The sequence below is a fragment of the Semicossyphus pulcher genome, unplaced genomic scaffold (genome assembly GCF_022749685.1).
Source record: "Semicossyphus pulcher isolate SPU_LCO1_2020_fin unplaced genomic scaffold, fSemPul1.0.p SCAF_16, whole genome shotgun sequence".
NCBI lineage: Eukaryota > Metazoa > Chordata > Actinopteri > Labriformes > Labridae > Semicossyphus > Semicossyphus pulcher.
The window spans coordinates 9,325,708-9,469,886 of NW_027211670.1; the positions used below are offsets into that span (position 1 = coordinate 9,325,708).

Genomic DNA, 144,179 nt, shown 5'->3' on the forward strand with positions numbered 1-144,179 from the left:
ACCAAGGGTTGCTTTGGCTTTTGGAAGCTGAGTGGTGTGTGTGTGTGTGTGTGTATGTGTTGCATTAACATAGTTGTCCACAGAGTTAACTCTTTCATCTGGCTCATTCTTACATCTGCATTCTGGATATGCATAATATAACCCATCACCCATCTGTCATCTCATCGGAGCAGCTCTCGGGTTTTGATGTCAAAATATGTAGCATGAAAGGAAGAAGGCCAATAGGTCAATTTAAGACATTTATTTAAAATAAAAGAGTGAATTCTTAGATAAGTATGATGAGCCTTTGTTGCCTCACATTGTTTTGTCTCATCATTTTTTGGCGAGGCCTGAACGAAAGTTGTTCTTAAACAAATCTAAACAAGTCCTACGTTAAACCTACAAGAGAGCTACTCACATGACTTTCATTCAAACCTTTATTGAAACTGCATTGACAGATGATTTTGCATTTGTTTGTAATAATCAGTTTAAGTTGCTCTCACAACGTTTCACTGGAGAATACACAGTACATGGCTGAAATACAACTGAAATATATTGACAAGGACATGAAGATAAATAATGTTCAACAACAGTTCAGTCATAAGGTGGGGTCAGCTTTCTAATATCATTGTAATCGGCCTATAGACCTTTACTTAAGCCCCTACCCTATACATCCATTATCTGGAGGCGCTGGGTCAATCACAGGGCTGACAGATAAAGACAGACAACTTTTCACGCTCACATTCACACCTACGGGCAAGTAAGAGTCACCAATGAACCTAACGAGCATGTCTTTGGACTGTGGGAGGAAGTACCGGAGAGAACCCACACGTGCATGAAGAGAACATCCAACTCCACGTAGAAAGGCCCACTGTACGTCCAAACCAGGATTCGAATTAACCTTTTAGCTGTGAGGTGACAAAGCTAACCACTGAACCACCGTGTAGCCCAGTCCTACCCTGATGACATTTTATTTCCTCAACCTGTAAAAGTAGTTGTGGGATACAACTGAATAATTTTGTTTCATGTGGGACACAGCGGCTTTGTGGATAAAACAGAGACAGCATGACTGATGGTCATACAACCTGCCCAAGTGTGCAGTGCTACGTCAAATCCTGTGTTTTTATCATGCCCACTGATTTTGGCAGAATAATTACTAAAAACTAATTTAAAAATTTGAAAGGATGGTTCCTTGATTTTACATAGAAATAGACACAAGCTGGTTTCTTATTTCTAGATTACAACCGTAATATTTTTCAACTGAAATTATAAATGAAACAAATGTTAAACTGTTTGGCAAACATAATACGACATCAAGGACATCAAGTTTGCAGCCAGGAATAATGGCTCCACACTTAGAGGTTACTCATAAAAGGGGAGTTCTCAATCCCAAGAAATAATCTAGTTTGAATTGCTCCTCCGCTGGGAAGTAACACTAAAGGTGCTTTTTGACCATCAGTTCCAGGAACTTTTAGTTCTTTTTCAAGGAACTAAATCGCTCCTCTGGTCCATCGTTGTCTGCGTTTCCACAGCGGCCTAAAGCCCTGTGAAGATAATGCAAATCAGGCCAATGACATATAAAGAAACTGTAAAAGTAACTGCACTACACTGCCAGCCAAGTAGGTGGCAGTAATGCACCTTTAAGCTGGTTTGCCATAAAAACTCAAAGATGAAGAAGGTATCATCATTTGTGCGACACTACAGTTAGCCTGTTAGCATGGAGGAGATTCAACTTGTGCTGTATTTGATCGTGCTTTATTGCATTGCAAATGGATTCATTGAGCACGAAAGCTCGCGTCTCCTACTTCCTGTTGGCACACAACCTCACGCCGTGTATGTGCTGCGGGAGTAAACACTCCGCTACTGCTGATGCAGGTAGTTAGCTGCGTTAGTTAGCTGGACATGCTAACGTTTGTAGTTAAAGTTTAAAAAGCCAACTTGCTGTTTTATCCATTCGTAACAAGTTTGCTCGTGTTACAGTATCACTTTTAACTGTTATTGTCAAACTTGACAGGCTTGCTGTGCATAGTTTCAGTTGCTAAGCTATGATTCCTCCTTAGCTAACAGTCAGTTGTAAAAGTCACAGGTTACACTGTAGATTGAGCCACTATTGTAGGACAGCAATTGGCAACAGAAAGAAGAAGAAGTGTGGCATTTATCTGTTTGAAAATTCAGCACGATATCACACAGACTTCTAAAAGAGCTGCAGATTCCTGTGCGAGTCCGTTTTTTTGGCATTATGTAGCTCCTTCCCTTTATGTAATCCTCATTAAGGCTGGAAAGATGAGTTTATTCGTCACACAATACCTCATCCTTCTGGTCTTATCATCACTGTAAAGGGATTCAGGGAAATTAAAGTCCCATCAATCCTCTGTCTGTTAGAGAACCATTGCTCCCTCATTGTAAGTCCATAACCAGAATTCTTGGCCTTGATCTGCACAGAATATCGAGCCCTGGCCTAACCTCATGCTGCAGAGATCGAGCCTTTTTCCTTCTGGCTGTTTGATTCTTTGCACAGATGGTTTCCTTCAGGAGAAGGTGCTGAGTGAGAGCTGAAAGACCAGGTTTATGGTACCAAAAGAACCCAAGAAAACTGACCATTCGTGGTTTTTAGCCAAGAACGGCTCGAGCTACAGCGGAATGAGCAAAAGTTTCTGACTGAAGGTTGATAGCAGTTTTTATTGAGACCTTGAGATCCTTTCAAATTTAAGGAATGCTTTTCCGTTCTCTGCCAGTGTTGCGAGTAAACAATAATCTACTATGGCTGAACAAACAAAGAAAAGATCGATGACTACAGATACAACTTCAAAAATAAGTGAAAATCCAAAGAAAAAGAAACAAACTCGACGCTCAGATGAAGGCAAACAGTCTAAAAAGGAAAGCGACCATCAGCGAGGAAAATCAAGAGTTACAACTGGAGCCAACCGTGGACGTCACACATGCAACAATATCTGGATATCCGGGAAGTGTGCTCCCGCAATTACTGTTTATCGCCATAGGTGCCGCCAAAGAGAACGAAACTGCGATCTTCGAGATTAGCTCTTTAAGTGCCATACAAGACTACTGACAGACTAATCATTCACATCCTGCAGGCTATGCTTCAACAAAAAACTATCTGGGTTTCAGCATCTTGCCCAAGGATAAGGAGCTGGGTATCTAACCGTCAACCTTCAGATTGGAGGGCGACCCACTCTACATCTGAGCCACAGCCACTCCAGTAGAGGCAAATGTGTAATTTTGATGTAGCAATTGGTAATGTGACTCTCAAATATAATGTGTCTTTGAACCCAAAACTGTCCGAAAGAGTAAATGAGTAACACAGTCTCATCATCATATTGATAATTAAATCTACAGGTGTACGGATAGCAATTTTTGAATACCACGGTGTGTCCAGCTGAAAATTAACAAAACTTAACCTCTGACACATGAACGTGAAATTCATGATACTCACTGTTCAACAGGAAGTACTGTAGCAGAGAGCTACTGCTATATGTCTGAACTCTGAAAGCTGGCTCACTGCAGGATTGCCCTTTTAAGACACATGCTCTTTGGTCGGTAGCGATGCATCTTGACTCCTTCACTTACATATTGAACTTTAAGATTTGCAACCATTAATGGCAGCTTTAGTGTGCAAATGGCTTGAACCCAAACCGCAGCCTTCATTAATGTATACCGAGGGATGTGCAGAGAAGCCATAAAACATGTAGACCGATGACACTTAAATATTCTTTCACTTCCACAAAAACACATCTGCACAGCACGCCTGGCAGTGATGAGCTGAATGACAGCTCAGCGCTTTAACCTCAGTGAAGGGGAGACGTTCTCTTCATTCTGTTTTTTAGAATAAAACACTGATGACCTCGAGAAATGGAGACGCCATAACACCTGTCTTCCTTCAGGCGTTGAGTTATACAGTGATTAAATCTCTGCAATATCTTCTGTATCAGAGCTTAAGTTTCATTTTCTGCCTAAGAAATGTATCAAGAATTCTAACCAGCCCGTAAATAATGTGCACATATTAAACAGGGTGTGATTTATGACACAGCCCATGTGTGTCAAATGTGTATCCCAAATTCCCCCCTATGTCCTCCTCACTCTGTACTTCAATATACTGTATTAGAAAGTTAATGTTAGTTTTATCACTTGGTTTGGTTTTGTTGCAAAGACTCCATCAGGCAGTTACTGGGCATAATTACTTACAATATATACAAGAGTATACAATTGAACGTATTGTGAGGAGTTCTGGATAGTAAAAAGACTGATATTATGATGTTATGATACATTATGATGCCTCAATGTGACCAAAAAATGTAGACGAAAGCATCAAGAATAAGATTGATTATTTCTATTATGTTATTTTTAATACCTTTCACCACTGCCACGGTTGTGTCCTACGCTGGATTAACATCGCGCAGACAGGAAGTGCCTTGGTTTGCATTTTCCATGAACAGAGTCACAGTGAGTGATACGTTTGACTATTAAAAGACAGCTGGGGGATTTTTTGTGAAGAATACTATTTTTTTTACTGTACAGGCAAAGAGATTACACATACCGCTTTGTCCACAAGGGTGGAGTTCCTCACAGCAGCTTTAATCATGGTACGATCAGCTGATGAAACCGGCTCTAGGACTGCAGAATCTACCTGCTGTGTCTGTCACAAACGAGTCGGCTCTTTGAGTCAACTCCTGTAAGTGTACAGTGAACATAAAACTGAATAAAACACTGATCCTGAAACATATATGTTAACTCTCAATTATGTGCTACCTTCCACACAGAGTGCTCTAGCTGTAAAGACTGACAACTAGACTTGAGTTGGACGGTCAGTCCACGCCTTTACTTGAAAACTTTACAAACTCTTTTCTGTAAACCGTGTCACAGCTCTTGTCAATCAGATTTATTTGTCTTTTTAATATCTTAAAAATCTATCTAACTGCATGCCAGAGGCGCTGGTTTGGCTCAGTCGCTGGAGCAAGCGCCCCATATACAGAGGATACAGTCCTTAAGCGGCCACAGGTTCGACTTCCACTCTCTTCTCCCCATATTTCCAGTCTCTCTTAGGCTGTTCTATCTGATAAAGGCAAAATGGCCCAAAAAAATCATCTTTAAAAAAGAAAAACGAAGCATGTTGAGACTTATATATGCTGCACCGGTTGCCATCATACAAAACCTAGTTTCAAATATACATAAAATGTTTTCTAGCATACACGTGCTAAAACTTTTGGTGTATTTAAACTATTTAAGGGTTTTAATTTCAAACATATTGTAACATGTTTGATATATAAGTATCGTATCCTGGAAATTAAAAGGTAAAGTATAATTACATTGAGTAATTCAAGACATATATGTGCACCTATAGCAGTCTCAAGTCCAGACATCGCTACATTTGGCTTAATTTTAAGATACTTAAGATAAGTCACTCAACACAACCGCAATTCACATCTTTATAGTCCCCTTATACTTGTTTTTGGACTTTTAACTCTACTGTAAGATTTTAACAATTTAGCTAACTAGCTTGCTAACAAATAAGTTAGCTTGCAAGCTAGGAACGTTGGCAACAGACGTGAAGGGCAGTAACAAAAACTGATTTCTACAGGATTTAAATGACACAGAGCATAATATGTTTTGTATTAGCAGCAGGGACAATAATTTCTGATATTCAAACATGACAAAGATTTGTTGTTCGATTCCGCGCACCAAATGTCTTGCGGCCACGACATTAGCTAGGCTACATTAGCTTTAACTGGAGTTCCTGAGCAGCCAGCCAGTAGCAGTAGACTGTTGATGTAGTGTGTGGCGCCCAGATGTAACTGGGTGTAACCAAGTGTGGAAAAGGGTGTTACTGAGAAAGAGCATATACATGAGACATTACAGTCACCTTTCCCAGGATAGGTGGACGCTGTCAATATGTCTTAAAAGCTCTGCTGTGTGAAGCTGAGTATTTATTTCAAAGAGCAGGAAAGCTGTAAATCTCATCTAATGAAGTAATCGCTGATCCTGTAGCATCAATCAGAGACCCTATCAGCCCCCGGCAGACGCATTATGGTGATGTTTTGCTTTGGGGAAGTTTTGACACTTGAAGTATCAGATATCTGTCGTCAAAATGAGTAAATCTTTCCCAATCCCTTTCACCTCATCGCCCGAGACAGCCCCGGCCCAGGCTCAGACTCGGGGCTGCGTAGTCATCCCGTCAGGTTGTTTTGCTTTCCTGAAGCGGTGGAGATGTATGATGAGGATTTCCGCTGAAAGAGCTGTTGAATTTCTCCCGTGTGTGTTAGGCAGCATTCCCCCGGGGCGACCTCCCACTCCGAACAATGTTGACACTTCATGAACTTGCTGTATAACTCTCCTATTTCCTTTGATTCTCTCACTTTCCCTTAAAGTAAATGTGTGTGTGTGCACGTACAAATACACACCCACTTACCCCTTCGCCCTCTATTCATCCATTAAACGTATTGAACTTTTATTCTCTTCTGGCTGCTTCCTTTTAACTGACGTTTCCTCAATTACCTTTTCAATCTCCTTTGCTGTTTTGCCTCCTGCAGAAAGGTGGAATCTTTTACTGGCTGCTCCATTAAAATGTGCAATTACTGCTGTTTTCTTTATTAAATATCGACCATCTTGGTCAGGATATAATTATAATTAGGATATCCTTTCCCACTCGGCAGTAATAAGTCACATTTGATGATTTCCCCTTTGAGTTTCAAACAGAACTGAAGGGCTTTTTCCAACCAGAGCTTGTGTCACTGGATGCTTGGAGTTGCAGCCATGGTGATGGATTTGAGGCCCTTCTCAAAAACAACACGCCTTACCTTTAATCGTTGCAGTCCACTCTACACATTAGCGAATTTAATTTAATGGGGGAAATTGCTGAGCGAGAGGTGACATCAAAGACGGAGGAAAACAGCCCAACTCATGCAATCACCCAGCGTCCATTGCTGCCACTGGACAGGGCCGTGAGTCACGGCGGCTGCGGTGGAAAATGTGAATCGTTCACAATGCCTTGTAATGCAGAGAGAGGCCTTTGACGCCTGCCACACTGCATCACTGTGCCCATTTGTCTGGATGGTGTTTTTCATGTTTCTTTAGGGGTCATGGAGCTCCACCGTGTGACTCCACGTCAGGGGCAGAGACATTTATCCACATCCATGTGTTGGACACACTATGAAACAATCAGAGACTTTTATGTCTTAAGGAGCCAGATTCTCATATGTCACATTCTCCTTGCTTACATCAAGGTAAGGGCGAGGTCAGGTCACTTGTTGGAGTTCCAGTTACTGTATAATGCTGTTCTTTGTAAACGTGTACAATGCACACTAGCATGTAACACAGTGTGTGGGTGGGAAATTGTTACACCCTGCGTGTGTGCTCAAAGTTTGTCTGTAACACTTTGTGAGGTTTTAGTGCAAACTGGAGTCAAGTAAGAAATAACTGTTAGGTTTAACCTTTAAAGCTCCTGTGAGGAGCTTTTTGATGGTTATGAAACAGACTGAAATTAATTCTGATTACTCTATATGACCGACAAAAGCAAACCAGACCATCAGCAACAAGACTGATTATTTCTATGTAGTTATTTTTAATGCCTGAAACCGCTGGCGGGGAGGTAGGTGTCAAGACGCAGGGATTAACTGCATGCTGCCTTTGTTTCCAGGGCAAAAGTTTAAAGTGAGTGATACATGTGACTATTAAAGAAAGCAGGATGAGATTTTTTGTTAAAAACCACCACTTAAACATGTACAGGACAAAAGAGATAAGAGGTGCGTCTTTGTCCACAGGGGGCGCCAGAATCGACACAAACCGAAAGTTCCTCAAAGCAGCTTTAAGCAGTAGCTATTAATGTTTTGGCCTAATTATCAGCAGAGCTAGAGAATTGTGTTTGGTGGAGCCAAGGGTGGTTGATTTTTTAGTACCAGATGCTAAAAGTTTTTAGAGCAGAGAATTTACTTTACTACAACAGGTGCACAACAACCATGAACGAGAGCGTCTTGCTGTGTGTAAAAGTTTGTCTAGTTGTTTAAGTGGGTTCCTGACTGCAAGTCACTCTTAGGCCTGAGATGCAGATCACTCACCTTCAGGGCTAAGAGAACCCTCTCAAACTTTGTGCCCACATCCATCAGGCTCATGAACAGTTGAATGATTTCTTTTTAACACCATGTGCTTTAACATTTTTTAACATTATTTATTGCATATTCATTAAGTCCACTGTTGAATGCTCTGCCAATGTTGAATGTGATATGTGTGTGTGGTATGTTGTTGGGAACGTGAACTGTGTCGGCACTGACGCCTTTACACAAATGAAGTTCTATCAGACACATAAAGTTATTTGAATTGAATTGAATAAAAACAATCGTGGCATTAAAAAATACTTCAGCTGTGAGCAAAAGAAATGTAGCACTGGCTATTTCAACATTACAAAGGTAATTCGTGTAAAGGTACTGTGTAAACTGCACTACATAACTCTTTCTAGCTCGCAGCTGCCTGTTAGCTAATGCAAGTAACTTCACTTTATTGTCTAGGTTTTTATACACATAAGTCATGTAAATGTCTCTATGTGTTTATTTTAACACTTTTAATTCAGTAAATATTTTTCATCATGAGACTAATGGCGAAAGGGGGACTTAGTCTTCTTAAACCCTTGCTAGCTTCTCCCGCCACCAATGCTAATCTGGAGCATTACGAGCTTTTAATGTATGTTTGGCTAACATGTTAGCATGTGGTATCCTTTTTATAAACATCCTACAGACACAGGGCAAAGTAGTATTCATTATTCAACTAATTTAGGTTTAATAGTCGCTTTCCTTTCAGCTGTGTTTTGTTCTCCACCAACATCAGAAGACTTCCTTTCTCTTGCTGCTAATGCTCCACTTTAACCCAACATAGTTACCAGGATGTTGGGATTGTCAGATATGCCTTTTTCCTCAAGTTTAAACAAGCATCTGTGTTTCGGTCTATTGTGACCTTCATTAGCAGCACGGTTTCCTCGTACTGTCGAGAGAGGATGTGATCACCTGTGTGACTGAACGGGATGGTGTGGTTACGTTCTGGGCTGCAAAACCAAAACAATTAGCTTAGATGCTAAAATGCTACATAGAGCTGTTATAGTGATCATTCTCTTTGGGTCATTTACTATATGTGACCCTTTTCATATCCAAAATCAATAATATTAAGCAACATTAAGCTCAGATTAACCTCACAGGAGCAATAAATGAATTATAAACATGAATGATGTCATCGCGTCCGGTAAAGGGAAATAATCCAAGTTAGCCAGAGCTCTTTATTTTTGAACATTTACGGGAATTACCAAGAAATTGTCCAGAAAACTGTGATAAAAAGGGCTTTAAAAATCTAAAAGGAGCCAGATGATTGGCTGGGAACACCTGCTTCCAGAAACAGCTACGCCGGAACATTCACTAAAATAACAAAAAGGGTCAACCAGTAAACGGACGGCGGTTTTAAAACCCTGCTTTTTTGTAGCACTTTGTTTCGGTCTCACACAACACTTGGCATAGTGAACAACAGTGGCTCAGTTCCAGCATATTCATCTACGGTACCATAAAAAAGTCCACCATACTCTTAGCACTTAATGAATGTTCCCTCGAGTGTGCAGTCACGCACCATTGAGGTTGGAACAACACAATGCAAGTGCAAATCACATTTGCACGGTTTGTGCTAAATCAGATTGTATTCAAATTATTTACTAACATGATGCAGGTCTTACATATGGAGAACTACTTTCTGTAGATGTTCTCTCAGAAGTGAAGCTCACTCTGAAGATACTCCAAATATATTTCTATGTTTTAAACATTATCTTTAAGCCTCAGCCACCCTTTAAATCCTACCCCCCACCCGCCAGGTTAGAAATCCCTAGAGAGCAGCACGAAGACAGCGATGTCAGCAGACAAGACTGGTGGAGAAATCCGTCTCCACCCCATCTTTCACTCATCAGTCATCACCACGTGCAGTGACCGAAGCAGAGGCTGCCGAGGTCAAGACCGCGCTGTCCATCTCTGTTACTCCATTCATGAATAAACAGAGGCCAGTGTGTGGGTGTGCGTGTCCATCAGTGCGATTACACGCACACGAAAAACACACACAAGCGCTCGCACAGCCTCGTGTCGACTCCACTGGCATAATTAGAAACATTTGGGATCATTTGCAAAGGGAACATGAGCTCTGATGGGATCCAGATGCACTACTGGGTTTCACCGAAATACAGGAACCCTTATTTACGAGGGGCCATTACTGGCTCCTCACCCAGGGAGGTGTGTGTGTGTGTGTGTGTGTGTACTGCCCATTCTGTCCAGATACTAAATGGGAGTTTGGGGATGGATCATCTATATTCAAGCCGAACCTTTAACGACTTTTTGTTTTTGTGAGAAAATGAGGGTTTGTGTTCATTGTATTTCTGAGGCGAAACACAAGAAGCTGCAAACTCAGAAAAGTTCCTTTTATTGACGAAGAATAACAAATTAGCTTTTTAAAAAATATAAAAATATAATATATATAAATATATAATAATAAATATATAAAAAATATATTCTGCAGGTTTCTGAAGTTTTTGTGTCCTCAAGAAACTTTGCATTCTTTTATTTCAGTCGTCCTCTTGTCTCGGAGTTACTAACATGTCTCTTCTGGATTTCCTGCAAAGGAGAAAATAACACACAGTCAGCCTCCGTCTTGTTTCCATTAAATGTTAAGTAAGAGTGAGACTTATTAACACTGATTATTACTGTTTACTTTACAACCAGGCCAAGTGTTGTCACTTACAGAACTCTGCTGCCACCTTGTGGCTGAGAGATGAACAGCTTATAAAAGTTGTTGAGGGGAGCAGTTGTTTACATGACATCATGAAAGAAGCTATGGATATAAATCAGTGTGTAGTTTAGTAATTATAATAATAAGACATGTTAATGTTTGGATATAGCTTTTGATACAGTTAAATGTAGTTTAGATAATAGTTAGAATGAGATTTAGTGACGGCTTGAAAAGAACATGTCAGAGTTTGTTGTAAGCTGAATGAATGCTTCTGTAAATGTGGGTTGATACCTAGAGCCAGTTTTAGAGTTGCCAATGAACCGAACGAGCATGTCTTTGGACTGTGGGAGGAAGACGGGGTACTCAGAGGGAACCCCAAGCAGAAAGGCCGCCTATATCCGAACCTGGACTCGAACCAGGAACCTTCTTGCTGTGAGGTGACAGCGTTAACCACTGCAACCATTTTAATAAGCAAAATAATTAAATAATCGGCCAAACAAAGGGTGTTGTTGTGATTGTTTCATGTAAAAAAAAGACTCCTGATGCCGCCTGGAGATTTGGTGAAGAACAACAACTAACAGCAATAGTTTCCAATCATAAATGTGAATGTTTTGGATTATAAAACTGAATACTAAATGCTGCATTCAGGCGTCAGAATTAAATTGTTCATTAAAACTAATTTGCATGTTTAATAATGCTGTGTTGTGCCTCATTGAAGAACAGCTGCAACAACAGTGTTTTCTTTTCACTTTGCCCTCCGTCTCCAGCGTCTCCTTCTCTTCCTCCAGGCTCAATCATTTAGTGGCAATTCACCAAATTTCACAAACATTCTCGGCTGCTCATTCACCTGAACTTAAGTCACCCTGTACACTATTCCCTTCTTCCAAAATTAACTCCCAACAGTATTTATAGCTGCCCTTCTCACCCACGTCTTGGCCAGATCATCAATGTTGCATCACACCTTTGCTTTCAGGAACCTGAACTGAACCAGATTCTGTAGCTGCCGGCCTGTACACATACCCCGTAGATTTTTGGCTGCTTCTGTTTAGACTTCCTGCCTTTAACTGGAAACGTTTGTATCTCCTGCCACGTTTTCAGCATTTGGGTCCTTTTCCTCCCTCATACACACTTGCAAACGCAGCGTTATCTACAATTCAATTTAACTATTACCTCCACAAATCCATCTAAATCCAGCCACCGTCCTCTCCGCTTTCCTGGACTGTCACTGTTTCTTCAGCAGGCCTGGAAAACGAATAAGATACAACTTTATACTCGGATAGAAGCTGTGTTTTTGACTTGAAATGTAACGATGCAAACTGCAACCACTGATTCTGATCGAAAAGAAAGGTGTATTTGGGTGGAGGCTGTGTGTGAAGCTAAAAATTAAACCATATTTAATAGTCATGTCGTGTAATCTTAATTCTAAGTATGTTGTGTAAGATACCAAACCATGTTACATCATTTCAAATTATTATCTTTATGTAATATTTGTGCCTGGCCGCAGTGTTTGAGGTGACTGAAACCATCACTTAATCCCTTCGGACTGTGGCAACACTTAATAATTGAACTGCCTCTGGCGGGTCATTAAGGAAGCCACAACATGTTGTGTCAAATGGCATCATGTCACACTGTGGAACTTCGCTGACCTTTCTGCAGGGTCGGAGTCCGTCAGTATTATCATATCATTCATTCGGCCTTCGGCCTCCATCACTGCGTCCTGATTGATCGAGAAGCTCCGTGTTGCTTCTGAACATCCGTCGATGTTGGCACTGTACAACATGGTGACATCACTCACGTGCCGTTAAACTGATCGATGGATGGAAGGATACCTACAGGAAAGAAGGAAACAGATGAGGAAATTAAGTGGGTGAAAAAGTGTTCATGTGTAAGCCCTGTTTACACCTTACACCTCTTTAGTTATTAATCCCAAGTGGTCAACTCTGAATAGGTTTATAAATCACACCTGCCATTAGATTACATTTATTTACATTCATTTCATGCATTAGACTCTCGGAATGTGGTCTAACAGACATGATCACAATGCGTCTATGTTGCGTTCATTCACCATAGTTCTTAGAGCTGTTCAGACGAGACGAATGCTCACGCCAGGTGTAAACAGGCAGTGATACAATGTGGATGTTTACCTGGTCCAGGCCGACACAGAGTCAGTCGAACATCAGGAGGTGAATTCTTGAACAGCTTTAGCACCTTCTACAGACAGAAGAGAGAACTTTTTTACAGGGCTGAAGACAACATAAGAAGTTGTAGATGATTTTTAACACAATTTAAAATGATTTTAATCTTTAAAAAGCACAGCCTTCATGTCTTCTTCCAGGTTAGTATAATTTCTCCATGCACTACCTTGTGCATATGTAGGTATTTACTGTATATCATGTGACAGAAAGTTTCTTTCATACTTTGCTTTTGGCTATAAATGTTCTTAGTGTGCACAGAGACATAAATTCTGACCTGGAAGAAAACCACAATGCTCTCAGTCCAATTTAGAACATGGGCTAGGGGTGCAATATTGCCTTGTGTGGCCAAAATGAGTATTACAACATCAAATGAAAAGGGTTTTTTTCTTCACCTGTTTTCACAGACAAAAAACCTGGCATTTTTTTTTGTGTTACCGATCTTATACAGTTATAATCAGAGGAGAGAAAACAATAAAGATCAGACTTACTAAGTCGATCGTTACATTTTTTTCGCACTTGCCTTGACTTCTAAATATTTATCAAAGTAGAGATGAGCAACAGTATCTGGTTCAATGATGTATCAGTCTTTCAGAGTCATCTCCACAGCGAATATAACTCAACTAGTAGAGTAAAGGAAGGTAAGCCCGTCATGTCAAAGCAAATGAAGGATTAGTAATGAAATTACTTAACACTAATGAACTTAATTTGAAATCTGCACATACAGGATAGGACATCTCCTTGAGTGACTCGCCGTTAATGGCCAACAGGACATCCCCCTCCTGGATCCTGCCGCTCTGCTGGGCCGGCTGGTCCGGGAAAAGCTCCTTTACCCGGACCAGAGTGCCAAAGTCCCGAGTGGGCGGGTCCAGCTCGCACATCAGGAAGCTGAACCCCAGGCCGTTGGCACTCTTAGTCAGAGTCACTTCCTGGGTGTTGTCTGAAGGTTTGGAGGTGGTTGGCAGTAATGGGATGATGATGTAGTTGTAGTCAAACAGAAAGAGAAAAAGGAGGGGAAAGAGGGTGGGAAGGAAAGAGAAAAGATACAGCTTATTAGGTAGGTTGCAAAGAGTTCACAAAAACTGTGATTGGGGAGTAACGACAATATCAATGATATTTAACATAACATTAGGACTTTACCACATGAGGCTACTAGAACAAATAAGCAACAGGCATAACAAAGCTAAAACGTGACAACAACACCGACAGTAATACTGTATATGCACCAAAGGGTGCGTTGGATACACATGATATTGTAAGAAAAGAATATGTTGTGAAAGTTGCTGCTGACTTGAGTCAGCCTGAACTAGCTTACAGGGCCACACTTCAATCCTGTGCAGGAGGCCAGAAGGGCTATTTCATTTGTGCCCTTTATTTATTTTTTTGCACATTTTGACTTTCAGTTCTTGGTACTTTGGGAAATATGTATATTTGTTTCCTCGTTGTGAGTAAGAAGAACAAAACAGCTACTGCTAGATAGCATAAAGACGTAAATATTGGGAAAAACAGCTAGCTTGAAAAAATTGACACAGCAAATTCTTGCTTTCTTCTTCTTTGACACTTTTTCTTTTGGCACTTTTTTGAATAGATTAAATAACATATAGCATTTACAAACTAGTTTTTAATAATTTAAAAAATAGCTGGTTTCCTTCTTTTCAGTTTTTGCACAAGCTAAGCTAACAGGCTACTGGTTGTTGCTGTATATTAACCATAGACAAAAGATGGACGACGTGACAGCTCCCGAAAAGTAATGCAAAAACATCTCTATCGCCCCTGCTGACAGGCTGCAGTATAGGTCATAAAGCCCGCCTCCTCCATGTTAACAGATGGGACATGAGTCAAACTATGAAAAGAAAATAGTACATCAAATACATTTTTCTCAAACATGGTTTCTGTCATTATAGTCAGTTCTTATCATGCTGATTTATGTCCAAGTGTTCATTTTTCTTACAAGTTTTAATTAGTTATCTTTTGCTATAAAAAGGGTCTAAAGCCATGATTGATGGCTCTGTTGACAAATGCGGTTCCCGTAGCCGATCTGTTCAACATTAGCAGCGTAGAAGGTTAACTGCGAGAGGAAGCGAAACTAAAACAATCACTACATTCATTGAAGTTTTCATATTAATGAATATCTGCTTCAGACCAACACAAGAAGCTGTTCTGCTGAGTGGGGGATCTTTATGTAGGTGTACTGTGTGTTTTGGTTAGCAGAAGGGGCGAGACATCCTCATGCCTCTACCCAGCGACCTCTACTCCGCAATCTCTAGCTCCAATTTACTTTACCAGCGCAAGATGGCAGCGCACGCCTCGTGGTGTATTTTGACATTAAATAAGTACAATAAGAGTTGATGGAGACGCCTCGTCTATCTTTTTATACAGTCTGTGATATTAACGCACGGACAAACAGAGAAATCAATCTTCTCCTGTAGCTCTCAACAAGATAAGAACTAAATACGGACAGACTTTATTTTTGCATGGCTGGCCTTATTAGCTTTTTTTTAATTAAATCTGCAATTATTACCACCAACACATACAAGACAGCTTTAAAATAATGTTGTTAATTTTATGTATCAATGTATCAATGCAGGAATGTACGCCATGTAGAAGGCATATCAAAGGACATTAGCTATTTAAACATTTGTGTTAATGGCTGCCAAGATAAAACCCTCCAAAAGGGATAAAATTGCTTCCTGTGCAAGAGGGAATCGCAGAGATGGGGGGCGACAGATATAGAAGGACACGCAAAAGGATAAGGGAGGCCAGAGGGGATAAGAAGAAGAAGACGGTCAGGGTCAGTTAGGAAGATCAGGATGAAGAAGAGGAAGTGTGTGAAAGTTCACCTTGAAGCAGCCAGGCTAGCCTGGTCGGATATTAAAGCACAAAACAGCTTAGAGTCGACTGGACAGGTTCTCTCACGCAGGTTCTTCCTCAGTAGTGTAAGGTGTGACATAACGTTCTGTCTCTCTGAGGGAACTGCAGATCGATCTATTGGCAAAATTTTAGTCATTATTTAAGTTTGCAAGAGCACCAATGCTCTGCAGATATTTCTGAGCAGTTCCCAGAAAGAGATCCTGGGCTTTAATAATTTGTTGGCCCAAATGTATGGTTTTATGTATGTGTTGGTCTAAACCAAAGCTGTGGTCTCCTACCGTCATTGACAAAGCCGTAGACCCTGGGCTGCTCAGAGTTCATGCTCGGATATGTACTGATGGCTGAGCAGCTGTTGAACCTTAGCCGGCTGGTAGCTGGGCGGATGCTCTGATTGGATCCGACGGTGCTGGTGTCGAGACTGAGAGAAACTCTTGGTTGGTTCAAAAACTGCCGCTCCACAGTCAAGGATACCACCTAGAGGAAGGGAGGAGAGAAAATGACAAGGATTTGCTTTTGAGGGATGCAAGAAAGACATAAAGAAGGAGAAAAGGCATGTGATAGGGAGAGAAGGGTGTGGTTGTAAAGAAGGAATGGTTATGATAGAAATGAGCAAAGCTTGAGCAGTAAAGGACAACATTAAAATACTTGGAGTCAACTGTGAGACTTCATTCTAATACCCCTGTCCCACCGAAATGAGCATGTTGACGCAGGTTTTTCAGACCCAGGACGACCCGTTTAGATGCTAATTGTCTCTGTTCCCAGTGGGGTATACTGTTTTTGGTCTCTTTTCTGCTGTGTCACCGTCTGACGTCACAAACGTGCCCGAAACAGGGTTAGTAAACAGTGAAGATGTCACGGTGGTTAGGTTGTATCTATAACTCATTCAGTCTGTTTATCAAAATTTTGAATGATGTTCGAGCGCTGCTCGGACGGAGACGGGCGGAGTTTGTAGCTGACATGACAAGGAGTTGCAGAAGTTACCGACGGTGCATAGCATCGCGCTGGAAAGGGGGCGGAGATAAGCGTGTCGAACCAGGTTTTGTGTTCCCGTCAATGCTGATCGGAGCCGAGGCGATAATTACCTGGGTCTACTGCAGAGTCATTTGACCCGGGTAGCTGATTGTAGCCTTTCCCATTAAGCAAAAAAGCCAGGTCTAAGCTGGTTTTTTGACCAGTGGGGAAAGGGTTTAAAAGAACTAAACCTAGCTTGCTACCATCCCCACACTAACAATAGTAACATGTCACCCAGGTATAATGTTCACCACGCAAACCATCTTATATTTTAGCATGCTAATGTTGGCTAACTAGTACTAAACACAAAGTGAGAGTTAAAACAAAATTATGGATCTCATAAAAAGAGGTCATCATCAGCGTATATAGATATCCATTGGTCTTTCACTCACACTGCAAGCTCCAGTGCTTCCTTTTCTTTGTTTTTCTTTTAAATGTGGCAATCATAAGGTTTTCAGAGTGAGAGACAGTAGGGTATTTTAGCTATATCTGTAAATGTCTCTCTACGAGTGCTGAATTCGGAGGAATGTCAAATTAGAGTTACAGAAAAGTTGTGGCAATTCTGATATGACTATTCAGGCTGAGGTGGCATGGCATCAGACCTGTATCACATTTAGGATCATACATGGAAGTGGACATAATTACAATTAAAAAGATTGAATGTGATTTATGCGGTTCAGAATAATATAAGTAGACTTATCACACAACATGATACAGTTTCAGTCACGTCATCCCTTACCTCCCCAGTTTTGCTCAGACAGCTCACAGCCTGTTGGTGGGTGAAGCCCTGAAAGTTCATCCCATCCACCTCCAGCAGTCTGTCACCTGTAATGAAGAATGTTTGGGACAAAAAAACAAACATCATTTTCCTCCTTATCAGTTTTTTTGCGTTTCTATTGCTGGCCTGTAGTATCATTCTCGATCTCTCTCCTGAAAGTGTCAGCTAAAGGCCAAAATGCACACAGCACGTTTTTCCATTATAAACAGAGTGTTGAATTTCAGTGACACGGTGTTAAACAGAGTGTTGTTTGTCCAATCAGGGAGCTGTTATGGCTTTGGGGAAGACACTCAAAAATACATCTGAAGTGCTAAATGTAATTATTTGCGGTTAGCTCATATTTCAATTGGCAATATATCAGGATTAAATTTACACTAATTGTACGCTACAGTGTGTTTCGTATCAGAATGAGCGTGCATGACGGAGAGCTTGGTGTCGGTCTTGGGCTTGAGTTTCTGGCCCGTGCAGGGCAGGAATCTCCCTGAGGTGAAGCCGGCGTGTATGTGTGGAAGCAGTGGTGAGCTTGTCCACGTCACCGAAAGCAGTATCAAGGTTTAAGGAGACGAGGGAAGCAAAATCTTGCCATCTCACAGTCCTCTGTCCCATATAAAACGTTATTTCACTGTATCTGCAAATACACTGCTTTTTCCTTTAGAGTAGATGCGCTGCTGTGTATCCCCGTATGAGTAACAAGCAGAGTCTTGTATGTTGTGAACTCGCCGATGTGTGCCTATAATGTGCCCTTTAAATAGCAAGGGGAGACAGACTGCACCATAGACTTTAGACTTTAGACCATGTTTTTGTTGGTCTATGGTGCAGTCACTTTCTTTATAGCAGCGCGCCACCCGTTTGCCTGACCACACCTCCTTTTAAGACCAACATGGCCATGGGCGTTAACGTTGGTGCAAGATCACTTGCTATTTACACAACGTGGGCGCTGGGCGTGAAACTGCTTCAGGTGGAAAATAGGACCCCATATCTCTAGGAAACAACTGAAATTAACTAGTTATCACAGGAAAACCAGCGTTGTTACGTCGACATAACAAGATAAATAAGTCGAGATCTTGAGATCTTTTCACCGGAAAACTGAGAAAATAAAATGTATAGATGAATATCCACTTAGGGCTTCTGTAGTTCCTTACCTTTTCCGTTTTAGAATTTTATCTCCAAGTAATGTGTAATAGACATTATTGGTGCTATATGCCCGTTGTTGTTCTTTTTGGAAGAATGACAGAAGCTTTAAGTAAATGTGCAGTTTTTATTCTAGATTTGTGCACTGACTTTAAACCTTAAGTCCAGTACTACTGCACTCATCCTCAGAGCTGTCTCATCAAACTCATACAGCGCTAAAGGACTGCAGAGTTCTGGTGAGTGTGCAGCCAAGAATCAAACTTGCCATTATAAATTATATATCCAGTTTAGATTTAAATGATAAATCCAGACTTATCCACCAGTACATAGACATTAGCATTGTTGGATTGAATATTTAGCTGACCTACCTGTCTGTACACGTCCGTCTCTTTCAGCAGCCCCTCCTGGAACAAGGCTTCTGATGTAGAGTCCTTGTAGGTTGGTGTTGACACCACCCTGAAAGATTAATGAGAAAACATGTCATTCAGATCATGTCTGTGTTTTAATGCTTCAGTCGTTATTCCGCTCTTTATTCCAGCGCAGCTCATAGAGCAGCGGTGATCAATGACAGTGAGGTGACGTGGACCAACCTCTCTCTCTTATCCTGTCAGATGTTAATCAGATTGGGTGGAGCAGTCTTTGTGACCTACTGCTGGAGATGAGCTGCTCTACCAATTACCCTCCTTTACTCTTCGTTTCTAAGTATTAAGTCAACCCCCGCATTGTAAAGAAACTACTGTGACTGGTTCAGTGTTTTGCAGTCTGATACGAACAATGTAAACCACTATTGTGAAAATATTTTAAATGAATATGTTCATACTGTAATCATCGAAAGGTGTCTAAAAGCATCTGCAGGATCACAGACTTACAATAAATGTTGATCAAACCTACTGAAGCTTTCAGCACAAAGTCAGGCTCACAGGATAGACTGATTTGGATACACTAGCACCTTTTTAACATACAGGGATCAAACGTAGGGTTAGGGTGAGTTTTACTGTTCATAACGAAATAAAAATATTAAAGGGGGGTATTATGGTAATGTCAAGCGTCATATTTCACTCTGTGATACCTGTAACAGTTAAAAAAACTTTTTTCTCACACTGGTGCTCTGTGCAGGCCCTCATACAGCCTCTGCCTCAAGCAACTCATCAGCCTGCTGATGCTGCACTTTGTGACGTCACAAAGAGCAGCATGAAAAAACAGTGTGAAACCTGGTGTTCAAAGGAGACTGCAGACTGAGAAGAAACTTTCAACATTGTAAAATTATATATATGTTGAAAATGTGAAACAGAGGAAGACGTGTGCCCGACGCCAGTCGTCGCATACTGTCATTCGCCTCCCTTTTGACCAGGCGTGCAATTTTACGAAGATGGAGGGATGCTGCCCCGCCCACCCACGCTCACTGGCTGAGGGACATTATGTCCTGTCTAAACCTTGAAAAGATCCACTACTCAGTTTGTAACTCAAATATTAAGTTCCAAAGGGTGTTGGGACCTTTCTTGAAATACTTTCAGAACCTCCAGTCAAACTAAAGGTGTATATCCTGACTCTCTTTTTTGTCATGTCACTCTGTTGATTTCTGGCAGTAACATTCTGTATATTGTTTTTTACTTGCTAAACCCTCCTTCTTTTATTTTCTTTTATTTAACCTGATATGTACCCTATTTTCCTTCTCTTTTCTAAATATAGAACCCGACTTTCAGCTCTTTCCTAATTTACTCCTAAGACGAAATAGGCTTCCCTTTGACACACAGGATTCCAGCTGGTAGTTGGGGCTTGTGGGGGTGAGGGATGATTGGTTCGAGTTTATAAATAGTGCTCTCTTGCTATGGATGCGCTTTGTCTGATCACATCTGTTGTGCACTTCACAAATGTATTGTGTGTAATATGCTTAATTGTTTAAAACTCAATAAAAATATTCTTGAGAAAATGTGAAACAGAATGATGGCCCCTCTTTAAAGTAATTCATGAACTCACAGAGATGCTGATGCCCAGACTTCCTGATATCTTCTTGAGCTCCACAGTGATCTCCTCCGGCCTGCCACAATTCGGGGGGCTGTCCTGAAAGCAACACCCACGTCAGTCTTTTGTCAATTCATTATCTATCTATATCCATATACGTATATCTATAGTAGTATAAAGTTACCACAGTATTCACTTTCACCATTATATATTATCTTTATTGATCACTGTAGATCACCCTTTAGATAGTTGTAAATAAAGATACAGCCTAAAAAAGTTGATGATTCTACCTGTGCACTGAGGATTCGTTCTCGGGGGACAGAAAGCCTGTTGCCAGTCTTCGGCGTCATCATAGCTGAAACAATCTCATCCAAGTTATCGTCTCCCAATCGGCCGTCTGTCAGCAGCGTGGTCTGAGCCTCGAAATTTCTTAAGATTGAAGAACGAACACCGATGGGGCTAAGGCGCACTGTGGATAAAAACAGAACTCAGTTAATGTTAAAAATGTTCATGCAGAGTGTAAGACTTTTTGTCTGGAGGTGCTATTTTGGGAAATATGCATGTCCACTCTCTTGCAGAGAGGTATATGACACGATCAGAACATCTCTCAGGTCTGTAAGTGTATGTGTGGGGGCTATTCAAACATCCTACAAGAACTTCTGACGGTGAACACTGGCAACTGCATAAGCTAGAGCCAGAAGAAGACGGTTAGCTTAGCTTATAGCACAAAAACTGAACACTGGGGGTCACATAATTCAGCTGCCAGTACCTGTAAAGCTACACATTAAGATTATTGCAGCAATTTTAAAGATGAGATGAAGAATGTTAATTAGACAAAGCTAGGCTAGTTGTTTTCCACTGCTTCAAACCTTTGTGCTAAGCTATGCTAATGGCTGCAGGCTGTAGCTTCATATCTACTGCAGCTACAGACAGGAGAGTGGTATCAATCTTTTCATCTAGCTCTTGCCAAGAATGCTAATAAGAATATTTACTTATCAATGTATTAATTTTTAATTTATCTGAATCCAAAAGATATACATATATCTTATATCTTATATATATACTTTAACCACAGGAAAAAAACACAGTGTAGCATAAACAAAAGAAAGTTTTAAAAACCAGGTGCATTTGTAGCTTATTACTAAATCATCAACATTACACACAAACAAATGAGGGTGAGGAGGTCACAGCCACAGTATCACTACTCACATACAGTAACACATGCACGCACACGCACACCCAGAGCACCTTTTGGCTGTGAGATAATGAGCTGCACCTCCTCGGGGCTGCTCTGCATGACCTCTGCTGCCTCGCTGAAGGTGACGCCCTCCAGGCTGATGTTGTTCAGAGAGATCAGTCGACCACCTGAAGGCAAAGGTCACAGTGAAATGACGCTGGTGCACGGTAACAGTGGAGTTTGTAGATCTCACCACCACCTGTTACCCCAGAGGCCTGTGATTGAACCCCCACAGACGCCTCCCATACCTCCTCTGTACTCTTTTGCACTTTCACACTACACATAGCCCTAATCCATCCTCTTAAAAGCAGAGTAAGATGCTGGATTAGGTTGGAAGTAGAACACCTATCACCAGATTAAGTGCAATGTAACAGAAAAAGGTATCTTGCATTAAACCCTTAAAAGCACTTAAACACAATAAATTAGGGGTGTTTTCAATGTTTCATTTAAAAACACAACTTATCAGGAGAAAGTTTGATTTGTATGTGGAAAAAAATGATCTGTGGAGGTGGAACTTAAAGCTTCTGCACAGTGAGGCTCAGGTTAAAGATGTACTCGCAAAGATTTTAATTTAAATAAATGTCTGTTAAGTCACTATCCATCGCAGAATGAGGTAACACAATGGTGATTGAATTTAATTGTATTTGCAGTATGTAGTATTATTACAGACTGGGTATCTGTGGCGACATTTCGTGGAAAGCAGCGGCCAGTTAGTGCCACGTTTTCCATCAGCCAGCAGTGGTTGGTCTGCCCGAGAGGGTAGGCGGAGCTAAGCGGCTGCTTTTCCGGTCCCTGCGAGTGTTGCGAGTAAACAGTAATCTACTATGGCTGAACAAACAAAGAAAAGATCGATGACTACAGATACAACTTCAACAATAAGTGAAAATCCAAAGAAAAAGAAACAAATTAGAAGCTCAGATTTTAGGCAGAGTCTGAAAAGGAAAGCGACAGTCAGCGAGGAAAATCAAGAGTTAGAACCGTAACAAAGGGAGCCAGACGTAGTCGTCTGGTTATCTGGGGCATGTGCGCCCTCAATTGCCTTTTATTGCCGTAAGGTGCCACCAAATATAAATAAAACTGAGAACTCTAATATTATTACTTTAAAGTAAAAATGGTCTAAAGGATTCTCTACCTGGTCGGATGCGTCCGTCCTTATCAGCAGGTCCACCAGGCACAATGGAGGCAACAAAGATGCCCAAGTCATAATTCCCCACAGTGTCCTCTCCCACTATCACTATACCTGCATGAGCACAGACCACAGATGCGTCAATAATAAAGCTGTTTATGGGCGTGCTTATGAAGTGAATGGAATAAATGTTTAAGATCATAAACATTGGTTTGTTCATGTATTTTGCTCTGAAAGTTTCAAAATGTTTTTATAATCCAGGATAATAAAGTCTCACAAATCATAATACAAACACACAGTGTCCTGAATATGTTATTATATATGTATAATATGTTAATTTTTCTGTTAATTAATACAAGGCATTTTTTAGTCTTAAGGTGGTGAATTATTTCAAGTCTTAAATGAAAAATTAATCTTAAAAATGTCAAAACAATTTCTGATGTTGAGACATGAAGTGTGACAAGCTCACCGAGGCCGAGCTTCGGGTCTTTCCTCAGAGAAACACAGATGACTTCTCTCTCTGACGATGAGCCGAGCTTTGTTGGGGTGTCTGCAAGAAGCAAAGCAAAATACCAAAAGTAAACTTCAGTAACACGATGCATTATTCATCTGTTGTGGTGGAGCGATGACATTTTCAAAGTGCACCATCACACGATCTATTCAGTCAACATTGAATGATACTTGCACACACCTCGGGCTGCCGGGGAGCCAGAAGGCGCTTCAGATCCGCTCTTCTGAGAGCAGGATGGGGAGCGCATGCCGATGCTGCTGCGCTGACTGCTGGAGCACGTGCTGCAGACGTAACACAGGTAAAACAAATAATTGTGACGGATAGTTAATGATATTACACAATTCTCTGAGATGAGGAAGTGTTTTTTCATGCAGAAATGTTTTGATAAGACTGAGCAGAAGAAGAGGTTCAAATTAGCATAAGCTAGCATGTTCATGTTTTCATTGGTTCAGGAAGTACTCAAATAAAGAGCGTGAGAAGTGCTACATAATTACCTCTGCTCATTGAGGCTCTGCCGCTGCTGTTTGATGCGGGCCTCGATCCTGGCTGCGACATCATCACACAACTTGGTCAGGGACTCATCCTGAGGAGTGGTCAGGCCGCTGTCGTCCTGAGGCGTCTCTGAACAAGAGAAGGACTTGAGTCGGCCGCTCTGAGCCCGACACACCGCCGCATACTGCACAATGTTCTCCTCTGGAGGCAAAAACGGAGACCAGATAGTCAGCCAATGAAGTCAACGAAAAAACAATGTGGGTGTCAGGTGCTTTTCAAATAGTGTCTGTAGAAAATGGAGCAGTAACTGACCTGAGACCAGGCTGTGGCTGAGCTGGCGAGAGTTCATCTCGTTGTTGAACTTGTGTTGGGCTGAACAGAGGTTACACAGATATTTGGCTATCTTCGATCGCTCTGTGATGAAGGTGTACTTCTTATTACTGCCCCGGCTCTCTAATATAAACTTACGGCGCTGCAGGAACACAAAGGAAACGTTTTCAGGGAATAATAATCCGAAAAACCGCCACATTCATAATTTGACGTCATTGTGATTCAGAATTCACATCGTAAAATCACAGCACTCACGCTAGAGGAGATCGTCGCTGTCTCCCTCCAGAAGAAATTCTGACTGGTGGATCGGCAGCCATCTTTAATCTCATAGATGGTGACTCCTTTGGCACAAACCCCGAGGATAATCTCCCCTTCTGAAGGCTTTTTCTCACGCATCACACGGTGGAAAAACACGCCGTATTCAGGCAACTGCTGACACAACTAGACACACAGAGAGAATGGTAACTGTACTTCAGTGGAACGGTTGTTGTTCAGGTGTTGCAAGATATTGATTGTCATTATCTATAGCAACCTTGAGGAACTCGAGCTCTGATTCATCGCCCAGCATCTGAGTGTTGTTGGTGTGAAGTCGCAGCAGCTCCCCCTGAATGTACGGCAAGGCACGTTTCTCCATCACACTCTTGGAGACATACTGGTCAGGGCGGTAGTAGTTCCTACCGTACACCTAAACACACCAGTTGAAAACCTTTTTTAGGCTAAATATGTGCATAGGTAACGGTGCAAAATGATACATTTTAAGGAAAAGGCATAACGTGTTTTGGTTAAGAAAACAAAACCAAAAAAGCTAAAGCAACAACTTAAGCCTTAAGGGAAACACACATCCGTGGTACAAGACCTTTTCGACCTTGGATGCTAACACCACAGTTATTATAAGACATTTTTAAAGGACTTCAATGAATTCATAAGTTTTGTTCATATTTGTGGTGCACAACCTCAGGCATCCAGTCTCCATACTCCGTCTGCAGGGCCAGAGCTCCCAGGTACAGAGCGGTCTCCTCATGGCAGGACAGCCTGTCCTCCAAAAGGTCTCTCCTGAGCTGGAGGTAATACTGGTGGCGGGTCTGCTTGTGCCTAGCAAAGAAGACAGCACGCATTTAAATGATTCCTTATGTGACAAATTTGTCATTAGTGTTTTTGTAATAATTCAATTTAGACTTACAAAAGTAGAGAAATGTCATTGACAAAGAATTTGATCCTAAAGAAAAGGACAAAGGTGGTTGTAGGCACTTTCTTCCAGCTATCTGGAGCAACTTTAGAAATCTTCGTGTCATTGTCCACGAAGAAAAACTCATTATCTGACGAGGGAGCAGAGAAAAAAAAAACACATACAAGTTGTTTACCTGGTTCGGTGATTTAATCTGTACATATTTGTGGTTTTTACGGGCAGTAGAAATAGAGCCTTTCAGAAAGAAAGCCCCAGTCAATCATTTACACTAAATCAGCAAATCTGACCTTTAGTTATTTACTGATTCTACCTCTTAACAGCTTTAAACTCATCTTCATTTCTTTCAGGTTATGAAAAATTCACTAACTCATTCTTGTCAAACTTCTTTACCGTCAATATAAGCAAGGCCAAAGTAGAAATGTTCCATCAGGTTGGAGTGAGCCACTATCATGTCAAAGACGTCCCCTCCTCTGGATTTCACCTCGCACTTCACCAGGATGCGCTGACCGTTTGGCATCACCACGCTCAGCTCCCGCTGAGTGGTTGGAGATTTTCCTTTCTTCGACTGCAGCCGGAGAAAAGAGACAGAAAATAAAAGATAAGAACTAAACCTTTGATGCTTTCAGAATATATTAAAGAAGTTCTGTATTAAATGGCTTCAAACCCCCCAAAATGACAAGAACTTTTCCAAGAACTCACCACGATGGATCCAGGCAGCTCTAAGATAACCAGAGGCTCATCTAACATCCTAATAAACTCTGGACCCATGTCCTGCAACAAAGGACGAAGCAGAAGACAATATATCGTCAACTACACAAGAAGAAGATATCATCTTTTCATATTTTCACAGACTTTTCAAAGGAAGAGACATAGCCTCTGGGTCTAATGACTGTAGAAAGAATGTAAGTGCCTCTAACCTAGATGCCTTTAAATATCCAGCAGGGTTCTCCCTCAACTTTTTATCTCATTAAACATTTATATATATTTGTATGGTTTTATTTGCTCGTTTCAAGTCTTCATAAATAAAGAATGGTGTTCCTTTTGTAAATGATTCTCCTAATCAGAGGAAAATCGAGGATAAAGCAGAGTATGCTTTAGGATGTGGTAAACTAGTGACTGACTAATCTGACTAGTCTACTCCGAGCATGTATCCAGCTTCTCATTTCAGAAATGGAACTTTGGTCCAGCTGATGGGCTGCAAACTGGGGAAAAAAAGTACCTGCTCGCGTCATCCAACTTGATGTAAGAACTGCACATCTGATAATTGGTTACATGCTCCAAAGGTTGTCAATTGACTACCGATATTTGAAATTCAGGAGCTGTGGCTTTGAATGTTCTCAACACATCCCACTTTATCAAGTGGATTTGTCCAGGTAAAGTCAGAGGTAAGGTGGATAATAATCAAATTAAATCATACCAGAAAGAACTGAATGAAAATACAAATGAAAGGGACTGAAAAGTCAAGATGAAAATGGCGAGGGACAATTTTTGTTCCACTCAAAACACCAAGATGGCATTGGCCTGAATTCCACATTCGAGGCTTCGAAAATACATTCTTCAAACCAATCAAAGAGGCTACATCTGCCTCTTTTGTCTAGTATATGATGTTATCATATTTTGAAATATGGCTTACTTTCGCTTTCTTGTCATTCAGAGTCACCGTGGAGCCGAACTGTTGGAGCGATCTTGCGTTGGAAATTCGATTGCCATCCATATATGGACTGCAGGGGCCGCGGTTCAGTTGCTGCCAGCTGCTGTAACTCTCCCTGTGTCGACTTCCTGTGGGAATCCTGGGACAAATTGTTTCTGTCACTTATGGCAGGATTGCTCAGGTGAACAGCACAGATGTGATGGAGGAAATCTCCTCTAGGGGTTTAAGCTTTGACTGTTAACCACGTCTTCTTTCTTTGATTAAAACATTGGCTAAAGACGGTGTACTGTTTGCTAAAAACGCTCTAATATAAGATGTGAAAATATATTTGGACACAGACTTCATACCGTATGGGCTCGCATGCATAGGATGCTCCTGAGAATGTTCTAGACATCCTCTTCGACGCCCATGTTGAATTACTGAATGAGCCTCCTGAAACACAAGTGGAAAGTTTACCACATGCTGATATTACACTGTTCACATCTAAAATGTGTTAAAGTAGTAGTTTAACATTTAAAAAACAAAAAAGACTAAGCCTATTCTTTTCAAAGCTCAAGAGACTTGTACATGAAAACATTGATATATGGTAGGCTACATATGAAGCTACAAGGAGAGTTGTTTAGCTTAGCAGGACATTAAGACAGGAAACAGGGAGAAAAGGCTAGCACTGATCCGTCTAAAGGACAGTAAATTAACATGGCTTACTTATAAACATCTAATTCTTAAATCAGTACTTAAATCTGAAAGTGTAAAAAAAAGTCACCATTAGGTGGATTCTGTTAGCTGGCCGTTTTACCCTTCTCCTTAATCTCTATGGGAAGCTAACTGGCTGCTAGCTTGCTTCATATTTATGCTACAGAAATGTTACTTGAATATGAAGCTACAGCCAGTGGCTGGTTAGCTTTGCTTAGCTTAGCTTTCTCCAAGGGTTAAAAAACCTGCCTACCAGAACCTCTAAAGCGCTCTTAATAAGATATTATATTAATTTTTGAACCTAAAGACAAAACTAAATTGGAAAAATGACACAACATGGTTTTAAAGAGGATTGTGTGTCTGCCTATTTTTTGGCTGTGAGGAGCTAGTCTTAGCTACCTTTGGACAGAGTCAGGCCAGTTGGTTCCTGTCTCAAGGCTAAGCTAACAAGCTGCTGGTGGTAGCTTCATTTTTGTGTAAGAGCTACGAGCAAAACAAGCTAAATGTTTCCTAAATGTCAAACTATTGCTTTACAGTCCAACTGAAAACAGATATAGTCACCGTTTTTTGGAGGTTAAAGTTTTAATATATTATGTATTTGACCACTAACCAATATCAGACATTCTTCTTTTGTCTTAACTGGCTGGGGGGGTCGAGGAGGAACCACAGACCAAGTAAACTAGCTACTTTAGCAATATGACATGTAGTGTGTTCTGAGTTGCTTTGAAGAACAAGACCACACCAGCATCTAACAGGACTTGAGTGACATTTGCAGGTACATTTACATTGTGTTTAATGTGCTGTAGCTGAGCAGCTAATTAGCTATCTAGCCTGCTAACTGATGTCAGTGCAATTCTCCCTAGTGAATGCCTGATGGGTTGCTCGTTCAAGAAGCTAAGTGTGTTAATGAATAAAAAAATATATCACTTTCCTTTTTTGGTTTGTTTTTCTGATTGGACAAAACTTGTCAAGTGTATTACGGGACAAATAGGTATGTTGTTGCGGCCAAATAAATGCAATTTAATTTCAGTCGGACTTTAAATCTAGTAAAAACAATCAGTCTCTTACTGTGTAATCTGTCTCTGACGATTTGACTGCGGTCTGTTAGCGGGGATCCATTTTCAGCCATGGACACATGATCAACCTGCAAAGACATCAGCGTCCAGTTTAAGAACACAAACACATATTTGGTCCTATCAGTAAGAATCCTATCAATACAATAAATAAACAAAAACTCTGCAACACACAAAGACTCACCGAGTTTCTGTAGACATCTTCTACCAGCTGCCTGACCAGCTGTTCGGCAGGAGGCAGCAGGGAGACCTTGTGGTGAAGCTCACAGGTCTCTAACACTGTCAGCAGGTCATTGCGCCTAACCACCAAGTCCTCGCACATGCTCAGCAGCAAACCCTCTAGCTCTGCACTCAGCTGGACCGGCTGGAAACAGAGTGCAGCAACATGAATGATGTGCATGACGTACAAATATGCAAGAACGTTTAAGATAATAGAAGTATGAATATACCTGGTTTTGAGGAAGATGATAATCAACACACCAATAAAGAGTCATCCCCAGTGAGTACACGACCATCTGAGGAACAAGGACATGTTTTACACATTATAATCGCAACCCCTTTTTTAGGTTTCCTACCCCCACGTTTGGATAGATTTTGTTGTAGATGTCCTCCAAACAAGTCCAAGTTTTCCAACCTTTTCGGCTGCGGTCCTGGTGTACGACCCCGTGTGACCCTGCTGGGCTTCAGGGGCCGTGAATGAGGCCACGTCTTCGTACCGGGCACAGCTCTTGAAGGCCAGACTCCCATTGGCTGATAGAAGCACAGAGCCTGGGCTCAACACACTGCACATGTTACCTGAACCTAAACAGAGAGCAGAACAGAAACAGGCACTATTTCTTACTTTCCCAGGCACTATTTGGGCGAGCACAAAGTTGAAACATCTAACTTTAGCTGCTCTTGAATGCCGCCTGACAAACGACTCCTGTGACCAGTTACACGTGGAAATAGAGGGAAATAGTAACTAAGAATTAGCTACCTTCTTTGGAAATGTCCAGTAAGGCCTCAGTGCTGGCGAGCAGCAGACACCAGACCTCATCCTCATCCAGTGGTGAACCCCGGGCCTCCAACACCTCTGTCAGGGTCACAAATGTACCCATCCTGCTGGGAGACAAACACACAACAGAAACCAGTCAAAGCAGCAGGTCTATAGAATTAAAATAAAGTGTATTAAAAAAGGAAAAATATTGAGTTTAATTAACAAATAATCCCAATTAATGGTAATTACACTATTATGTAACACAATATTGTACATCACAGGTGGAGATGTAGCAATGGTTAGTTTTCTTAACCAAGAGGCTGAATGTCCCCGTGGACAAGAATCCGACGGAGAAGTACATCAGACACTGCACGTCTTGAGGTCAGAGGTCGGAGGTTTAGACGGACAGGCTTAGGGTTTAGTGGATTTAGATCTAATTGGAAACACATCCAACCCTTGTGTTAATTGCTCTGAACTTGTCCTTTTAAAATAAGCGCTCTCTACTAACTACATCTAGACTCACATGAACGTATGCAGCATAAAGAGGCAGCGGTTACAACTGAAGTTTTTTTTTTTTAAAACCAGATTAATGACTATAAGGTCACAGGAAGCTGCGTATAACAAGCTGCGTAAAGTTTGACAAAAAGAAAACACAAAAGACTTGTAAATTATACTTTTTTATTTTATTTTATTGTTATCTTAAGATTCTATATATTGTATTTACTCGAACCACGTCAGTGTGTTCACTTTTGCCTGGTGCTGAGCAGTTTTAAAGCACTTATGTGCTTACGCTGAAGAATAATGGAAATGGTAAATTACCTCGAGAAGCTTCTGGTAATTGAAAATGTCCGGTGTACTAATGAGTGCAATGAAGCCTGGAATATACTGTATGTGCACTGGGCTTTTCACATTATGAATTAAAATAAAGAAACTGAGGGAAAAGCAAAGGCCCATTGTTTTAATTTAATACTGTACAGTCATATTTAGTGTATTCAAGATCGGTCACTATCAAATAAATTTAATAACACCTCCTTTATGTCTATTAATCATTTTAACTGTTACATTTTAAGTAAGGTTCCTTTAAGGTTCCTAAAGGTTTTAACAAATAAATAATTGGATTTATGAAAGGAAGACAATAAAAACTACCATGAGCAGATAAATATTTTAACAACTGTGATTCAGCTATCACGACTGGGCTTTGGATATTGGCTGATCCTATACCAGTGTTTTATCGGTTATTTAGCTTGTTAGTTGTTTTTTACATATAACAAGTAGAACTTTTTGGCCTTGAAAGTGTGACATACCTTCAAACATCTAACACAGAAGCTCCCTGTGTGCAAGGAGTCAAACTCCGTCCTCCTTACTTTCTAAGAAATTGAAGGCCTGGCACCCTGCTGATACATGACGTAGCGCAGGCACGTAGACTTAAGCACAGAATTGAGTTAAATAAATCAGCCTAGGATTTAGCCCATTGTCACTGATACCACACACTTCTATTTTAGTCGGTTTCGACCAGCATCTGATGTCAGAATCAGATTGGATCCCTGAATGTGGTATGAATGTCCTACTCACAGCTGGTCCACTGGATTGATTTTAACGGCACAGCTTTTGTGTCATTCTCAGATCATAGGGTTACGGTAAAGTGTGTTATATGCTGATTCTACTGGCCTTATCACCTTTTTTATTTTTGTCACATAGTCCACAGTCATATAGGAGAGGGTGGTGAATATTAAATTACATTGTATCACTTTGTAATTTTCTGCCAGAAATAATAAAAAAAGAAGATACGAAAATGACTGGGCACCATGGGCACCTTAAATAAGCACAAATCAATTGGAAGTAAAACAGTAGGCCGTTACCCATCGTGCATGGTTCATAATGTAATTTAAGCAGCATATTGACACAGTCAAAAGCGTCTATGAGGAAAGAGAAGACGTATAATCCATATATTTCTAAAACAAAGGATATTAAAGTTTATAAGATGTAATGTAGCACAAATGTGCAGGAAATAGCCTAACCCCCAGAGTTGATTTATACTCGGTAGAATATAAATGGTCCTAATGTCATTTTACATTACAATAAGAAGCGCAGCATGTGAATTACGTTAATGGTATATACAATGGAAGCATGGTGTTTAACTGAATGTTTCATCACATTGAAAGAGTTCTGTATCACTGTGCCACAACCTGAAAGCAGCTATTAGAGGGACACCTGTAGATTTGAGTTATTATAGAGGCTTTGTATTGGTTGAAAATAGAGCTAATATACCTGTTATCAACATGAACAAATGCAGTGTGTGCTCAACCTATCTTTGTGTTACATTAGAGAAGGCAAGTGCACAGATTGCATGCAGGGTGAACTTAATGTCGCAAGAAAGCAAACAGACGTAACTCTTTCATGGTTTTGGATGGAAGATGGTGACAAATGTCGGCTGAAGGCCATAACTTTTTGTCATTTTGCAGAGCATCATAATGGCTATTGTAAATAGCTGGACTAGAATAACACTTTGTGGAATTAACTTGGTTTTAACCTGAGATTTCATTATATGTTTCAAAATCAGATTAACGTCCGGACACTGGTGATGTGGCCTCCAGGAATCGTCTTATCATAATCATCTTATTCCTTCTATAATTAGAGGGTAATTGGAGAAAAACAGAAAACAGCTGTTGGTGTTTATCATTTCCCACCTTTATAAACTACTTCTCTACTATAATCTATTTTGATATACTACAGTGTTCTATTTAAGCCACTACTGTTGCTGCCGCCACTGGGATTTCCCACTCCGTGACCTTTGGGACACATGAACAGAATTAAAACACTGGCAGACAGCAGACAAGCTTACTGTGGCATGTCGGGTGGCATGATAGATTTCCAGGTATCAAGTGTACTTTGATTTAATTCAACCAAAGACAACCTTGGGCGAAGTGCCTTTGTGATGGCAACAATTAGTCAAGGCCATTTTGATTTGCCACTTTAGGAAAAGTACACGGGTTCCTAATAACATTAACAATGGCTGCTCTGATGGAGTGTCCCAGAAAGTCATGGAAGTCAGTCAGCGTGAAAAATACGAGGACCCTGAAACTGAAGCGGCTTTTGCTGCTGTGACATGTCAGAATGCCTTCAGTGATATTTTCATGTCTATTTTTTATTTATTTATTTATTGCAAACACACAAGTTAAACAGTTATTTGTCAAATATGTAAACTGAGTACTCAAACTGCCTTTGACCTGATTATGGAAACTTATTACACAAACTGTGTTTCAAAGCAGATCGTAAAAACTTTCTACAATGCTACTATATTTGTATTATCATTAAACAGACATATGTTTTTCTTACTTTATGTTGTTTGTTAGCTTCATTTACTCAGAGAATTCCAGCTCAGCTCACTGGCTCTTTTTCAGTAACATCTTACAGTCTGTTTAGGCATACATGTTTAGATCTTTTGCACAGGAGCTCTCTTAGTGTCGTTTGCTCTACATGGCTGATTCCACTATATTGTAAAGTGCTGTTGTAACATAAGGAGCACATATAAAGAGCCCTGTACCTCAGCCCAGCCAGCACTGTGTATGAAAACACTTTTCAGGGCCTATAGACTAAAACATATCTTGTTTGTGACACATAATGTGCCTTACCTTATTTCATCCAGTATCTGAAGAGATTCCTCTTAAGTTCCCTCAGACCTAATCCTTCTTCCTCTTATGCATCCCCCGCTGCCGTTCCAGCCATCTCTCCCTGCTCCGAGCACTGTCTGTCATGGCAGCCCGTCGCGGATCCTCATCTCCTCATGACACTTTCAATTGTCTCCCCAGAAAGGACACATCAGCTCCATAACATAATTTGCCCTCCTCTCGGCACTTCTGACGTGTTGTTTCTGTCTTTTCCTTTATTTTCTACTATTATTAGACCGGGGAACATAAGAACATAATTGGATTTGCAGGGCAAGCTAATGGCAGATGGGGCAGCAAAGGACCAGTCCGATGTAGGCGGGACTGTTAATCTGATGTTTCAGCGACGAGAGACATTAATTGTTCCACTTTCTATTTTCACTGCACATAGATTAACACACAATTGGTTGGCCGGTCCCCAAGGCTTAATGACTAAGCAGACTTCAGGGATCATGCTCGACACTCATAGGCCAATTGGATAAGTGCAAACTATGTGCCAAGTATGTGCAATTTAAGATTTCTTGCTAGCATGTTCACAGTGAAATACATGCTAACTACTTCATCCTCAGACTCATCAAAAGGAGTGGCCTTCTAACTTTACATTTACATCTATGTCCTTAAAGCTCAAGGGAAAATCAACACAATTAAGACTGTATTTTTATGCTCATTTGCCAACTTTTGTTAGTGTGGAGTTTGCCTATCTAGCTATAGCAGGCTATAGTGTAAGTTTAAACAGGGATAAAACATGTAGTAGCACAATGCAAGTTGAACAAAGAAAAGTAATGTTAAAGTTATGGTAATAATATTTATTATAGTAATGATAATGCTAGCTATAATAATAATTACAACAATAATAGCCACCTACTGCTTATAATAACACTATTAATAATAGTTGTAGCACAACCTATACAGGTCTAGTATAGTCAAAAGAAGTTTAACGTAATAGCCTTCATAAAGCAAGAATTTACTGTGTGATTGTAATTTTAGCAAGGTGCACGTATAATAAACTGTCAACTAAATTTAGGCCTGTATGGGCGGGTTCTATTTTAACAGCAAAAAGAAAAATAATCTATGAGCCTACACGCTATCTAAAATGCTCTCGCTGTTGCAAAATCGTTCGAATAACTTTTGCATAACTGTATCTATGTATACATTATGAACGTATTGTATATAGTTTAAGGTCTTTTTGGAAATACACCAAAAAGTAAGTGTAAAATATCTCTGCTATGTCCCAGTTCCAGTTTCATTTCAAAACGTTGCGAAACCGTCACTTCCGCTTCTCTGGAGTTGCTGCCGGGGACGCGCAGGCGGTCTTGAACGTCCCCCTGGTCCTCATTGTGCAGCCGAGGAAACATCGCAAGGTTTCGACGACGTTGGTATGAAATGGCAGAAACTGCTTGTGTCACGGAAGCACAAAGATTAGGTTACGTTGAAGCTACACATGTATTTTGCGATGATCCTGGCCTGTTAGTGTGAAGGAAACGGGAGTGTATCCGGAGGAAAAAGGGATTAAAGAGCTGTTTTCTCCCTAAAAACCGTCCGGGTTGTGTCTCCAGGAGGCAGCGCGCGGCGACTGCGGGTCGACACTGTTGGAATTAACCGGAGAGGGGTGAGCTCGACATATGGATTTTTTCTTCTAGTGAGACATGTTTGACGTGTTATTGTCAACCGTGGGGGGATGGGAATTGTCAAATTTGGGCCACACACGTTTCTGTAAATAGGTGTTAGTGTAATATACATGGTGAACAACACAGCAGGCAGGACACGTCTGGCCTAACTGGTAAAAGGCACCGAGACAGAGTGGCTACACTGGGAAGCACACTACTGTAACCTCTTCATGTCATGCTACACACACATTAGCACTGCTTACACTGTAAACTGTGAACCGAGTGCTGTTGCAAGGCTTAGAACTAGTTGAAGGTTAAAATGAAACGCGGTTACCTTCAGTTTGTAGCCACCTAAAGACGATAACGTCTACAATGTAAACAGTAATCGGGTATTGACGCCTTTGAATACACCCTGTTTTTAAGCTAACCTCAGTTTGCAAATGTTTATTGCCGTGGTCTAGTCATGCATATTTATTTTAGTTTCACATGTGAGTCAATTCATGCCTTGTAAATCGAGCACAGGTGGGGTTACACTGGTTTTATACTGTAGCAGCATCTCTGCGAATGCAATAGCAACACGAAGCAGATAAAATATCGATATTTGGCTTTGTGCAAGGCTGCAGTTTGTTTATGTCCTTTTCATGTTAATTATGGGACGTGTTAATGGCCTCACTGACCTGCAAATTGAAAGGTGAATGCAAATATTCTTCCTTGGCAATTGCATAATAATGCAGCGTAGTTTAACTTTGATACAGCATTTAAATTTGGTCGTGTATCATCTCTCATGTGGACAATAAATCAGGAATGCTTGTCATGCCAGGGGATCAAATCAGAAGTTTTGTAGTCCATTAAATTGTCAGTGATATTCATGATTTTGTTTGCAACATCCAACATGTTTCTGCAGTCATATTTGGGTGATATAGCTGACGTACTGCAATGCACATAGCGAGAGAGGCTTTCTTAGCAGCGTGCCAAGAGAACAGCAGTGGTCAGCCACAAGCACCAAGAAATCTGATTCCTGCACCAAAAGTGAAAGGTAGCCTGCAGAGATGGAAAAATATCTTCTGGCTTACACATGTCAAGTCTAGATTACATTCTGGTCATATTGCTAACACATTAAATTCTTTATTCCTTCAATTAAATCGATTCTCTGACTTATTGTGTGAAAACTTTATTAATGGTCAGTTTGTACATCCCACAGCTGCATAGCATGTAGGGCTACAAGATAAACCATCATGATATAACATATGCAATAAACACATCACACTGTAAGTTAAAGCTGAAATGCATGCTTCTTTATTAGTTTTTAATGCATACCATATAATCTGCAATGTTGGACACTCCTATGACACATCCCAATTTGTTCTCATCATGCAGGCCTAATACTATCCAAGAACAGACCTGATAGTAGCGTGTGCTGGTTGTCCTGCTTGTACCTGGCAGCCAGAAGTAGCCCTAACACAAATATGACAACAAAATACCACAGCTCAAATAGACATGGTTGAGGAGGTGTGAGATAGAATCGCTGCTCTTTCCTATGTTTTTGCGCACCTTTGGATCGTGTTCAAATTCTCTCTCTTCAACTTGTGATATTTTATTTGTAGTTTTTTCTTTCCTTGTGCAAATATATGTTTTGTTCTTTGACCTTGCATAGCTGTTCAAATATGGTTACTTTGCCAAGCAAAGTTTATCAAGTATCTTTTGTACTTTAACTTTCCGAAGTGTACGGCTGGGTCATAGGCCCAAAAATCGTATCTCAATTTCTATGTCAGTCCAAATTGATAGAGTAGAATACATACAAGACATTACATCTTAAAGATTCCCTTGAGCTTAAACTCACAACTAGACTAAAAAATGTCTAATTATCTATAAAAATACACCCAAACATCTAAAGTCATGTACATTTAAATCTGCACTGATGCCACCCTGGGAAACATTACAGTGAGGGTCAGTCATGTTCATCTGTTATAGCCTCATTTTTCAAGTTCTTGCGTATCTGCACCACGTCTTTTGTTATTTAAAAAAGTCAGCGGCATGTATGAGGTGTTTTCAGTAGGGGGGAAACGCATATTAATAATGATAATTTTCGGTTTCACTGAGTGCCTCACCGTGTGCTCCAGAGAGTTATTTGCTGGTGTTTCAGACTTTAGCTGTATAATGTAGGTGATAATATAAGTAGGGATGCATGATATTGGATTTTCTGCCGATATCCGATATGCCGAATTTTACAACTCATTTAGCCGATTACCGATACCGATATTTTTTTCCCGCACACCTAATTGCAGAGATCATCAACTCTCTTCTGTATTGGAATTAGTGTACGGTATAATGTCGATACTCTTATCACATTTGTTACAACGGTTGGGGTGACGGGTCTTGAGATGGTTAATCAAGTTTGTAGTGTTGAAAGACTTTGCCTTGGCTCCTCCTCGCATCACCGAAGCTGAGCAGTCATTGCAAACAGCAGTTTTGCTTTCTATTTCTGACACTTTGAAAAACTTCCACACCACGGACATTTTGGCTTCTAACTCTCTCATGCTGCAGGTAGACACACGTGACGTCATCACGCTGCGCCGCGCAGGTCTTTTTCGCGCCGGGGAAATTGCGCCGAGGTCGGGCATTTAATCAAGTATGCAGCAGCCCATTATTTTATCGGTTAATTATATCGGCGTGTTCGCCAATTTTTAAGCCAATATCGGCCGATACCGATAACGTGCCGATAATATCGTGCATCCCTTAATATAAGTCTTGGCTTTTGGCTAGATAACAACACTCGCAGTATTTGTATGTTCGGAACTATAACCCAGTTTTTTCGTACAGCTTTGTTTTATTGATGGGATGTAATTAATTATTACGTTATCAAGCAACATAGGCTAACTTATCAAGAGTATTTCTTATTTTCCTAATTTCTTATCAAGGAAATTTTCTTTAATGATGTTTTCATCATATACAACATGATTTAAATGCATGTATGTGAGAGGCCTCTGCTGCTTTAAATATTGTCTAATTGAATTCTCCTTTTACGATCAGCACATAAGCTTAGACCCCAAATCATCCCTTTGGACAATTAGAACAAAATATGGTTCAGCGCCTTTATTAGTGCCAGTGTCTGGCGCAGGATCGGCCCTCATGGCTCGTGTCAGCAGCCAAAACTGCTGAATGTGAGCAGTGCACAGAGAAAATCCAACTCTGCCAAATTGCTGGAATTCTCAATCTAGGCCGAATAGATAATGCCAACCTTGTTGATATTAGCAGGAATCTGGACGGTGAAGACGGTTTGTGCTTGTTGTGAAAAAAAGAGCCGACCTGTGATAGCCAATGAGAGACAGACTGACTCCCTGCAGACAAAGTGTGACGGACAGCTGTGAGGGAGCGAGCGGTGTAAATCTGGACAGGCCTGCCGAGGAGAATGTATTCACCTGAACCTAATCCCTACCTCTTCTGTCTGGTTGTCAGAGACGTTATTTCATCACAGCCGGGGATATCAAATACAAAGCAACAACTTTGTCAGCTGTGGTTTCTGAGAAATCTGTGATGAAGCAGCAACGTTTTATATTTTTTTTAAAGATGATTTTTTGGGCTTTTTGCCTTTAATTGATAGGACAGCTGAAGATAGACAGGACATGTTGGGAGGAGAGAGTGGGGGGCGATAGCACCAAATGATCGGCAGACCGGGAATTGAACCTGCGATCAGTGCGACGAGGAGTGTAGCCTCGGTGTAGGGGGCGCCTGCTCTACCAACTGCGCTAAACCAGCGCCCCAAGCAGCAACATTGATGCCTCAGGTGCATGTATGTTACAGCAGGAGCATTACTGTAGGCTTATCAATAGATCTGAATGACCTTTGACCCCTGACAGTGGAAAGGTGTAAGATAGAGAAAATGTAGTTGTAGCTGCAGTTTCACTCACTTAAAATTATTTCGAGGTGGGGCACACATATGAGTCTCTGCATCCTAACACTTAAATTGTGCGACCAACCTGTCACACACTCTCATATCCCTCAGCCCCGTTTTCACATGCACCTCCATATCATCACGTCTCACAGCAGGCCCCACACATGCCGCTCTGTCTTCAAACAGGAGAGAAAATCATGTCACACCGCATGCTGACGCCTAACGTCAGCTCGCAGTGTTTAAAATACCTACCTGTAACTGGTAGCACATGACATGATTACACTCCCTCTCCCCGGTGTGGCCTATATTTGATGTATTTTTCTGAAAAGCATGGTAGAAGTGGCTTACATGTTATTTGCGGCCCCTTTGAAGCCTGACTCTGCTGGCAAATGAAGTTGACATTTTCGCTAATATGTGGATCAGGCTAAAGCCAGCGCTATGGGAACATCTGGGATGTGATATGTCCAATATGTGAAGTACTGTCTTTACACTGTTTGGCATATTGTACACAGTAACTGGGTTTATAACACATTGTGCCTCTTGAATCCGAAATCATTTCAAATTGCAGAAGTGCTTTTTTTCCACCACAAGGTCTTTGACAACCACACTGGCCTCGCTCCTCTCTCCTTCCTCCACTTTCATGCTCGCTAACCTCACAGTGACCACCAACTTAACATCAATTCATCTGAGAATAGCGGATGGTTAGCTGGAGCTTCATCTGATTAGGGAAATAATGTGAATGCATCGACCATGTATCCAGAGCTCCTACTAATATGCCAAACGTGCATACACATGGTTTGTTAATCGTTGCATTTCAGGCAGTCTTATGCAATGTGGTGACTGTGCATCATCATTATACAGCAATGACGATGACAATACAATTTATCATGCAACCCTTGAATTAAACTTTGCTATCCTAATCTTGTAGAACAACTTTGCAGATATTGCAAGAAGCTATAAACCGTCTTGGCATTGCGAATGTGAAATAGCTCCAAACAGCTGTCACATTTTTCTTCCTCTACGGGTGGGGTCGCTTCCTCCTACTTCTTGAACAAGATGGCCACTTGGTGCACTCCAGACCCATGATGGAGGGCGAACATATAGACATTGGTATATAATGGAATAAGTCAACCAATCATTATGAGGATATTACCTGCTGCATTACCACATCGGCTCACCCTGACTTCTTGTGGGCATTATACCAGGAGGCTTGCAGGAAAAAGTCAGGGTGAAAAGTTTGACCGTTGGCGTTCATACAAACAGACAATGTCGGGACATTTGTTAGGAGTGCAGTGCATGTGTGAAAGGGGCTTTGTTGTGGGCTGTCTAGTTGTCTGCATTACCACACGTGTTAAACCACTGAGTGGCTGTGTAAAAGGGACTTGTGACTGTGCAGGCGACATATGAGATGGCAGGAATGATGTGCAATCTTTATCAGGTGGTTGTGAAACAGCAGCAGGTGATGGGGAACTTTATCTTTAATTTCATCACACTGGTTCAAACTGGCCTCCGAGTGCTGCTTGCCTGACCGAAGATCCACCTCCTGCCTTGTGGTCAGGGCTGAGGTTTATAGGAGGGTTATGGTTACCTTCGTGAACTGGTTGGTTGGAGTTGGAGAAGCATCTCAGAAGACGGCAGGTTAGGGTTGAGGCTAAGGTGAAGGATACAGTCAGACATAATGTCACAGAGCCTGTTTGAACCTGTTTTGTAAGCTTTTTATTGTGCTTTCATTATTTATGTTTAATTGTGTTTCTCTGTCTACAAGTGTTTGCTTAAGTGCCTGACTTTTAGCAGTATATGTCTCGCTGCAAGATGAGTTAAGGCTCTTTTGTAAACCTTGTATTCATGTCTGTACCTTTGTGCTGCTCGGCACAGCCGCCCGTCTGCAGCTGAGGCAGAAAGGAGACAAAGATGAGAGGATAAAACACGAGTGCAGGTGAGGAGGAGGCAGGAGGGGAAGACGAGCAGAGTTCAGTTTGAAGATTTGTTTTGATTTCAGACACTTTTATAATTTGATTTGACTTCCTGTGTGTCTGAAAAAACGTCTGCTCGCCAATTAGTGTATTTCATTGCACAGCGAGCAGCTGATGTTGCTCACTGATCTTTGAAAAGGATTTAAATTGCTTTGGCCTTGGTTCCCAATCTCTTCTTTTCTGAACCCGGCTGAACCTTGAATTTCACCTCGCGGTCTTGTCTGCAGCTTTGCAAATAGAAGAGGAAGCAAAATGGAAGAAAGAGCGATCGTTTGAGGAACATCGAAGCAAAGATTAAGGAGGAAGTAACAGGAATGAGAGCGAGGAGAAGGAAAGGCTCGTAGGCTGATGGATACTGAAGGGAATGGGGGTGGGATAGATGGAGTTGAAGGAATCTAGAGGGCCGCAGAATGTACAGCTATCACGTCAAAGCCGGCCTCCTCAGCACAACGCTCCAAATTCCACTAATGATTCGTCGTCTTAGAGCCGGCATGAAACCAAGCTCCCTCTTTGTCTCTCGCTGCCTGCATCATCGCTCCATCGCCCAGATCTTTGGGTTCTATATCGTACTCATTATAATTGATGAACATCACTTGAGGATTAAAAGCACGACTGGTTTAAGTCACACAAACCACATCATTTTTAGTTTACTTATCAGTGTTTTATGAATCCAAATATCTTAGTTCAGTGTGAATGTTTTGACTGCTGGAAGATAAAGAGACAAACAATAACCTCTCTCCCTTTTTACACACCGCAGGTCTTGAGAGGAGAGCTCCACGTGGATGCCCAGTCACAGCGCAGGTCCAAGGCTTCACCATGAACCGGAACAAGCGTGAGAAGGAGTACTACAGTATAGATGTGGGCGATTCAACTTTTATGGTCTTAAAGCGCTACCAGAACCTCAGACCCATCGGATCAGGAGCACAGGGAATAGTCTGGTGAGTCAAAGGGAAGAAAATACATCTGTATATGTGAGAGAAAGAAGTGGACAAAAAATCGATTCATGTCAGAATCGCAATTCTTAATTTCTACAGTTCTGAATTGTCTTGAAACTTCCAGAAAACGAATCTTATAAACGTAAATTCTTCCCCAGCAGCCAGTTTGTGCACGACAAACCCGCTGCATGCATTGTTTGCCGTGCTCCCTTTCCGGCTTACGTTGTACACCGTTCCAGCAAGGAGTGTGTCGGTCCTGGCTGGTCAGTCACGCCGCTAACGTTAGCTAGCTCTCGGTGTCGGTAATGTGCGGGGGAAGCCCTGACCAACGCCCACAGAATAGCTCTTACCTGTGATGCGTGGACCTCTCGAGCTGCCCAGTCATTCGTGACATTTACCGCTCACGACATCACGGATGTCTGGCAGCTCGAGTCTCGGATATCACAAAGGCGAGTGATGAAAATCGATGTCTCATAGATCTGTCGAGCATTAGTGTGCGATTGTTTTGAAAAACATACAAAATAGGAGTTTTACAGTGTTATTTATGTAAAAATATCATCTTAAGTTTTTGATACATACAGAGGTTTAATTTTATTGTGTATAACTTGTTTTTCTTGTTACAGTTGAGGACAAGTATTAAACAATGTTTTATTTTCGCAAGTTAAGCAAAAATAGTCTTTTGTCTTAGGTTTGCCTCTGTGTGTTTACATCATTGTATCAAATATAAAAACACATTTAACTGTGCTTTAATGTCATATAATAATTTGCCACTGCGGTTTTCTTAGCACACAGCAGACTGGAGGAAATCCTTGAAATAAGCACACCTCAACTTTTATTTTGAAATTCTGACCTCTCTTTGAACCGCAGTAACATTTTCCCAATCACTGCATGATGTGAGCTAAGAACTAAAAATAGTGAATCACTGGTGATTAAACAGGTAATCCCACAGCCTCAAGTGAGGCGGTATCTTCTCAGCTGTGTAGATAAGGTGTCTGGAGTCGCTCACGTTGCTGTTTATACATGTATTAGTCAGAGAGGGTAGAAACTGCAGAATTCAACTTCCCACACAGGAACTGTCAGGTGATCTGATGATAATGATGATATCGGATGTATTGCCATTTTCCTTTACATATCAGTCATTCCAGTGGTTGGTTAAGTGATTGTAGGGCCACTTCATGCAATGTCTTTAATCAGTTTTGGCATTCAAGGCCGCCTTGTGAAGGATTTGAACACAAAGGGACCGTTTATTCTTAATTAAAAGAATAAAGAAGTGATTTAATTTCCTCTTCAACATTCACTCAAAGATTAGTAATGATTGCAAAGTCTAAATCAGTGTGTATTGTTATTAGAGAAGTGAAATACAGAGGTTTTTTTGTTGTAATTCTTATGCTTTTTGAAATATGTTAATGTTAAAGAAGTGTTTTACTTTCATTCTTCACCCCAGCTCAGCGTATGATCACAACTTGGAGAGGAACGTCGCCATCAAGAAGCTGAGCCGGCCCTTTCAGAATCAAACTCACGCCAAACGGGCTTACAGGGAACTGGTGCTCATGAAATGTGTCAACCACAAGAACGTAAGAGCTTTCAGTCTGCTTGTGTTTTTTGTCCTTTTTGGCAAGTTTTTAAAAAAGGGATGGTGTGTTTTTAGCTGTGGCCTCGTATGTAGAGGTGTGTTTACTGTGGTTATCTTCATCTGGCTTTAAACACACAAGTCACTTGGTTACTGTGGAAATCTGCCAAGAGAAAACAGAACACTTTGATGTAAGAGTAAAATGTTCAGGTTACAAATCAACTTGTCCATTGTAATAGTGCTGCATCGCAAATGATTATTAATTGATATGTTGTACTTTAATAATCAAAATAAGTAAGGGATAATGTATAATGTACGTATAATGTATATAATGTATGGATAATGCAGGCTGTTATTGCGGAATGGAACCCCGACAGGATGAGCAGGTCTTGTCTCACCCTGTAACCGATAACAACCTGCTCACTATACATTATCCCTCTAATTACACAACTTTTTACTTGTTAAATGAATTATTTGACACAATGTATTGATATGGAAATTATTCTATAAATTTAAAAATGATTTTTTTTCTATTTTCCATTTAAAAATAGTCCATTACACTCGCAGTGAGAGCTGCGTCCATAGCAACGGTTAACTCTGTAGCCGTCTTAAAATGAGCTAACCAAGCTAATATTACTCACATACACATTGATATGATTACAGTTAGTCCTCCAGATTGTGTGATTAGAGCCGCATCCCTAGCAACGGTCTGTTCTTCCCAACAACGGTCTGTTATCAAGCAATAACAGACCTCAGAATGCTGTAATTAGAACCAAGTGTTTAACACAGCCGTGTAATAATTTGGGCATTTCCATAGAAATACATTTCCGTCTGCGGAGTCAGCGATCCAATAAGCTGCCCACCTTGTTTGATTGACAGTTGATCTTGAATCCTGTGGATGAACGCATTGCTCCTCCCTGCTGCTGCAACATGTTTTATATGTAGCGTTTTAAACAAGGGAACATCCTGTTGTTATTCATTATTAATGCCAAAGCTGCTGCTGTTGGCTGTTTAAGGGACTGCAGGGATGGCAGTGGTGATGATGTCATACATTGCTATGATGTCCTTCCTTTGTGTCCCCTCTGAGTTATAACTGTGCTTTTTTATTTTGGCAGATAATCGGCTTATTAAATGTATTCACACCACAGAAGACACTGGAAGAGTTCCAAGATGTGTAAGTATCACCGAGACAAGTAACATCTGCTTACTGCCTGTTTGTAAAATCAATACAGGATGCAGCATGCAGGGGGCTTAGATGATCTTCTCTGACTTTTAGGGACTCAGTGCAGCATAGCTGGATCTCTGCTATTATCCTGCCTTATCGTAGCACTTAACACAGGTAGATAAAGAGTATAAGTGGCCATTATTCAAAGGCCAGATAAAAGGTAAATTCCTCAACATACAAAATACAAACTGAAATGAATTTAGTTGTTCTGAGGCTTCTGGAATCAGTTCTGTGATGTTTTATCCCTTTTATAATGTCTAAATGTGGGAGGACAATGCCTCTAATAAGATCAGTGTTGGGGTATATTTGGCAGCGTTCATGATGTGTTTGCAAGTCCACAAGACCCTGTGGAATCACAGAGAGGGGAGAACTAAGCTAAGATGCGGGGGGAGTGATGGTTTCTCCAAGTATGACGGGAACAAACATGATTAATGCCATCCTCTAGAAGCTTTCTCTGCGCGTACGAGTGTGTGCGTGAGTGAGCGTGCGCACATGCACACTGTGTCTGCCTGATTGGAGCTAAAAAGGAAACTGGACAAATCGTAGCCAGAGGGTTGCAGAGCAAACACACAGTGAGAGGATGAGGGAGGAAGGCTCCATTTGGCTGGGTGTTTGAGTACCTGAGTGTAGACTTCTCTTACAGAGTACATGACGGTACATTATAGCAATTTCAGCATATATATTTTACTATATCTAGCAGAAAAGCTGCATTTTACAGAGAATTATACCCAGTTTACTACTCATGTTATAAAAGCTCTAGTTCTACGTCTTTTAGGACATGAAGCTGCACACCAAGATGTTTTCTATTTGTACATAAATCTGTCAGAAGGTCCTTCCTCCTTGTAGGAGGATTGTCGGGACTGATGATATAACAGCTGCCAGATAGCATAACATCATCACTGTTTTGAGAAGGGGAACACTTACTGTCACTTCCTAAATGTCACGGAAAACACGTGTTGCGTGGGCGAGAGGCAAGAGATCAAAATATAGTTTAATTATTTTTAAAATGATTAAGATATTGTTGATGGTTTTCACATTTCAGATAGAAAGAAACGAACATATCAACAGTCAAGCGGCATGTTTGTTCAATCAAATTTGTGTTGTCATGTTCTTACGTTTAAAGGCACATTAGTCGTTAGAAAGTTCTACATACGTGTGATGTTTCTCTGTGATAATTTTGACCCTCTGCTGTTTCCATACAGGTATCTAGTGATGGAGCTGATGGATGCTAACCTCTGCCAGGTGATTCAGATGGAGCTGGACCACGAGAGGCTGTCCTACCTGCTCTACCAGATGCTGTGTGGAATCAAACACCTGCACGCTGCTGGCATCATACACAGGGTGAGACGCACTAATATACAGGACACGCCTACAAAACAGTTCACATCTTTTGCTCCACATACATAAGTTAAGGCAACCCTGCTCCTGGAGGGCTACAATTCCTGCATGTTTTAGGTTTCTCCGCACTCTAACACACCACAATGATCTGCTCGTTATCAACCAACTGAAGCGTCTCAGGGGATTGGTAACGAGCGAAACATTCGAATCAGGTGTGTTAGAGTGCGGAGAAACCTAAAACATGCAGGAAGGTAACCCTCCAGGAGCAGGGTTGCCCACCCCTGAGTTAAAGTATTGTCGGCACCCACATGTAAACTTGCACTTTCTTACAGCTGCAAATTGACACGTCATAACTTAGCAGACACAGATTTGTCATCATCAGAAATAGGCAAGTCAGAACTTGGCACCCTAGGAGAACGCCAACAATAAACTCTCTTAACTCAGCCCTCTTGTTTTTGCGATTACAGCCCTAAATATAATATTCAAATGTGAAAAGCCATCGTTTGTCTTGTAATGCATTCCAAGAATTTATCATGGAAGTAATCTGTGATCCCCAGAAATGTTGAGCTCCTGCAATGTGACATTTCCCATGTAACAGCAGATTGCCGAGGCATATCCACCATGCAGCTTTTTGTCATTTGACCGTGTGTAATGGGACTTTGGTGCAGCACTTCTTTAATCAGAAGCTGCAGATTTATCAGCACATCTGCTCTCCTTGGTTTTTGTTGGGCCATGAAAATGTGGTGTGCAACCTTTTAATGGAAGGGTTAAAGTGGTGGAAGTTTTGTAACCAGGCTTCCTTTACCTTCTGCCCTCAGCCTTTACCAAACTAAGCTAACTGGCTACTCGTGGTAGCTTCATATTCTCAGACATGACAGCGTCTCATCAAAACACAGAGAAGATAGTTAACAAGTGAATTTCCCAAAAGAAGAATTTAATTTCATGTTTGTTTAATTACACTTGGGTAACATATGAAGTCACCAGATTACACAGCCAAGCATGTACAGGGTGTTTTGCAGCCGAGTACTGGAGTAGTGGTACGACTCGTGGTTAAACACGCACACTCACCTACACACTCAGGTGCTTGTTCACTTTTAATCAACATACGCGAGATGACACACACACCCTGAAGCAGCGGCAGGAGTATACAAATGATCCCTCTTGTATGCACACACACAGAGTTACTACCACACAAACAATCACGCACACACACACTTAAACTCTCACTGCCGGCGCTCTGTCAATCACCCTCAGTAGAAGACGCAGCAGTAGATTAGAGGAGCTCCTCTTGCTCTGCCAGCCAGAACTAATTGAGCCACAGGCGGAGCTAACCAGCCCGGCTCGCATCAGCGCGACTCGGCACGCAAAGCTTTTAGAAGGTGAACAGATGCAATATGAGTCATGGATCGCCAAAGATTCAGCGCTCCTGTTCTTGTGGGCTTTGTCTCCATGATGAGAGCGCTGTTTTGAAGATGCTCAGGGTTGCTAAGCACTCCCTCGACAGTACGCTCTCCTACCTATCCAGGCAGTCAAGCACGATCAAGTGTGCTTCAGCCCTTAAGTCTGATGATCGCATTGTCAGGAAGCGGTGGTAATGAGTTAATGATACTAGTGATGGCGATAGATGGCATATTTCAAGTCACCATTTTCTTAATGAGCTTTCTAATCTTCTCTGCCTCAGTGAGATCACATCGATGCATGCTAACACTGCTAGCAAATACGTTTATGAGATATTGCCTGAAATATGTCACTGCAGTTTTCTCCTTGTGCTTAATCATCAAAATAGTTAGTCGAATCATAAAGAAAGTTTCATGTTTTCATGCTTGTGTTACAGTGATTTTGTTTACTTACACTCTTCGGCCCGATGGTCTCCATTCTGCCTCTGTTGTTGGATCAAGTGATGTAGATATTTATAGAGAGAAGTTACACCACTGCAACCTGTTCAATAAAAAAAAGTAAAACAAAGTTGTAATCTCGAGAGATTTCAGTTCCGTTCTCTTTGGTGGCACCTTATGGCGATGAACGGTAATTGCAAGAGCACACTAACCAGATATCCAGACATGTGTGACGTCCACGGTTGGCTTCGGTTGTAACTCTTGATTTTCCTCGCTGACGGCCGCTTTCCTTTTTAGTTTGCTTTCATCTGAGCGTTACTTCATCTTTTTCTTTGGATTTTCACTCGTTTTCATCCATCTTTTCTTTGTTTGTTCAGCCATAGTAGATTACTGTTTACACACAAGACTTGCAGAAACCGGAAAAGCATCTGCTTAGCTCCGCCTACCCTCTCTGGCAGACCAACCACTGCTGGCTGATGGAAATGCGTCACTAATTGGGCACCGCTTGTGATTCTTTCCGTGAAAGTCGCTACAGACGCCCAGTCTGTAATACTGCAAATGCAAAGGCTTTCATCAGTGGGCCATAGGCTCAATCACCATTGCGTTACCTCATTCGGCGATGGATAGTGACTTAACCAAAGACTGTATAAAGAATGCACATAGCCACCTTGACGTCACCCGTTGGTTTCTCAACTGCGAAAATTAAGCCGAATTATGGCCGTCGCCATGTTGGTTTACTCCTCAAATTCGGATGAGTGGGTGGTGGTGCAGAAAAGCAAGTGGTTGAAGAACGACGAGCTATCAAAGCTAAACAGTCTGTGTCTGATCCATTAGTTTGTGAATGAGTAAGTTTGACTTTCCCAGGAGGAGATTCTGTTTGTGACTTTGACTGACTGCAGGCTTTTATTTATTAGACTAAAGAAGTAGTGGACTTGCCCGCCCAGTGAGACAGTGGCGAGTGAACGACACATAACGGGAAACTTAAAATAACCGCTCTTCTCATCCCTACGGTCCGCTGTAATCTCTCCAGGGAAAAGCCAACAACTCCTGACTCCTATTTACTGACCGACGATTAAATAAATGTTTGATAAACACTGCACAGGCTAACAAGCAGCTAAAGCGAGCACAGTATACCTGCTACTTAGTGCTAAAAATATATCAATACAATAAAACTAGCATTTAATTCACCGAAAAGCTGGAGCTCAGACTTCTTACAAGGTCAGAAAGTTCCATAAATCCCACAGAGAGAGAGAGACAGATTATTTGTCCAAACTTTGAACTATACAAACAGGTGAAGTTAAGTTCAGTGACTGTGTCTGTCTGTGTCTGCCAGCAGTATCCAACTGTTACTCAAGTGTGCCGGCTTTAGGACTTAATGTAATTTAAATGGGTGTGTTATAAGTAAATTCAATATGACAAAACCGTTCTTTGTACCAGGCTGTAAACACGTTTATTTCTAATGTAAAAACTTTCCCACCTGCTGTAATGTTATTTCTTGATTTCTGTAGCGAGCCTCAAGTGGCCACCCGAGGAACTGCAGTTTTTGCACTTCCGCATTGGCTTCATTTTTTAACACCGGAGGTTGCCGCTTGGACTTTACATTAATTTAAATGAAAATCTTCAAGATCGTTACTTTAAAGCTTTTATATATTATAATATATAATGGGATTTCTCTTCACATTGAACAAACACATGCCCAACCCTAATTTATACCTTTGATGAATTTTAGGTTTCTGGAAATAAGTGTGTTTTTGTGAGTTCCTGAAAATCTTTGGGTGCTTTAATGCCAGTTGGTGTCGCAGTGTGTGCAATTCCTCCAAACTTATAATAACAACAACAAAAGTGATTGTTATGAAATGACGAATTAAGTATCCTGTATGACAACTGGTAATGTTGACACTGAGTTGTTTAAGCATAAAACTGTTTGTTAGAAATCACTTGGTAGATGGCTTTCAGTAGATCACAGCCACAGTCTTGTTTATGACATGGCATCTCACTCAAATGATGAAAGATAATAATGTCAATTTAGTTTGTCAGAATCAGCTTCAGAAGAGAGGGAGATTTTTCTCTGCATGTCAAACCTTTTAAAAGCTCTTGAAAAATGACAAGTGACGAGAGTTCAATACAGTGAAGTTAACAGCGATTTTTTTCTACATCTTTTCTCTTTAATCATTTCACCTTGAAGAACAGGATGTCACCTCCTCAGGCTTGTAACTGTCAGTCTTCTGTTTCTCTCTACAGGATCTGAAGCCCAGCAACATCGTAGTGAAATCTGACTGCACACTGAAGATCCTGGACTTTGGCCTGGCCAGGACAGCCGCCACTGGCCTCCTCATGACGCCCTACGTGGTCACCCGCTACTACCGCGCCCCTGAGGTCATCCTGGGCATGGGCTACCAGGCCAACGGTGAGTGGAGGAAAAGCAGCTTCTTCACAGCGACTGGCCAATGAGGAGCTCCTAAGCTGCTGCCTGGCCTGCTGCATGGCCCTCCCCCCCTGGGATGTTTTTTCTACAGCACCTCCCAATCACACACACTCACTCACTCACTCACCCCCACACACACTCCTTGTTCCTGTAAAGGTCACTCTCAGGGGGAAGTTGGCATGTTGGGCATCGGTGCTTTGTGGGAAACTTCCTGTCTGGGGTCTCCAGTTCCCAGCAGTGCTTTAGCATGCCTTTGATGTTTTATTAAGAGGTTGCCTGTCCTGAGCTCCTAACAGCCAAGCTAAAAAAACGCCAGAATGAATACAGGCACTTGTGCATGCTTCAGCAGTTCCACTCGGTGCTCCTGCTCCGGACGTATCACAGTTTAAGCAAGACGCTCTTAAAGGAATAGTTCAACATTTTGGGAAATGTGCTTTTTTCTTTAAGTTAGATGGTGAGATTGACAACGCTTTCAAATCTGTTCATTAGATATGAAGATAAACGAGGCTTAGCTTAGCATAGAGGCTGGTAGCAGGAAGAAACAGCGAACATGGCTCAGTCCAAAGTTATGTATGGTTTTGTTCTGATCATGTGGAAATGTTATTATATATCCAATGTTATTCAATGCTGCAATCTCTACCAGCCGTGTATGCTGCCCGGGAGGCGGGCGTAATACGCAAGTCATTTTCTGCTGATCCGGCCGTTTTACGCGCCAAGTCTATTTTTCCCCTGCTGCTGCGCCTCAGTGAAGCGTAGAAAGCCATTGACTGCTATGTAAATACATGCCCACAACCAAGGAATCCATGTTAAACCGTGTGATCGCTTCATTTTGGCCAACTTTGATTTCAGTTTCCTTTTGAAGATATTGATAAATTAGATGAGCAGGCAAAATGAATTAGAAAGAGCAGTTAACATGTAAATTTCCTCAACATCTGGGTATACAATCCTATTAATTCATTCGCATTTGATTCTCCATCCTGCATGAATACAGAATTTATGCACAATTAGGAAATAAGTTTATATATAATTTTGTACTGAGAAAAGTTGTGCCAAGCATCCTGATTGAAACCACTGAATAATACTTCTGCATTTCCTCAAAGCCATCAGAAATACACTATTTTAATTAATTCACTAAATCTCTACGTGCTGTATAAATACACTATAAATAGACAACATGTCGGTTGCAAAGTTGTCTTCTTCTACAGTTGCGCACTTCTTGGCGTCACTGCCACCCCTATTTAACGCCAGGAATCGCAACTACCATTGGCTAACTTTGACACTCGTCTTTGCTGTAGTCGCAGCCGGTGAAGATTGTAAAATAGATGCTGTTTCTTTGGACAGAGCAAGGCTAGCTGTTTCCCCCTGTTTCCAGTCTTTATGCTAAGCTAAGCTAACTCACTTCTGGTTTTAGCAGATATTTAGCGTACAGACAGTATTATTCTTCCCATCTAAATCTTGGCAATAAAGCGAACAAGCATGTTTCCTAAAATGTTTTTAGGTTTACAGTCTGACTAGCCAGTTAACAAACTCTCAATTTTTAGATTTGAAATATAGAAGAGTAATTGTTTCCTTTAGTACAGGCATCGTGAGGTGGATACATAAGGAATAATGCTCCATTAAAAGCAGCTCTTAGGAGAATCTTGTTGATACTAATAATCCCATCCTTAGTCCTCTTGACCCAAAACATTTCCACTAATTTTTCCTGCTGACTTGTTGCATTTTGTTTGCTTCTTCTCTTCTCCCTCCTTTTAATGCTGCGCATATGTAGTGGATATTTGGGCTGTGGGCTGCATAATGGCAGAAATGGTTCGCCACAAAATCCTTTTTCCAGGAAGGGATTGTATCCTTAAGCTGCTTGCAGCAGTGTCTGGCATTTTCGTGCGGAACGAAAACAAAGCGCACCAAAGTCTCCCGTCTCTTCAAGTTATTCTTTTCATCTAACGGATCGCATGAAAAATCATATCCTGTGAGCAACTATACAAATTCTATTTCTCAGATTTGCCTGACACCTTGACTTGCAGCCACCCACCTGCTCCTCCTACAGATACACAAACTCACACGACTCCCTGCTCACTCTCCTGAGCAGCACTGTTGTTTGAAACACCGTGACAGTCACCTGAAAAACCTGAAATAGAATTTAATAGTTTGCTCCTCCATAGCCGGGAATATACACCCTCATGTATCCTCAAACTGCTTTCCATATGTCTTTGTAGATGCCACCGCAGCAGTCGCACAAAAAGAGGAACTTTTTGCTTTGATCCACGATATCTTACTGAACACTCGGGTGAAGTTTGAATCTGCACCGTCACATGTGAATAAGACAAAACAGTCCATTTTCGGCTGAATAGAAACGAATATCCAAGTTTGATACGAATGTGAGCAGCAGTGAGGATACTGAGGGTGTTGTGATGTATCTCTGCCAAATCATTTTCAGAAGACCTTGAAAGTCAGTGTCTCACTTTTCAAAGCTTATGAGTCACTCCTCAGTGTGCTGGACACAGACTTGATCTCGAACACACATTTTTTGATTAGTAATACTGCAGCAACTTTCAATATGTGCAGTTTATGGCAGACTAATTTGCCCTCGCGCTGTGGGACGCTGACCCAGGTTTGAGAGTGCACTCAACTGCATGCAATCATGTCTGTCTTGCATCACACATCACCTGGCTCCACATCATGTTTGTTTTTTAATTTCCCCTTTGTTCTTTATAGGTTTGTTTCGTTCGTTTCCAGTCCTGCATGCTAATTTGGTGGTTGTCATTTCATTTTTCAGTTGATGTCTGGTCTGTTGGCTGCATCATGGCTGAAATGGTCCGGGGTAGTGTGTTGTTTCCAGGCACTGATCGTATCCTTAAGTTGAACCATCCAAACCCCCCGAATATGTCGTCTCGTCTCATCCTCTGTCTTACATGTTGCTCATATGTTTGAACACAGTGGCAAATGTTGCTGCTGTTCCTGTTCAATAAGTGATGATGTCATTGTATTCAGTGTTGACATTCATTTCAGTTGAAGACGAATAAACCATTTTTTCATGGCAGGCAGTATGAACCCTCATAGCAGGTAAAGCACAGGTGGAAATAATACACTTGTGATTGCTCTGTTCAATTAGTTACACAGCTAACCATACTAGTGATCAAGCACTATACTAGGGTTTATTAGTTGCACCTGTGGTTCTCCTGCTTTTACATGTTAAAAGGTTTGACATGAAATCTTCCTTTTTCTTTAATGTAATTTTAAACAACAATGTGAGTAGATCTTTAACATTGTGTTGGGGGTTTATTCTGCAGTTATACTTGGTGTGCATGTTTCCCTGAAAGTTTCAGATTTTGTTTCCTACATGGTTTAAACCAATGACTGTGTATATATAGATGGACGACACGTCTCCATCTGCTCCCATTGTACGAAATTGATGCCAAAATGGCCCCTGTGATAGGCGCTGCCATCATGCGATGGTGATGTCATTTGGAGCCAGAGACTGCGCAGTAGAGATCGGCGAGTGAAGCGGCCGTAGCCACTTCCGCTAACCCAAACACACACTTAACTTACCGAAAAAACAGAAAGGATCCCGCACGCCGGTGTGTTTAACAGCAGAACAGCTTCTCTGTGTTGGTCTTTCACAGGTATGGAAACTTCAGTGACTGTAGTGATTGTTTTAGTAATGTTTCCACTCGCAGACCGCAGTCGTCCGCTCTGCTCACCTGGAACAGATCGGCTGCAGGAGCCGAATTTGTCAACAGAGCTGTCAATCATCATTTTGACAGCATCAAATAACTAATTAAAAATAAACTTGTCAGAAAAATGAACACTTGGACGTCAATCAGCATGATAATAACGAGCTATAATTACAGAAACCATGTTTGAGAAAAATTTATCGGGCGTGTATTTTGATTTTATAGTTTGACTCATGTCCCATCTGTTAACATGGAGGAGGCGGGCTTTATGACCTATACTGCAGCCAGTCAGCAGGGGGCGCCTGATATGTTTTGGCTTCACTTTTAGAGAGCTGTCATGTCGTCCATCTTTTTATACAGTCTATGGTTTAAACAAGCATAAAGTAAAGTGCACAGATACCAAAGTATACTAATGGTTACCTTTGGTTAGCAGAGGTTAATGTAGCGTTTACTTGCTGCTTATATCGGGTGTCATACCAGGTGTTCGTTGTGTTGACAGAGACAGCAGCATAGTTTTATAGAGTGGGAAAATACTTTGTCTGACAGAAGCTAATGAACACGAGCTAGCTTCAAACAGTGGCAGGACTTAAGTGCGTTTAAAAGCCTAATATTGAACATCTATGTAGCTAATGGACATATATGGAGTCTAATTCTATATTGGACATTTTGACATTTGCATGTCTGTTGATGGTGACCATGTTTGTAATATTAGTCAGCATATATTCAATATTTCATTTTTTAATTTAAATTGTCAACTTGGGTCTCAGGGCCAACTCGGCTTTTCCTAACCTCACTTAAAGACATAAGTTCTCAGTATCGTTTTATTTGGCGGGCACATTATGGCGATAAAAGGCAGTTGTGGGCGCATACGTCCATGATAACTAGTAGTAGTAATAGTAATACTATGTACTGCAAATGCAAAGGCTTCCATCAGTGGGCCATCGGCTCAATCACCATTGTGTTACCTCATTCGGCGATAGATAGAGACTTAACAGACATTTATTGAAATGGAAATCTTTGAGATTATATCTTTAACCAGTCTGGGACATAAACTGTATCAGTCCAGCCAATTTAATTAAAACTGAATAGCTTGGAGCAGTATTTATATAAGATGTCCCAATCTAGCTGGTGTTTTTCAGAGACCTTGAGCGGGAGTGAAGTTGAACTAAGAACATGTGCTGCAGGAGATTCAATTTATTTACATTCAAACTCTAGTCGGTTACATAAAATACAACAGCACTGTTCGTGATTGCATTGGGCTCTGAAGGCACACCGATACATCATCTGCAAATAAAGAGCCTTAATTGCATTATTAACCCCCTACCTTAATAGAAATTGTCAACAAAGGTGAACCATCTGAATAATCACTCTGCAATAAATGAGAAAACAGAGAGCTGATCTTGACCTCATGACCTTTAGCTAAGCTGATGATCTATGTCTAGCTAATTTATCTTGCTCCAGTTGAGTACTAAAGATATTTTTGGCTCTCTCTATGAAGGTGGTTTTCCCCCTCTGACAGGACCAAACTGAAAGGCTTTATTGTGTGTCCAGCATCTACACTACTTGAGGTCAGCATCACCTGGCTCACATAACTTGTCCTGTTTACAGATTTTTTTAAATCAGCGACAGCTCCACGTTTTCTTTTTTCAGCACAGTTTTAGTCATACAAGTATTTTAGGACCAGTGTGGGGAGGGTTACTTTAACGTGTGTCAAAACAGACGGTTTAGAAATGAGACGTCAGATGTTATAGAGCATCTTTGGTATTATATCTTCATTTTAAGGTGTATTTTAAAATTGTAATCCTGCTAGTAATCCCCATTTTTAATAAACGTATCTGTCATTTTTTTTCTGTAACTGTAACGTTTCCTTTTTTTGTATCCGAGTTAGGTAACGCCGTTACTTGTATTCCGTTACTCCCCACATCTATGTCAGAACAACACAGTACTCGTTATAGCAACTTCACATTAATCAATTATTATTATTTTAATATTCATCACTTCAAAATGTTACTCACAATGACCCACCCCAACCCCGGAGTGGTCGCTCTCTTCTCACCCAAACCCTGCCCAGTGCTTTTCTTAACCCTGCGACCTTAAGATATCGACCAGTGGAACAAGGTGATCGAGCAGCTGGGGACACCGTCTCAGGAGTTCCTGATGAAGCTCAACCAGTCCGTGAGGACCTACGTGGAGAACAGGCCACGGTATGCCGGCTACAGCTTCGAGAAGCTCTTCCCTGATGTCCTGTTTCCTGCGGACTCTGAACACAACAAACTGAAAGGTAATGATGCTTTTGTCTCTCCTAATGCCCAGGGTGTGAACACAGTCTCTTAACGGCTGAGAGAAGAGGTGTGAGGTCGTATTAAATATCCTGCCTGCTTGGAGTTAAAACCATTGTAGAGTGCAGTTTCTCTATTGATGGAGCAGCAATGATCGGCCTGAATGCCTTTTGTACAATTATAATTGCTGCTTTATCACATTATAAAAGGTTCAAGACTTTTATTCCACAATATGCTTCAGCTTGTCTGCTTGAAATTTCAACAAAAGCCTTTTTAAAGCAAGTTGTGTTTTACTAATCTATCATGGGTGACTGTTTAAATGTCTGTCTCTGTAACTGAAGGATTACGGAGATGGCTCTGAATCTCTCTCCAGGCTCTTACAAAAGCAGAAAGATGAACTTTTTCCTCCGACTAGCATCAGTTCGTGTTGCACGCTGCGTGTTCAAACCTCTGCTGACAGCACAGCCCAAGTGACAAATCACTTTTCAGGGGCTGCCTGAGATTAAGCACTTATTAAGAAAGCTGACAGTTCAGGACCAAGTTGTTTACTGTGAAGAGGAATTTACCTCGAGCGTGTTCATGTGTAAATGGAGAGAAGATGACAGCAGCGCTCACAGCGAGTGCCGTGGAGCTGTTGCAAGATGTCGCACGAAAAGAAGGAGCTCATCTTTTTCTGTCCTCATTAGTTTGCAGAGGCACGAGTGTGTGACAGCAGTTGTTCCCCTGAAGTACTCCTGTTGAACTGCATGTGTTGGATGTTCACATTTGGCTCTGGAAGCTTTGATAGGCCATGCTGGCAAGGCTTTCAGGCAGAATGTACGGAAAGGTGGATGTCCTGAAAATACCCAAATACAGACACAAAAGGATATACGTATCTCCCAAGGAACTGGGGATATACCCAACAATCCAATCTCTTATTTTTCTAACCAAACCCTATTTAAGATTTTTCTCTTTATTACCTTAAAAGTCAACCAAAAATTTTTTTTTGTCAGGTACGTAGGGGCAGAAAAAAAAGAATCCCTCTGTCTTGGTCGCACACTCGCTCAATGATTTTACTGCCTCTGTTTGCGCAAATGAAACTAAATGTTGCAATACTACTGTGAAATATAATCCTGCCAGCGCCACTTTATAATGCCACCATATCGTTGCCAAAGTTAAACTCAACCAGATCTGTAAAGTCTTTCCGGGGTTCTTTTTACTTAGATTAAATACAATGGGAAAATGATCCTGCTAATGTTACCTGCTGTTTAGCCGATGTTTCCGGGTAAGCGCTGTCTTGTGCAGCTCACAGCGCCACACACTTCTCTACCTTGGTTTTGTGTCTCTCTGTGGAATAATTCTGATTTAATCTGATTTTAGTTGTCACAAACTTAAGACAGACAGACAGATGGAGGTTTGCTGAAGGTAGGATGCGGAATAATGAAAACCACTTCAAGCCGACTGAAGAGACGTTTTTTCGGACTTCTGACGTATTAGTTGCTCATGCCGACATGTTGATATTTTTCCTTTTGTCTAAAGAGAACTCTCGTGCAACTATGAACAACAAGAGCTCAGGGAAGCCAAGGCAGTATCCCTACCGTAACTAGTCAAGTAAAGTAAGAACATTATCATTTCGCATAATTCTAATTATTTGATAAAATCTATCTGTCACCCAGATTCAATCTTGAAGATTTCAGTTTCACTCTCTTTGGCGGCACCTATGGCGATAAACGGTAATTGCGGGAGCACACTTCCCAGATATCCAGACAGTGTCACATGTGTGACGTCCACGGTTGGCTCCAGTTGTAACTCTTGATTTTCCTCGCTGACGGTCGCTTTCCTTTTTAGACTGTTTGCCTTCATCTGAGCGTCAAATTTTCTTCGGATTTTCACTCGTTTTCATCCATCTTTTCTTTGTTTGTTCAGCCATAGTAGATTACTGTTTACTCGCAACACTAGCAGAGACCGGAAAAGCAGCCGCTTAGCTCCGCCTACCCTCTCTGGCAGACCAACCACTGCTGGCTGATGGAAAACGCGTCACTAACTGGGCGCCGCTTGTGATTTTTGTTCCGCAAAAGTCGCCACAGTCACCCAGTCTGTAATACTGCAGATGCAAAGGCTTTCACCAGTGGGCCATAGGCTCAATCACCATTGTGTTACCTCATTCAGCGATAGATAGTGACTTAACAGACATTTATTTAAATGAAAATCTTTGAGAATCTACCCTTTTTTAAGCACCTGTATTGCAGCAGTGGGTCCCCATTTAGTTATCTATCATGCACAAGACCACACATTTTTCCGCATCGAGGATACTGTGATTGTGAATGAACTGGAAAATCATTAGCTTTCAAGCTAATTCTTGTCCTCGGGGTAGCTGAATAAAAAAAAAAAACGTTCCCTCTCTGATGGAAAGATGTTCAAACAGCCTTTTTTTATTTCAAACTTTGCACAAAGACAACACTTGACACTTGACTGGCATTTGAATGGTAGTTCACTACATTGTGTCCTGCTCTAACCTCTAGTTTGGTGCAGAATCGACTCACAAAGAAGACAAATGGAACAAACATTGGAATGGAAATCAGTTTGATTTAAAGCTAATCATTAACCATCCACTTTCTCTTTTTCTCTCCAGCGAGCCAAGCCCGAGACCTACTATCAAAGATGCTGGTAATAGACGCGTCAAAGAGGATCTCGGTGGACGAGGCTCTCCAGCACCCTTATATCAACGTGTGGTACGACCCGACCGAAGTGGAGGCAGTAAGTGCTCTCTTATAATACAAATTAATACTCCGACACTCACAGTGACGCAATATGCTTCAGCAGCACATTGTTGTTGTCGTGCGATCAGATGTGATGGACAGTGGCCTTTCAGCACAGGCAAAACACCAAAGAACTGTCATAAGGTGTTAAGATCTGATTGTTGCTGAATCCTGATTGGTGCTCAGAAATATGTGACGTCGCATATTGACGCAATTGGAGCCCCGGCCACTTGACCCAGAGCATTTTGTGTTCATGGTGGACCCCATCGCTCAGTGAAAGGAAATATGATTTCTTTGCCGCAGCTTTCTTTTCTCTGAAAATGCTCTGCTCTGAATAAGACGTGTCTGTATTTGGTGACAATCCAGCACACTCTCCTTGGAAACACAATGACTCAGCCAGTGCAAATTGATTGTGCCTGTGATCAGGTAGAGATGAGGTGAATTGTTGCCTTTGTCCCTCCCCTCTCCTCTCTGCTATGAAATGACTCTTGAGATCTGACAGTACAGCCTTGAAAGGATTTATAACTATCCCGCTATCTGGAGAAATGCAATTTACATTCGAAGAACATTGCCAACCCTAATTATGATGCCAGAATATGTTTCCCTGTCTGCAAACGTTACCACCTGAGTAATGCACACTTTAAGCTGCGTACAATTCTCTGTGCCAGACAGTAGACTAAGGTTTTTTGTCACTACAACCTCTTTCTGCTGCTAAGGATGGCATTGCATCAACAATGTGCCCGACCACACCTCATTCCAACACGAAAAATTACTGCATAACTGCTGAGCGAGCAATGACAGTTTGCTGGGTGTAAGATACCGCCTCTTTAAAGAGAAACAGGGTTTCACTGTGTAACGTTTGCGCTTTAGAACTATGTATCTCAGTGTGACGTGTATTTAGAAAGTACACATATAGACGTCACATGTTCCTTCTATCTCTTCCCAGCCACCACCTGTGATCACAGACAAGCAGCTGGATGAGAGAGAGCACACAGTGGAGGAGTGGAAAGGTAAGGAAGCTCCTCTGTTTCCCCTCTGCTCTTTGATAAGCTGTCATAAGTACTTAGCTTTTTGCAGTGTGTTGCATAAGGTTGCTCTGTGTTCGTGCTTTGCAGCCTGTGGGACATTTAATCTTCTTTCTTAGACTGGTACACATGATCCTCTGCAGAGTTTGAACTCATAAATGCACTGCTGTCTGCAGCACAACACATTTTACACAGGAAATAACAAATACACATGTTGTACTACGATAAGATTGTTAAAGGTATAATAAGTATGATGTTTCCTTTCATTTTATCAACAACACATTCAAACTCTTCGTCGCTCACTCCCACTCTCTTGTGCGCCCGCCCCGCCAAGCTAACACCAGCAGCATCACGATTACCTTTGCGCTAGCATGCTAAGCGCCGGTTAGCTTGTCCTACCCGGTTTGAGGCACCTATCTGTCCAACAGAAAGAAGGCCAACTCTGCATCGCTCTTTCGCTGTGTTCGCCGGTCTGAATGGGGCCCACCTATACGCTGTGATTGACTCAGGGAACCACAACAGCGCCCCTCCTGAGAACGTCCTGCAAAGCAAAACAACAGAGTAGATGCAGAGGGAAGGGTCTCACAAGGGTCTGCACACACACTTGCCAACACACATGTCTAGAGGCCCTTAAATGATGATTTATGTTATATAATATTCGTAAAAGTCTATTTTTTATTTTTCTAGGAAAATCCTACTTATTATACCTTTAAGCTGTGATGAAAGAAAAGTTTAGATTACCATTTCAATTTCGGATAAATCCAACAATGACCTTATTTTGGCTCTGTTACTCAACTGGAGAAGAAGTGGGAGAAATGAAACATAAAGCAACATAAGTTAGTCAAACGAAATGGCATATTTAGACAGGCGGCCAAAAGCAGCAGGAGCCGAGTGCACCAGCTGGGCTTAAAAAAGTTGGTCTTTTCTCTTACTTCCGACCGACATCTTAGTTCAAATTTACACCGAGTGCACCAAGCCTAACTGACACCGGTCGTAGCTGCACCCGGCCTTATGACGCACGTCCATGTGAACACTTGAAAATCGGCGACTGTTGCCAAGCAACACACATCTCCACTTGCTAACTTCTCCCATCAAATTATCGACAAAAGATAGTTAGAAGATAGATAGAAAGTAAAAAAAATAAATTTTACGGATAGTGAAATAAGGAAACAAATAGAGTTGTATGGAGAACATAAATATGTTCTCACAGCAAAACTGAACAACACACACACACACACACACAAAACAGAAGGTATCAACAAGGAAATTGATCACCACTGCATTAAACAGTAAGAATTAAGCATGCCGTTGAGCATGAACATTTATCATGTCCCTCGTGGTGTTTTGAAAGGCCCTACTGGCATAAAATCGGAGTGCAATCAAAGAAAAAAATGCTTTTTAATTTTCATAGAATGATACCTAAATGCAACATTTAAAAATGAGTGTGGACCCGTGATTGAGCCCTGGGGAACACCAGAGGAAAGTAAAGGAGCTAAGTAGAGGTCTCTCCCCTAGTTTAACATCTTCCTCCTCCTCAGTGCTGACAGACTGATAATGACAGCAGGAGATTCACAACTGTGGTGTGACTTTATGGTGTTTCCTCACACACTGCCAGAGGATGTTTTATCACATCGTTCTCTTCTTAGAATTAATTGATTACTTTTAATTGGCCATTTATTTTTTCAGCAGGTACATGGAAACTATTTTAATAACATCATATCGCAGTTATGGTGAACTGCATAGTTTGTGATTTTTCTTGCATTCTTCGTGTATGAAGTGATCGTGTCTTGTTTTCACAGAGTTGATATACAAAGAAGTGTTGGACTGGGAAGAGAGGACAAAGAATGGCGTCATCAGGGGACAGCCAGCGTCCATAGGTTAGTGGTGTTTCTTGTGTGTCTGAGTATGGACCAAATGATTGCATGTTTAAATAAACACTGTGGGTAAGCAGGCGAGTGACTTCATTAGCCAGCTAATATGTCTAATTAAGCACTTATTACATGTTCTGTTCTGACCCTGCTTAAGTTTAGCATTTCTGCAAGTAACACAGGATTATTAAGCACAATGGAAATTGTAGAAAGGTAAAGTAGTCCACGATGGTGGATTTATTCCACTTATGATGTGGCATTAGTACTGCTCTTCAACATTATATACGAGATCCAGTCCAATGTATTGAGCAATAAACTGTCTCTGATCGATTGCCAAATATGTCCTGTTCACTTTGTTTTCAATTCAATCAATCAATCGAATTTTGATTTAGAAAGCAGAAAATGGCAACAAAAGTTAGTTTACATAAAGGGCAGGTCTAGAACAATGACTGTATATATATATATATATATATATATATATATATATATATATATATATATATATATATATAAATATAAATAAATAGATGACGCATCTCCATCTGCTGCTATTGTACAAAAGTGATGCCAAAATAGATCCCGTGATAGGTGCTACCATCTTGCGATGCTTACGCAATATGGAGCCAGAGTTGCGCAGTAGAGATCGATGGGTGGAGCTGCTGTAGCCACTTCGCTAACCAAAACACACATTTAACTTGCCGAAAAAAAACAGCAAAGATCCCACACATCGGCGTATTTAACAGCAGAACAGCTTCTTTGTGTTGGTCTGAAGCAGACGTTCTCAGATATGGAAACTTTAATGACTGTCGTGATTGATTTTGTTACGTCTCCTCTCGCCGTTCCTCCTCTACTCTGCTAATCCGGAACAGATCGGCTGCAGGAGACGTATTTGTCAACAGAGCTGTCAATCATCCTTTTTACAGCATCAATATAACTAAAACTAAATTTGTCAGAAAAATGAACACATGGACATAAATCAGCATGATAAGAACTAGCTATAATGGCAGAAACCATGTTTAAGAAACATCTATTTGATGTGTGTTTTTGATTTGATAGTTTGACTCATGTCCCATCTGTTAACATGGAGGAGGCGGGCTTTATGAGCTATACTCCAGCCAGTCAGCAGGGGGCGATAGAGAGGCTTTGGCTTAACTTTTGGGAAGCTGTCATGTCATCCAACTTTTTATACAGTGTATTGTTCAGAGACACAGGTTAGCTGGCAGCTTGAATGGCAGAATTTACTTAATAACTTAATGTAACTGTATCCACAATAGAAGATGCTTCCTCAGCCTGTGCTGCGTGTTGACTTTCACTGGCTGACCACAGGCTGTCTCCTGTTTCTTACAGCACAGGTGCAACAGTGAGCAGCAGCCCCAGGGAGCACCACCAGCACCACACCTCCACGTTCTCCTCCCCCATGACCACCGACCCGACCCTGACTGACACCGACAGCAGCCTGAAGACGGCCGGCACCGCCGCTGTCGCTGTCCACGCTGCTGCTGCTACGGCCGCCGCCCCCCTGGGCTGCTGCAGATGACTATCATCTACACCTCCTACTGGTCCCGGGCGGAGCAACCTGGTCACATCCCAAGACCACAAGCTCGACACTGGCTCCTGGCCCCGCCCCTTGCATTCGCCTCCTTCCACCCCTTCTCTGTGCTTGTCTTCAGTAGTGTAGCGATTAGCCAGCTAGCTGTTTGAGAAATCTTTCTGAAAGGACAGATATTTTCTTTCTTTTTTTTATTACAGTTATAGTCTTTTTTTTAAATAAGGATTTTTCTCTTCCTTTGAGTCCTAGCTGTAATTTATTGTGGCATTTCTTAATTTTTCAGAAACCTAAGATGATGATAAGAGAATTTTTATGATTTCACGTCGTTGCGGTTTGTATTAACCGACAGTGAGAATTGAAAGAAATATCTGTAAAATGTTTTAATGTGATCTATTTTTCTGTTGGAAGACATTTGTTTCACTTGTAAGCTACTGCTTTTACAACTCGCCATATAAATGTAGATTCAGTTTGTACAGATTTTATGGTAGATGTAGTTTTATCTTCGATACAAGTTTGCAGCGAGCCATTGAAACAGAATTGAATTGACAAACGTATGGTCTTAGTAATCCCCTTCTTTTTTTAGCTGACGTAATATGCATACTCTTTGAAAAGCATACGACATATCCTTTTATTTGAGCTGAGATCATGTGGATTTACTTGTAAATTGTTTATTTGAATTGTGAGTCACTACTTCTTCCTACATTGTAAAGATTTAATTTGCTTATTCTTCACTTCCTATTCAGACATGACTCTTAATCACTATATGATTCATTGACCTTCTACATTTACGCTAAGGGAATTTTGATGGCACCTTAAGGTCCTGCAAGATAACGTGTAGCTTTTTGATGACTGTCTTCTGTATTTTTTAAAGTGCTTTAAAGTACCTCTTCCTCTCGTGTGCGACAGGCTGTGTTGGAGTTGTGGAGGACTGGATTTAAGGAGCGCTTTCACGTTTCCCGAAGGCTTTCTGTGACAGTGAGGTATTGCTTATGGTTAAGGACTTGAGAATGTTTAGCGTTGTTGTGCTTTTGGGAGGTTTTTTCGACGAGTTGTGCGAGGTTGTGAAGTCGGTGGCGGTGTAAGTAGAATGTGCTTCGGTTAAGTAGGGAATTGTGACGTAGAGAACGCATGCGAACGTGGAGATTTTCAGTGTCATGGGTGGAAAGTGATTCTGCAGCCTGATGGACGGTGCAAAAAAAAAAGATGTCTGCTTCCTAATACCAGATCCTGTTATTAGTACTTTTGTGAATTTGGCAATTTGAAAGTGATTTTTTTTTTTGGCCAAACACTCGGCGTACCAGATTTGCCTCCAATTGTGAACAAAGAAGCTAAAACTTTGCATGTGAAACAGCAACAGCACAAACAACCAGTCAAAAGAGACGAATTATTCTTACTGTATGCAATAATAGTGCCCTGTTTGAGTCTTTTTGATTTAGCTTTGAAAGGAAAAGTGCCTGTTGTTTGTCATTCATTCCTCAGTACGTGGGTGCAAGTGTTTTCATTAGGTTCTCATGGCGTCTGGATAACAACCGTAGCGTTCCCCGTTAAGCTCATGATGTATGATGGGGGTTGTAGTTCTCACAAATGTATCGTATATTTTTCTACTTGTTTTGATTTTTTGACCCTTGAGCGGAAGGCCGTGGTGTCTTGCAGGGTAAGAAGGTGATGGCATATACGTTGAGATGCTTAAGCGTGTGTTTGAGTCATTTCAGAAGAACAGGCAGTTTAATAAGGTCTTTCATCAAAGTGAAAAGAAGTGTTTCTTTGCAGTGACAACAACCGAATATAGGTTAATAACAGTTTTTGGCATTTCTTTGAGTACTAACTTAATATGAGGATTGAGAATGAAGAGGACAGATGTGTTAAAAAACAAACTACTGGATCAAACTAAACTTTGCGTGCGGTTACTTGTCAGTATTTTGCGGTGGTTTAGAATACTTTTTACTGTTGGACAGCAGAATAATGCTGACGTTATGAGGACGTATCTGACAGGCAGAGTCTAAAAAACCACAGTGCTTCTGGCTAACTAACGGAAAAATGCTCTAACCACAGTTACTCAAGTTTAAACGAGCCGCTTCAGCTTAAAGCACCAGGCATGTTTTATAGTGGTTTGGTGACATTTGATGATCATGAATATCGTGGTTGTAAAAAAAAGAAAAAAAAGATCCATATTGTTTTTTAGTTTAAAATTTTCAGAGATTTCATGCTGCCTTTCTGCCTGCTCGAAAGATTTGCATAACTAAACCGGGTGCGAGAGGCAGAATTAGGATGTTTTGGGCTGTCATGGATCATGAGCAGCTGTTGTGGATGTTGATAGCAGAGGCACAATTATTACTGACAGACTGCAGCTCTGTACTGTGCTCTTTTTAAGCAACCTGTTATAGCAAATCATCTAAGGGTTAACAAGGATGTAACCATTTATTTATCTGATTCTGATTAACAGCAGGTTTTCTGCCGCACGCTGGCTCCTTCTTTCCTTTTAGTTCTGGACTTGCACCAGCTGTTTGTGTCTCCTTTGTTAGTTATGAGTAGATTCTAACTAGTAAACAAAGTGGGTTGCACCATTAAAACAAAAGGAACGTTGGTTTGGCATCGTTCCACACCAATTTTAAAATTCCATTTCCTCTAGAACATCAGTTCTTTTCAGATATTCAATAAACAGCTGTGATTGGCCTGACCTGAATCAGGTCAGATGGAAAGCCATGTGAATGGGAGGGGCAACAGAGGCGTCTGCCAGAGCAAATATAACATGCAGATTTGTCTGTTTCACAAGAATGTCTTAAAAACCTTTACAATGGCTAAACTGATCACTAGACCCATTTTAATGTTGCATTATTAACTGTAAAATATCATCTAAAAATTTCAGTATCCCAAATAATGTATTAACCTAACCTTTAAATCAAACTAGCTCTTTTTAAGCTACTTATGCTAACAGAGAAGTGTGTTTCACTGAGTTTCTCAACGGTTTAAATTACCTGAGAAATATCTTTAACATAATGTGAGATATTTAATGTTATTTTTGTGATATTAATTTTGAATTTCTAAAAACATTCTTCAATCTCAACTGCTAATATATTGGCTAGCAAACATTAGCATTGCCACTAAGCTACACAATTAATAACTTGTATATTTGCAGGCTAATGTTAGCTGTGTTAGTTAGCTACACTATATACTATATATATCAGTGAGGTAATGGTTGTTTGGTCAGTGACCTACACAGCAGTTCAATTTTTAATATAGGCTAGTTTTAGCTATGCTAGTTAAACCTGACAGTTGCTGGGGGTAAATATTTCGTCACTGCTAATCTCAAAGTTTATTTGGTGCAACCCATTTCATTTTTAAATCTCTCCCTCTTTAACTCTTACTTTGTAACTAGGTTTAAAGTTACCAACAGCTGGTGCAACTGGCTGCTCTTCCGTTTGCAGTCACCAGAATTAAAGGGAAGGTCGAGTAATTATTGAGTAGAAGTACCATGCTTTAGAAGCAAGTGCAGTCAGATTAGAACAGTACGAAGCTAAATTCAATCTGCAGTCAGTTATTGTTCAGTCGAAGTGCAAATTTGTTCAGTCGTAACTATGATGTTGATAATTGTTAAATAATGAGTAAAAACAAGGACTCGCGCTGTTTCACATCTATAAGGGAGAAAAACGATAGTCTGTATCCATTTGTCATATTAGCCCATTTATCATATTAATCCATTTCTCATATTAGTGAAAATAATCAATCAGAAAAAAAACTCTTTTTGTCTAAAGTGCTCTTAATTTTCTTGGCCCAGCATCGAGGGCTTTAATCGGAGTATTTGTTTTTCTTCTGCTTAGGTTGTTGTTGCTTTTTTATAATTACTGCATCTCTCCAAACAATGTCATTCTGATTTGAGTTGGCTTTGATGAACTACCTCACGCTGAATTTCTGCCAGTTCTCGAATATACTTAGTCGCCTGCAGAATTAGCTATCGAAGACGTGTGAATAACAGATTCCATTATTTATTTATTTGAAAGTGTACTATTTGTTGGTTTCAACAGACTTCTAGTTTTGTACATTATGTATACTTCACCTAGAAGTAAGAGAATTGTTATATGTATTTTTTTTTTGTTTTGTTTTTAAACTAAATGTGCAATACCTTCAGCAAACTGTGCTAGTAGTATGTGATGGGCCTAGCCTTTGTTAGCTGTCTCCTGAAGGTAAAGAAGATGTTTGGTACTGTCAATCCATGTTTTCCTTTTTTATGAATAAGATCAATTTTTATTTCTGTGACTTGTTTATAGTCATGATGTTACGTAATCAAGTCTTACCCACCAAACAAACCTGTTGGCCAGCGTTTGATGCAGAGACAGGAAGTCCTTTGAGTTACAACCCAGCCAACAGACTTTGTTTTGGAATGCGGTGAGGACAATAATGTTAATAAACACAAAAAAGATGAGTAAATACCTACAAGAAATCATTATATGTATGGTGCTGGTTTGTTATGTTTGCTAGTGAATCCAGCCATGCAAGTAGTTTTAAGAATTCCTGGATCTGCGCGTCCTAAAAACCGCAACCAACGAAGAAGTGCACTACTAGAATACATGCACTGGGATCTGATGATGCCACCTCTTAAAAAAGTAAAAAAAAAAACATGTACTGCAAATAAAAGAAATACACTTTGATTTACTGTTGTATGTCTTCTTTCCTGTAGGTAGTCTCCAAAAGCTGTCGCCTTGCTGCATTTCGTTTACACCAGGGATAGCAGGTGGTTCATAAATTTAAAGGCTCCATTAAATTAAATTAATTGGAATATAAGTCCTGTTTAGAAGAGATGTAGGCGTAGTTATTAAAATAACAGTGTAATAAAGTTGAGTAAGTCTAGCTTGTTTCTCTGTACCATACATTTGCTGTTCACACACATCAAAGAGGCGTACTGTAGCACTGAGCGTAATGTTCCTTTTAATATTGGCAGTGTAAATTGGCAAAAAAATAGTCCCTGACACATGCATTTATTTATTATTTATTAATTAATGAGGGCCCTATTTAATCTATCACACGTGGTCTAAAGTGCATTGTCATGTGCATCTACTGCAGGCACACTACACTGGTTAAATGCAACGTAAGGTGCAAGATGCAAAGGGGGTGCATTTAGTCTCTTAAAGAATAAAAATGGGGTTTGGGCAGGAGTTAGAAAACAGACTGGCATGTCAAATTCACTTATAAAGCCAGGCATGCGTACACCAGTGGCAGTGCTATTTAAATAGGGGATTTGGTAAGTTGGAGAAGTGAACAGTTTTCTGCAAAGTACTGAAGAGGTCTTTCGGATGAGAGGTGAAACGTCAACCAAGTCCAGTTGCCTTTTGGATTACGCTTAAAATGACCATGACCGGGATGACTGAGAACCTTCACAGACATCTTTTCTGCAAAGGCAAAAGATCTGATTGTGGGCAACTTGAAAGCACCTGGGCAGATCATCTGTAGGAGCCGCAGGAAGCAGGCCTCAGAGGAGGTAGAGGTAAGCATGTCCTCATCTTCTGGCTACACCTAAAACACCTGAATGATGTGGAACACCACCTGAATACAAAAACATTACATTTACACATATTTTCAGAATCAAAGAACTGACCATTGCACAATGCATTGTGGGATATTGTTAGCTCCACTGGCAGTATTTAGAATGGGATGCTGAGTTTAAGGACAAAGGATTGACCCACTCTGCTCAGATATTTCACCAACTACATTTGATCTTAGTCACCTTTATTCCCATACAAGTCCATTCATTACAATAGTGGAAATCCATAATAAATAAGCACCATCAGCAGAGCACTAACAAACATTTAGCCTTCGTCATGAGACATACATAAAGGGAAATCAATGTCTCTGTTGGAATCAAAGAACCTGCAGAAGATTAAGACCTTTATAGTGTGACCTGGTAGTTGTAGTCCATAAGAGACGGACAGTTACCTTGTAAACCTGTGCAAAGAAAGAGGATGTTAGGACATTGGCTTAATGTTTCTTTATAAAATATAAAAAAAAGAAAAACACAGTCACATTGTCCAACCAAAAGCACACTTTCACTGTAACGATACTGTTCGTCCGGCCCTTTAAGAAACAAGTGTCATTCAAACCACTTCTGGACGGTCGTCTGGTTGATACTTAAAAAGGCATTTCCCACAACCTAACCACATGCAATCCTCACAAAGGAGGGGTATGAAACTCTTCGTGTTGGGAATCTAAAATTAATTGAACTGGACACGATTAGTGGTTATGATTTTTCCCCCCTCTGGTACTTTTTAACATTTTTTCATCAGGCTGGTTTTATCAACAACACATTACATTCACGAGGATACATTCTTATTCCAAACTTCCATTCAATTCACAATTCACCTTCACAAGAATATTGGCACCTTCCAGGGAGATCCAGTCGTTTATCTTCAGCAGTTCTTTGCCACATTAAAAAAAAACAATCGAACAATGAAGCCACTGTGTGTACTAGGAGAGAATATATGCACTACATTTCTTGACAAGCAAGCAACACTACATTTTTCCTATTGAAAAACATTTCCCTGAAGGCACAACCAGGAAATTCCATTGTTTCTTTGAGGGCAGTGTTCAGCTTCATGTGCCAAAATCAACATGGCTTCCATGCAGGTCGTTCTGATCTTTAGAGGGCGAACAGCTGAGGCGGTCCAGCTTTGGTATTTACTGTGTACTGTAAATGGCCTTCACCTACTTAGCCACATGTCCTTTGTCCTTGGCAGCATGCGCTGTGTTGTAAATGCTTCATTGTCCCTGTTGTATTATCTGTACATTAAAGGTATATTGACATCTGTGAGGATGTGAGTGGTCCGAAGACTGAGGCTTTGCCATCGAATGGATTTGGAAACCATGTAGATGGTGACGGGAGAGGCACTGGAAGGGCCTGAGGACAGAGACAGTACAGAGGCTGCTATTGCAGACGTTCTTACTGCTTCAGTTGAGCTCCAAAAGGAAGCTTTCAGAAAATCTGTTTGTTGTGATTTACAAATATGAATCTACAGTTAAACATCCAAGAAAAATGGTTAACAGTATAAAATACAAGACAGGAGGATAAATGCAGGTGGAACTTTTGCTAAAGCGAACACTGTATGTTGAGGTCAGTTCAGTCAGATTAAAAACACGTTCTCACCTACCAACAGCACCTGAGCCTTTTGGGCAGATCATGAAAAAAGCACTGGTTTTAGGAGTGTAGGTTTAAAGACCGTTTGTCTGCGACGTGATCAGATTCGTTTTTTGATGCTCGCTGCATTGGAACGATATGTCCCACAAAAATCGTATTCAGCCATGTCTCTTCTAGGAAAAAGTAAACATGTAACTGAATCATTTGCTCAGCAGCTACAAGCAAGTGAAAATGTGTTTTTAAATAAGGTTGAAATGACCCGACAGTAAGAGGAATAGCTTTACACTTAGAGGAATGAATTCATTTGCTTTCTTGCTTAGAGTTGGATGAAAAGAATGATGCCAATCTTCTATCTGTAGCTTAGCTAAACATAAGCGCTTTTTACCCTTTCTTTTATGTGACGATTACAAAAGCAAGCTTAGGTAGCTTTCCAGGTGTTGAAAGCACTGGGCTAACCATTCCCCCATGTTTTTTATCTTTATGTTAAGCTAGGCTAACCGGTTGCTGTAGCTACATGACAGAGGTATCAAACTTTGCTTTCAACTCTTGGCAACAAATCAAATCAGTGTAGTCTCCAAAATAAAGCACTATTCCTCAAAGACAAAGACAAGTATTAGTAAGCTGTCTGCATTCAACATTGCAGCTTTAGCAAGGAATCCATTCATGTAAGGTCGTGGTAAAGTAGTGGTTGAGGGAGTCAGTGCTCTCCAGTGCAGAGAATGTCAGAGAAATTATGTTGCACCAGAACTGGCACCTGAACTGTTGAAGTACCGCCTTCACAAGACAAACCCTGGACTCATCAAGGAGTGTGATAACGAGAGCGCCGTCTGCTTATCTCAACGCTCCATTTCAAGCATGCGCTCAGTCAAATCCCCGCTGTTCTTTGAGGAGATGATTCTGAGGAGGACAACACAGTCATTCCTTGTTTGATGTTTGCATCATGTCTGAATTTCAGTTTCTTTAGGGTTTGTCCTGAATGTTTACAAACTCGGCCGATTCCTTTGTTTTCTTTTTTTATTCTCTTTTAAAGGAACGCCCTGATGCACCGAGGAGGACGTTAGCCCTTAAAAAACACCAAATCCCCCAAATATAAAACCTGACGAGTTGCGCTGCTGTGTCAGATGTCACTAGTCCTTGCACCCAGGGCGAGATCTCCCAGCGTGGAAAAGAAATCCTCCATCTCTTTCTCCAGAAGCCGGTTGCGGTTCTCTGCGTCCTCCCGCGCCCGCTCGGAGTTTCGGAGTTTGATCTCCAGCATGCGTTGCTTCTTCTTCTCCTGCTCCATCTCTTGTTCCAAACGCTCCATCTGCGCACACAGAGCAGCGCTGGACTCCTCCAGTCTGAGGGGGTGCAGCACAGACACAGAGAATCAGTCAGTGACATTTTTTATCCTCGGCGACATTGAACAGCGCTTTAATGGTACCAGGACTAAACCTAAAGCTGCACTGGGCCAGGTATTTTTTTACACCTTAAAGGGCCGGTTCACCCAAATCTCAAACACGGGGTAAATCACCCTTGAAGAGAGAAGTAGATAACTCTTAGTTTACCTATTTGCCCAGAGTAATTTTTTCCATTAAAATCACCGTACAAGAAACAAGTTAACATTTCCAATGGGAAAATAAAACTGCTAGCAAGTATACGGGTTGTGGGAAACAAAAGAACAATAAATAAAATATCTGTCGTCACCATTTCCTCTCCCACCAACCACAAGATTCTTACTTTGTGTGTAAATCATGACCAGTGTTGCCAACTTCTCGCTAGATTTAGTGACTTTTCAGACCCCAGCGGCGACTTGTTTTTCTAAAAAGCAACTAACAACAAATTTAGTGACTTTTTCAGACCAGTGAAATACAGTATATTGTAATTAATTCCCATGTACGCTGCTCAGAGTAATCGCAGTTCATGGCTCCTCTGCTAACAGCCCCGAGTTGCTCTCCTCTTGTCCTGTGTGGGCGGGGCTGGCCTGGGGCAGCGGACAGGAAGAGGACAACGGCCAATCGGGCAGCTCGCTCGCCGCAGCAGCAGTGGGAGTTCAGTTGTTATGAGTTTCTATGGCTGAAAATATCTGAATATATCTGAAACTCTCTGCATTGAATGAAGCGTGAGAAAGCGGTTCACTCTATCTTAAGCGCTGTAGCTCTTATGCCATTCAAATGCTTTTTCTATTCAATCTAATTCTGCAAAGTTGTCGGCTAAAATTCTTCCATTTCTGTCAGAGTACAATAAAAAATAAATCAGTGGGTCAAAGATTATTTTTTTTACCACGTGATGGTCACTAATATGCAAATTAGCATATGACGTCATCCGGCGACTTTTGGAGCTCGTGCCGGCTACTTTCATTGGAAAACAGTCGGCCACACTGATCATGACATAATACAATTAAAGCGCTTTTAAGCCCAGCAATAAAGAGTTTGTCAGGATATAAATATTTTTACTTTTTGAACCAGGGACATTGTGGTTATTTTCAAATCAACCTCAGGACAACTGAGGTTTTGCAGTTTAAGATCTATTTTTAACAGCAGGGCACGCCCCTTCCACGAATCAGAACAGTCCAGAACCTTGAACATATAATGTACATTTAACCATGTGAGAAGAAAGCTAGTTGTTTGCTACAGTAGGCAGAATGATTAGAAACTTAGGACCCCAACCCCCCTAAAAAGTGTAATTTTAAGGCCACAACTCAGACTTACTTTTGGATCCTGGATTCGTATGCAGTCTTCTGTTTCCTCAACTCATCCTTCAGTTCGTCCACCAGGCCGCTCAGCGATAGATTAGTCCCGTCTCCATCCTCGGACATGATAATGGACGGCACCCCGGCTGCCGTGGCCATGTTTCCGTTCTCACTACAAGCTGCGCTGCTGCTGCACAGCTCCATGGCCTCGCAGCTGTCCTGCTCAGAGCTCGGGTCTGTCGTCATCCCTCCGTCCCTTCCTCTGTCGATCTCCCTCTGGCTCTCCATCCACTCCCCCTTTTCCCCACTTTCACTAACGACTCCAGAGTTCGGGTTCGCAGAGGGCTCACTTCCCGAGTCAGGGACGGAGATTTCGCAGGAGGAGGTAGACCAAGGTGTGCTGGCTACGCTCGGAACGCTCCCCATGCTGGAGGAGGACGTGACGTTGTCGTAGGTGGACAGTCTCTGCGAGGATCCGGTGGAGTCTCGATCACGAGCAGACCGCTCGCCCGATGACGTGCGCCGATGCCCCCTTAAGGAGGACAAACCATTCATGAGCCAGTTACCTCCACCTCCACCTCCACCTCCTCCCCCAGCAGAAGACACACTGGTAGTATCAGCCACAGAGCTGCCGCTGCTGCTTTGCTTGGCTTGCGGCTGCGAACGAGGAGCAGAGGAGCTTTTGAAGGAGTATTTCCAGGAGGGAATGGCCTTGGCTTGTTTACTCGGGCTGACTACTGTCTCCACTTTCCCAGATGAAGACCCCAGTTTTGGTCCAGGGTTCAGGTTAGGGGTCTGGGTGGGCGTGACGGCTGCGCATAGTTTGGCATCCAGAGATGAGGCACTGCTGTGCATTTCTTGGTCGGGGTTGGAGATCGGGCAGCTCTGGAGGTCCTCCTCTGAGATCCAGGCTCCCAGGCTGCGATGCTGGAGCTGATGCCCCTGGACAGGAAGCTCTGTTTGGGGCATGGCGGGTCCCTCTTGGTCCCTACCTGAGTACAAACGGATGTGTTCCCTAATGAGGATCGTCATCAGGTGTTGGACCATAGAGGTGCCTGTGGATCACAACCAGACAGGATCTGTTTTATTTCAGCTTCCATCCAGCACATACAAAGTTTAATATGTACTGTGTATCTGTGGTGATTTGCCTGTACATCACATTGTCTGTACCTTCCATTATTGTGACTGGATCTTCCATCTTGGGTCGAAGGATATTTGGTCCAAATACTGTGGCGAGGTTCTGGACACTCATCTTGTTCTCGTGACAGTGAGACTGGACCTCATCTAGGAATCTGAGGAGCGATAACAAAAAACAGTCATTATTTTGAAATACCTTTATTCTATTGAACACAGGAACCTTGAAACCAGTAATAAAACCTGATATCTACGGTACTATGTACCACAGTCAGTAATTAAACCTCGTCTTAAAAAGCTTAATCTTTATTCAGACACCTTAGCCAATTAGAGACTTATCTCTAACCTTCCCTTTCTCTGTGGAATCCGAAGGAAAGCAGTCGCCAATCACTTTTTTCAAGATAATAGTTCAGTCAGGATTTGGAGTCAACCACGGCACAAAGCACTGGGGGGAGTGACAAATGACCTCCTATATGCTTCATATACTTGTCCTGCTTGATCTTACTGCGGCATGTGAGAGTCTGGATCACCTAATTGGGTCTGGTTTGATTTCTATTTGTCACTTTGCTCTCAGTTTTCACATGTTAACAATGAATCCTCAATGCAGCTGAAGTTAATGCCGGAGTTCCACAAGGTTTGGTTCTTTGATCGATTGAATTAAACCAAATTGTGCGCTTTTTCTAGGTAATATCACGAGGAAACACTGCAGAAATCTTCTGTGTTATGCAAACGATACTCAGTTGTACTTATCAATGAAGCCAAATGAAGCTAATCAGTTAAACAAGCTTGACGCATTCCATAAGACCAAAAAGACCTTGTGGCCTTACATTAGAAACACTCATCCTTAAGAAGCACATGTCCTTCTACTCCCACATAAAACACATTTCACATAGTTCCTTATCACCGCTCTAAAATATTATGCTCACAGGATGCAGGCCTGGTGGGCAGAGCCTTCAACTACCGGGCCCCTCTCCTGTACAAGTCAGGATCCGGGAGGCAGACGCGGCCTCCTTTTTTTAGAGTAGGTTTAAAACCTTCCTTTTTGAAAGAGCTTATAGTGAGGGCCGTAGTTATGCTGCTATAGACTAAACCGAGCTCCTCTTTCCTCCTCTCTTTCTCCATTAATGCACATTAATGCATGTTACTAACTTTGTAATAAGTTTTTGTGTTCTCTCATCTGGCAGGCTCCTGGGGATAGTTTGTGCTGACCGCCTGCTGCCATGGACCTGCTTGACTCACACCAGTACCATTACTCTTGTTATCTGTTGTTGTTGCTAATTTAAGTCATATTTCTAGTTTTATCAGCAATCAGCCTATGTTGCCAAGTGCTTGCTCATGGTTAAGTTGGCTCTCTGTAAATGATTGATTGAAAAAACATCACAAAGAAACAAACAGCAGTGGACTTACTTGCATATGTACTTGAGGAGATTGTAGTTAGGTAGAGGTAGAGTGCTAACTTGCCTTCCAAGCTCCTGGACCCCCTGATGAAAGACAGACTAGTTAGAGATACACACAAACATACATTAAGACACACACACAGAGTATAGTGCACATACCTCCTCCTCATCTTTGGCCAAAAGCTGTGCACAGGTTAGAAAGTCTTCGTATTTGGAGAAGGGAATGACTGGTTCAGGCAGCTCTCGCAGGTACAGCTTTAGCAAGGATGCCACCGTGTGGACGTCCGTATTACTGCAAGAGAGGACAGAAAATATTCAGCTGGATGTTCTGTCGTTTATACCTCTAAAAACTAGTATGCTCGTTACACTGCCCCCTCTGTCTACCTGTCAAACAGAGGCTTGTCGCCGCAGTCGAAGGACTCCTGCAGCTCTTTGACCAGGTTGGCCTGTCCTGGCATCCGAAAGAGACCCTCCTCATCCAAACCTCTCTCCCTGATGAAGTCCACACACTGCTCCACCAGCAGGGGGGCCAGCCGGGGGCCAAACTTCCTCTCATACTGCACTGTGTCCTCTAAACGCTGACCAAATATCCCTGAGGACAGACAACATTATTATCATCCAACATTCATCCATGTAAAAGCAGCTGGTTGTCTGTGTGAAAAAGACGGGGACGTTGTCTCATTTCACAGTTACATTTAGATTATAATCATACAATAATGGCATGGAGGCAAACTGTACTGTCTGGGGGGGCACCAAAATCAACACAAACCAAAAATTCCTCATAGAGCAAAGTGATTTATAAGTCACTAAAAATATGATTATATTATTATATTTATAATATATTTAATTATATTTATTATTATATTATACCATTATATTATGATTATACAGATGCCTTCTGCCCATTCTCCAACTTCTAGGCAGATAAAAGTTAATGTTATGAAAGTAAGGAACTCGTTTTACATGAAGTACAATCTTAATATGTTTTACTGAGTATTACTGAGTATAATGCTACATTTTAAGGCCCATAAACAGCATAACTGGTTTAAAATTAATCTACAAAAGCTTCCTAACTTACTACTCATAGCTAGTAATATAGGTTATACAGAAAACTCGAACTTGAAACTAGTCAGACTAAGGCATTTAAAAGGGCTTTAATAATTTATAAAGAGCGAATGCTACTTGCAGGCTCATAAGCATTATGGTGAAAATGTGTACCTTAATATAACGTGACACAAAATGTACCTAAAATTTGCCATTTGGTCGAAAAATAATTTGTTTTTGCACTCAATTCTGCATAAACCATGGACCGACGATATGTTGGCAAGACTGTGTAAGATACTCCTCTTTATCACTAAGTCATAAAGTTGTTGGCGCTACCGTTTATTAACTAAACATGTGTAACTGGCTAATAAATAATCGCTATCACTGCTTGTTACCTGTTGGTTGGCTGCAGCAGTCGCAGCTGGTTGAAAGCTCGCAATAATCGATGTAATTCACAGAACAGGAGCTACACAACAGCAGAGAGCGTTTGTCGTACATCCCAAACCCACATTTCACCAAGTTTATCCATTCCGGTTCCGGCATTTGTCTCAGCAGGTATATTAATCCCACATTAAAAAACTCCTGCACAGCGCGAGCGAGCTGCAGTTGAAGAAACTGCCGGAGGACTTCAGAGTGACGGCAGCTGACAGGGGTCAGTCTGTTGTGACCGTGGAGCTGCTGTTAACGACGGGTCTATATGTTGGCGACAGATCTATTCTGGACCGAGAACCGAGAGACAGACACCCTCTACCCGTGAATGTGAGAGGGAGGCTGGACACATGATCCAGCCTGCATGAGGTAACAGATTGGTTTAGAGATTACCACTATAAAATTAACACCATTAAATTTGAATATGGATTTCAATGCTTTTGAATACCTATTACATATATTAACATGGGCGTAGCTCGGTTTTTGGGCCCCCCACACACCCTTGACCCCAACCCCCCTCCATTAATGATAATTAACTAACCACAATTTATTTCGAAATTATTTCGATTTGAAGCAAATCCTCTTTTAAAACCAGACATGCTTGAAATAACACTATACTGTAGGCCTATAAATTAAAGCAACCACATTTTGGCCACCAGGGGGCAGAAAAGACGCTAACTTCTCTGATAGAACATTACGTTGCAACTGTGAAATGCAGCTATTTTATATACTGTAGCATGTTTAGGCAATAGTTTGACCATTTTAATTTGTGTCCCAGCACTGATATTCATTATTCTGAATATATTGTTACATGACAATGTTTGAAAAACAGACGTGTGTGTATATGAAACTTACACACATAAAACTTAAATACAAAATAATAAAAAGTCATATAGGTGTAATAATCATATTTTAGTTATTACTTTGCCGTACTAATGAGACATGTATTTATTTATTTATTTATTATTAGTATTCATTATTATATATTATTGGTGTAATTTCTTATTAGTATGAGCAATGCATTTGGGGAATTGGCTTAATAATCTTACTTTTTATCCTGCAGCAAAAATAATGTTTGTAATGTAAATAATATAATTCCAGTTGATTAGAAGAAATAGAATTTAAGGTATGCTTTCTAAACAACATTGAATCTTGTTAAACAACCTTCTTGACGAGGTCTTCCTGAAAGATTGTTACGCATGTCTTTTAAGAAAACCCAGAGTGTTAGCAATTTGAATGTAAGAGAGTACGTTAAAAGAGATAAAGAATGGATGTACGCAAGGGAGTGGCCTCTCTCTATTAACCTCTTGATTAATCAAACATCACTTTGGCCCAATACTAACCATAATTAGTTGCTACTTAATTGAAACCTGTCAGAATAAAATGAAGTTTCAAATTACACAAGGGATGTCATAGGTTATATCACTGGTGTGTTATTCTACATTTACTGTATGTCCCTATTAATATACCGCTCCTTTGTAACCCGACACCATGCTGTTCAGCTGCTCCTTATGTCCCAGTTCACACCCAGACAGGCCTGCTTATATTTCTGGCCTCCCGTCAAGTACACTTGTTAGACATCCAGACCAGAGCAGACAGGGTGAGAATTAACCACCGGCTCACATGCACGGAGAGGATAAATAGACTTTTCAGGAATAACAGGGATTAAAGTTCACAGGCTAAACTAGATGCTTCATGTTTTATTTATCACAGTGAGAAATGTAGTTGAAGCATAGTGTTTTATTTTTTACTTAAACCAACCGACACAGTTTGACAGCAAACTCTAACTACTTAATCTGACAGGGGAAATGTGATCAGACTCCAGGGTGAGAAATAACTGCAGGCTAATGAAATGAGACACAGTAGGGGCAGGTGATGCATGTCATGCCTGGGCTCAAGTGCGTAACTCATACAGCATAATATAGACACAGCACAGCCTGAGTTTTGCATTAGAGCAGCCTTGAGCTTAAATAGTCAGCCATGAGGTCAAAAAGGAACATCAAAAGAATGACAATCTGTACACGTTTCTCCAGGTGATCGTGTTTCTCATGTTTCAAAAGGTTCAAAGGTTTGGCTGTACCTCCTCCAAACGGCGCCCAGATGACCCGCCGTATGGCCTTGACCCAGTCATCCATGTCTGTCTGGGAGTTGGCCATGAGCAGGAAGGATTCATGGCTGATCGGTGCTCGGTCCTTCTCTCCTGTTCCACCTACAGGGACAAATGAGAGGGAGGATGAAGAGAACATTCAGGTAGAGATTACAGACTGTACAGAACGTTATAGAGCCATTAATTTCCTTAATGGAAGGGTGTTGTATTTGGTAACTCTAGCTGTATTCATGGTGCAGCTGATTTGAGTTAGTGCAAGCACTTAGTAGCCTACGAAGTTAAATTTGGGCACATCATCCGGCAAGTTGTGAAATACAGTCCTACAGAGAGGGACAGGAAGAGACTCAACAAATTGGTCCGATTCTGTCCTGCACTGTTCCCCTTTACTTTACTTACTTTATTTCTAATGATGATTGCTATTATTGTTTGTATTCATAACTGTTTTTGAGCTGTTGTAACAACTTAATTTTCAATGAAGATTATCTTATCTTATCTTATCTTATCTTGTCTTAGGAAATATCCCCTCTGTTTGTGATCACTTTATTTTCAAGTTATAACTAAGAGCTAAGAAGACAAAATCCTGGGTCTGTCAATTGTCAAATTATGATCCTGTTTTAGTAAGTATGGATGCTGGAGTGTTCACTAGAAACTAAACAGTTTCGTATGTGTGTTAATGTGAGGGCATTAATCCCATGGTTGTGCTTTTTTAGGCAATTTTTGTGCTTAATAGTGGTTAAGCTAACAGTCATGTTAGCAAAAATGGACTGTCAAAAAAGTGTTAAGAAGATCGTAATGCTGTTCAAATAGCTTAAACAGCGGTAGTAGAAAATGCTATCACAATACTAATTTCATTCTCAGATTTATGCCTGTTTTTTTGGTCCAACAATGTTGTTAAACTATGTCAACAAAAACGTTTTTAATGAGTGAGTGAGATACTTTAAAGTGCAAAACAAACTGTTGACACCAGGGTAAAACTAATGCCCCATAACATTTTCTCGCCACTAGAGGGCGCCATTACACTGTTTTGCATTCTCTCTATCTGGACTCTTGCCCTCCTGCGGCCTAATCATGGCACCAGTTCACATTTAATGTAAGGCAATGACATGCCTGTTACGTGATCTAGAGCAGCTTTAGAAGAAGAATGAGCCTCATTCTCTTTGTTCATAAATATTTGTCACTTTTTAAACACATAGTTTAACTGACACAAGAATTATAATGCATCATCAATTACTTAAGCTTGAGACAACAGTGTTTGACAACTTACAACAACAAAAAATTCTAAATATATTTGTATAATTATCCTTGAATATGGTCTGCTCCACATTTGAATCCTGTAATCTGGAGAATGTGTCATGTGTTTCCCGTTTGTCTGAGCCATTAGTGTTGGATAGTGTTGTTGCCACAGTCACAGTCATTGTTGTCACAGTCATTTAGCTGTGAGGAGGGAATCCAAATATAAACAGTGGTGCCATAAAGCTAAGTGCCATTGTCACCCAGCTTTGCAAACTCACACTATCATGATGAACAACACACCATGGTCTGTCTTCAGATGTGCTGAAGAGTCTCGGAAAGAGTGAGCTGAAATAGTAGTGTTCAGGGGGTGCATGAATAATAATGAGTAATATAATGATAATACATGAGTGCTTCAATTTGCCCTCAGAAAAAAGGCCAATTAAAAGTGTGATTAAAATACAGACAAGAGCAGAGACACCAAGGAGCCATGCCACATCCATCACTTCCTCTTCAATGAATCATGCCCTGATAAGAGACACACGCATAGACACACACGCGCCGAGCCACTTGAAATCAATCCCAACTTAGCCGACAGACACCAAAACTATTGGAACATCCAAGCCTGGATTGCTGCAGAGTACAAAGATCCCTCAGGGAGCCAATTAAGATAACACTGACTGCAGGCTTTACAGAGACACACTTTAAACTGAGTTTCCCTCTTCCATGCTCAGCGATGAATTCGATTTCCACTTGGCAGTCATCAGACAGAGGTTGACATTTGAGCTGGCAGAGTTTTAGTCTGTGAGCGTAAAGCTTATACTTTTTGAGTGCCTGACATTTAAGAACTGAAGCTATAATTCTGCAGCATCATAACGTCAGTTCTTAAAGGTCAGACTGCTGTCAGATGCCATTGAATGGGACATGAGGACAGGAAAGAGAGCTGGTCCTTTTTATAATGCTGAACTGCTTTCTGAGGTCATGGTGTGAGTTTATAGACTTCCCAGCTCACGTTTTTGATTGGCTGTGACACACGGCCGGCTAACTAGTTCTTTTAACAAAGATGAAGCAAATTTGTGTTAGCATTCAACAGCCAAGTAGTTTTTGCATCTGTATTTTGACAAATATATTATATATATATATATATTGTTCCTTGCATATATACATTGATAAAGTAAGATTGACTCAATAGCATCAGTAATTAATTCCAATCCTTGTCACGTTCCTTCAGCCTACAGTTTTTGGAGTTGTTTTCTATCAAGCAACAACTAGCTTAAAGTTACCGCTAACCGAACACGTCCAGTAGTCCTGTTATCACTATTGTTCCCAAACTACAGTGAATTAGACTTTAAACTATACCGGACTGAGCACAAAAACATGTCTAGATATACAGTGAGTTAATGAGGAAAAAAAACACAAAGAGAGCGTTTTTACAAACATAGCATAGCCTGTTTACTCAATCTTCAATCTGAAAAATGGAATCTGATGTTAACTTGTTAACTTAAAAAACCTGATGATCACTGAGTAAAGGTTTAGAAATGGCTAACGTTAGCAACCCAACAAAGTGATCACAACATACAGAAAATTAGCAGACTTTGAAGTTAAGACAGGGCTCATGTCTTGTTATTTGCCGATGCGTTCCTCCTGTTTGCAAGAAGAGGGCCTTTTCTTTACGTGTGTAAACTGTGCCAAGCTAACATTTCCTGGATAAGTCTGTCAAAGTTTGCTGAACGTATCAAGTGTTTTCAGAATAAGTAACTTTTTGGCTAGCTAGCTGAACATGCAGGAAGTATTTATTTATTATTATTTTTAGCTTTTTTAAAAAAAACAAACATAAATAACAAATGGTTGAACAAGCTTAAGGAAAAGTTTGAATATGCTAATTAGCTGTCTTGCCAAGGTGAGATGAGAAGCCCATAGCTCTCTCAAACCTGTGCAATCGATGCAGCTACAGCCAGGAGATAGTTAGCCTAGCTTAAATGATAAAGCAGCTAACCTAGCTTTGTGTAGCCAAGATATTCAAGCGCATGGCCCCTGTTAAACCACACCTTGTGGATATTACCCTACTTTTTAAATGGAATATTCCAATGATATAACATGTTATTAGTGAGCTTTAGCGGTGCCTGTACTTATTTACCTTTGGAGGAGCCAGGCTAGCTGCTTCCCCCTCTTTCCCAGGCTTTATGGCAAGATAAGCTAGTTGTCATCAAATCATCTAACTCTCAGTATATTTCCCAGCTCTTCTGGCCTATCAAACAGGCGTGCAGTTTATTACTCTGTTTGGTGTGTGTTGTCCCTGAGGCCATGTCCTCTATTAATAATGCGGCTGATGATTGGGCGCTTCAAATTGGTTGGGGATTAACTATATGCGACCTCCGTGCTGCTTGTTATGATATACGAGAGAGACAGAGACAGACAGAGCGAGTTAGCAAACAAGTGAATAAGTGAGACAGAACAATCTTAATATATCCTCCTGCACAACTTCTACTACCTGATACTTAGTATTTACAGTATGCAGTCACTCATAACTACATGGTGATCTACCTTTACGTGTAAATAGACAACATTAGTTGTTTGCACACCATTTATGTAACGATCAGTTCATGAGAATCAGTTGTTTTGACCAAGTATGACATGTTGTTTTAATACTAGTTTACGCCAGCTCCAAAGTAACATCATTCATATTACAATGTATCCATAGCATTGTGTAGATGAGGTTAGTTTTTCAGGACAGTGATGGTAGCAAGATTTTAGCCCTTGACTCTGTGCAGAAACAAGAGAGAGAGAGAGAGAGTTGTAAAAAAAAAAAGTATAATAAACATAAATAAAATTCATGTATGAAATTGGCCAGACAAAAGATTCTTATAGATCACCTCCTTAGAGTGCATGAATACTAAACCACAACAAAGACAAAATTACTGCCTTGCCTTACAGCCACTTTCTACATCTGACCTTGTGTTTTTCTTCCAGCATGCACTGCTGTAGATACAACATATATTTCTACTGTAAGTATGACACACTATACAGTGGACACTGAACCTGTAATGCTGTATCAGTAACTGTGTGCAGCTGACCCTTGATCATGCAGCTAAACTTACCTCCAAGAAAGGTATTAATTAGCTACTTTAAATAATCATTTTGGTCTCCAGATATTAAATTGAATACCAAGATTGCAATAAAGTAAGTTGTCTGAACTTCCACTGTTGCATTCAAACATAAAGTCACTCTGCTGTCCATCTGCGTATTGCTGAACCATTGAAAAATATAAAATAAGTTAGTTAAATTGTGCAATAATTTCAATATATTTTGCAAAGAAGAATGAGCTACTATGTTAGGCACAGTGCCTTTCATACAATGCAAGAAGCCACCAATCAGAGTTTGTTGTTAACAACATTTCCATCAGTCTCAAACCTGCACAAGCACAATTGCTCCACTACACTAAAAATCCCCAGCATCTGTTTCCCGTTACCTTGGAGATGTTGTTTCTTCAGTCTGTCCGGCTTGCAGCACACCGGCCCCATGTCTGAGTGAGCGGTGCAGGCAGGAGCTGGGACTGGCTCTGGCCTAAAGCAGCAGCATGAACCGGCTTCTCCGTTACCACTAAGTCCACTTGGAAGCAGATCAGTACGCAGGTAGCACCGACGGCCAGAACCTGCCAGTGAGGCATGCTCGATGCCAGCGCGAACAAAACCCGTCAAACTAGTCCCACTTCTTGCACTTCACTCATTTATTCTGTCCATTCATTCACTTCTTTCTTCCTGGTTCTTTCATTCAGCAGTGTGGGCAGCAGGTCCGTTCCCTCAGCCCCCCTGGGGAGAAGCAAATCCCTGAGGAGGAGTATAACAAGACTCGCTCTCTCTCTCTTTCTCTCTGCCCTTCCCTCTCTCTTCTGAGTGTGTGTGTGTCAGTGAGTGTGTGTGCTGTAGCAGGGTGATGGGCTGTCCTCCAATCTTTGCCAAACAAACTTACACATAGAGAGGGAAAGCAGACAATGCCAATCAATGTCTGTGAGATACAGGCAGTACAGACTTTGAGTTCTTCTGTGAGTCAGACTCTTTGCAGGATCATATTGTATGAAAGTCATATTATTGTGTGTTATTCTGTGTTGCCACTATCTATGTCGGATTGCTACAACCCATTCAAACTTTAACAAGTTTAAAAACTTTCATCTGCTACAAGACATATATAAGACATGGTTACAGCACATTTCACATGGTTAAAGTCAAGTGTCCCCCCCAGGCTCCATGTCCTCTTCTAAACTGATTAACAAGCACAGACATAACCTTCTAAATATTAACCAAACACAAGCAGAAGCTGTCTCAGGGTGTAATTGAATGCAGACTTAGTTGTTCCAAGCGAACGTAAAAATCCAACATATATTGGTTAATTGTACACCACACCTAAGCAGACAAAGACATAAAGAAGCTTCAAAGGTGATAGAAAATCTGAGAGTCCAACTTTCTCTGTTTGATTGACAGGTAATCTCAGGGAAGTTGAAAGACATGACCACACTTATCACAATCATCTGCACTTTATATAGAATTATAAATTCAATAAGAATATTAATATTGCATTTTTTAAAAGATACATTAAGCACTTGCTTGTTACTGTTCTGCATTCTTCATACTGTAAGTCCAACTTAAATGTAATATGTAGGCCTATGTGATGTTTGGTTTGGTGTAACGCATTGACCAGCATCCTGTGTATACAATACACAGTATACAATTCTCAGAATTAGTTGTATTCAGGCTACAGTACAGTATGTACACGTGGCACTATCCCATATTTAGTGTGTAAGGTTGTAAGCCTACCTATGTGTATGTGTATACACAGCAAAAAAATGTAGCTGTGTCCAGAGGCTGCATCCTTCAATGGACACGGTCTACAAAGACTGCGTCATTCGAAACCTGCGTAGACCGCTTATGCCGAACTGAAATGAGACGGTCTGGTCTACAGAGGCTTTCTCATTTTGCGTAACCCTTGCATCACAAAGCGCAGCTCTGGTTGCCTAGAAAGGTAGCTAGCTGGCTCACTAACTATCTAACGTAACTTACGTCACGTAACTTAACCTATCATTGTAAAGATAATTTAAAGTATCAAGGCCCCTTTCGTGTTTTAATATTTGTATCGCTAGCTATTGGATTGAGTTGAAACCAAAAACCTTTACATTTTAAAGTGTATTCCTCGGCCGCCTCAGAGTCCGCCATCTCATTTGAATTGGTGAACAAAGAATCTCGGGATACGTTGGGCCTTTGAGGACACATTTGTCAGCCGCATCTGAAGGAGCCTTCGAAATGGGACAGCCATAGATGCATCGCTGTGACGCACTGCGCCTCCAAATTTGAAGGATGCAGCCTGAATTGGGACACAGCTATGAAGAGTAATATAAGTCAGTTAGATGTGAGGATTGGAACCTCTCTCTCAACGGTAATTATGAAGCTACAGCTAGCTAGTGTGCTGTTCTCTAAGTTTAGCACAAAGACTGGAGGCAGGGAGAAACAGTTAGCCTGTGTATGTCCACAGTGAAGCAGCTAACTAATACCGCTTAATTTAGCCTAACAAAAACTTAGCTTATCATACACACACCACAGTATGAGCTGCTGCTAGCTGTTTCCCCCCCCTGCTTCCAGTGTTTATGCAGTGTTTATGCTAGGCTAAAGAGGTGTATTCCCCCCAAAATGTCGACCCCTGTGCTTTAAAAGGGGATCAGAAAATCTCTTTCTTCTTGTCTTAAAATCCAAATAGCTAATAGCATATAGCAATATGCTCTCTATATGCTCTCTATATGCTCCCATGTGCCTCTTTCTGTCGGTTTTTAAGGCAAAGTGTCAAAAACTTGATAAAAATCAGACTCAACTGAACCTAATGGCCAACACATTCAGTCGTGTGAATGTGACAGAGTTTAGGGGGGCGAGGGTAACAGTGAGCGTGTGGACTCTTGAACTCTGATGTGGCTTTGCTGTTCTTGCTGAAGTAGCCTTCCATAGACACAGAAAGGTCCTGTCTCTGTTAAAGCATGCATGGACAGGGTGGGAGTGTGTGTGCTGCCTAAACAGTTAGTCCACAATAACGAATTAGCAGAAGCTGTCACGTTTGCACAGGCACAAGTGTGTGTGTGTGTGTGCTGTTTTCCAGATGCCTTAATTGCTTCACACTACCACAACAGAGGGCTTATAGCCTTCAGCCAGCCGTTAAATACAAAGAATATTTAAAAATACTCAGTTATTTACCCATTTCCTTCGTGCCTACAGGCTCTGAGACTGATTCAGCCACAGGCACATGACCGGAGAATCGGCTTTGTTTGGGTGCACTGCTCGCTCTGTCTGCTGTAAATACAGATAAAAACCATGGTGGGAGTCCAATTTTTAATTGCATGCACGCTAGGCTGCTGCTGCTATTTCACCCAAATGCCAAGAGGAAATTACAAGGAGAAGCTGGCCGAGCTTTGTGTTGCTTTAGCTTCCAATAATCAGTATTGAAGAAAGAACTGACTGCCAGGTTAAACTGTGATATGTTGAATCTGTTGATGGAGGATGAAAGCACACATTGAGATCTGTTCACCAGCTCTGACCCCGGGATTGTGGGTCTTTATGAGATTTTGATTCAATGATGATTTCACATTTTTCTACCCTTGAAAACATCCAATCGATTCTTATTTCCGTGCAGAAAAACCTTTTTCTCATGTCAAAGGTCAATTTATGAAAGTAAACACATGCCTAATGTGTATAGCTTTGGATAAAGGAGTGCACTGTAGAGATTGAACACTTATTTATTTAGACAATGTGTAAAGGGCCACAGCATCTTGCAGCTGCTATAAATCTTTTATCTACCTTTTCTAAGATGACCAGGAGCTCCATATCTCCACAATAGACATGAACAGTGGATTAACCCTGTGGCTGCAAACAAGCAAGCACACTGTCTAACAAAAGCAAGGTCTATCAGTCAATGACACGGCCCAGGTGAACGGCCAAGGTCCCTGGGCTTCTTAGAAGGACAAGGCTACTTTTACAGTGGACAAAGGAGAGCTGAAAGCGAACTCAGTGGCTTCTTTCCGAACCCATCTGACCTTAGATTGAGAGTTTATCACACAATACAATATCCATCTTGCCTCTTAGATGTGTTGTACCACTTCAAACAACATAGTTGGGCCTTAAGCACTGTGCTTGCAAATGCTTCCAACATTTGCTGAATCATCTAAAATTCGTCTTTAGGCTTAACACAGTGATCAGAACAGCAAAGTGCCAAGGACAGTTTCCAGGCCTGTGAGATCAAGAGTTTGTACTAAACCATGAAGAATTAAGTAATGACTCATTGTGCTCTTACTTTAAGGACTGAATAGAAGCATAAAAGAGTGCGACGCGGTTCTTTTAAAGACTGTTTATTGTGCTTATTGCTAATGAGTGTTTTGCTCGAGCAGGATGAGACTTTCCTTGTCACTCCTTCCGAGCAATCTCCGAGCAATAAGCTGCTGTCTCTTTAATGTTTGGTAACAATCGCCTGGTGTTGCTCCGGATACAACTTGATGGTTTAAAATAACGGGAGGAGGCGCTTACTTTTAACACAATAAGCCTATAACAGAGTGGAGAAACATAGTCACAAAATCTAAAAATAAAAGCATTAAATAAATCTTTCTTCAAACTGCTTCCTTTTTTCAAATCCTTCATTTCTTTGCATTTTTCCCCCTTCTGACTGTTTTCCCTCCCTCTCCTCTCCTCTCCTCTCTCAGCGCCTGCAGGCCCGGGTTCTCACCCCTCTGCTATGTTGACCGGCCATAAACAAAACACACAGAGACTCGCAGGCCTGTCAGCCATTCTAAACACAGGGAGAGACCTCTGAGCAAACACTTCCAGAATGACAGATTGATAGAAAGCTAGAGGGATGGACTACACTGTGCCCAGCTGCTGACTTGCACTTTCTATTGTTGGACTTGATTGTGACGTTAAAGTTATAGTTCTGTGGTGTCTGGGAGAAAGCTCTTAAATCTTCCACTGAAAGAGCCTTTTTCTTTATAGGGCCAACGTTCGAAAAGATCCAATCGTAACACATACCAACACACTTCAAGACGAGTGATAGCCGCAGAAAGGTTCTGTGAGGTCAATCTAACCAGACTGTTCAGCCCCAGGCGAACCCCCTGTGTAACACATGAAGCATGACGGCTCACTAACAGCGCTCAGATCTACAGGCTCAGAGCAGCTCGACATGATGGAGAGACCGCCGAGTCTTTCCATTTATTTCACGGTTCTGTTTGATGGAGCCAGAAATGTAATACTGGTTCCTGTCATGTCCTCTGCTCTGAGGTCATACCATGTGAAATACGGAGACTGACCGCTACAGCCGTCAATACTTGGCTAATAGCGCCCTCTGCTGTCTGAATACAGAATAGCACCCAGAGAATGAAGGTTATTATTCTGCACTTTTTCTGATTTACAGAAATCTGATGTTCCTACACTAAAATCACTTTTTAATTTTAGATAATTATCATACATTACACAACATTTTTTATATTTATATAATTTTAAAGCCCTCACTCATCACTGTTTGTTATATGCACGTGTCGGATGGTCTGCCTTGTCCACACTAAAACACTGGTGTATTCTTATTTACAAGTCTATTATAGGTATGCTTCACTCGTACCTTCCTAAGAGTAATAAGTCCTAAGAGAACTGAACTGGGGAAAATGCGTTAAAGTTTGCTGCTCCCTTTACATGGAACGGATTACAAAAAGACCTGGAACATTTGTCTCATTGGAGGCCTTTGAGGTGATCTTGAATAACTTTGAGGCAGGTACATCTGGCTGTTGGTGTTCTGCTTGATATATTTATAACTGTGGTTGATTTAGACAAAGTTTGACTGGTTTTTCTTGTTATTTCATGTCTTTTATTGTATTATAGTCATGTATCCTGTATTATGTTTGTATGTACGGCTGCTCATTGTTTGTCAGAAGCTTTGTTAATGTGCTGCTGCCTGTCTTGGCCCGGAAGCTCTTGAAAAAGAGATTTTTAATCTCAAAATCTTTTTTCTTGGCTAAATAAGCTTTAAAAAATGTCAGTTTTATGTTTTATATTGCTGGTTGGATTTATATTTTAACTGTTATAGTTTTTATATTTTTAGACACTTGCTTTGTTTGTTTGTAAAGTGTTTTTTTAGTATAGCGCAAAAAATAGAGGCACAGTTTTTGGAAAATACTCCCTCTACCACCTGATTCGCCTGTTTTTGGACCAAATATGAAGTCATACAATTGTGAACATACCACCCGCTGTTGGCTGTCTTAAATGTTTTTTTAGTTCTTGTGACAAAAATAATGATACTCACTGCTTTATTTTGTATTATATTGTATATGTAAAGGCCCAACTAGGGGCGAAAGTTGAAACTTAGCGAAAGCTATAAACTCTTACGTCGTCTCTCTTCAAATAAATAATTTCAGAAATCCCCAGACTTTTAAAAAATATTTTTTTCGTAAAGGGTTTTTAAATTAGTGTTGAGCTACAAATCCCGCATGATAGAACCACAACTTCCAAACTGACATTACAAATCAGATGTGAAAGTTTACATTGCACTTAAATCATGAGAGCAGTAAAAACGCAAGAGCAACACTAAAGTAACTTATAGGTTATATAACTAACTTCTATAGGTGCATAGCCAAAATCAAACTTCATGAAATAACTCAAACATACACAGTGACCATACCAGTGTTTTCCGTGTGTTTTCAGAGGGATGTGATGTGTTCAGGGGCAAGAAGTAATACGAGGAGTGGAGATCTCACCTGGTACAATCTCAAAAAGGTGTCTTCCTGGTTCGTCTGGATTAGCAGTGAGCTCGTTGACCTGACATCCCTGCAGAGGTATACAGCCCTGTAACACACAGAGAGAGAGAGAGAGAGAGAGAGAGAGGGGACTGAATGTGAAATATCAGACTGAAATAGAAGAAACCTCTTTCAAGGGGTCTGTATGTCTTAACCCTTTTAGCTTCTGTTTTTTATCATTGCACACCCAGCTGTCTTTTTACTTTATAATTATATTCATCTGGGGCTAAACAAAGTGATGCAATGTCCTTTTCTTTTCTTTTTTTTAAACATGGTTTGTATTGACTTTGCCTTTAATGGAAAATAACTTTTTCTGTTGGAATACATCAGGCTTTGGGTAATATGCAGCTACTTAAAGGGCCAGTTTTTTCAGCCTCAGTCCCATCACACTATTATGGGGAGCTAATGCCACTATGGAGGACGCTATCCGCTTCTCCAATGGGCCCTGGAAAACCTCCGCCGTCATCTGGCGGAGGCCAGGGAGCTCGCGACACTACACTTCCTCAATCTAGGACGCCCGCCTCCGATGTCATGTCTCGTCCAAAAGCGTCAGATTTTTGAATGGTATATTCTCGTCGTATTTTGGGTTCTGTACCGCTATGACCCGTTGCCTTCAGCGATCAATGTCTTTGACTGGAAAACGGCAGTGTTCCACTCCAGCATCTATCGCTGGGCCGTTCCTTTCAGAGGGAGGGGCGCAATGCATGCTGGGTGTTGTAGGAATGTAGAAAGGGCGAAACCACGCGCTGTTTGTACAACTGTCTCCACAGCTTTGGTGCCAATTTCAAATATTATTGCTTCTATCGATTACAGAGAACACCAGCTTTGACTGACAGTGGCTTTATCCAGGGGAGAATTACTCCTTTAATGTTGTTATCCCAGTTTATTGGTCACTAAAAAGCTTTTCTACTATCCGGTTTGTGACTGGGCTGCACAGTGGTGCAGTGTTAGTGTTCACAACTGGAAGGTTCCTGGTTTGTATCCCGGTGCAGACATAGCGGGCCTTTCTGTGTGGTGTTTAGCACCGTGCATGTGTGTGTTCCCTCTGGGTAATCTGGCTTCCTCCCACAGTCCAAAGACATGCTCGTTAGGTTAATTGGTGACTCTAAAATTGCCCGTAGGTGTAGATGTGAGCATGAAAGTATGTTTCAGCCCTGTGATTGGCTGCGGGGTTTATCAGTCCAGGGTGTAGCCTCTCGCCAGATGACAGCTGGGATAGGCTCCAGTCCTGTTTGAATCTTCTGACTCCTTGCAGTCTTCCTCTCATCCTCCCTCCCTCTTTCTTCCATCCTATCACTCCTCTCTTAACCCCTCTGAAATTTTAAGCAGCTCCTCCTGTGATTGAACAGGGACCCACACAGATTATCAGAATACATTATCCAGATCAATACCCATTTAGCCCTGAGAGCCGAGGCCAAAGTGAGCTGTGAAGACATGCCAGCGTCTGCCGGTCGGCCCCGTTAATCCGCACGCTGGCATCCTCCATCAAACGGGGGGGAAGAGGAGCCTGCCAAATCACTTCAACCAGAGGGCCGGGCTGTCGCCAACATTAGTCGCCATGGCAACAAATGGAAGGGGTGGGAGCTGTGGATGGATGGAGCACAAGGGCAGGGCAGTAACCGAGGGGGGGGGGAGAACTCCCTGGGGTGCTATGTGCTCGGAATAACAGGAGTAGCTGGCGGGGGGATGAATGAATAAGAGGAGGCAACACGTAACCTGAGAACACAAATCACACAGCCAAGCAGAGTGAGCTGAAAACGCAGGTTAGGTAGCAGAGTTTGTCTTAGTCTAGGTCGTAGCTGCGTGACAGAGTGACTTTGAAGAATAGACCTCAATTTGTTGCAAATAAAACTGGCCTGCATGCACGAGCCTTCAGCCAGCCGCACACAGATGTGGACACGCCCAGTTTAACCTGGTTTGCACATTAATGCCAATCATCCTCCTGGACCAGAACACCAGCCCGGACCCTTCTCACTTTCATCTTCCACCAGCGCCAAAGCTTACATATTACACATTGGTATTTATTGCTGCTACACTATATGCAAAGGCGTTAAATTGAGGCACATTAACACCTCAGACTCCTCTTGTTTAAACCCAGCCATGAAGCTCTGACCAAGCCTTCCACCAGCTGTCCGCTCACATTTAAACATCTGCAGATTCTGCATCACAGTCAAAGAGAAAGCAGCAAATCACTGACAAAACCAGACTTAATGCTCAGGAGCACCATCTTGTGAGAAGGCTAACTGAAATGCTAACACTATATCCACCAAACATAATTAAAATCACATAAATTTGGGACCAAGTTTAAAATGTTATTCTGTGGATTCACTTTGCTTTGTGTATCTACTCATAAAGCTAATTTTATAAATACAATGTGAGGTTGAACATGGCTTGGGTTTCAATATTTGACACCAGATAGATATGATTTAAGACTAATTGAATGCTGCACTAACCACAAATTAATATATATTAACCAGAGGTGGACAAGTACACGACTTCATTACTTGAGTCAAAGTATAGATACTTCTGGTCAACTATTACTCCAATACAAGCGAAGTTGCTCAGTAAAATTATTACTTCAGTTAAGTACTCCACTTACTTTTATTACTTAATTACTTTTTAAAAGAATCTCAAAACATTGTATTTTCACAATGCATGAGTGTAGTCAAGAAAACGTGGGTGTACATTCTGCTATGTGACATTTACATTTCACACATGCTGCAGATTTCCAGGTTTGCAGCTCCAGAATAATAGGAACAACCTGATGATCAGGGAAAACAGAGCGAACATTTAAAACAATACGAATCTTTCTTCAGTTAGACCATGGGTGCTCAGGTGGAGAATCGCCATCCTTCTCTACCGTAGCCTTCATCTCCACCTCTAAATGAACCGCCTGAGTGATGTTTGCTTAACGTTCAACCATGGAGACGCGCGAGGCGCAGGTACGACAATACCACTTAGACATACCACACGCAGAACTACACGAACACAGTTTATTGTGTTTCATATTTAAGAAAGGAAAAGAAAATTCAGTGGAGTCAAAAGTGCGATTTATGTTGTTTTATACGTTTCCCCATAAAATAATACTCAAGTAAAGTACAGATGCTCACAACATGAAGTGAATTTACTTCACTACTGTATCCCTGATATTAACAAAGGATTAAATGACTATTCCTAATGTTAAAGATCGCTCATGAGAGTTATCTCCAAGTCTACAGTTTTTATCTGTATTTTATCCCCTTTAAGCTCATTGTTTTTATTGTCTTTTATAGTCATAAGTAGTTAAATATAACTGAATATTGTAATACCTTGCTCTAGAGGGTTAGGGTTAGCCTGAATACAAATAACCCTTATAATGAATAACCCTAACTAAAAATAGTAAACTAACTGTGTGACTGTGATTATTTTCATAAAGCTGTGGTATGGTAGCCTGTAGGGACACTCTCACACACGCACACATGACAGGCAAAGAAGGAGAGGTTAGCTGTCAACACTTATTTAGCTCACTGCGTTAATACCTCCTTAAAATACAGTTAATGAACGTACACGCCGTTTCTTCTGTTAAAAAACGACACCAGCTGGGCCCAGAGAAAAGACTGACACTGCAGAGACCGAGTCGAGCAGGTTTGGTGAGAGTTTCACAGCAACTGCTGCCAATGTTAACGGCGGCGGCGTTGTCATTGCTATGGCAACAGCTCTGAAGCCGCACAGGCTCCTGTCCTGTCCGTGCAAGGCACCTGGAACTAATGACCTGGATGGTTTACAATGCCACAGCGATCTAGGGGAAATTCGGCTTCCTGTTTTTCCCGGACAAGTCCTTTGCAATACTAAACGTGCCTTTTCTATGTTCTACTAATGTAAGCCTCCGTGGCTTGAGTATTCTGTCACGGGACTTTTGTCTTTGCTGCCGCCGTTTCTCTGAGGAATGAGGGGAAGTAATACTAACGAATAAAGGTGCGCGGTACTGGAATTAATTATTAGGCTCACAAAGCATGGAACATCACAGGCACTTACATGCAGCTGTGGGGCAGCGTGTATGAATGCCCAGCAATCCCACCACACTACAGACCTCTCTGTGTTTTAATATACAGTATATTGTTTGATTGACAGGTTATTAAAACCTCACATTCAGCATTAAAGATGGCGGCCCAAAAAAGCCTCTCATGTCTGAAGACCTTACAACTTTATCTTGGTTTGTGTGCCGTCAAGTGAAGCTAGAGAGAGTCATTTTGTATTCAGAGCACTAATGATCCCCTCCTCCACCTGCCACCACCGCCCCCTCCCCCCGCCCCATCACCTCTGTGTTTGTCTTGGAGCGACAGAAATCTATTGTCCGGTAACTGGAGTCCATTTGTTTCACACTGGATTTAGCCCAACATGATGAAAGGAAAAAGGGAACCTGTATAGATCCTTCTCCTGTATTGCCCTCCCTTTGACCAATTATCACATCTTTTCATCTTGATGGAAGGGGGGTGGGTCTTGTAGCGCTTCAATGATTTGCCTACATACCCCCTCCCTCCCTGTAAACCCCCACCTCTCCCAGCCAGCCACGAATTTCCGATCGATTCAAAGATTGGAGGGAGAAAAAAAAAAAGTCCAGAGTGACACTTTCTCACACATCCGGCCCTCTGAGGGGGAGGATGTGTGTGTGTGTATGCATAAGTGTGTGTGTGCGCTTCAACCATGTGTGTGATTTGAATCAGCGGGGAGTTGCAAATCAATACAGGCTGGATGGGTATTGGCAAGCTCTGATTAAAGAGAGTCTGTCAATCCTTCAGTCATTTGTTCCTCACATAATGGAGACGGCGAGGAGGAGAGGACGTCATTCTGTGTGTGTGTGTGTGTGTGTGTGTGTGTGTGCTGACAGGCACTGACAGATAGCGATGGCAGACGGCTGCTTGGTTTTATTCAATGAACAGCCGTCATGCAGAGTGACGGATCAATAAAAGTGTTGCGATTTCAGCCAGGAATGTAAAGAGATTATTATTTTGCTCTAAAGGTCGTGTGTGTGTGTGTGTGTGTGTCACAGACCTGCCCCTGCTGTCTTTTGTTGTTGGATTACATCATCGCCTCATGTTACCACTATGTAAGCCTGTCAGCTACGATGACGGGCCATCCCAACATCATTTATATGAGTGTGTGTGTGTTTGAGGTCGTTCCAGGACAGCTCGTACTTCCTGCGAGCTCTTCAAAAAGGGGAAATGTGAGTCAGCACCTGGCCACAAAACACATCCCCTCATCACAGGAGCAACGGGATCGATTAGAGGTTTAAATATTTTTATAATGGAGCAGGAGACCAGGCGACACAGGCTGCTGTGAGTGCAGTGAGTCATCCTTGCTACTGTGTGTTTTCATCTGTTGTCAATATGAAGCATTAGCAGAAGTCGCTAGTTTAACGAGTGGAATGTTACATGACACAGTAAGACGCAGGTGTAAAACATAAAAAAAATAATGATGGCTGGATTCAGTTTAGCTGCATTAAGTGCTAATACAAGTCAAACAGTGTGCTGTGAAAAGTATCTAATACAAGCAAAAGTGACACTGAGTTTATTGTTGGGGTAAAGGCGGTTTATCTTTATATTCATCCTTATATTGAGATAGAATTTTAGTAAAGTAAATGGACTGGGCTTACATAGCGCTTTTCTAGTCTAGTGGCCACTCAAAGCTGCTGTTACATTCACCAATTCACACTCTCTTTCACACACTGATGGCAACAGCCAAAGTGCCAATCTCTAATCAGACCCGACGACTGTGCCACTGTTCATTGTCTTACCCAAGGACACTTCGACATGTGACTGTAGCAGTCAGGGATCGAACCCCCAACCTCCCGATTGAGAGACGAGCAACTCTAACACTGAGCCACAGCCGCACCTTTAATGTTAAGTCAGACACACTTAACATTAAATGTAAGGCCAATTAACAGACACGTATTTTGAGACCATTGGTGGAAATCACACATGGTGAAAGAAACCAAATGATTCTCAAAAACCAAAGATGTTGTCTATTTTATTGCATTTGTCTGACAAGCTGACATGCACAACAACACAACTTGACTGCCAACGCCTTAAGATTGCTACAAGCGGTCGACATAATCGAAGACATTGACACTGAAAATGTGTCATTAATGTTTTAAACTGACGCAAGGTTTTTCATTGTTTTTCTTCTGCGTCATGAGTCCGACTGTGTTCACAGTGAAAGTATCCAAAGGCCAGAGGCTTCAAAAGTATGGGCGTACTTCAAAGGATCACAAAAACAAAAAGGTGGTTTGTACCCTGTGCAAAGTTTGGCTGGCATACCACAGCAGCTCTAAGAGAAAACACACAGGCGCTGTTCTGGATGATGGACAAAACCACTGCAAGTGTCTATTCGGCAGTGGGGAGAGCTTTGTCACATCTTTGGTCCTGTAGCTGTTTCATAAAGTTGTATGCCTGCTTCCTTAGAAATTCCACTGAATAACATATTCGTCAAAATAAAATGAACTCAAATGAAATGGCAGCCCTAAGAGATTAAGGTCTGTTATATGAGACACTAGAGGCCCAATCCCAATCTAGACACTCACTGAATCAGACTTTGAGGCACTTAGTGTGTCTGTGCTGAGGGCTAAAATATATAAACACTGTAATATACACTGGAGGACAGCCCCAATCCTATTTTGACGCCTGACGTCATTCAAGTCAGTGAGGGTTCAGTGCTCGGGCCTTTGGGTGGAGATTTGGGATTAGGCCAGAAATGAGCACTGGGGCGGCTGAGGTCTGGTGAGCTCTCGTATTTCTTACATCACACCCCCAAATCTCCTCCAACTTCAGCCTTGTAGTTTTCTGTCCACACTGAAGCTGACTCGAGTCACATCTGTTGAGGCATTTTAATCAGACTTTGTACCACATAAGGTTTTTTTCTGATGAGGTCAAAAGGTCGAGACTTCTTATCACTGGACCAAAAAGATTTGTTTGGTAGAACATGCATTTGTAGTCTTATCTGATAGGGATGAACCAGAACCGTTTGGATATCGGTCGGATACTGACTCAAAAAGTCTCTTCCACACAGTGAAGCACACAGTTTGCTAATTAAACACTGGTATCGGATCAGTGCCTCCTGCTCTCTGACTCATTAGCCTGTAAAAATGAGTCCTCCAGGGGTGTGAAGCTGCGCCACTGGGACACAGCTGATAAAACACTTTCATTTAATTGTGTAAATGTAATCACACACGCATACCAACAGGGACTCTCACCTTCCTGTCAGTGTATTAGAAACATGGCTGAAGTGTTTACCTGTGGTTTGGTTTCCTCCTCGTCTTTGTAGAAGAACAGCTGGTCCGAGCGCAGCACAAACCAGCGGAGCTGCCAGTTCTTCATGATGCTGCGCTGCTTCTTCAGCCAGCCGGCCTTCAGAGCCCCCTCCTGCAGGCTGGGGGAGGCCGGCCGGCATGAGCCCCGCGACACCTCGCCCATCACCATGCTCTTGGACCTGGCTGCAAACACACACACGTACATGTCAATCATTTTTTAATGCTACAAGCGAGGAGACACTGAGGAGCAGCTCGGGTTAAAGGGGATTGATTTGGTGGTCCTGCTTGATTTATTTCTCTTCGCCTTTTCATTTCCCCCCTAATAGAAGCCTGTGTTATCCCTCATTCTGCATGCTGCATGCGCACACATGCTCTGCCAGCCTCTTCAGTCATGAACACACACACACACACACAACCTTCTGCCCCAGGCTGCGGCGCCTGGAGATGAAGGGGGAGAGGGAGCGCGGAGAGGCAGCAGGCACAAATAATAACAGAAAGCAGATAAAATAGAGACAGCGATGGGGGAATACACACTCACACGGCAGACACACACACATTTAGCCTCAGGTGACAGGGATCCCCGCTTCCATTTCAGAGGTCCTTGGGAGAGACATATTGTGCGTTGCCACAGCCCAATAGAAAGGCAGCGGCTTTTGAGCTGAGATAATAGGACCACATGGGACTGTCTGACTGGCTGACTGGATCATTCTCAGCAAACGTGCGTAACCTGAGCTCAGTCAAGGACACGTTTAAAGGGGAAGGGAAGAAAGCTTTACAGCCGACATCTCACTGTGTTACTCATGTTGTCCTTGTGTGACATCAGCTGTGGAAGAAACGACGATCTGTGTGTCGGTTAGACGATATTTGATAATAAGATCACAGCAGCTGACACTTGAGCGTGACACAGAATACTACTGCCAAGTGAAGCGTTGAATTTCGATTATGATCAATCAGGAAATGATGTGTGCCCGTAAAAACGATACAGCATGTGTCATCAGCGCAGAAAAATTATGTTACACGCTAACACAACTGGCTGCAGACGTCAAGGTTTTATAATGATGAGAAAAGGCCGCAAAGCAAAAATGAGGGATTTATTCTGGTCAGGCCAACAAGGAAAGGCAATTTGATGATCATGTATAATTTATAGGAATCAATTGTGCAGACATCCTCCCTGCTGGTGGGTTTTATGTGCCACACATACACAGAAATGATCAATGCTCATACGGTGCAGAGGGGAGAAGGGGGTGGATGCAGGGGGGGAGGGGGGAGAAAATCAATGTTGATTCTTTTTTATTGTCTCATATCTCTCTGTGCAGCACGCCTATAGCTCAGGACATGCACGGCTCACGTCACAGCCTTTCCTGGAACTCTGTAAAGCCTGTTGATGTTCCGGATTTGACGACGGGAGGAATGACTGACTTGATCTAGAGATGGTTTCCGGTTTCCGCCTGGTAATGTTGAGATGTGGTGTTTGTGACCTGCGCTCACACAACATTTTAAAGCTAATTAAATAAACCAACAATGACAGCTGCAGCTTTAAGAGACAGAAGCCAGTTAAAGTTGTAATCTCGAAGATCTCAGTTTCGTTCTCTTTGGTGGCACCTATGGCCATAAACGGTAATTGCCAGAGCACACTTCCCAGATATCCAGACAGTGCTGCATGTGGGACAGTTGGCTCCGGTTGTAACTCTTGCTGTTCCTCGCCGACGGTCGCTTTCCTTTTTAGACTTTTTACACTGTTTGCCTTCATCTGAGCGTCGAGTTTGTTTCTTTTTCTTTGGATTTTCACTTATTGTTGAAGTTGTATCTGTAGTCATTGATCTTTTCTTTGTTTGTTCAGCAATAGTAGATTACCGTTTACTCGCCACACTTGCAGAGACCGGAAAAGCAGCCGCTTAGCTCCGCCTACCCTCTCTGGCAGACCAACCACTGCTGGGGGATGGAAAACGCGTCACTAACTGGGCGCCGCTTGGGATACCCAGTCTGTAATACTGTAAATGCAAAGGCTTTGATCAGTGGGCCAGTTACCTCATTCGGCGATAGATAGTGACTTAACAGACATTTATTTAAATGAAAATCTTCTCCACCTACTCATACATGAAATAAAAAAGCCTTTTAGCAGCGAAATGCTCCAGTTTGCCCACCAGCTAGTTGCTACCTTCATCTATCAGCTATCGTGGGCTGGGCATGGAGCCTTCAGTGGGTTTATTAGAGCTTCTTTGCGGAAACATCTCACTGTGCTTGGAGACTGAATCAAAACATAAGCTGTGGCGTTTAAAACCAAAACAATGAGGTGCTTAAAGACGCTAAAATGCTTAACAGTGCTGAGGGGAACAGCAAGAATGGCGGTTAAAAGTTTAGCTCGGTTGGTAGAGGAGGCGCCTCATGTACAGAGAAGCTGCAGTCCTCGACGCACTGATCGCAGGTTTGACTCCTGGTCATAAAACCCAAGCAACATAGTGGAAATTGGCTGATATGCTGAAGATCTGTCAAGCAGCAGCACACTGCATTGTGAGCTAAACTCAGCTAATGGAACAATATGCTATCTTTTCCCATCTGTATCCATAATGGTGATGTTTTAATAGCCTATTATTTTGTTCCCCTCTCTCTATAGACCCCTCTCTCCTCTACCTCGGCTTTTCTCATTTCTGCATCTTGAGTTAATTCCTTTCTCTTCCAGCTCTGTCTTTCCAACCCCCTGCCCCTCTTCCCTTCATTTTTTTTCCTCCCTTTGACTCGCTCTAATTCTTCTCACCCTCCATTTGTTAAGCACCGCCAGTCCTGTTGAATCAAAGCTCTGTTATTACTGCGAGCACATGTGCACATTAGACACACACAAAAGTGGATCCTTATTCTCACCACAGGCTCCTCATTTAAGCAGTTTTTGTCTCATAAATGAGGTCTTGGATTAGTTGCACATTTCTATTCCTGATCATTTAAAATATAATTATTTCCAGTGGTTTGAGAATAATATTTTTTCTACACACTGTGTTTCTGCCTGTTAGCATCAGTACAGTATGTTTAAAGAAAAACTGCTTTGCATGCTTCCTCTGCAGCTCTCTTGCCTCCAACCAACCTGTACTGACAAATAATCACACTATAATCTTACTGCACTGTATTTTAAGGTTTGTCTTTGCAGATTTCTTGCCTCTTAATAAAGTCTGAGTTATGAACTGTCAACATATGATTCTTGGGTTTTCCAATGGAATCATAACTCCAGCAGCATCCTGGACCAAAAGTGTCTCACATCAGCTGCAGCGTGAATCGATCCCTCAAACCATGACTGGTTATTTCTTTCCATCATATCGCCGTCAGAAGGTCGCCCTCACCTTCCATGTCCTCCCTGACCCCTCTGTTTTTTTCCTCACCACATCTTGTCCCTCATGTTTTTCCATCCCTCCTCACCCTGCCAGTGTTCTCATATAAGAGGCACCACTGTTCAGCACATCAGCTGTCTGGATCACAGACTGAACGGAACATACACTGGCCTATGATTCACGCCTGAGTCACAACAACTGATTTTTGAATGTGTGAGCGGGTGTGTGTGTGCCAAGCTCGACTACCCACGGAGCCAATTTGGACCTTCTGCTCAGAGTGATTCAGACCTTCCTTGGCTTGGGTGGAGCGGCTCTGTGGTCACTTCTACAACTATCAACTACAATGCTGAAAAGATCCTGTTTTACTGTAAAAGCTCAGCCTGTGCATAATCACTGCAATTCACCAAAACAGAGAGCGTAATTGTGGCTCGTTCATTCTGTGTAGTTAGTAGCTAGGGAAAGGCTGAGTCAAATAATAGGGCTGAACATCAAGTCTGATCTGTATGCAGAGTTACTGTACAGCGTGCACACATTTGTTTATCATGACGCCAACGATAATTTATGTAGATTGGTCCATGTGTCATGTTATTTCAAGGTCATGCATGAATACTTCTGGGTATTGAGCTGAATATCCAGGAATACCAGATGGACTGGCGACTCATTCAGTTATGAGCTAATACATGATATCACACGTGTGTGTGTTGGTACGGAGGGGGCTGTGCTAAGCACAGTATGTGGAGCATTTGATAAAACATAGACAAAGCAGTCTTATATATACAGAGACAGAGATGCTAGGACTGTCAACCAAAAGCAAACCAACTAGCGTTGACGCTTAAGGGGAACAGAGAGCTCGACGGTCCAAAATGGAAGAAGCTAACATAGCTAACTGACTGTGTTGCATCATTCAGACATTTTTCCTCTTCCAGAATATTGAGTGCATCACAAAAAACAACAGTTTTAGCCAGTTATGAGACAAAGAAAAAGTCTCTTAAATAAGCTGAAAAAAACCCCAGCATTGTCAATTTGACACTTAAGAGCTGGCAAAATGACTAGCTAGCTAGCTATATGTGCGAGCCATTTTCTATACAATCCTGCTAACAGAACTAGTCGACGAGTCTACGGCACAGTCCAGAAAATGGAAGCTCTGGGACTTATTGTGACTGACTGGCGCTAGCATGTTCTCAGCTTGCTAGCATGTTAGCTTGCAAACAACATTTGTTCATCAACTGTCGGCTTAAGCAGTGGTTCTCAACTGGTCTAACCTCAGGACCCACCACCACCTCCTTAATGACTAATCAAGACCCAAATTTCTCAACCACTCCAATTTATTTAATGAAAAATGTTGCAGTTAAACACAGTAGTATTAACAGTATAGTAGGATAAACAGTATAATAGTCAAACAAAATGACCAGCAGTGCATAAGAGGAAAATATTCCCTCTACAAATCATTCAATTAGCAGAATAAACTCAAAGTGCAACATAAATGCAACTACTGTCGGGCTCATCATGTTTAAAGAATGTAACTGTGGCTGGGATTACCCAGTTAGTGGATACATGTAGTGTGAATAAACAACACTACTACTGCAGGCATGTCATCGCAAACCGTGGACCCAATTTTTTCAAGCACACATCCACGACCCACTGAGAACAGCTCCACGACCCACTCTTGGGTCCCGACCTACCAGTTGAGAACCACTGGTCTAGACCATTAAGCAAAGACATGCAGCCACTTTGCGACACCAAGACTTTTTTAACCATTAGGACCAGTAGTTTATACAGTATTTAGTCCTGCTGTTGAATTTGCTGGTAAAGGTTAACTCAAATTATAACCATTCCTTGACTTAAGAACACATCACTTCTTACATTGACACTTGACACATTGCTGTCTTATACTAAAATGTTGCTTTCTTTGAACAATTCATTTCAGCTCTTATAGAGTGAATGTTTTCTCAAAGCCTTTGGCAAAAATATCCCAAATTATCAGCATTGATAGATTCTTACTGCGGAAAACTTTATTTGGGTGAATAAACCCTTAAAAATGTCCAACGAATCCTTAGCTGTGCCGCAATTTAGGGCCTGCATCCTAAACGGCCGAGGAATACACCTTTGGAGGTCATTAGTTTCAACTCAATCGAATAGCTTGCGTTACAAATGTAAAAAAAATAATGAAAGGGGGTCTGAAACAAATTAACGCAACGTTAGTTATGATAGCTAGTTAGCCGGCTAGCTATAGTGTGCAGCTCCTGTCGCTAGCTGGTTAAGGGCGGTTAAGGAGGGGAACAGCTGGTGACGCAAACAGGAAATCCTCCATAGACCGGACCGTCTCTTTCAGTTCAGCCTTAGCGATCTACACAGGCTACGAATGTCTCATCCTACGTAGACCACGTCCTTCGAAGAACACTTGTTATGCTGTAGCTTTGGCCAATTTGCCCAAAAGACAATGTTGCTCGGAATTAACAATTCAAATGAGATATGCCAACATTGAGTGCCAACTATCAAGCACTTTACAGACAAACTTGGGCTCTAAGTATGTACGGTATGTTACAATATGAACAAATGGTTGTCTGCAGACCCGAATCAAACACAAGTGTCGTAGCACAAGACACTTGATGCTAGCTTATCATACATGTGGGCCAACACACACACTCTAGGCTCCTGTGATTTAACTTAATGCAGTTTGGAGCTGTATTTATCATCAGCAGGAAATGAAAGTAGGGTATTTATGCACATCTCTGAGTAGCCCATCCATTAGCTTGGCAAGGCAGGTGCTCCACAAGAGCAAGACAGCATTACACTGATAGTTAAATCACACTCAAACACACACAGACACGCATGCACATAAGGATGCACTCGGGCATGTTGGAGGAATTCAATTTCATTAATCTGGTTGTTGTGCAGTGATTTATGGCTTGTAGAAAATGGCAGAGAGTTACAGGTGCATCAGAGCGTAACTTCCAGTTAGCCTATCACTGTTGATTAATGTGTAAACCATTACATGTGCATGTGTGTGTGTGTGTGTGTCGCAGCCTTCCTTGACAGGCTGGAGGTGTGGCCAATAATGCACAGCCCATATGTGAAAGCTGCAGTGAGGCAGAACTGATCTGCAGCAGCGGGGGGTGCATATCTGTGCATTTCTGTGCATGCTATCATCTCCACATGCTCATTACCTGAGTGTCAGTGTGCGATTTTTTTTTATCTCTGTAGGATGCTTTGGCTCACAGTTTCTAGTCGTGAGGGTATTCATAAGCCTTGGATAGGCAGAATGTCAGGGTGTTGCTCCGTTGCGGGACTTTGATCATAAAACCATGGTAACGCAGATCAGAGACAGTGAGGGAATGAAGCAGCTGATATGTGGGCAATTAAAGCTGCTACTACATTTCTGGCGCCAAAGAAAACTGTATCCATAACCCTTTTAGAGCTTTAACATGTCATTTGTTGGAACAGTTGCTGATTCTAAACAGTCTGATTTGTATTTTGTGGAGCAGATATTTTTGCTGAATGAACACTTGTCCACTAGAGACCTAGAATACTATCAAATGTACTTTCTTTCTTTGGTTTCACAAAAATTTCAAATTAAGAGTTGCCCTAGAGGAAAGCATAATTGCACTGATTTAATCAGACCTGAGGGGCATGTCAGGATAATCAGCTCGGTTGCTAGTGTTATGGTGCTCTACATTTTGGGGAATTATTTTTATTATCTTTGCTTTATTTGCTTTCTTGTTAAGATGACAAAATTGATACATGTTGAATTGTCCCTGGGGAAGACACTGAACCCCAAATTGCTCCAAAATGCATAGCCTTTGGCGTATGAATGAGCGTGAATGGTTAAAAAGTTGATTGGAGATTGGCACTTGCATAGTGTGTGAATGTGAGTGTAAAAGGGTGAATGTGACATGAAGTGTAGTGCAGTCCATTTACCACTCACCGTGGCGAAACAGCTAGCCTAGCTATGTCAAAAGAATTCAATTAAAACAGTCACTTACTGTTTTTAAAGTTATTCTTTACACTATAGGCAAACAAGATACAGTATTTCATTAAGAGCTTTCTGAGTTTCCAGTTTTTATAAACTAAAGCCCCTTTCCCACTGGTCAAAAAAAAAACTAACATCTGCTAACACCCGCCTTTTTGTTTAGTGGGAAAGGTTACAATCGGCATTCAGACCCGGGTCAAATGACTCTGCAGTAGACCCGGGTAATTATCGGCAATGACAGGAACACGACCCGGGTCAACGTGCTAATTTCCCTCCCCCCCCTTTCTGGCGCGATGCTAACACTGGCAAGACAGCAAGGTGGGTAATTTTGGTGGGAAAGGGGTATATGGTAAGCTAGCTTCACGTTTAGCATACAGACATGATAGCGTCAATCTTCTCATGTAACTCTTGCCGAGAAATTTATGGTTTTCATTTAATATCAAATTATTCCCTAAAGTGGAGCTCGGTGAATACAGAGGCACAAGAGTTGTAAGATGCAGTAGAAGCTATCTAATTTAGCTCTCCTACTTACCTCCTACTCTCTCCTAAAAATCATGTAGCTTAGCGATTTAAGCTAGGTAAGTTCAGTAGCCTAGATGACAAGCTAACCTTCCAAATGATTTCATAGTATATCTAAGCTAGTTAGCTTGAAAACTGACCTTCCAGATTGATTAATGCTGAAGCCATGAATGATCAATAAAAAAAGCAAATGACATTTATATTATTGATTCATGTTTTGAGCGTCCTTTTTGACCTTATGGTTTAGAATTCAGGAAGGGTTCAGTCACCTTAAATGTCATACGCTCCAGCGTGAGCGTTGTGTCCCTTTCTTGACCCACTTTAACCTCGGCTCAGTCTGTACTCCACGACTACATCTGTCACATACCCGTTTATTCATGGACTTCATGCAACATATGTGATGCTGTTGGCAGCGGAGCACTCATTTCGAGAGGGTATGCAGAGAATGTTTCTCACGCAGAATCGTGAGTCGCTTTAATCCCTTTAATTTTCACCGTCTTAACGGAAATTCGCATCGCTATTGTATGTCCAACTCATTAAATATGGGCATTTTTATCATATTTATTTGGCCCTTTTGTAAACACCCATTACATTACATTAATGCTACAAGTGCTACATCGTTATGTTAATTAAAATATTTAGAGGTGGCCTAAATGTGATGTAATCAATTAAGTACTAATTTGGAAAATGCACACACTGAATCATCCTTATACTCATCAAGCCAGTTGAATCTGTCCTGCCGTTTTAATGCATGCAAACAAAGATTTAATCCACTTTGCTACCAATTTCATGCCCCTCCAGCGAAGGATTTACACATCAGTCTCCCATTCTTGGGAACTATTCATTTCATCCTAATCAGATCCAGCTGTATAATTGCAGTCATGGAGATTAGTGCCAAGGAAGGGAGGAAGGAAGGACACACACATTGGCACACATGGACTTATTAATACATCCATCCATGCAGACACACACACACACATATACTGTAAATCTACGTGTGTGCGCACACACAGCAGCTGACAGCAGCCTGATAGTGCTGAGCATTGCAGTGATGAAACTAGAGATGCTGATCGTTTCTCTTAATAGCATTCAGTGGCAGCGTTGGCCAGCTGTAGTAGAATGCTAATGTATACGAGAGCTCTCCTGCGTGGGCAGACGCGCCGCTTCATTCAGAAAGATGTGACTGCGATAAAAGAAAAAGTGTTTCTGCAGGAATATTTTGTTTGTAAAACTACAATTAGCACTTTTTAAAATATATTTAATAAATAAATTACAGATAAAGTCACAGCATCACTGACACATCCTCCGACCTGATGATGTCCCATCATGCTCCCTGTTATATATGACATGGTGTCACGACAGAGTTATGGATGAATAGGATGCAGCCGGCAGGTACTTTAGATGAGAACACGCGGCGTCCTACCTCTCCTGGTCTGTCTGATCTTTGGGCTCAGCATGGCTGTCATCGCTCTTCCACGCACTCTCCTCTCGGCATGTTCGTGTACATCCAAGCACCCCACCCCTGTCTTCTCCCTCTGCCTCTCCGCTTCTCCCTCTGACCTTCTGCAGTGCGGCCGGCAGCTCGGGGGTTGGGTGAGCAGGGGAGGGGAGGAGAATGGAAAGAGATGGGGGTGGTGACGGAGAATGAGAAGGAGGAGGAGGAGGGACTACCCCTTTTTTTTTTTTTTCTGCACACACACCCAGTGCCCTCCACCCCTCCATGTTACATTATTTATAGTGGTACGTCCGCCTGGGGTGGATGGAGGCAAGGTTTTGGGGTGGGTCCTTCCTTTTTTAGTGTTTTTTTTTTTCTGTCGTTCTTTTTCATAAAGATCTGCATGTTTTAAATGGGAGGAAAGGAGAAGGGGAGGGGGTGTTCATGTGGCAGGTGTCTCCTCCTTCTGCATCTAATTAAGCTGTAGAGGTCCTCGGCTTGTCTCCTCCTCCTTCCTTTAATTACTCTTCCCCCCCATCCTTCCTTTGCTTCCTCTTTCATTTTCTTCCTGCCTCTATATCAATGTTAGATCTCATTTTTTCAATCTATTCTTTCCCTTCTCCTCCCACCTCTCGCCACAATTTCCTTCAGATTCCACTATAAATCCATCATACTGTATTCTCTTTTTCCCGCCTTAATTACTTCCTTCGAACCATTTTCATCTCTGCTCTCTAAGAAAGATGCTGCCTACAACTCTAAGTCAGACGTGGGAAATTCCCAGCTCGTACAGTAGGTCGTAATTATATCCTCCAGGCATTCCGGTGGCACAACCAAGAAAAACCAGGGGAGAAAAAAAAGTACTGTTCACCCTCAAACAATGTCATGTCGCCTTAAGCTACAGTGGCCTGTAAGTGACACAAGAAAGTGTGTATGAGTGATGCACTAATTAAAAGCCAAGAGTAAAAATGTGTGTTATTTTTAGCCCATAGTTTTTGTCATGCCAGGTTTATATTTTTATGTCTTCTGGGCAATTCAGGCTACAACCGTCGCCATGTTTGTTGTGTACTAGCTAAAAGGGCTGTTTACTTGTTTATAGCACACTGATATCACTTCCACATTCGATTTACTTACTCACCTTACTGAATCCAGTTGTCAGTCCCAAAGTAGCATTACCTAGCATGACTTCCAGCTCTTAAAATATGACTTACTTTGTGAGTTAGCTTGGGGTGATCCGCTAAAATATAACCTTTACTTTAAGGGACGATTTAGAATTTTATCTGCAGCCTTTGATAAAGTTAGAATATGTTTTTTTTACCCGTAGAAAACAAATGTAAACATGGTGGGCTGCATCTATTTTTATTTACACAGACTGTTGAACTTTCAGTGGGTCTGACGGTCAATTAAGACCGTACAACATTCAAATGATCATGCTATAAAAATGTGTAAGTTAAAAAATACAAACAATAATAATATAATGTGTGCATGATAAAGAGGTAGTAACCAAATTACAGCGACTGTACTCCGGCTGGTTTAGGCTAGGCCTACAGTCTTAGCTAGCCTTAACTAAAGCTAATATACTGACTTTATCCTCACCTGTTTCCTGTATAAAAATCGATTTTGATGCTCCAGTTATAGTTAGTTATTAAGTTTACTGTGCATTATATACAGAGCAGTAGCTAAATGTTCATGGAGTAAATAGGTACAACAGATAAAATAGTCCTGCTCAAGCTAACAAGCTAGCTAGCCTAGCTCAAATATCCTTTAGAGAGTCCAAACATAAGATCCAGTGTCTGGCTTTATTTTATAATCGGAATAATCATCTTAAAAATGCTAATTTGTCACTACTTATATGTTACACACTTGGCTAAGTAGACTTAAAGCCTTTACTGCCGTCAAAAGGCTGTTCCTTGTTTCCTTTCAATAATAACCAAAGGTTAGTTAATGTTCATGTGACACATTGTGTGATTGGACAGATGCATACAGGTTGTTGAATTAGGGTTTGAAATATCAGGTCATTATTTACATTTTTTAATTTATTGCCAAACAATCATAGTTAATCATAGTTCTCTGTTTTTGTCTTTCTTTAGTGTTTCGTGTCAAAAGGTCATCAAACATTTTTAAATTAAACTAGATGTAACCTTCACATGTAAAATATGTTCAACAGGAAAGAGGGAAAACCAGAAACTGTTATTTTGAAAGGACTTGTGTGTTTTTATGGCAACAACAAAAGATGACAAGCTTTCGAAACAAAGAAACAATTTTGTCTGGGGTCGGAAAAAAAACATGAAGCAAGAAGCTTTTGTTCAGTGTTCGGTTTCCTAAATCCTGCTTTCAATCTGATGTAGAAATTCCCCATTCTTTGTAATCTCTGAATGCAGCATTCTGTCGCTGGTGTCAGCAGCTGTGGTACAGCAGCCGGGCCGCCCTCCTCCTCCAGCATACACAAGATAATAGCCCTGAGTCCTGCACTGCAATTGAATCAGAGCTGGCCTCATGTCAACCACAGCTGCTCTTATTACAGAGCAAAGAGGAGAGAGAGAGACACAGAGGGGGTGGAAGAGTGTGTGTTTGTGTGTGTGTACCCTCATATAACATATATACAGGCAGGCCAACAAGCAGTTAAAATGAAGAAGCAAATGGAAAGCTGGATTTACCGTACACACCCACAAGGTAAACCAAAACTGAGCCAAAATGAAGCTGACTGAAACCAAGATGGGGGTCACACGGGCTGGAATGAAAGAGAAAGAAAGAGGTGACACACACACACACACACACACACACACACACACACACACACACATACACCGTGAGTGACACACACATTCACAAACACGCCGAAAAGCCAAAATGAGATAGCAATAAAAAGCCTTCAGCGCCAGCCTTTGGGTGAAAGTGTTGTGGCCACGCCATGCTTGGGTGTGGCTTTGGGTGTTGTTTCTCTCTGAATTTATCGCCCAAACCAGCCTCGTTTTGTTGTGTTATCGCAGTGCGGGATGTTAGATTAGAGAGGAAGAGACAGGAAGGTGAGAAGAGGAGGACACATGGACTCAGAGGAGGGATGTTTTAAGACAGGGGGGCGAGACGAGTGGCAGAGTTGCAAACCCTCAGAGCACCAACAAAAATTTTCCTGTTGTTTTTACTGGCAACATAATTTGATATGAGAGCTTCCACATCTCTTAACTCCAGCTTGATGCGACAGTTTGTACCAGAGTAAGCTTGTTAGGGTAGAATATTGCAACTTAGATTTGGACTCCCTTTAAAGGATCACACCCTGCTTGATGTTTGGGTCATTCCGCACTGCCTCATGGGGGTCTGAAGAGCTGGTTCTCCGCTTGGCTGCTCATTCATAACCTCACCCCCGGGGACTGAGGCAATGTTAGTAGGTTCAACTTGTGGGGTTACAGGAGGTGATGCAGCCGGCATCAAAGCAGAGTCTCGTTCTTGGCTTGTTCAAGGGCTCTCCAGGTACAGGCTTGCTTACTTTTAAACCCCTCTCAACTACAGTGAAGGCAGGATGTTTGTCAGCAGGAGTTACTGGAGGTGGTGGGTTTAGCACCATAGAAGGTTGGGCTGCTCATTCATAACTTCGCCCCTCAAGCAATAATGGAAGGTTTAGCTTTAGGGGTTACAAGAAGTGGTGGAGCCGGCACCATCGCAGGTTCTGGTTCTGGACAAGACATTGGCTAATCTGTTTGTTCTTCCATGATGTTGGAAGTTCAGCAGTGGTCAAAGGTGATGGAAAATGCCAGCACAATCTGGTCTCTGCTGGGCTCCATATCCGTTACCCAGGACTGAAGACATGAATGGAGGTTCAGCTGGAGGGGTTACAGGAGATGATGGAGCTAGGCCTGGTATATCCTGGGACATATTCAATGACCCCTGGACACCGGTGATGGCAGGAGGTTCATTCAAGGACAAAATGTTCACATGCTACCTAACTGCCAGGTGCCATTGAAACCACATAATCAATGTTATTAACTTTACCTGACAGTGGTCATAGCGTTATGGCTCATCTTTTCTGTTGGTGATACTGTTGCTCAGTTAAAGATGAAAGGACTTACCACATGAGTCTAGAAAATATAAAGCTAATGGACCACCAGCAGCAGCCACAAAGCATTAACCTGGTTAACTTTGGTCTTTTGTGTGTCCTCTTCTAACCCTGGTGTTGACTACATGCTACTTATAGCAAAGACATTGTGAACATCAAAATTCCCATTTATTTTCTGTCACTGGATTGATTCAGATTCAAATGAACATGACAGAAAAACACAACACTCTGTCTCATCAACTTTATCACTGACTCACAGATCTGTTTCACCACGACCGACGGCCACAGACGACAGTTGTTAACCCACCTTCATTACAAGAACACGCATCGCTGTCAATACTAAACAAGCCATCACATAGTCATTGTTTCGTGAAGTTTAGAACAAAACTCTTCATGTAAAAGTGGAACTTGTATAGCAAGCATGTTGAAAAGCAACCGCTAATAATTCTCTTATTCATTGTGTTTCCTTCCCCTTCGACCACCAAGGTCAAATATTGTCACCGGGGAAGAACCACGCTCCGAATGCTAACGAGTCCTCAGGAGCCACAGTGTTTGGAAAACCTTTTAAAATATTGATACTGATGGTGATTAAAATTTCATATTGGCTGGGATGGGCCGTGCTAAAACAGACCAGCGGGGGGGCTGCTGAAGGTGTGACTGTTGACTTAGCATTACTTATTGATCGGCACCGACTGACTGTGATGGCCCTCATCAGTCAGTCACACGCACAGACAGAGGGAATGTGTTGACATCAACTCTGCCAACAGTAATGAAAACAGTATGTTCATGGGACATTTAATATAAACTAAACAACAATTTAACACAGTTAAATTATAAATATCATATTTTTTACATAGACCTAACGTGATATTGAAATGAAAAGGTAAACATCTTATTATATTGTATTTATTAAAACAAAATACAGTACTAGTTAATATTAGAATAGAAGATTGCATGATAGAAATATTAAAAATACATTTCAATATAAATCCATAATTTTATGTTTTGTTACACTTAGTGCTGTTGTGAAAAAAGAAACAAGATTTTATGTTTATCACACATAATAAAGCCTCATTACATGGCATTGTTTAGTAACTAATGGCATGATTTAATAACCTTTAAAATATCTTAAATTAAAACAATTAAAATGTAATATAAATGATAAAAATAAGGTTTTTAAAGTTTAAAGTTTTCAAACCGGACCCTCCCCACTCTCTCTCTGTCGCGGAGTGAACTCAGTTTGACGTCACGCTCACAGCTGAGCTCAAGCTTTGAGACGAACTCCCCTCACTCAAGCGGAGACAGGAACTTTGTGTAGCCATGGTTTCACTTAACACAAATAATAAACGCAACGTAAATACCAGTGAGGTAGGCATTAAAATCCCTCCACATTATGAGGAAAAAAAAACTTCATCCTGCGTCGCCTTGGTGGAATTTCTTATTTGTAAGCTTAATATATATATGCATTTTTTTTTTTACAACTGTCCCTGTAAACATAGATGGATTATCATGACCACGGACCCTGGACACAAACTCGCCACGGGCCCCTGCCTACACATGCAAACAGTGCACGCGCAAAGGCGGTCTTCCCATTACGCACATAACAACACTGGGCAACACACAACCACACAAAATTACTGTCATTTTAGGTCTGTTTTGTTTGGCACCTGCCATGTACAGGACAATATACATATTATGGGAGAGACAGCAAGCTCAAATAGCCAGCCCTTGCAGTATTATGGACTAAAACACATCTTAATTAAAATATAACCACCTAAAACAGATCGTGAAAGTAATAAAGGCAACATGAATGAACATCAGTAAAGAGCCACAGCTACGACCACACAAAACCACAGTGAAACTACTCACCCAAACCACCGGCATTTTCCTGGCCTTCTTCGAGGAAAAGTCCTTGATAAAGTCATCAAAGTCCAACTCTCAGACCAGTTCGGCCTCTATGGCCATGAGTGACAAAATGTTAAGGCGTCTCTCGGCCATTTTTGTCCGAAGTTCATTTTTTATCCTGGCCATTTGAGAAAATTACCGTTCTCCCTCGCAGTTTGTGACAGGAAGCGTCAGATTACAGTCTTACTTGCACCCCTGCTATGAGTACCATCATCTTGCCTCACTTTTCTGGTTAAAAATGTTGAGATGGATGGAATTTGCTGCACCAAAGCGGCATCTTTGGCTTCTTTTTCTTTCCTTTGTTTTCGTTTAGCTGATTCGCTGAGCGCCCGCTTCTCCATTTTGAAAATGCGCTGTATGTTTGACATACTACATTTTCAAAACCACATTCATTCCAATACATTTTTTAAATTGTACCAAAAAACTATAACTCTGAAGGCCAAGGGCCCCTATTAGCTCTGGGGCCCTGGGCACACGCCCACTTTACCCATGCGCTTATCCGTCTATGCCTGTAAATATAAAACACTTTCACTTGTATTGTTACTTCCTGAATATAATGTTAACTTTAAGACATTGACATCAGTATATTATTTCATGTTTATCTCAATTAAGGAAGTCTTGTTCGTCGGGCAGTAACACAGAACTTTAATTTAGTGTGTCTCTCACCTAAAGACAACATAACACAAGTCAGCATCGGTGCAGAGTCGCTGGTGGAGGGTTTAACAACCCACTCCCACTCCACACTCAGAGTGTAGAGGGTGTGGATCCTGACAACTATGCTTCGTATAGTCTGTTAAATATTTAATATCATAACCCACTTGCAGGGGCAAAATAATGTGCAAGCAGGTAAATGCTTGATGTTGAGATGTTATTTTGTATTGTACTTGCACTGCAATCTCAAAGCCCCTAGAGAAACGTACTTTAGCTAAAACACTGCAGTAAGAACATTTCTCAAAGTAATTTGCACATTTTGCTCATTAAATTGTCTCTCTAATAAGTAACAGTCCAGTGACTGAAGCACTCAGCTCACATCTTTTAATTAAAAGAAAGAAAATGGAGTTGTTGCTCATTAGGAGAGAAAGTGTGACTGAAGATACGCACAGCAGACAGGTGTTCTCCCCTGAGGTCTGTCTGTCTTAATGCCTGTCTGTCTGCTTCTGTCTTTCTCTCTCTAACCCCTCTCTGCCCCCATTACCCTCCTCACCACTCTGTCACTGACAATTAGCACAGGGCCATGACTTCATCCGCTAATGGTTATGAGAGGAGCTGACAGGACAGCAGACTGGGGCGTATGCAATATGGATGGAGGCCTTCTGCCTGTCTGACTGTGTTTCTGTCTCTGGATTTCCTTACTCAGTCTTTTTGTCAGCTTCTAAGTTTGTTGTTTTCAGAAGACGAGCTGCTCTAAAGGCGTATAAAATAGGTTTTCTTGTAGGTCAAAGTCAGGAGGCTAGTACTGAGCAAAGAAGCTAGCTAGCGGCTAGCTGCTGTAGCCACTGGTGACTCAACGAACCTCTCAATCGATATAGTCCAAAGCCTTCTGACTTTTCTGAGGAAGCGAAACGTGTCCTTTGAGAATTGTAATATATAAAGATAAATATTCTAACCAAAGCACCTGCTCTTTGAAATGAAACCAGAATAGATCTTAAAAGTTAAACACTGCTTTCTTTGTTTCCTTTGAAAATCCTACAGCTCCCATGTATTGTTTACAGCGCCGAACAGTTCACATTACACACCCTTGTAACTATCTCTCCCTTATCCACTATATCCCAATGCTCTATCCCAGTGTCATCTTTTTAACATTTCAGCCATATTTCCATTCCAGTATGGGACTTGATTTCATCGAGAAAGTCAAATTTAACCTGCGACTGTCTTTGTTTGTGTGAAAGATAAAAGCTCACATAAAAACAGAAATGATGCAAGAATATTGGATTATTTGAGATTTAAACTACTGATGAGTGACTGTTATATTCTAAGGATGTTAAGGGCCTGTGCAAACACATGGCGCTTTTTTCTATACAAAACCAGTGCAGTTCAGCGTTTTCAGTGCTTAGCGTCCAAGGCGCCAAAACATCCTCTGCATCAGCTGTTTTTTGTTGCTGCATTCACAGTGCTCAGTTGAAAATAGTTCAACTTTTGGAACACCGTCAATGCTTGTCAGTGTCATTTCTCCCTCACCGACCAATCAAAATCAAGAACGGGTGGGACTTACGATAACAAGCAGTGACGGACGACCCAATTGAGTCTGAAATATATGGTGGCCGACAAGGGAAATCACGCTGCAAAAGGCCCAAAAATGTTCATTATATGAAAGTATGTAAATCCAAAAACACATGCAAAAGTCTGAAACAAATGCAACGACGTAAATGTGCTGCAGATGAAAAAACACGCTGCAAAAAGCCAAAACAAACGCATTAACATCAAACGCTCTGCAAATACAGAAACGATGCAAAGTCAGAAAACACATGCAAAAGAAAAACAAATCCAGTCCACACAGCAGAAGTGCTCCAGGCCTGTAGAGGGCGCTCTGCATCACAGAGTTTAGTATTAACTGTAGAGAGAATTTATTACAGTGAGTTTATTACTTATCAGACTTTGTAATGTTTGACTTCGCTGGTGTTGTGCAAAAACACAACTTTGTAACATGAGCAAAGAAATCGCACAGCTTTTGTTGAGAAACGAATCCCAATCACCTGATAGCTTTGCAAAAGTAACCGCTGCTAACTGTAGCTTCTGTTAGCCGTGCAGAGTGGCACTTTATGATGACTCTGCCTGGTATCCAGCTCTGAATACAGTAAAGTGTTGTTGTTAACTCCTCTAACTAGCACAGGGGCTTCGAGAGTCCAGGGGATCTGGCCGCAGTGGAGCCACGGCCGTGCCGCTACCATCCTGTCAAAGACCAGCAGAGAGCAGTTAACGATTCCTTTCTATTATTTTTACGTTTTCTTTGTCAAATGTCTTTGAAGAACAAAAATTTTAAGTATACAGAGCAATTTAAAACAGACTCGAGGGGAACGGAAGTGCCGCCAGACAACTTTTATAACCTAGCTGCCAGTGAGAAGCGGTCTGAAAGTGAGGTTGTGAGCGCTGGCACAGGCGTTAAAGCTGCTAACATTAATACTCTCACCTAATGAAATCACTATGTGTGCTGTAAATGTTTGAGTGACAATCCCACAGAGACTTATCACTCATCTCTTTCGTCCCTCTCAGCTGTAAAGAAGGATTTAGCGTCTTTCAGCTTATTGTTTTGGTTAAATGGCCCACAACTGAACTGTCCTTGTTTATGCTACAAACGGTACCTTAAAAATGTTAAAAGTGGAAGAACCATTACCTGATTGAAAGCTCCACAATGCCTTTTTTTTTTTTTTTTTTTTACATGTCCTTGTTTAATTTCCTCTAATGAAGTGTCCTCCATCTTAGCCAATAAAGGAGCCAAGGCCATGCAATCAAAATTAATTAGATTCTATTTGTGGCCTCATTGCTCTGCTCCGCCAGCAATTCAGTTTCATTCATTCTGCCTGCCTGTGTGTGTTCGGGTGATTGGCGTATGAGAGTGAGATAGAGGGGGGTGGTGGAGAGGCTGATGGAATGACCGAGAAGAAAAGAGAAGAGAAACCAAAAGACAGCACATATGTATGTGTGTGCATGCGAGTGAAGTGATTTTCAATAGCTTGTGTTGCCAAAGAGCAGCAGACTGTTCAGCTTTGACGGATCTCCAGCAAGAGCCACACATGGGTAAACCGAGCAGCGACAAACCAGAGAAAAATCATAGGTTAGCTGTAATAATGTGGCAGACAAACTCCATGCGATCAGTAATGTGCAGCTTTAGATACGGCTAAAGCAACTCAGAAACTGCAACATGTAAATGGGTGAGCTGTCACTCGATTGTAATGGATCGTAGCTTCATTTAGAAAAAGCAAAGTATTCTCAGTTACAATGGAGGTTGTTGATTTCTCCATCCCTTGGTTCTGCAGAAACATTGCTCAGTCTCACGTTACTGCTGAGTCAATACAAAGCGGCTCGCCTCTTAATGAGTATATCTGCAGAGATCTTAATCCAGTCTACTCAGCACCTCTCAGCTCAGCCAAGTGGTAAAACCAGGATGATGCCGGCCGATGAGGTGATTTGCTGTTTTCAGATTGTATTGATTGTTTGAGGAAACATAGTGAGTGAGTGATGGGTGTAAAAGAAAATGTCTTCTAGATAGAAAAAACAGAGCAAACAGAAATGATGGCCTCCACTCTATTGAAACATTTTTTCTATAAAAACTGCTGCTTTATTTTAGAGGTTTATGAGGAGTCATTTGCACCAAGGCTGTGAGAGCCAGGCAGGTGTCAAAGAGCTGATTGTGAGGCCGTTGATACAATCATCTAAAGCTTCTTTTAAGTAATCTCTTCAAATATGGAGGAGTTCAGTGTGTGGCAAAAGAGTTGGTGGGCCTAGCTAAGCATACGGTTCATAGTGTCATCTTTTGGAAGACTGCAGATATGGACACAGTTAGGTGATCGGTGTTACACACAATTGCTAGACGATAACATGGTCAGCAGTGGGTCTGAGTGTTGGCACGATCTGAACGCATTTTGACTCTTAACACTAGAACCACCAACGGGTAAAATTTACCCGCAGCTGTCTTCTGATTGTTTGTAACATTTTTCAGGAAATATTCAAGCCCCCCAGCATTTGACTTTTCCTAAAAGTGTGTTCAGTAGCGCCCCCTATTGTTAAAAATGGCCATTTATACCTATAGCTGCCAGCGGGTCAAATTTACCCACATATAAAACGCTGTCATTTTCATGCTAGTCACATCGCAAGTCTAGATTGAGAGCAATGACTGTATATATATATGGACGACGTATCTCCATCTGCTCCCATTGTACGAAAGTGATGCCAGAAGCCGTATTTGTCAACAGAGCTGTCAATCATCATTTTGACAGCATCAAATAACTAATTAAAAATAAACTTGTCAGAAAAATGAACACTTGGATGTAAATCAGCGTGATAATAACTAGCTATAAAGACAGAAACCATGTTTGAGAAAAATTTATTTGACGTGTATTTTGATTTTATAGTTTGACTCATGTCCCATCTGTTAACATGGAGGAGGCGGGCTTTATGACCTATACTGCAGCCAGTCAGCAGGGGGCACTAGAGAGGGTTTGGCCTCACTTTTAGGGAGCTGTCATGTCGTCCATTATTTTATGCAGTCTTTGATTGATACATTTTATGTTGCTATGGCAACGCCTTTTTTTCCTACTACTGTGTGTGTTATCAAGTTGCTCATCAAGTCATAAACTCCAACTCAACATGGAGAAGAGGAAGAGATGCATGAATGTAAATCAGGCCTTAGATTCACTCAGTGCCTCGAGTGAAGGTGAGTCTGATGGTGGGGAGGTCTCTGGACTGTATGCTGTTTTATGGTTCGTTTACTGCGAAGCACCTTGTTCAGAAAGTGCTTTGCAAATAAAGCTTATTTGTAGATATTTCATTGTCATGTTGTCATTTTGTAAGCTGCATAAAGATACCACATCTAGCATTTCATTATACAACTTTGTGTTGTAAAATGATGAATAAATGGTCCTTGTGCCTTGAAAATTAATTCATTCTAATAGCAGGTTTATTTTACCTGTTTTAGGTAAACTGTGACCCCTGGCGGTTCTAGTGGTTGATAGGAACTTGTAAGCAAACACTTTATTGAAACACCTTGCAGACGAAAACAAACATTAACAGATAGTTGTGCTCATGGCCTCCAGACAAATGTAAATTAAAACTCACTCTTCTTTAACTCAAAATCAGAGGGAAATACCAGATTTTTAGATGCTAACAGCTATACTGTGTTCATCAGCTAATTGTTAACTTTGTCTTCTGTTTGGAGCTAGGCTGGTCGAGTTCATTTCCACCTGTCTGAAGTCAAAAGTTGACAGAAACAGAAAACATTAAGCTCAAAGATGCTTAATGCTAGTTAAGTAAGTAGAGGTTTGTCCCTGCTAAGTAACACTTTTCACATTACACATTTAATTCACCGTTAACAAGAAATTGTGATTATCAAAGCTTCTTAAACTATTATTGTATTTAACCTCATTAGTAGAGATGAAAAAAATGTACAAAATTGTAAGAAATGTTAAAACTTTTTTTACATTATCGTGCATGTGTGTGTGTGCGTGTGTGTGTGTGTGTGTGTGTGTGTGTATTTTGATGTAGACTAATGTGTCTTCAAAGCTTGTAACTTTATATGTATTATAAGTTATACATATGTTAATACAATTTAACTTCATAAAAGAAAACAACACTATGATAATAATTGGATTTGTGTGCATGTAAAGTAAAGTTGTGATATAACAGGACAATAAATGTTCTGCACTGCTTTATTGTTACAACTTATTCTTATTGGAAATAAAGTCACAAAGTGTTACTTCTTACAACATCCAGACTCAATGACAGAAAAGTGCTGTTTGATTAAGTGTTGGTGCTCAGTGAGTATTAGTGGCCACAGGAGGTATTTGCTGCCCTCTGGGCCAAGGTGATTGTTAATACATGCCATGCAGCACAGTGTTTACAGTACAGTTTCCTATGTTTGGAATAGTATTACTACACTCGTACCATACGATAAGAAGTGAAACAAAATAAGTTACATAAGTATAAGTTTTATTCTGAAAATCTTAAAAGTTTCAGAGGACCTGTACTTTCTGTTTAATAGGCTTCTTATCTCATATGCTCGAGCTTATATAAAATAACTTGCAATTAAACATTTGAAATGTTCTTTAAATTGAGACCAGTCTTGTCAGGAACACCTGATAACTAAGGCCCGTTCTTTTGAAAATCCTCCAGCTTCTTCCTGTCGGTCTGAATATTACTGCGGCAGTCCTCACACAGGAAGCTCTCTTTGACCAGGTACAGCCTCTCTGAGATCACGAGGGACTCCTGGCCGGGTGTCTGCTCAGCGAGGAGGGGGTTTCTGTCCAGGTTGACCCTCTCCAGCTTGTTCAGCCTGGAGAGGCAGCCGGGGACGCGGGTGAATTTGTTGTCAGAGAGGCCGATGTGGCGGAGCTCCTTCAGTGCTCCGATGGAGCCGGGTAGAGCGTCCAGCTGGTTGATCCCCAGGTTGAGCGTGTGGAGCTTCTTCAGCAGGCCGAGCTCGTTGGGGAGGCTCGTCAGACGGTTGTTACAGAGGTTCAAAACCAGGAGGTTCTGGAGACGACCGATGGTCACAGGGAGCTCCTCCAGCTGTAGGTAAAAACAGACATACAGTACATGTATGATGCAATGCAACAGTTTGACAATACAACTCAAATCATAGGCATTTCTGCACCCTAACCCATTGACCGGATGTGTTTATTAGGTACACCACAAATCCCAAAGTGTAAACAGACACAAGCATTTTAGATGATTCTAAGGTCATGACTTTAAATCTAATGTCAAAGGTCATATAGTTGCAGCTTAAATTTTGGTTAAATTGCAGATATTTCTAATACAATACATCCACAAATTGATCAGGGTCCCAAATAGTTTTTTTTTTGGCGAGTCACTGAACCTTTCAACCAGCCACTCAACTGTGTTTTCTGACACTTCTGTACAACACTGAGTTGCTGGTACTTTACAGAAGAAAACATTTACGCCACTAAAGGTGTCACACAATGAGAGTCATATTTAAAAGGTTGGTTTGCTTTTGACTCTTCGTGGTTGTTTTACTCATTTGTTACACTGCATCTCAATGCCATCTTTGCATGGTAAAAAAACTCTGTCATTCGAACTTGAACCCTCAGAGGGAAGCACAGGCTGTTGTTATTAAGGCCAAATAACCCAGATGACATGATAGGGGCCGCAAAGAAAAGCTGTTTTTACCAGCTAAACAGAAGGTCACATGACCAGTAAACAGACTTTATGTGTAAAAGTGGTGGAAGCACCTTAAATTAATATCCTGATTATTGCAACAAAAAGACAATTGAGGTTGCAGTAGCAACTATGCTAACTAATTTTAACACTATTCTGCGTCGCTCAGTTTAGGGCCTGTGCCCACAACAGCGTTTATATGTTTGCTTTTTAAAATTTCCGGGAATGATATAAAGCATACAGAGTCATTTACAGACTTAACGATCACTACCGAGGGAAGCAGAAGTGCTGTCAGACAACTTTCGTAACCTGGCAACAGTAAGCGCTGGTGAGAAGCACTCTGAAATTGAGGTCATTAGCGCTGCCAGCGCAAAAAAAGCTGTTAGTGGACACAGGCCCTAACCAAGCCATGTTGTTGAATAAACCAGACACTTTTAGAAGGATTAATTATTAATACTCACTCACATAGTTGCTGTGCAGATCTAAAACTTGGACTCTGATGAAATCATCTATGAAGTTCGGCACCTTTCTGATCAGGTTCCTGCTCAGGTTCAGTTCATCCATCTCACACAGCTTCTGGATGCACTTTGGCACCGTGCTGATCTCCTTTAAACTGAGGTCCAGACAGCGTTTACCGTCCAGACTCAGCTCCACGCAGTTCTGAGCCATTTTCAGCGTGATGGTTTTACCTTTAGTCTGTTTGGGTTTCTTTCCCTTGGCCATGCTGCTGCTGCAGGGAGACACAGGACGGAGAGGTGGTCTGTAGTTAACAGTGGTTAGCAATGAAGTGTGACCGAGGAGCTGACAGGGGAACCTGGTGTGAGAGATTGTGTTACCAAACACTGTTCAAGTTTTACCTTTCTCCTTAGATATCAGTAACATTATCACACATTGCTCCATGACTAAGCAAATAAAATAAACACTTTGCAGATTATGGATTAGAACGACAGATTCATGACTCATGAAAAAAAAGCGAATGTCTTACCAGCATTAACCAGTCACATATCTGTAGTTTGAAGAGGAAAGAGCAGACATGTCGTGCAGTCAGACCGACTCACTGGGCCTGACATGGGATTTGTTTTCTTCTGTTCCCAGGCAACTGCTGTTTGCTCTCAGTAAACTTTATGGCTGTGAGCAGCTACAGCAGAACAGCTTGTTCTTTTGCTCTATATAAAAAAGACATTTCAAAAAATGGCAGCAACTGTTTCTAGGAGCATTATACTGACACACAAACAATAACTACAAGTAAGAGTGTCATTCTTGTTCGTCGGGTCCCTAAAAATACAGTAAGGGACTGATCAGACAGAGCACGTTTCAGCAGCTGTGTGTGTCCGGCTACCTGACCGGGGTTTGATACATTCAAACATGGTCCAAACCACAGATTTATAGTTGACCTCCTCCAGCCCTCCTGAAACATTAAGGGCCTGTGTCCACTAACAGTGTTTTTTTTGCGCTGGCACTGCCCACGACCTCAATTTCAGAGCGCTTCTCAACAGCGCTTATTGGTTCTAAGTTACAAATGTTTTCCAGCAGCACTTTGGCTTCCCTTGGTAGTGACCTTTAAGTCAGTTTTAAATTGCTCTGTATGCTTTGCTTTTATTCAAGAAATTTTACAAAGAAAACATGAAACACATGGAAATTGTACCCTTGAAAAAACGAGTGGATTAGCTTCTGCTCCACCTTTTGTTGACAAAGATGATATTGTAAGTCCCGCCCCTTCTTGATTTTAATTGGTCAGTGAGGGAGAAGTGACATTGACGAGCGCAGTGGTGTTCTAAATGTTGAACTATCTTCAACTGAGAGCGGTGTGAGCTCAGGGACAAAAACAGCTGACGCTGAGGGCGTTTTTGTGCTGAGGACACTGAACATCAAAAAAAGTTACACTACATCGGTTTTATATACAAAATAGGAACTGCCAACACAAAACACCTTGGCCTTAACTATAACAGTTTTACTCAGCGAATAAGTGTTTTCCAGTCTCTATGGAAGCAAACCCCACACATCGCTCTATAAATGCTTTTCAAGTTACACCATCCTTGCTGTGTCGAAATCACCCACTGCTCACTATACAGAAAACTATAAAAGGGGATTCGCCATCTTTGTAGTGCTGTCCGAATTAAGAGTGAGAATTATTAGTGGACTCATTGTATCCCATAATGCAGCGTGAAAAGTAGTGTACAGCCAATCACTAACCAAGCAATATACCATCATGCATTTCACTACAAGAGGAGACGAGAGGAAGCGCAACAGCGTGATCTGACGTACAAATGTAAGCATTTTTCCCATTTTCGAGTAATTTTAACTTTTAATCAAGTTTGTTTTACCAGTTTCTTATCCACACTAGTAGCTGTGAATTTGATGTATACATTTACACCACTACATTACAAATCACGGCTGGTGACTCAGCTCGCTAACGTTAGCCTTTAGCCCTCCCGTGTACAGTGACTGAATGAGTTATTCTGAATGCTTTTCTCAATGTGATGTGGAATTATATCATAGGTACAATTTACTTTTCTCATCATCATACTCATTTATAGTATTCAAACCAACAAGGAAATTTATTAAGTCATTTTTAAAATCTGTTTGATACTTGTGGCTCTTTGCTGCAGCCTATGAAGATTCCTTCATAATTTGATATATTTTGTACGTCGACAAAAAAATGCTTCATAGATTATGATAATTCAATTAAAATATATTTAATAATAAAATTGTAATGTCCGGCTATTTGTTAGCACATTTAGAATATACACTTTCCTGACCTGTGTAACTCTTGCTGTGTTCACATCGTTCACAGTCTGACCCTGTTCTCCAGCTGTGATATGATACATCATACAGCATGAAACTCTCCCACACACACTAACACATGCATAACATGCACACATGCAGACTTCTGTCAGCAGTATAATGTGTCACATACTGCAGACGTACCTCAGACATTACTCATGTGTGACCTGTCCAAATTTATCCTCATGGATTTCATACGCAGCACTCTCACTTGATGTGACTGCCATGCAGTACCTCCTGCCTGCCAGTAGGTGGTGCTGTCTTTATACAAACCACAGGTTCATGTCACTCAGAAATCTCTGAGACGCTGAAAAACAGAACATCTCTGAAAAAGAGGAACATTTAAAATCTGTTTAGTTGATTAAAAATTAAGCAGATGAATATTAAAGTTTGCTATTTAAGAGACACAGACTCTGCGTTCAAAACTTTTCTTTTCCTTTTTGTAGCTGCCGTTACAGAGTTTGTACTTCACAGTTTCAAAATGTTTGTTTTGTCGAGAGCCCAAACGACAATTGCCTTTCGCCTGTCAGTGCTCATTTAGCAGTTTATTTCATGTGTTGCATGTCCAGCTGCACAGAGGATTGTGCTTAAAAAAAAAAAAACTTTCGTACTGCAAAATACAAATGGATGTAGTAACATTCCTGGTATTGGAACACGTATTGGAACATAATGTTTTATGGGATAGTAAGGTACTATGAGTTCTGGTCATACATATTTAAAAACTGGTTATTATTTGTCGGTCTGCATACTTGAACCTAAAGTAAGTTAACTTACTATACCACATAAGAGAAGGATACTATGTGCATGTGAACACAAAACCTAAACGTGGCAGCTCATATATTTATCCTTCCAAAAGAAATTCTGCTTATGTTAGGGGTTGGATTCAATCTGCCCAACAGCAAAAGCAACCTGGAGAACTGCCCACTTGCTGTTGGATTTCCTCTTTTACTTATTTATCTGTAATTCTCCTGAAACAGCAGGCGACAGAATCATATGGTCTATAAGCTGCTGAGTCATTTCCTCAGCAGTGTAAAATACAGGCCAGGAGAAATGCAGGTCACACTGGAGGAAATGGTGCTGACCTAATAGAGTGAGGTAGTGTAGCAGCAGTTCAGATTACCTCTGATGATTGGATTGTGTGTGTGTGTTTTTCATCAGCCTTTATTTTTCTTTTTTTAAATAAAACACTGAACTTTTAGCATAGCACAATGCTATCTACTACAAAGGATAGTTAGCATTACGGTTTAGCAGACCACACACGCAAAATGGGGTCAAATGTGACAAGCTACTGTATCCAACAAGCTAAATAACGCTCATACAAAGTAAGCTAGTCAAGTCAAATGTGTATTACTAGTCTTACCAGCAGGAATTACTAGGTAAGCCAGGGTTAGCTACTGCAGCTAAAAAGTTGAACAATAAGCAGTGAGTTAGCTAGGGTTAGCTACTGTGGCTAACAAGCTAAACATGTGAATTTGAGCGGTCAGTTTTGAGACCACTGCACCGATGAAATGTTTACAGACAGTTTGAAGACATGGCTAAAAATATAGGAACAAAATCAGCCTTTACTTTTCTGTTTCATTGGACAGATTTTGATTTTGCTTGTCAGATTCTGAGCGGCCTGACAAGACATTAATGAAAGACTACTGGTGCGTTTGTTTTTAAAATATATTTAGTATGTCATGTCTAAAAAAGACAAAAATAGACGGTGATGTTCAAAGTGATTGAGAAGTAACGATAAAGACAGACCCAGCACTGACGTCATGCATGTCATCATCCCTGTGTTTCTTTTACTAACCTGCCAGCAAGGATTTCCTGTCTTTCACTCGCTCATTTCCGTCCTTCCTGTGTTCTTTCACAGCTGCTTGGAAGATTTTGAACACCAACACAACAGTGTTGCTGCTAATTTACACATTAATAAGTAATGTTTCTGAATTACCTGCACAAAAAATGTTCAGTTTGTTTAATTCAATTTACCTTATGAACAATAAAACCAGCTTTAACCTCACGTCAGTGTTATTTGACCTTTTTCTGAAGATATATTTTCACTGCAATGAACGCAACCTCACAAACACCATCCAGCATCTTTGCTGTAATTTGATTTTGCAAAAAAGTTATTGATGTCAGCTGCAGGATTATTTGTGGTATTGGAAAGTGGATTAGAAACACTTCAATCTTTTCAACATTTACTTGTGAAGTACCCAAGATACTTAATGTGAGATTCAGACGGTTTGTGACAGCAGCGAGATCCAGAAAATGCAGAGAAAAGTTCTTTTGTGCTGCAGTCACTTCTGTGGAGCTTCACAATGGCCAGAAGTTACCACGAAAAACAGTCAAAGGTGCGAAAACATGTAAACATGCTTTATCCCGCACAGGACCTAACATGGAGTGACGGCTCCAGACTTTATGACTTTTTTTGCCCAGCATTCCTCTACATGCTTTGTCATCTTTACAAACTATTGTTTTCCAATCCAAAACACGAGTAAAGCTGCTTTTGTGCGGCAATGAGTGATAGCTTGCTGGACATGTTTGGGAAAGCTGGCACCGCAGGGAGAGACTCATGAATGTGTTTATCTAAGCTCTGAATGGATGTGGCTTTTTTTCTCCTCTAGCTCTGCGACCGTTGTGTCGCCTTCGCTTCAGGGCTGCAAGTTCAAAGAGCTCCTTTCCCTCTTTGTAAATGTGTGTCCACATTTCGTTCTGGACAGCTCCAAATGGACTTGACATCATACTCACTCAGCGTTTGAGAAAGTGTTTCAGGCTGGGAAAGTCAATTAATCATGTCGTAGTTGTGTGTACATGATGAATGTAATGACTGGGTCCCGATTAGTTTTTTGGCACCGTATATAGAAATGTCTAAATTACAGGACATAGAGTGATCAGTCATCCTGCTCCTGAGTCATGTTAGAAACCATGTGAGCATGAAACTAAAACAAGTCTCCCTAAACCTCAATAGAAGTAAATATTTGGAGAAATGTACACTTTTTTTTTTTTTCAGTTGTAGCGTGTTTCCTGACTTCCCAATGTATCAACTTTTGGTGTTCTTCAGAGTTTTGAACGGTCACATTATTCTTATTACCAATATGGCAAAACCACATTAAGCTCTTGGCTTTTATGAATTGTACAACTGAGTAGCTGTCATTATAGCTGACAGCAGGGTAACAGCATGTTCATTGTTAGTCACCCTGTCTGCGATGGATCTAATACATTTTTTGCACAATCCCTGTTGGACTTTGCAATATAAATGTATTGGCATCAGATGGTACAATAAATGCTAACTAATCTTTAACAATAGCATTTTTAATTAAAAAATAAAGTTACATATTTCCCCTATTGAATTTGTTCCCTCCTGTCTTGATCGTTGTGTTGTATTAACTCTCAGATGTACGTCGCTTTGGACAAAAGCGTCTGCTAATTGAAATTGTAACACTGTAACATTGTCACAGAGCAGTCACACTGTGAGAACTTGGTCCTACACCAGAGTTTGAGCAAGCTGTGTCATTGGTTGCCATTCTTTTGTAACAAAAAACTATATACAATTTTTCACTCAGGTATGAATGGGCATAGATCTGATTGGAGATTGGCACTTAGGCCTTTGCCATCAGCGTGTGAATGTGAGTGTGAGTGTGAATGTAACATAGTATAAAAGCAGCTTTGAGTGGTTGGAAGATTAGAAAAGTGCTATATAGGTACAGTCCATTTACAGATGGGTTAGATTCACTGTATAGAGTCTCTGTAAATGTAAGGCAGATTGTTGCTGGAATGCTGTGGGAGGCTATATAAGGGTGTTGAAAACAAGCGCTCCCTCTCTGTAACCTGTGTGTGAAACCAGGAAGTGCAGCGAATGAGGCGCATCACGACCAAGCGGCAACCTCCGCTGCTGAAAAATGAAAAAAGTGCAAAAAAGTGCAGTTCCTCGAGTGGCCACGTGAGGCTCGCTCCTGAAAACAAAAAATAAATTACAGCAGAAATAAACACGTTTACAGCCTGGTACAAAGAACGGTTTTGTTATAAATAGCTAATTTTTTTTGTTCAAGATAACTGGGCGACAGTTTAAATTATATTATATTAAGCCTTAAATCATAGGGGCCGGATCACTTGATTGACAGGTGGATCCTGCTGACTGTCTGCTAGACGTCAACACAGACACAGACACTGAGCTTAACTTCACCTGTTTGTGTTGTTGGAGACTTTTGGGGATTTTTTCATTCAAAGTTTGGACAAATAATCTCTCTCTGTGGGATTTATGGAACGTTATGGCCGTGCAAGAAGTCGGAGCTCCAGCTTTCCGGTGAGTTAAATGCAAGTATAATTGTATTGATATATTTTTAGCACTCGTAGCAGGTATACTGTGCTCGCTTTAGCTGCTTGTTAGCCTGTGCAGAGTTTATCAAACATTTATTTAATTGTCGGTCAGTAAATAGGAGTCAAGAGTTGTTGGCTTTTCCCTGGAGAGATTACAGCGGACCGTAGTGATGAGAAGACAGCTCACCGCTACTTGTTTACTCAGATAACTAAACACCTGTAGTCAGTCACCGTCACAAACAGAATCTCCTCCTGGCAAAGTTAAACTAGCTCATTCATTATTCATACAGTCTATGGCTGATAACCTGATTCATGCGGCCCGCCCATAGTCTTCAGTCCTCATAGGCTTCAACTCGTACGCACTCCGCCTCTTTGCCTGCCTCTGGATATTGCATTTCCAATATGGCCACCCCAAGCGCCGGCGCAATTCAGGCTTCGAAGCGCTTCTTCCCAATGGGTCACTGAGACTACATCCATGATTTATACAGTCTATGATCACGACAGACACCAAACCATTGCTGGCGGTAGGTGCTATATTACCTTAAAATGTTGTCCATATCATGCAATAAGGAAGGCATATTTAAACTCTGCTAAGAAAAGTGTGTTCACTCATGTAGAGCCCAGAAACTAGCCAGCAGATGGAAGATCGGACGCCGCAGAGGCATGCCGGCATTCCCAGCAGGCCAGCACACACGGTAAGCTGTAAACACCAAATCATCTTTAGCGGGTGTTAACTGACACAAACAAAGAGTTTTATTTCATTCTAGCTTTTAATCGTCTGCTTATAACCGCTATGATTAAACATGCGGTGGGATGTATTAAATCATGTGGCAGTATGTCAAACTTTTTTATTCATCATTTTAAGTATTGCTGATCACAGCATTAAGCACGCCGCTGGTCTGAGTGTGTGATGAATTAAAGGTCAACATTTTGGGTTAATTTTAAGAAAATAAATGTTGATACTAGTTGTACTAATACTATGTTTGTTTTAATACTATGTTTGTTTTTGATATTGTGTTTGTTTTTTTATAAAGTTTCAAGTGCAATATTTGCTGTCACAGTTTTTTCCCACATTGATAAAATGGTTAGCAGAAAAAAAGCACGACATAAAGACCGGAGGCGGGATTAGGTTGCTCATGAAAGTGAAACGCAGCGGTATGAGTCACAGCAGAAAAAAGGACTTCTCTAGCATGCAGTGTTTCAAACAGTAAACAGTAAAAGATGACCGACAGTATTTATACAACATTGCAGACCTCAGGGGATCAAGATTTTGAATATCAAGAATGTAAGTTTGGTGATTGGTCAAAGTTGCGGGAAAGTTGCGGCAGTTGGACAAAAATACAAGGTTGGGAAAATGTTGTGGCAAAAAAGTTGTACTCCTCTGTTAATCAGATAGTGGCTAATAGTTGCTAATTTGTCCGTCTGCAAAGATGATGATAGCGATAGCGAGAGTGAATCAAAGCAGCACTTTGTGGAGGTAAAAACCAACAAATGAAGTTTAAAAGCTTTATAAAAGTGAGGCTAACTGAGATCTCTGTTTGTAAACGCATCATCTTTAAAATTACACCTATGCATTTGTCCATAAATATAAAACTATTAGTTAGAGTAGCTTTAAGAAAAGTATGACACACACTGACTTACAGACTATGATAACATTATCTGCTGACAGATTGTATTATAAAAATATAAAAACAACTCCACTGTCACAGGAGAACCTCATTCTGACTTCTTCATCCTTTACAACTTGCTGTAAAATCTTGAAGCCATAGCAGTATGATGACATCAGTTTAGTAACCTAAAGCCTGAGGAAGCTGTTTCTCATTAAGTCTTGGCCTGCAGGTCCACACAACAGCAGAGCGCCCACAGTATTGAGAGATGACAGTGGCCTGTGCTGCAGACTAATAAATCTCTGACCAGTCAGTTACTTTGTCTTTCTAATAAACTCAAGTGTGACACCAACGAGAAAAAGCTGTTGGGTATGAAACAAAAAGGGCTGATACAATTATACAACTGTTTCTAACTGCCTATGAAGTAGATCGAAGTTATAGTTGCCTCTTTATGGCCTCCAAAAGCAAACTACACCATCAGGAAGAAGACTAATTATTTCAAAATAGTTTTTTCTCTACAGCTTTGACCACAGGGGTCGCCAAAATCAACACAAACCAAAAGTTCCTCACAGTAGCTTTAATAATGTGCAACATATTAACAGTTAAATATTATACATTGTATTATTCCAGTGACAGAGTGAGTTGTGTCTTTTTTTTGTCGTTTTTTTCCTACTTTTCCACTAGAGACTAAGGGTCTCATTCACTAAAGGATTGTGCTGCTTTTGCGGCTGCTAAAACTGTGCAATGAACACAAAAAGACTGCGCGTCATTCTTTAAGCCTACGCAAATTATTAAATGCACCACTCTGTGCTCCACTGCTGTTTGTGCGTATTTTAATGAGACATCATGCAAACATTTGGGGGAGCCTTGTGACTTATTCCCAACGCCAGCACTGGACTTTACAGTTAACTGTTAAAAGAGCTGCCCCCTCCTCTCCCTGCTCATCATCGATCTGTGGATGGAGTTGAGATCCGTCAGTGTGCGCTCGGCTACTGCCTGAGAGCGCAGCACCGTGCAGCAGAGAGTGGAGGTGCTGAGAGCTTCTCTCCACAATCAAAAGCAAGGGCAACCTGCACGGATCTGCAAAACTTTATGGCCATGTTTGTCCTTGAATATTATTGATGCAATTTGCTTTGTGAATCAGACTTTGAGACGGAGCAGATCGCAAATGATGAGCCTGACCTCAAAAGTTATGACTGGACCAACACTGGGCGTATTTCTAAATTCACTTTGAGGACATTTCGTATAATTATATATAAGTATAAAGTAAAAAGATGCATGGGCAACTTGATCTCTTCCTTGTTTCCCAGCAGGAGTTCTTCTCTATGTCCATGTTTTCCATTGTTTTTTATGGAAACCAAAGAGCTGGAAACCCACTGGTATCGTAGACTCATGGGCAAAGTCCAAGTGGGCCTGGCTGAAGACCTTAACTATATGGTTTGTGCGGACGTGACCTTAAAGTAGTGCTGTATACTTACAGAAGGGATCAAGGAGGAAATGGTCACTCTTCCAACATGGACTGAGCGTTCAACGACAGACATTTGATCCGAGTTTCTTGCAGGACATGAAGATTATTGTGAATCCCTCATCCTGTGTTTTCCACTCGTTGAAGTCTTTCATTATCCTCTTTTTTTTAGGTCGGTGTAGCTGTGCATTACTGTAACCACAGAGGATATGTCAGGAGTAGAATGTGTTTACTATGCATTGTATTTGTATGGACGGAGATGAAGGCATGGGACAGAACAGGCACAGACACACTAACAATAGGTTGTGTTCAGCTGTTTTACTGGTGACATCAGTTGTTTCTATTTAAGGGAGCGTCTGCAAAGCCTGCTGTTTGTGCTCAGACAGGAAACAAACACCGGTGTCTTTACCTTCAAGTCTACGTGACTTCCTTTCCACATACCTGACCTCTTTCTCTCTCCTGTTGGACTCCCCCCTTCTCGTTTCTTTTCAGCAATCCCACCCACTGCAATAACTTTATTTACCTTTCTGCTCATATTGTATTACTAATGAACCACTTCCCTCCAAACAGACTCTTCCACTGACCTGTTTCTTTTCCTTCTTTGTGGGTGAGACATTTTCATAATACCTCTGGGCTTTCTTTTGTGTCACACACACACGCACACACACACACACACACACACAAACACACACACTGAGCTTCCTCTCTCTTTTCCTTTCCAAAATAATTGTGAGGTTGTAAGTAAAGTAAACCTAACATTTAGATCGCCCCCTCTCTCATTACAACGCCTCCACCACCTCAGGAGAAGCTGACACCCATCCAGGCTGCTAACGGCTGCAGCCCTCTCTGTCTCCACTTTATGTCAACAGGGAGATATAATATAATTGGAGCAAGGGAATCTGAGTTTAGATCACAGTAAAGATTCTGCTTTATGTGGCGATTAACTGTGAACATTAACAGCATGTGAAAGCTTTGCTTTCAAATCGAGATAAAATCGCTGAGAGCAAATGTGCTTTAATCCAATCCATTAGAAGAGTCAAAATATTATTTTTAGTGGTTGAACTCGGACCATACATCTTTCATGAAGTTAATGGGGCATGGTGCATGCTGGGGCCAAGCCATATAACTTTAAACACAAGCTTTCTTTGACCAGAAGAAGAACTGGGCTGCTGCCTACAGATGAAGTGAATCAGCTTAATGTAATCAAAGTGTATGGAATTGTTTTGAATTGAATTGGAACTTTGGAACTCTTCAAAGCAACATAGAACATGCATCCTTTGATGTTCATGCAACATGCAACATGCAACATGCATGAACATCAAAGGAAGAAAGCCATTTTATGCTGACATAATGGATGACATCATAAAGTTTACAAAAAGTTTATAAGTAGGAGTGGAGCTGTGCAGGCAGTCATATCATTCGTACCTTTCAATAAGTGTCACCACTGTGAGAAAGAGAATTGATATAGACCTCAGATATAGATCACTATCTTATCAGAGACATTCAGCAGATTTAGGCAGCATTCATTTGAGACTGAATAAAACCAGCCAAAAAATGCAACAACCAAGAAACAAAAACAGGAACAGGAGGCCCTTCAGACAGCAGGCTGCAGGTGGAGCACAGCAGTATATCCCGGGGGAGCTTGAAACCCTCCGTCGAGATGTGCGGCAGCTCACTGAACTGCTGGAAAGAGAGAGGGCTCATTGTCGCCACGAGAAGGACCGGAGACTCCTCATCAGCAATGAGTTGGAGGATGTCAAGCAGCAGTTGGTGAAACAGAAAACCCTGAAAGAGATGTACATCAACAGGGGAAAGGACACTAAGAGAGACCTGGAAAGGCTGGAAAAGTACAGCAAGGAGGAAACTCTTAGCGTAACAAAGATTGCCACAATGGTGAGGGACACCACAAGGCAAAAAAAGAAGAAACGTCTTCATGCCGACTACGAGGAGCTGCAAGTGGCACACTTGGTAAGCACGGAGAGGTTTACTGCAGAACTCCAGGGGGAGAGGGAGCAAATCGAGGTCTTCCAAGAAGAACTGGAGAAGACGAAGGTTTCTAACCATGAGCTCAGCCTCAGGTATGAAACCGACGTCCTTAGTTCCAGACAGCTGGTCGAGACTCTTAAGTTTGAGCTTCAGCAGCAAGTTGAAGCTCACGCTGAAAGAGTTTCACAGGACCAGCATGTCATAAAGACCTTGCGGGCTGAGCAGGACGCCCTCCGGCAGACAATGGCCGAGGAGATCAGCAACCTGCAGCAGACATCTTTCGAGAAAGAGAAACAGTTCTGGACCGAGCTGGAGGAGTTAAGAACTCAGCTCTGTGTTCATAAGCTCATCGAGAAAGACTATGAGGAGCTGCAGTCGGCACATAAAATCTGCCAAGAGAAGTTCTCAGCTGAGCTGCAGGAGGAGAAGAACAACACCAAGCTTCTCCAGGAACAACTGGAGAGCTTGAGAGTGTCGCAGCAGCAGCTCAGCCAGCGATACCAAACGGATGTGCTCGCTGTGAGACAGCAGGCTGAGAGCCATCAGCGAGAGCTTGAGACCCAAGTCAAGTCTCTCATGAACAAGGAGGTGGACGACCAGGTTCGCATCTGGAACTTGGAGGCTGAAAAGGGCGTCATTCAGCAACAGATGACAGAGAAGATCAACACCCTGCAGCAGAACATTGTCGTGAAGGAGACCAATTATTGTAGAGAGCTGGAGGAGCTGAAAACTGCTCTTAGCATCCAGCTCGCACGCAATATGCAGCTTCAGAACGAACTGCAGGCGAACAGGGAGGACAACCAGCCTCCAAAACGAAAGAGGTCGAGGTGCGAGGACCCAGAGGAAGACCAGCAATGCATGGAGCCCAGCACCTGTGCATCTGCTGGAACCTCAGGAACACAACCGCAGCCTGTTGAGGAGGAGGCCAGAGTGTCTGCTGAGCAGCCACAAGAGGGAACGCTGAAGCAGCCTTCTTTGTGGAAGCAAGCCAGACACTTCCTTGGTTTGAGGAAGCCTGAGAGTTGGAAGAAAAAGTAGTCTTCCCCTCTCCCCCTTCCCCCCCCCCACCCTTCCTAACCCTCCTCCCCCCCTCCTTTCCTAACCCCCCTCCCCTCCTCCTCCCCCCCTCCTCCCCTAACCCCCCTCCCCCTAAACCACCAACCAATAGACCTTCTACACAGCAGACATGTTGACTTGCTAGTTTCAAGTCAACATGTCTGCTGTGAAAAGGGTTTATTTCATAATGCGGGCATGGCGGTTGCAGTGGTTAGCACTGTGACCTCACAGGAAGAACCCGCCGCCCAGTGGGTAACTTTCTGTGTGGAGTTTGTATGTTCTCCCCATGCCTTCATGGGTTTTCCTCCGGGATGCTCCGGTTTCCTCCCAAAAATCCAAAGACATGCAGCATAGGTTAATCGGCTACTCTAATTTGTCAATAAAATTAAGAATCAAAAAAAAAAAAATGTAAAATGTAACATTTCTTCATATATAGGTGTATTTCGTGGTTGAAGTTGTTTTACATTAAAGTTATTAACAACATGTGCAAGTCAGTGGTAACCATCTTTATATGTGTCATGTCCTGTCTCTGTAAGTTGTAAAAAATCTAAAATGAGTTACAAAATTTTGAAAAAGAAAGAAAATGAAAGAAAGAAATATATGATTTCTAACAAGTGATGGACTAGTAATAAAAATGGTGTACTATGAACCAAACACTTATAATGGGTTCTGTAAAAATAAGACATGAATGGAAAAGTGTTGAAAAGAGCACAAAATGGGCAGAAAAGTTAAAACATCAAACATCTGACTGAGGGACTGAAATACAATTTTGAGACACAAACTATTAACTTAAGTATTTCCAATTTCTGCCAGTTTATATGTCTGCTCCACTACATGTCAGAGGGACATGATGCGATTTTTACTCAACTTCATTAATCTGATAATTTTTCATATTAATGATACAAAATCTGAAAACAGATAAATTAGATTTCATTAGGATGAGAATGCATTGGCCCATGTGGGAAAATCCATAAGCTACCCAGCTGTTTTAAATAAAGTTGGCCCCATCTTTATCAGCTGTAACATTAACGTGATGAACACATTAGTGAACAATCTTTATACTGCAATATAATACATATTATTCTGCAACGAGTCATTCTGCAAAATGGAAAATTTTACTTGTTGTGAATCCAAATTTTGATGCTTTTGATTATTTATAGCAAACGCATTTGACCTAAAAAACAATAATATTATTACAGAGTATGGTTTGTGCGGACGTGACCTTAAAGTAGTGCTGTATACTTACAGAAGGGATCAAGGAGGAAATGGTCACTCTTCCAACATGGACTGAGCGTTCAACAACAGACATTTGATCCGAGTTTCTTGCAGGACATGAAGATTATTGTGAATCCCTCATCCTGTGTTTTCCACTCGTTGAAGTCTTTCATTATCCTCTTTTTTTTGCCCTTAGGTCGGTGTAGCTGTGCATTACTGTAACCACAGAGGATATGTCAGGAGTAGAATGTGTTTACTATGCATTGTATTTGTATGGACGGAGATGAAAGTATGGGACAGAACAGGCACAGACACACCAACAATAGGTTGTGCAAGGGAATCTGAGTTTAGATCACAGTAAAGATTCTGCTTTATGTGGCGATTAACTGTGAACATTAACAGCATGTGAAAGCTTTGCTTTCAAATGGAGTTAAAATCGCTGAGAGCAAATGTGCTTTAATCCAATCCATTAGAAGAGTCAAAATATTATTTTTAGTGGTTGAACTCGGACCATACATCTTTCATGAAGTTAATGGGGCATGGTGCATGCTGGGGCCAAGCCATATAACTTTAAACACAAGCTTTCTTTGACCAGAAGAAGAACTGGGCTGCTGCCTACAGATGAAGTGAATCAGCTTAATGTAATCAAAGTGTATGGAATTGTTTTGAATTGAATTGGAACTTTGGAACTCTTCAAAGCAACATAGAACATGCATCCTTTGATGTTCATGCATGTTGCATGTTGCATGTTGCATGAACATCAAAGGAAGAAAGCCATTTTATGCTGACATAATGGATGACATCATAAAGTTTACAAAAAGTTTATAAGTAGGAGTGGAGCTGTGCAGGCAGTCATATCATTCGTACCTTTCAATAAGTGTCACCACTTTGAGAAAGAGAATTGATATAGACCTCAGATATAGATCACTATCTTATCAGAGACATTCAGCAGATTTAGGCAGCATTCATTTGAGACTGAATAAAACCAGCCAAAAAATGCAACAACCAAGAAACAAAAACAGGAACAGGAGGCCCTTCAGACAGCAGGCTGCAGGTGGAGCACAGCAGTATATCCCGGGGGAGCTTGAAACCCTCCGTCGAGATGTGCGGCAGCTCACTGAACTGCTGGAAAGAGAGAGGGCTCATTGTCGCCACGAGAAGGACCGGAGACTCCTCATCAGCAATGAGTTGGAGGATGTCAAGCAGCAGTTGGTGAAACAGAAAACCCTGAAAGAGATGTACATCAACAGGGGAAAGGACACTAAGAGAGACCTGGAAAGGCTGGAAAAGTACAGCAAGGAGGAAACTCTTAGCGTAACAAAGATTGCCACAATGGTGAGGGACACCACAAGGCAAAAAAAGAAGAAACGTCTTCATGCCGACTACGAGGAGCTGCAAGTGGCACACTTGGTAAGCACGGAAAGGTTTACTGCAGAACTCCAGGGGGAGAGGGAGCAAATCGAGGTCTTCCAAGAAGAACTGGAGAAGACGAAGGTTTCTAACCATGAGCTCAGCCTCAGGTATGAAACCGACGTCCTTAGTTCCAGACAGCTGGTCGAGACTCTTAAGTTTGAGCTTCAGCAGCAAGTTGAAGCTCACGCTGAAAGAGTTTCACAGGACCAGCATGTCATAAAGACCTTGCGGGCTGAGCAGGACGCCCTCCGGCAGACAATGGCCGAGGAGATCAGCAACCTGCAGCAGACATCTTTCGAGAAAGAGAAACAGTTCTGGACCGAGCTGGAGGAGTTAAGAACTCAGCTCTGTGTTCATAAGCTCATCGAGAAAGACTATGAGGAGCTGCAGTCGGCACATAAAATCTGCCAAGAGAAGTTCTCAGCTGAGCTGCAGGAGGAGAAGAACAACACCAAGCTTCTCCAGGAACAACTGGAGAGCTTGAGAGTGTCGCAGCAGCAGCTCAGCCAGCGATACCAAACGGATGTGCTCGCTGTGAGACAGCAGGCTGAGAGCCATCAGCGAGAGCTTGAGACCCAAGTCAAGTCTCTCATGAACAAGGAGGTGGACGACCAGGTTCGCATCTGGAACTTGGAGGCTGAAAAGGGCGTCATTCAGCAACAGATGACAGAGAAGATCAACACCCTGCAGCAGAACATTGTCGTGAAGGAGACCAATTATTGTAGAGAGCTGGAGGAGCTGAAAACTGCTCTTAGCATCCAGCTCGCACGCAATATGCAGCTTCAGAACGAACTGCAGGCGAACAGGGAGGACAACCAGCCTCCAAAACGAAAGAGGTCGAGGTGCGAGGACCCAGAGGAAGACCAGCAATGCATGGAGCCCAGCACCTGTGCATCTGCTGGAACCTCAGGAACACAACCGCAGCCTGTTGAGGAGGAGGCCAGAGTGTCTGCTGAGCAGCCACAAGAGGGAACGCTGAAGCAGCCTTCTTTGTGGAAGCAAGCCAGACACTTCCTTGGTTTGAGGAAGCCTGAGAGTTGGAAGAAAAAGTAGTCTTCCCCTCTCCCCCTTCCCCCCCCCCACCCTTCCAAACCCTCCTCCCCCCCTCCTTTCCTAACCCCCCTCCCCTCCTCCTCCCCCCCTCCTCCCCTAACCCCCCTCCCCCTAAACCACCAACCAATAGACCTTCTACACAGCAGACATGTTGACTTGCTAGTTTCAAGTCAACATGTCTGCTGTGAAAAGGGTTTATTTCATAATGCGGGCATGGCGGTTGCAGTGGTTAGCACTGTGACCTCACAGGAAGAACCCGCCGCCCAGTGGGTAACTTTCTGTGTGGAGTTTGTATGTTCTCCCCATGCCTTCATGGGTTTTCCTCCGGGATGCTCCGGTTTCCTCCCAAAAATCCAAAGACATGCAGCATAGGTTAATCGGCTACTCTAATTTGTCAATAAAATTAAGAATCAAAAAAAAAAAAATGTAAAATGTAACATTTCTTCATATATAGGTGTATTTCGTGGTTGAAGTTGTTTTACATTAAAGTTATTAACAACATGTGCAAGTCAGTGGTAACCATCTTTATATGTGTCATGTCCTGTCTCTGTAAGTTGTAAAAAATCTAAAATGAGTTACAAAATTTTGAAAAAGAAAGAAAATGAAAGAAAGAAATATATGATTTCTAACAAGTGATGGACTAGTAATAAAAATGGTGTATTATGAACCAAACACTTATAATGGGTTCTGTAAAAATAAGACATGAATGGAAAAGTGTTGAAAAGAGCACAAAATGGGCAGAAAAGTTAAAACATCAAACATCTGACTGAGGGACTGAAATACAATTTTGAGACACAAACTATTAACTTAAGTATTTCCAATTTCTGCCAGTTTATATGTCTGCTCCACTACATGTCAGAGGGACATGATGCAATTTTTACTCAACTTCATTAATCTGATAATTTTTCATATTAATGATACAAAATCTGAAAACAGATAAATTAGATTTCATTAGGATGAGAATGCATTGGCCCATGTGGGAAAATCCATAAGCTACCCAGCTGTTTTAAATAAAGTTGGCCCCATCTTTATCAGCTGTAACATTAACGTGATAAACACATTAGTGAACAATCTTTATACTGCAATATAATACATATTATTCTGCAACGAGTCATTCTGCAAAATGGAAAATTTCACTTGTTGTGAATCCAAATTTTGATGCTTTTGATTATTTATAGCAAACGCATTTGACCTAAAAAACAATAATATTATTACAGAGTATGCAGACTACTGAATGCAAGATGCATTACATACATGATTGTAGCACTGCTTGAATTAGATATGGTAAAGCAGCCTAGTCTTCGGTTACTATGGAAACAAGAATACACAACTCCTGCTATTTAGCAGTTGTGGCTTACTTTTAGCTTAACAACGCTAATTCACACAATTATTGCAGCTTGTTGAGACACATGCTTCAGAGCGAACTCACACTCACAAACACTTATAGGTCATTAGTCTTATCAAAGACAGGTAGGGGAAACCGGGATTGGTCGTCACACTTTTTTCTCTCGTGTGAATTACTCATGATCAATACATCTTACAGTGGTCATTCCTAAATTAGACAGAAGCTTTAGCCTTGCATTGAAATGGGTATCCCTTTCATACTACTCAGATTATTTTAACAGCAACAAGTTATTAACCATCAAAGACTTTCTGTCGCTCTGTGACAACCAACCAACCCACCCCATCACTGGGTCCTCAGGTCCTTACAGGCAGTGTATCTGTACACAGTCAGGACTTTTCTTAACAGACCACTTTTTACAGTGCTCAGATTCTCTGTTAATGTGTAGTCTCTGTTTATGGGCTGAAATATGTAAATAAACAGTTAAGAAATAATGCCACTCACTTACAGACTGTATGTCTGGCATTCGGAGCACAGTATAATCTTTAACAAGAGAGGGAAACTCAAACACTCAACAAAGACACACAGGAGTTAGCAGATATTTAAATATTCTAATGATACTTTTCAATTTTCTTTGTTTAGGATTGAAATAAATAGTTGGATTTAAAGAAAAAATATATATAAGATGCATTTTAGGATTTATTTCAAGTTATCAGGATGATTAGGAGGCTTTTAACATAATTTGAATACTGTTAGTGTGGCTGAACATTTGAATGACAGAATGTAATTTTGAATGGAAACGCTCAGGGAAAAATACATCTGGACTGCAGTCCCCATCCTGGCCAAAATAAAAAGACGTGGTGTCGACAACATAATTATTCTAGCTGTTTGCATTTTTTCCTGACCTCTGGAATAAAGGTTTAATTCCAGCCATTTATAAAAGTGGAGACAAAAATGACTTGAATATTTATATTTTATTTATAGTACTGAGAGAACATCCATCTAGCTGTACATTAAGAAAAGTCCTGACTGTGTACACACACATATACACACACATACACACCCACACATACACACTGTGAAACATTCAAATCTTTCATAAACACACAAATAGATCAATAAATTACACCTTTTCCCATTTGTATTTTTGGTTATTTAATTGTTTTCTTTTGATTTCTGTCTTTGGCAATATTGTGTGTTGCATTAATGACAAGGAAAATAGAAAACGACAGCTGGTGCGTGTTGGGCAGCAAACTTCACACATTTTGTTCTTTTACATTTCGAGATATAACATTGTATTTGTTATAATAATATAATCCACTTAATACAATAACATGTAAATAGCACACCCATTTTAAATCCCCATTAGCGCAATGTGGCTAATTCAATTATTTGACTTGTCAAAGACAGGAAATAAATCTCTCAGGGAAGCACAGCAGGTAACATAATCACAATGACGATGTTAGGATGCTAATTATTTGGTATAATGTTTATAACATTCACCATCTTAGTTTAGCATATTAGCATGCAATCATTTGCTAATTAGCAACAATCACAAAGAACCCTGCAGTAAAATGAGAAGTTCGTTATTTTTAAACCTGGGCCCTATTTTTACAAATTGGGGTGTCAAAATGACTCAAAGGAACAAAAACTTTTGGAAACGGTCCAGTAGGTGTCCTCTGCCATAGCCGTGAGACATCTGCAATGGCTGCAACATAATCACCTAGGGCAACTGTCCCCGATGAAAGTACGTCCACTAAAAGTGCTTGTTTTTGCCGCTCACTCAGATTGTTACTGCAGGTATCCAACAACATTACGGAATGATCCAAAATGATGAAAGTGTACGCACTTTAATCGTGCGCAATTGCCCCAAAGGATTATGTTGCAGCCATTGTGGCAGTATCGCGGCCACAGCTGAGGCCATCTACTGGACCGATTCCAAAAGTTTTTGTTCCTATGAGTCATTTTGACACCGGAATTTATAAAAATTGTGCCCAGGTTTACAAATAACGAACTTCTCCTTTAACGCTTATTGTTTTCTTCAGTTTTAAAGTGATTTGCAAAATAAAAATGTTTTCTTGTAATCAGCGCAGGATGAAAAACATAAAGAATTTGAATGTTAGATATTCAGCTCAGGTGAAAGTTTTTGAAGATGAAAAGTCAAATGATTTACTAAGCTGCTGTGGTTTATCCTATGAGGGCCATGAATTGTTCTGGAGACATTTCAGAATGGAGCCAAGTTGTGGACTGATCATCACGATCCAAAGAACAACACAGAGTGGCTTAAAACACTATAGCAACATCAAACTCACGTCAAATTACATTTTTATTTCACTTATACATACAAGCTGTACAGAAGAACAACATGAAATAGAAATGCTGGAATGTTGATGATTGCAGAGGTCAGTGGTGGGCAGAGAGAGGGAGAGAGCAGTGAGGCACATTTCAAACACATGGTTCTAGTTAGTGGACTCCCATTAAGGACAATGTGGTCTGGAAGAAACTTTACATTTCACAGTTTAAGGGCATTTTAAATACACTTCTGCCTGCCACTGAAAGGTCACTTTCAGGCGTTTCATACATGAATAATACACACTGTGCAACTGAAATATACAGAGAACAACAATGGAACATGGAGATGCTGACGAAAGGAGGTCGATAGTGGTTTAAACTGAAATCTAATATGAAGGCAGGGGAACAAAAAAAGGCAAAACCGCCAGCTGTAAAATTGATGCAAATATTTGCAGTGATAGCTCAAACTCTCCTGTCCTGAAAGTTACTTCGTTTTTTAGTGATATATGTGATTTGGCTGGCAGCCATTTTGGAAGTCAGCCATTGTGCTACATGCTAAAGGCATCAGGGTACAATCATGCAATTTGGCTTTCTCAACAGTTCTAAAGAGACATGGACACTCTGTTTTGTGACTGGAGATTAACTTCTAATACCAAACATCATACCAATCCAGTACATTTCATGTCTAACAACTGTTTGCTAGCTAACAATAGCTGCTATATATAGACCTACACATGGGTCTGTATGTGACTGACTGACTGACTGAGTGGCACTTTCAGAGCTGTAGAGAGAGAGAGTTGCGACATCGCAATGGCGGATCATGGAGCATACTGGACCTGCCCTGACGCGACTCTCTGTCTATACGGCTCTGGATACTTTGTTAGAGGAGTAGGCGGGGCTGCTCCTCCACTGTCCTCACCTACGTCCGCAGCACGCACCTGCTTTCAAACACGTTGTCATCGGCCTCATACGGACAGTCCTTGTAACACATTGCCCTCAAAAGCACACATTGACATGATGCGGTCAGCCACATACTAGGCTTTGACCTCGTCTTATTCAGAAAGTAGTTACATGACTCTAAAGCAAATAGGCCTTCTACTTCGAGAGTGAATGGTTGAACGTTTTAGAGTCAAATAATTTTACTCATTACTCACTCAAGTTATTGGTTAGCGGACAAATAGCTGTTTTAGCTAACATTTGATAAAAGGGGAGAGCACTTTAGTTTGCTGGCCTTGGAAATGAGTCTTGTAGGAAGGGCTCCCCCTCAGTGGCACAAAGGAACCAACCTAAGCAATGTTTTTGATACTCGTACTTTAATTTAGTATTTTGCTTTTCTGCTATTTGATACTTGTACTCCACTTTTTAACCATTTCCCTAAAGGTTAAAGTCCCTTGTAACTTAACAGATAAAGATGCCTCAGATGTCTGGGAGGTGTTACCGGGTAAAGCTCAAGCTAGTGGAGAAAAAAAAACCTTGACAAAAAAATGACAGATTTATGTATCAGTGCTTGGATTTTCTCCTTGGACTTTCCTTTGATGAAACATATTAAATGTGCTTCTATTGATAAAACAGTTACAACAACTAGGGCCTACAAATCTTACATTTTCCTGTGGTATAAGTACTTTAACTTTCAAATGTTTGTCCGGACAATACTTAGTTATGATTTGGAGTGCTTGATTTTTACTTGTAGTGAGGTATATCTACATTGCTGTATTGGTATAAAGTTGTATTTGTTCTAAAAGATCTGAGTTCTTCTTCCACCTCTTCTCCAACCTCATGGATGATTCCACATGAGATATTGGCAGTCCGGGGGAAGGGAGGGATCCGGTGCCTTTTTGTCTGGGTTTCAAGTACGCTGTTTAAAAAAACTCTCCTTTGCTTTTCCATGCCTGAATCCAGAGGATCATTAGATGGAAAAAGAAGCCTAAGCACTTTCACACTCGGATTCGTGGAAAGTAAGAAAGCAAGGAGGCCGTACAAAGGTATGTGGAGTTGCAGCTGATATAGCTTTTATCTCTAACAACAAAATCACCTTAAGACTTCAAGTAAACTTTGACTATGTGCAAAAGGAGTTTTTCCCCATTGAAAGATAAGGTGTCACAATTGTCTGCAGCCTTGTATATGTGCCTTTGTGTATTGTATATATACTTTAAGGGTGTTTAGCCTACGCGTGACTCCACCCTTGTGTGTATGTCTATGTTCTTGTGTGTGTGGCGCTAACAGCCTGTTAAGCTGATGTTGGCACCAGATGATAGGTCTCGCATTCTTGACTGTGGGGGAGGTCGAGGGGCTAATCGCTACTTTAATATCAACCCTCTGGAGTTGTGGTCATTATAAAGTGTCACATAAAAACAGACTGGACACAGATGTTGTGAGGCAGATAAAGCTGGGAACATGCCAGCAGTCAATCTGAATCCTGAAAATACATTGCTTCACATCCATAACAACGGATGTCTTTAATTGAGTTTGTGTCGCCTTCATTAATCCGATTACTCTGGATGGGATTTCCCACAATTCACTTCAGGAATGTCAAAGAACTAAACACTTCAACGACTGCAGTTTTTTTATCTTATATATAAAGCCTTCCTGGATTTCAAATTAGTCAAAATATCATGATATAAAAAAATCATTTGTATTTAAGAATTAAACAAATACTTTGACTTATCTTGAAAGAACAAATACTGCATTCATATCATGCAAAAAAGTCAGAGTAAAAGCAGGAGAAAACAGCTTGTCTGGTTTTCTTCAAAGTTCAAAGGCCTAGCAAAATCTCTAAAGCTCCCAAAGTAACAGATTATATCTTGTTTTTTAATCCATACAGACACAATATTGTCGGGAGTGGTTTTTTATTAAATTGCTACAACATAACTTCCTC

At 41.3% G+C, this 144,179-nt stretch overlaps 5 protein-coding genes across 9 annotated transcripts in view; 1 reads left to right on the plus strand and 4 right to left on the minus strand.

Moving 5' to 3' along the window:
- Window positions 1-12,522: 12,522 nt before the first annotated feature.
- frmpd2 (FERM and PDZ domain containing 2) lies at window positions 12,523-30,072 on the minus strand. Its single transcript, XM_069664748.1, has 27 exons — window positions 29,952-30,072; window positions 29,610-29,776; window positions 29,425-29,490; window positions 29,160-29,339; window positions 28,971-29,046; window positions 27,557-27,638; window positions 27,192-27,348; window positions 26,258-26,329; window positions 25,949-26,123; window positions 25,553-25,688; window positions 25,326-25,464; window positions 24,905-25,057; window positions 24,628-24,813; window positions 24,355-24,514; window positions 24,045-24,243; window positions 23,731-23,831; window positions 23,509-23,589; window positions 23,046-23,153; window positions 21,925-22,041; window positions 20,967-21,145; window positions 20,692-20,775; window positions 19,083-19,170; window positions 17,545-17,630; window positions 16,073-16,268; window positions 13,649-13,863; window positions 12,876-12,942; window positions 12,523-12,560 (listed from the first exon to the last, which is right to left on the minus strand). The coding sequence occupies exons 1-27, from the start codon at window positions 30,070-30,072 to the stop codon at window positions 12,523-12,525; spliced, it is 3,429 nt and encodes a 1,142-aa protein (XP_069520849.1).
- A 4,897-nt stretch (window positions 30,073-34,969) lies between these two features.
- mapk8b (mitogen-activated protein kinase 8b) lies at window positions 34,970-68,192 on the plus strand. 5 transcript variants are annotated; one of them, XM_069664727.1, is made up of 12 exons: window positions 34,970-35,225; window positions 41,846-42,026; window positions 43,468-43,597; window positions 44,709-44,767; window positions 46,021-46,159; window positions 50,233-50,398; window positions 52,185-52,256; window positions 56,186-56,368; window positions 58,978-59,102; window positions 60,051-60,114; window positions 61,929-62,006; window positions 63,350-68,192. In XM_069664727.1, exons 2-12 carry the CDS (start codon window positions 41,905-41,907, stop codon window positions 63,532-63,534), a joined length of 1,323 nt encoding a protein of 440 aa, XP_069520828.1. In that variant the 5' UTR covers window positions 34,970-35,225; window positions 41,846-41,904; the 3' UTR covers window positions 63,535-68,192. The 5 variants fall into 5 exon arrangements, with proteins under 5 accessions (XP_069520828.1, XP_069520827.1, XP_069520826.1 ...); XM_069664726.1 differs by lacking the exon at window positions 52,185-52,256 and adding an exon at window positions 53,190-53,261; XM_069664725.1 differs by having other exon boundaries at window positions 63,345-63,448.
- Window positions 68,193-71,467: 3,275 nt separating this feature from the next.
- arhgap22b (Rho GTPase activating protein 22b) lies at window positions 71,468-107,040 on the minus strand. The gene is made up of 10 exons (XM_069664351.1): window positions 106,998-107,040; window positions 97,752-97,951; window positions 90,445-90,532; window positions 79,425-79,553; window positions 76,256-76,463; window positions 76,031-76,163; window positions 75,882-75,955; window positions 74,511-74,632; window positions 73,360-74,395; window positions 71,468-72,009 (listed from the first exon to the last, which is right to left on the minus strand). Exons 1-10 carry the CDS (start codon window positions 107,038-107,040, stop codon window positions 71,787-71,789), a joined length of 2,256 nt encoding a protein of 751 aa, XP_069520452.1. The 3' UTR covers window positions 71,468-71,786.
- A 12,717-nt stretch (window positions 107,041-119,757) lies between these two features.
- On the minus strand, window positions 119,758-121,818 carry lrrc18b (leucine rich repeat containing 18b). Its single transcript, XM_069664749.1, has 3 exons — window positions 121,775-121,818; window positions 121,255-121,519; window positions 119,758-120,183 (listed from the first exon to the last, which is right to left on the minus strand). Exons 2-3 carry the CDS (start codon window positions 121,510-121,512, stop codon window positions 119,758-119,760), a joined length of 684 nt encoding a protein of 227 aa, XP_069520850.1. The 5' UTR covers window positions 121,513-121,519; window positions 121,775-121,818.
- A 22,264-nt stretch (window positions 121,819-144,082) lies between these two features.
- vstm4b (V-set and transmembrane domain containing 4b) overlaps window positions 144,083-144,179 on the minus strand; it is an 18,611-nt gene continuing 18,514 nt past the window's right edge. Inside the window, exon 8 of the mRNA XM_069664482.1 lies at window positions 144,083-144,179. This exon is cut by the window's right edge and continues 1,204 nt beyond it. The gene's annotated coding sequence lies outside the window, so the exon portion shown is untranslated.

Excerpts from the sequence above, each read along its gene's own strand:
- mapk8b (XM_069664727.1), top strand. The coding sequence starts at position 41,905 with ATGAACCGGAACAAGCGTGAGAAGGAGTACTACAGTATAGATGTGGGC. Across the intron at positions 43,598-44,708 it reads AATGTGTCAACCACAAGAAC|ATAATCGGCTTATTAAATGT; the intron begins GTAAGAGCTTTC and ends TTATTTTGGCAG. Across the intron at positions 56,369-58,977 it reads TGAACACAACAAACTGAAAG|CGAGCCAAGCCCGAGACCTA; the intron begins GTAATGATGCTT and ends TTTTCTCTCCAG.
- lrrc18b (XM_069664749.1), bottom strand. The coding sequence starts at position 121,512 with ATGGCCAAGGGAAAGAAACCCAAACAGACTAAAGGTAAAACCATCACG. Across the intron at positions 120,184-121,254 it reads TAGATCTGCACAGCAACTAT|CTGGAGGAGCTCCCTGTGAC; the intron begins GTGAGTGAGTAT and ends TTTTACCTACAG.
- arhgap22b (XM_069664351.1), bottom strand. The coding sequence starts at position 107,040 with ATGACAGCCATGCTGAGCCCAAAGATCAGACAGACCAGGAGAG. Across the intron at positions 90,533-97,751 it reads AGGAGGAAACCAAACCACAG|GGCTGTATACCTCTGCAGGG; the intron begins GTAAACACTTCA and ends TGTGTGTTACAG. Across the intron at positions 79,554-90,444 it reads CCTTTTTGAGATTGTACCAG|GTGGAACAGGAGAGAAGGAC; the intron begins GTGAGATCTCCA and ends TTGTCCCTGTAG.
- frmpd2 (XM_069664748.1), bottom strand. The coding sequence starts at position 30,072 with ATGGGTACATTTGTGACCCTGACAGAGGTGTTGGAGGCCCGGGGTTCA. Across the intron at positions 29,491-29,609 it reads CCAGGACCGCAGCCGAAAAG|ATGGTCGTGTACTCACTGGG; the intron begins GTTGGAAAACTT and ends CTTGTTCCTCAG. Across the intron at positions 25,465-25,552 it reads AATGACATTTCTCTACTTTT|GCACAAGCAGACCCGCCACC; the intron begins GTAAGTCTAAAT and ends CTTCTTTGCTAG.